At 39.2% G+C, this 144,179-nt stretch overlaps 1 protein-coding gene and 1 long non-coding RNA gene across 3 annotated transcripts; both read right to left on the bottom strand.

Annotated features, from left to right (window-relative positions):
• Positions 1 to 23,724: 23,724 nt before the first annotated feature.
• On the bottom strand, positions 23,725 to 90,793 carry cratb (carnitine O-acetyltransferase b). Of its 2 annotated transcripts, XM_084423734.1 has the most exons (16): positions 90,454 to 90,793; positions 87,831 to 87,896; positions 87,523 to 87,738; positions 86,982 to 87,100; positions 84,108 to 84,161; positions 83,698 to 83,863; positions 62,784 to 62,958; positions 62,312 to 62,402; positions 62,080 to 62,167; positions 60,983 to 61,083; positions 59,571 to 59,690; positions 31,583 to 31,705; positions 31,354 to 31,489; positions 29,594 to 29,656; positions 29,381 to 29,518; positions 23,725 to 24,527 (listed from the first exon to the last, which is right to left on the bottom strand). In XM_084423734.1, exons 1-16 carry the CDS (start codon positions 90,502 to 90,504, stop codon positions 24,324 to 24,326), a joined length of 1,911 nt encoding a protein of 636 aa, XP_084279860.1. In that variant the 5' UTR covers positions 90,505 to 90,793; the 3' UTR covers positions 23,725 to 24,323. The 2 variants fall into 2 exon arrangements, with proteins under 2 accessions (XP_084279860.1, XP_084279861.1); XM_084423735.1 differs by lacking the exon at positions 87,831 to 87,896 and having other exon boundaries at positions 90,454 to 90,739.
• Positions 90,794 to 106,702: 15,909 nt separating this feature from the next.
• LOC311300228 lies at positions 106,703 to 109,386 on the bottom strand. The gene is made up of 2 exons (XR_014629245.1): positions 109,120 to 109,386; positions 106,703 to 107,874 (listed from the first exon to the last, which is right to left on the bottom strand). It is a non-coding gene; the product is annotated as an uncharacterized lncRNA (long non-coding RNA).
• Positions 109,387 to 144,179: the final 34,793 nt, after the last annotated feature.

The following is a 144,179-nucleotide window of genomic DNA, read 5'->3' as shown; positions in this document are numbered from 1 at the left end:
GATGTGGTCTTGATGAGAGAGAACCAGTGGTAGTCAGAGTATCTTTGGTGAATGGAAAGACAAGGCCGCAGCCTGGCACAAGCTTGGGGGTCCTTAGAAACTTCTAGTTCAGCATCATCTCCAGCATTCCAGGAAAGAGTACGAGAGAGCTAAGAGAGCTGATATTTCTCAAGTGGTTATATATAGAACATGTAGGATTAACAGGGTTTATTTCTCTTCCTCTGCAAGAATTTAAGTGAGAGTCGCACTCGCAGCTCTCTGGAAATTCCTTTGGGTCGTAAAACTCTTATCAGTCTCAGTGTGTCCTGTAACAAGACACCGCGTTCTGCCAGTGTGTTAGCTTCATTTGGGATGTTAGTTTTTGGGGGAAGTTTCACAGGCCTTTGTTGGGAGAGTGAGTTTGCTGGATTATTCATTAAATAAATGAATAATTTGTCTGTGTCTGATTGGTCCAGACGCTACACACTACATCTCTGGGGAGCTGCTGGGGTCACAGTCAGCTGCTGTTTGCTGATTGGTTGGCAGTCCGAATATCGGCAGATATCTTTTTAACGAAAATAATTTAAAATGTAAATTACATTTTAACATTTTGAGCGTTATGGCAGCGTATATTGGATTCTTATTTCTGTGCCCCTGAGAGTATGATTTAGAATGTTCAGTGACGTCACAGAACTGCCAGATTCAAACTGCTTTCACGCGTTGGCTGGCGCTGAGCCAGAGACGGACGCACTCAGCGCATGTCATATATCACAACTAGTAATATGCAGTGTTTTCAACCACATAATGTTTATTTTATGTTTCAGACATTTAAATACATATAAGTACTAGTAAAACAATACATTTGTAGTTTGTAAAATACACACTGATGTCTATGGATTGGGAAGCAGCAAAAACAATCTATTCAAATGTAATTTGCCGACGTCTTTTATTCATATATCAGACTGATTCATCTGATGAAGGTGCAGTGGGGAGAAAAAGTATTTGATACACTGCCGATTTTGCAGGTTTTCCCACTTACAAAGCATGTAGAAGTCTGTAATTTTTATCATAGGTACTCTTCAACTGTGAGTGATGGAATCTAAAACAAAATCCAGAAAATCACATTGTATGACTTTTAAGTAATTAATTTGCATTTTATTGCATGACATAAGTATTTGATACATCAGAAAAGCAGAACTTAATATTTGGTACAGAAACCTTTGTTTGCAATTACAGAGATCATACGTTCCCTGTAGTTCTTGACCAGGTTTGCACACACTGCAGCAGGGATTTTGGCCCACTCCTCCATACAGACCTTCTCCAGATCCTTCAGGTTTCAGGGCTGTCGCTGGGCAATACGGACTTTCAGCTCCCTCCAAAGATTTTCTATTGGGTTCAGGTCTGGAGACTGGCTAGGCCACACCAGGACCTTGAGATGCTTCTCATGGAGCCACTCCTTAGTTGCCCTGGCTGTGTGTTTCGGCTCGTTGTCATGCTGGAAGACCCAGCCACGACCCATCTTCAATGCCTTACTGGGGGAAGGAGGTTGTTGGCCAAGATCTCGCGATACATGGCCCCATCCATCCTCCCCTCAATACGGTGCAGTCGTCCTGTCCCCTTTGCAGAAAAGCATCCCCAAAGAATGATGTTTCCACCTCCATGCTTCACGGTTGGGATGGTGGTCTTGGGGTTGTACTCATCCTTCTTCTTCCCCCAAACACGGCGAGTGGAGTTTAGACCAAAAAGCTCTATTTCTGTCTCATCAGACCACATGACCTTCTCCCATTCCTCCTCTGGATCATCCAGATGGTCATTGGCAAACTTCAGACGGGCCTGGACATGCGCTGGCTTGAGCAGGGGGACCTTGCGTGCGCTGCAGGATTTTAATCCATGACGGCGTAGTGTTACTAATGGTTTTCTTTGAGACTGTGGTCCCAGCTATCTTCAGGTCATTGACCAGGTCCTGCCGTGTAGTTCTGGGCTGATCCCTCACCTTTCTCATGATCATTGATGCCCCATGAGGTGAGATCTTGCATGGTGCCCCAGACCGAGGAGATTGACCATCATCTTGAACTTCTTCCATTTTCTAATAATTGCGCCAACAGTTGTTGCCTTCTCACCAAGCTGCTTGCCTATTGTCCTGTAGCCCATCCCAGCCTTGTGCAGGTCTACAATTTTATCCCTGATGTCCTTACACAGCTCTCTGGTCTTGGCCATTGTGGAGAGGTTGGAGTCTGTTTGATTGAGTGTGTGTACAGGTGTCTTTTATACAGTTAACAAGATCAAACAGGTGCAGTTAATACAGGTAATGAGTGGAGAACAGGATTTTAGATTCTGTCTCTCACAGTTGAAGTGTACCTATGATAAAAATTACAGACCTCTACATGCTTTGTAAGATAACCTGCAAAATCGGCAGTGTATCAAATACTTGTTCTCCCCACTGTATTAATACGTAACAACATTAATATTTAAAGACATTTAACACATACAATTACAGTAAAAACCTTACAATGAAATACAACATTTAATATTTAAAATACTGTACAGTAACAGATGAAAAGTTTATTCAAATTTCTATAAAATGTCAGAACCGACACCCTTGTGCAGTGCTCCAACACAGCGTGGTTGCGCTTTGGGCGATCCAAAATAGAGTCCCAGCTCGAGGTTCCGATGCCATCCCCTCCTCTCACCAAAAAAAAAAAAAAAAAAACCTTTTAAAGCTTTTGTATATTGTGAAATATCTTCAAATGAAAACAATGAATACAAAATAAATCATATACAAGATTTTCACTTTACAGTTCAATTACAGTGGGGTTGGAAGCAAATCAAGTACAAGTACACAAGACTATTCATTCTAAAACACTTATTTGATGTAGATATAAATGTACAATATCAACCAATTGTACACAAGCAGTTCTTCAGAGTCCCCAGGAGAAATAATAATAAAAAATATATATATATATATATTTTGTCCATCTGTCAGTTAGGGTTACTATCATTATAAGGTCATGATTTCATTGAAAGAAACGAAGAAATCAACAAATTGTGGTGTTGCGCTGAGGAGGTTGTAGTCTGTTGTACTTTAGCTTGTATCTTCCAATGCAGATTCATATTGTTTCGTTAATATTCGTAAATATTCTCCTGACTTCTGGGGGCTCTGTATATTTCTGATAATATATGTGTAGAAACATTACACTGTACTAATTAAGTAGATTAAGTAAAGTCAAATTAAGTACATGTTTATTAAATTGAGTAAAATCAAACATAACAAAAGGACAATGAATCTGTAACAAAAGTAACAATCCTCCACCAAATTGCTAGTAATCCGCTGGATCCTTGGTGAATCTAGAGGGGTGAAAGAAAAAATTATTCACTGAAAAGTCCTTCAAAAGCAGGATTCCCTTTTTGTCTGTCACTTTCAGTGTTGTGTCGAAATACCAACACTAGGGGGCGATCTTGAGAGCCCCAAACACCCCTGACACACTCAGAAAAGGTCAATGGACTTGGCGTGTGGAATATGCATGCCAGGCCATGCCCCTGGACATACGGGTATATAAGGCAAGCTGGCTGCACACACACTTCAGCTATATTCTTCGGAGCTATAGCCAGTGTCTCATTCTACTAGAGAAGCAATTTTTCATTCACCTTGGAAGTGTTTGCTGCTGGATCATCAGCACACAACAACGGTCTCCCTCCAGCCTGCACAGATAAATGCAGAGAGCTCCCCTGGGTGCATCAGCAGTGTTCTGAAAAAGGCAATTTCCTTATCCAAAGAGCCAATTCCTCTAAAAGAGCTGCACTGTGGATTTAGTCTTTTTTAAAGATGCCGTTCCAACCGTGTTCTCCTGAATCCGGGTGATTTGTCTCTCCCTCGAATGGGCATGACCACTGTCTGCACTGTTTGGGCTGAGCCCAAACTGAATCGGCATTCGTAGATGAGTCATGCTCTCACTGCAAGAGCATGCCCATTGGGACGTTGCAGTCACGGCTCTCGTACATCTTCAAGAAGCCGAGTATCCTCAGCTGACTCCCGTTCTGGTCCTTCTACCTTCAGGTGCAAGGCCTCAGTGGTAGTCTGCGAAGGCTGCACTGGCCCCACAACTGCCTGTACCGGTAGCCAGACCCCAGAGATTCCATCGCAGGAAGGTGGCACCACCTGCCCGTCGACAGGACACTAGGAAGGTACCAAAGCGTTCCTGAGACAGGCAACCAGGGGAAGGAGAGGCTGCGGACCTGTTTGCCCCGGCCGGGGCGAGCCTCATTCCCATCTGAGGGGGAAGTTAATTTACACGGTCAGTAAAAGAGCTATTTCCTCTTTCCATGGGTCACACGCACAATGCTCATGGCCCTCATCTTCTCGATGGCCAGACATCGAACACTTGTATCAGAACCTTGGTGGATGCAAGCATACTGCCTCCCTGCATTTTGTTGCAACGGGTCTGTACACAGCAGGTCAGTGTGGCGAATATCGACAAGGCCCAACTTCCTCGACCATCACCAGTCACCACCATATTGTACCAAAGGAGCAAGGTAAGTGTTTCAACACATCGTTCGCCACGAGTAACGAAGGACGCGGAGCCTTCCACCGTGGTTCCCCTTTCTCCCCCTCACCACAAACTCCCCACCTCGATCCTTCTACTGCACAGACTGTTTCTACGGTTCACTTTCGAAGGTCGTGTATATCAGAACAAGGTCCTCCCCTTCAGGCTGTCCCTGTCTCCTTGCATCTGTACGAAGGTTGCAGAGGCTTCCCTTTCCCCGCTAAGTGAGGTGGGCATTCGCATACTCAACTACCTCGATGACTGGCTAATCCTAGCTCACTCACGGACCTGGGGTCTCATTTTTGAATGTGACCCTATGCACAAAATGGGGCAGGAAACGTGTACGCTACTTCCCACGCAAAGGTTGTTTCTATTAAAAAAAAAAAAAAAAACTTGATGGGAGAATGTGCACACTTGTAAACTCTGAGCCATGCGTAGGCACATTTTGGAGACAAAGCAGTTTGGCAACCCTGATGGCGAACTGAGGGACTGACTGCAGATGAAGGAAAACCACTTTAAATCCTCATTATGAGTCCTAATCAAAAATATAGTGCATGTTCGCATGTTCACAACAGTTTAAATACATAAAAGAACTGAAAGATTTAAACTATGTTTTACATCTGATATACACATTTAGATTAAATATGGCATTCTCATTAATGGAGTTCAGCACTTAAATTACATGAAATCATTACAGAGGAGTTACAACATTTTTTATATTCTAATAAATAGAAATATTTGTAAGTAGATGCAATGCTTTTAAACACTTTTCCTGTGGAATGCTGTGTTTTCATGTTTTAACTACAGCGAGGATTGCTTAGTGCATGATAATAGCAGAAATCATGGTCATATCTGTTTCCATTAAAATATAAAGCAATTAAAAATACTATTTGGCCAGTGGAAAAGATTGAGAAAAACTTTATCTGAAATGTATTTTATACTATTTTGATTTATTAATTCAAAAACAAGGCAAGGAGAGGCTACTAAATGATTTTTAGTAATGTAATATGACGGCACATTCGTATCTCATATTTTCCTAATGTCTTGTACAGTTAAACATGGTATCACGTGGATGACTATGCATATGCAAGTGATATGCAGATGAGGATATGCATAGTAAAACTAGATATATATACTGCATATATAATAACCATATATACAACGCCTCCATATATGGTTATTTCAGGGAGGAGACGGGGTGGAGACACGCACATACACTTCAGGCACACGTACACTTTTAGTAAGGTTCCTACGCACAGTTTTATAAATAAGACCCCTGGTACTCGAGCACCTAGCCCGATTGGGACTTTGGGTCAACTGGGAGAAGAGCAAGCTCTCCCCCGTACCAGAGCATCTCTTTCCTTGGTGTGAAGTTGGACTTGATTGCCATGACAGCATTTCATTCTCAAAACTGCTTGAGATTTTTCAAGCTCAAAACAATGGTTCCACTGAAGTATTTTTAGAGGCTCCTGGAGCATATGGCTTCCTCCACTGTGGTCACACCGCTGGGGTTGATGCATATGAGACAGCTTCAGCAATGGCTTCAGGGTCGAGCCCAAGATGGGCATTGCGCAGCAGCACACATCGCGTAACCATCATACCGATCTGTCACGATTGTTCAGGTTTGTTGTCAAAACAGACACCTCCGAGACCGGCTGGGGCGCTGTATGCAATGAGCACGCAGCCTCTCTACAGCCTCTCTAGATTTTGTAAATCCGCACCCGCCCGTACCCGCAGAGCTTAAAACCGCATCCGACCCGTTTTCCGACAGCAGCACTAATTTAAATCCGCACCCGACCCGCTTAAAATAGAACCGACGGACCACCCACCCGACCCGCAACCGAAATAAAATCAGTTTAGACTATCACATTATAGACACACTTACAAAATTTGTATTGTTTATTGCCAGATCATACAGAAGTTATCACACGACCATTAACACAAGGACAACTTCAGCTGAAGCTGTCAAAAGGCCGGTACATGAAGAACATGGCTAACGTTACCACAAAACTGAGTAACATTTTACCAGTCGAACAGACGCGGCTACAACACTATATCTGCCACGCAATTTCGTCTAGCCTACATCTGACAATGTTGGGTTCAAACACGCCTTGCACACCACACATAGCTTAACAGTGTTAAATTTGAAAAATACTGTTCGATAAAACTGCTTGGTTTGTTACCACAGTTATCTGCGTGCTTCCTCTGCGATGAAGTTCCACATTTGCGGCTATCCAACACGAAAATGCATGCAGCAAAGCCTTTCACAACATTGTTTTCTTCAGTTTTGTCAACAACTTTACCAGCTATTCTTTTCTTCAACTCCTCAGCATCCATCTCGACGACTGCAAGCAGATCGCGCTTGTTATGATGACTTTTTAAAAGTGAAAGTAGGTATAGAGACTCCTGGGAGGGCGTGGGCACAAATAAACTGATGTGGATTTTAAATTATTTTATTAACTTGAAATACAGGCATATTTTTGTAGATGTGTTCCTAAAAATGTGCATATATTTTTTACGTGATTGTTTTAAACCCGTGTTTAGACCCGTGTTTAGACCCGTGTTTCCCCCGTGTCCGACCCGACCCGCATCCATTTGAGCAAAATTTGCGGGTCACCCGTCGGGTACCCGAACCCGTGCAGGACTCTGTCACACAAGTCCACACAGTAAAAATTATATTTGTTGACTCACCATTGCGGTTAATTCTTCAGGAGGAACGTGTCTCTGCGTACAGAGCGGGGTCACTAAAGAAGCGTTTTCATCCGAGAAACGCTGTGATTGGTGGATAGGATATGGAGCAGGCGACTGACAGCGACATAACTAATCACAGTGTGACAGATGCTTCACATAGCACCAACTGCAATGTTTAATTTTAAATGAATGTAGCCTACTGGCAGTCTGGCACACGTGGGTGCTCGGTATTTTCCGTGGGTGCTCTGTATTTTCTGTGGGTGCTCGAGCCCCGGAGCACCCACGGTATCGGCGCCTATGCTCGGAGCTCACACTGATGCCGTCGGCCCCTCCCTGGTGGATTCCCCTGAGGAAGGACCTTCTTTCTCAGGGGTAGGGCACAAAATGGCACCAGTGTCCAGACCTCTGGAACCTCCATGTCTCCCTGGACGGGACGAGAAGGAATTCATAGGGCTATCACCAGTGGTGATAGATACCATCTCTTAGGCCAGAGCCCCCTCTACCAAACGTCTCTATGCCTTGAAGTGTTCACTACATGGTGTGGTTCCTGAGGTGAAGACCCACAGAGTTGTGGCGTTGAGTCTATGCTTTCCTTTCTTCAGGATGGCCTGGGAGAAGCACCTGTCAGCCTCCACCCTTAAAGTGTACATGGTCACATTAGCAGTTAACGACACAGCGTTTGAGCTCTTGCAGTCTGTCAAGCTTAGTGCCCTTTCTATGAAGACGGCCCTCCTGATTGCTCTCACCTCCGTTAAGAGGGTGGGCGACCTACAAGCCTTCTCCGTTAGTGAATAGTGCCTGGAATTGTGTGGCCGGCCTACTCTCACATTGTCCTGAGACCCCAGCCTGGATATGTGCCCAAGGTTCCCACTACTCCCTTAAGGGACCAAGTAGTGAACTTGCAAGCAATACCTCCTGATGAGGGAGACCCAGCCCTGTCTCTGCTGTGTCCAGTACGCACTCTGTGCATATATCTGGACCGGACACAGAGCTTCAGACAAGCTGAGCAGCTCTTTGTCTGCTTCAGAGGTCAGCAGAAGGGGGAGTCTGTTTCAAACAAAGAATGGCCCACTGGATTGTGGATGCCATTTTCCAGGCTTATCAGGCCCAGGATGTACTGTGCCCACTGGGAGTGAGGGCTCACTCTTCCATGAGTATTGCAGCAACATTGGCTCTAGCGAACTGTGCTTCGTCAGCAGACAAATATAGAGCTGAAGGCTGGGCCACACCCAACGCTTTTGCGAGATTTTATAATCTACGCATGGAAACAGTTTTGTCTCGAGCCTTAGGTTATAATGGGTAAAAATCAGACAAACTGCATGCATTTATCCTCTCTGAGGTGATAATGGTTGCTTTTTAGTGATAACATGCTTTTTTTTCTCCAGTTAGAGTTTTCCTTGAATGGTGAACCCTGGGTCACCCTTCTCTATTACTTAAGCACTATTGTGGTGGATGAGGAACTCACTATCAGACCCATTACTCTTGGTATCCCCCTTTTCATGTGAGCCCTTGTAATCTGGCTAGTGTTCTGTATGTAGTGGTTCCCTATGTTGACCCCATACAATGTATTCCTCCACTGTACAGTTTCCCTCTCTGTGAACCCAGTGTCTTCCCCTGGATAGAGCCAGCTCCATCACCAGCCGCCGTGGAGCTGGTAGTCTACCCCTCATTGGGTGGAGCCCACCAAAAATTTCTGAAATAGAAATTCTACTGCAACAGGTAAATGCCAAACGAGGCATTACATTTAGTAGTGTTTCCAGTGGTTTTAAAGCCACCAACAAAACGGAGGCATGGAAGGAGATCACGGATTCCGTGAACTCTGTTTCTGGACAACGTCGCTCAATTGAAGATGTAAAAAAGAAATGGTTTGATTTAAAATCAGAGACCAAAAAATCCATTGCCAAACATAAGAGACATATGCTGACCATTGGAGGGGGGCATGCAGGCCCTAAGTTATCTGAGATTGACCAGCGCATCGGGGCCATTATTGGTGAGACGGCACTCTCAGCAGGTGTGTCATCAGCGGAGCAATTGTACACTGACCAGGGACCTATATCAACAGATTCATATCCTCCAAGGCCATCTCCCACCAGTGAATCAGACGGTAAGCAAGTCTTTCAGAATTTTTACAATTTTATGCCATAATTTAACTGAAAGCAAAGATGAAACCATTGGAAAGGAATTTTACACCAGTTTGTCAAACCAAATGTGGGCCTATGTGACTGTGAATGAGTCCTCACCTGAATTCCTAGTTTATTCAGTTTGAAATCCTACTGCTTTTGCAGTAGGCCTATATTGAACAAAACATGAAACATGAAACATCTAAAAAAAAAAAAAACTGTTTTAGTTTTAGTATCGTTTTTGTTTTTTACCGATCTACAATCCAGGCAACCCCTCTGTGAAGAGGAACCTGACACCATTCGGCCTTCCTGCAGTAGGCCTGCCTCTGTACATGCCCCCAGGTCCCGTCCAAGTGCACGTGTCATCGTCGTTGGGGTCTTGGATAACCAGGAGTCTCTGTGAAATCACTTCTACTCTGGCCACAATATCAGAAACACTCAAAGACATAAACACACATTTTCAAAAATAAAGATCGCGCACTGAAACCTGTGTCATTTCATGTGTTTAATTTGTGGTATTTAAAGGACAAAACAAATCAAAAATGACAAATTATTTGTTGTCTGACTTCCACGCCAAGTCGGTTGTCTGGTCCCATCAATGGGTCAGGACGCACATCCTGGTGTGGTGGCTGAAGTGGAAGTGGAACACCACGCTTCATAGCGATGTTGTGTAACACACAACAGGCCATGATTATTCTGTAAACCTAAAAACGGTGAAGAGATGATCAAAAGCTAGAAAAACTAAAACTAAATTGTTGGAATTAGATTCTACAACATGTTCTCCATTTTTCAAACCTGAATAAAACAAGTAGTCCTACTCATCTTCTCTGGCTTGTAAAGCAGCTTACCACCTGCTGTGTCCAAACACATCCAGCGTCCCTTCAGAATACCGATGGTTCGCTCAATGGTGGAGTGGGTGCGTGCGTGCCTCTGTTATAAGAGGCCTCTTGGTGCGTCTGAGGGTTTATTAATGGCATCATTAGCCAGGGCGCAAGGGCATACCCTTAATCTCCTAATGAAACAAGTCATTAATGAAGAAACCCACTTTTTGAAACCAAAAATTGGAATTTGAAATTACTCAACGGTGCTTACCAATGAGCCATGCGTCTCCAGCAGCTCCTTGTTCCAGGCGCATTCCCACAGAACTGTTCTGCATAATATAAGAGTCATGTGCACCTCCTGGGAAGCAGGAGACCACGTTCAAGAGATGGCTGACGGAGTGGCAGATGACTCGTATATTGATTGAGTGATATTGCTTGCGGTTGAGGTATTGGAATGGGTCTGGTGAGGGTGCCTTAATGCGCACTTGAGTGCAGTCTATTGCCCTGATTACGTTGTGCAGACCAGCAATAGAGTAGAACCCTCTCTTGACCGGCAGCTGTTGTTGCGTGGTGTAGGGGAAGAAAATATATTGTGTGGCCAGTTGATTTATTCCATCCACAACTCGTGGGAGAGCGCAGCTGATGGATGGCTGTGATATGCCCACCCGGTCTGCTAACTCCTGCTGAAATGTCCCAGTGGCTAAAAATCCCAAGGTGGAGAGTACCTGCACATGGGGTGGTATGGGATTGGACTATTGGGTATGGCTTCGCAGCGCTGGCTCCAAAGTATCACACAGCTCCATTAAAACGTGTCTTGGAAGCCTAAACCGTTCGATCAAGTACTCGTCAGTCTCCGCAAATAAATCAGCGTGGTCCTCAAAGATGCGTTCCCTTCTCAGAGTACGCTCGGCAATGTCATCAAGCAGCAATAGATATGCCATTTTGATAGCATGCCTGATGTGCAGAAACAGGCCCATTTTGGCCCTATAAATAGCGCGATCAATAACCAAATAATGCAGTATTTATTCAGCTTAATTGCTGATGTAAATTGCAGTGTTAGTGTTTCTTTGCATACTATGATTTTTTTTTTCAACAAATGATCAGAAATACATTACAGTAAAATACCATCATTGTAAATGACTGTAGAATTAAATAAAATGCAGTAACCAATTATTTGGAGAAAACTGTCATCACTCAAATGTGCGTAAGAGTGCTCTTGAGTGTGCATACATTTTGTTCTAAGCTAACAACAAATCCAAGATAAGTAAACATAAGTGAATGTCAGAATCTTCGTAAAAGTGCGTAAGTGGGGTTTAAGAACACATTTCTTCGTAAGAATGGTTGGTGAATGAGGCCCAATGTGCTCTATGAGTCTCACCTGATAGTCACAGGAGAGAACCAAGCAGCAACCTTCTCCTCTCTCTCTCTCAAAACCAACACGGAAGTGACTTAAACTGCAATTCATCGACTAGCTGCTAAAGACAGGGTGCAAAAGTGAGTCAATCTCATATACCCCCAATGTTAAAATGGCCAACTTTATAGCAGAAAATTTTTTTTACAGCCTGGTGCAAAAAGTGGTTTTGGTCTATATAGCTAATTTTTTCCCTTCATGAAAACTGTGAGAGGGGCGTGAATTTTTTTATAACTAATCAGTTTAAATTATATTAAGCCTTAAAGTTCTGCATAATTAAGGGCGTGGCCACTTGAGTGACATGTGGATTGCCGCTGCTGTCGTTTACTAGCTGTTTGTCTGCTGTCTGTTAGCCGTCATGTCACCTCAGCTAATCCCACCTTTTTGCCCATTTTCGTTTTTTCCAGGAGTGAAGCGCTACCAAGATGCCGACGGCTGGCTCCGCCTACCTTGGGCTTCAAAAATACTCTTCAGAAACCTATGGGTGACGTCACGGACACTACGTCCATATTTTTTTACAGTCTATGGTGAGAACTTCATTTCAGTTGAAATGCTTTACTCAGCTGAGTGCAAGGGCTTTAGATACTGCTTTGGATGCAACTAGCTTAGTGAACTCTGTACATTGTTCGGTTCCGGCTATAGAGCCTGTGCAGAAGGGCAACTGGGTGACCATGAGACGCTGTAGTCGCGGGACAAAACACAGCTCTTCCATTCCGATTACCATAACAAATAGATTCTCCCCACTCAGTGAAACACCCACTGTGAATCGCTATTATAACGGCGGATTTGCCAGGCGCACGCCTGGAGCGGTTCACAGCCGAGGAGACCGACGTTCTCGTCAGGGCCGTAAAAGACAGAGAAGTGACATTGTATTGGGATGGGAGAAACCCACCCAAATAAGCTTCGGTTAAACAGGCGTATAATAATTTGGGTAAACGTGTAAGCTAGATTTATGCCTATTTTTTCACATCTTCATGGACATCTTCACATCTTCATAGTGATCCAACACCGGTTTTCACCTGTGGGTCACGGCTGAGCGCGTCGTCTCTACACTAGAGATGCGCGGATGGGCTATTATTTCATCCGCAACCGCATCACAAAAATCATCATCCGTCCACCATCCAGCCGCACCAACGTTTTTGACCAATTTTCAAAACCACACCCGCCCGCCATCCGTTGATTTGTGTATACATATATTTTTCATTTGATTGGTTCAACCGCCCGCCACCCTCCCGAATTTAATTAAAATATTATTTTTCGTCACGTCATCCGCCCAATCCGCGGTTTATCCGCGGAGTCCGCGGCTGTAACCGCCAACCGCGCATCTCTACTCTACACTCACTTAAAAACGAACATTTTCTCGCCTATCGTGCGTCTACATTACACCCGTACCACTAAAAGACGGATTATATCCAAGACTTCAGTCATAAATTAGTATTAATATTGATAGCATCACTGGTAGCGTCGTTGCTAAATTACTGTCCATCTGTTAAAATGGCGAATATATCAGATGTATGTTGTCTACCTTTTGGTGCAGGTGAGGACACATTCGAGCTGCACGCGGTGCAGTCTGAGCTGGAAGCTGTAGAGAAGCAGATCCGCGACCTTTTAGAGAAACAAGTCGAGCTGAGAGACCGGCGTTTAGCTCTTGAAACAGCATGCGCCGATGCGTCGATGAGAGACCGGCGTTTAGCTCTTGAAACATCACGCGCCAATGCACACAAATCAGTGACTAACATTAGTAATCCGCTGACCCCGACCTCGTCTACTCCGTGCGTTTCTCAGCATTGGTTCCGAGCGCCCAGGTCACGATCAGCCATGGTTTCGTTCACTCCGGCTCCGACACGCCACCACGAACCCAGGGTGATTCCGCAGCGGAAGACGCGGGCCAGGACCAGAGCAAGAATCTCTCCGCCCTTCCCGGTTTTCGAGATCTCCACCCAGAACCGCTTCTCCCCTCTTCGCGAAACGGAACGCGATGCTGTGATCATCGGCGATTCCATCGTCTGGCACGTCCACGCTACGTTAGGTAAAAGTAAGGTGCGCACTCACTGCTTTCCTGGTGCTCGTGTTTTCGACATCGCTGTGCGGGTACCCGAGATCTTGAACGGTGATGAGCATGTCGGAGCCGTCGTGTTGCACGCGGGAGTGAACGATATCAGGCTGCGGAAGACTGAATTGAAAAAACTTAATTGATATAAATACTAGTGTAGAACATTGCATAGAAACTGTGTCTATTCCTCGTTTAGTGAGATCAAATAATAAATCTACTGCAGGATCTAGGAAAAATCTAATTGTTATTAAAACAGAAAATCTCGCTATTAGTGAACAAAAACAATTTCTAAAGCTAGGTCTTCTAAACATTAGATCACTCACACCTAAGGCAGTTATTGTAAATGAAATAGTCACAGATAATAGCATCGATGTACTTTGGCTTACTGAAACCTGGCTTAAACCAAATGATTATTTCGGTCTTAATGAGTCTACTCCATCAGGATACTGTTATAAGCATGAGCCCCGTCTGATTGGTCGTGGCGGTGGTGTTGCAACAATCTATAGAGATATTCTTAATGTTACCCAGAAAACAGGTGACAAATTTAATTCGTTTGAAGTACTTGTACTAAATGTTACGCTCTCAGATGTAAGAAAAAAATCCCTATTATCTCTAGCTTTGGCTACCGTATATAGACCGCCAGGGCCATACGCTGATTTCCTAAAAGAGTTTGCAGATTTTCTCTCAGATCTATTGGTCAACGTCGATAAAGCATTAATTGTTGGAGATTTTAACATACACGTAGATAATTCAAATGATGCGTTAGGGACTGCGTTTACAGATTTATTAAACTCCTTTGGGGTCAAGCAAAACGTCACTGGTCCCACTCATCGTCTTAAAGGACAATTCCGGTATTTAACACTTTGAGTCTATTTTGTAGTTTGTTTTGGATGAACAAGAAATTTTGACAATGGTTCCTGTCGCGACTTTTTGACTATTTTAGAATTGCCCATGATCACTTTAGAATGGGAGTCAATGGCCATGCACAAACATGTCCTTAAAACAACCCTTAACGTTCGTTTTCAAAACTGTGCAACTCACCGAGTGGTTAGTGGTGTTCGTTGATGTTCCAAAACAAGTAGCATAGCGAAATACAGTTTCTGTCGTGTTTTATTTGGCATTTTGTAAAATCCATTGATTTCCGTTGGAGGACTCATTGCTCGTTGATATTACTGCGCTACCGGAAACGGAAAGGATGCTGTTTACATTTGATTGTAGTCTTTTAGGTCTTTTCGCTCGGTTCTCTGTCTCTCAGAAGGCTAGCGTGAGCTAGAGAGCAACGGAAGTTGCGGAAGAGCGGAAGTTTATACGCGGTTGTGAGGTATCTGAAAAAATAGTTCCACTATAGAAAAATAAACGGATTGAAATCATACATTGCGCCGATATATATTTTTTTAATCATCAACGAACACCACTAACCACTCGGTGAGTTGCACAGTTTTGAAAACGAACGTTAAGGGTTGTTTTAAGGACATGTTTGTGCATGGCCATTGACTCCCATTCTAAAGTGGTCATGGGCAATTCTAAAATAGTCAAAAAGTCACGACAGGAACCATTGTCAAAATTTCTTTGTCCACCACTCTTGTTCATCCAAAACAAACTACAAAATAGACTCAAAGTGTTACATACCGGAATTGTCCTTTAATCATACACTCGATTTAATTCTATCATATGGAACCGATCCAACCGATATAGATATTATACCGCAAAGTGATGATGTTACTGACCATTACATGGTAACTTGCATATTACGTACTGCTGTAATATGTCATGCTGCGCCGCGTTATCGACCAGGCAGAACAATCCTCCCATCCACCATAGATAATTTCTCAAACTGCTTATCCGATCTATCTCAGCTGCTGCCTGAACCCAAACAAACAGATGAACTAGAAGAACTAACTAGCACTATGAGCACCATTCTCTCCAGAACATTGGATATTGTTGCACCCGTTAAATTAAAAAAGGTCAGAGAGAAAATGAAAGCACCATGGTACAACAATACTACGCATGTTCTAAAGAGAGAAACCCGTAATTTAGAGCGTAAATGGAAACAAACTAATTTAGAGGTCTTTAGAATCGCGTGGAAAGACAGTATGTCACGTTATAAAAAGGCTCTAAAAGCGGCCAGGGCTGAGCACCTCCGCAAACTAATAGAAAATATCCCGAAACAATCCAAGGTTTTTATTTAGCACCGTGGCTAGACTAACAAATAAGCAAGCGTCACCTGAACAAAATATCCCGTTACAGTTTAGTAGTAATGATTTCATGAACTTCTTCACTGAGAAAATAGAAAGCATCAGAACCACAATTGTAAATGTTCAATCTTCAATCGCACCTTATAATTCAGCCTCAATTATCACCCCGCAAGAACAATTACAGTGCTTTACAACTATAGAACAAAAAGAGTTAAATAAACTTATCACTTCATCTAAAACAACAACATGTTTATTAGATCCTATACCAACTAAACTACTGAAAGAAGTGTTACCTATAGTGGAAGAGCCTCTCCTCAATATTATTAACTCATCTTTATCTTTAGGTCATGGTCCAAGAACATTTAAATTGGCAGTTATAAAACCACTCATTAAGAAACCACAATTAGATCATAATAACCTAGCAAATTATAGACCCATTTCAAATCTTCCATTTATGTCTAAAATATTAGAAAAAGTTGTGTCCGCTCAACTGGGCTCTTTCTTGCAAGAAAATGACATCTATGAAAAGTGTCAGTCTGGATTCAGGCCGCACCATAGCACTGAAACTGCGCTCGTTAAAATCACAAATGATTTACTTTTAGCTTCTGACCAAGGCTGTATCTCAATATTAGTTTTACTTGATCTTAGTGCTGCGCTCGATACTATAGATCACACAATACTCTTAGATCGACTACAAAATTATACTGGTGTTCAAGGACAAGCATTAAGCTGGTTCAGATCATACTTATCTGACCGCTATCATTTTGTCTATTTAAATGGAGAAAAATCGATCATAACTCCAGTAAACTATGGAGTGCCGCAGGGATCTGTGTTAGGCCCTCTATTATTCTCAATATATATGCTGCCACTTGGAAATATTATAAGGAAACATGGAATTAGTTTCCATTGTTATGCTGATGACACTCAAATATATATTTCATCATAGCCGGATGAAAACGCTAAATTATCCAAACTGACAGAGTGTGTTAAAGATATAAAAGATTGGAGGACGTGTAATTTTCTTTTATTAAATCCAGACAAGACAGAGGTACTACTTATCGGTTCAAAAACCGCCCACAAAATCTCTCACAATACAATTTTAACATAGTAGGATGCCCTGTTACTTTATCCTCTACAGTAAAAGACCTGGGTTTTATACTAGACTGCAACCTGTCTTTTGAAAATCATATTTCATATGTTACAAAAACAGCCTTTTTCCACCTTAGAAACATTGCAAAGCTACGTAACATGCTATCAGTTTCTGATGCAGAAAAGTTAGTTCATGCATTCATGACCTCGAGACTAGATTACTGTAATGCTTTATTAGCTGGTTGTCCTGCATCCTCAATAAACAAGCTACAGTTAGTCCAAAATGCAGCCACTAGAGTTCTTACTAGATCAAGAAAATATGATCATATAACACCGATTTTAACATCACTACATTGGTTACCTATAAAGTCCCGTATTAATTACAAGGTATTACTACTGACTTATAAAGCCCTAAACGGCTTAGCTCCAGTCTATTTAACGGATCTTCTATCGCCCTATAATCCATCGCGCTCTTTTAAGATCACTAAATTCGAGACTTTTGGTCATACCTAGGATATCCAGATCCACCAAAGGAGGGAGAGCATTTTCACATTTAGCTCCAAAACTCTGGAATAGCCTTCCTGATACTGTTCGTTGCTCAGACTCGCTCTCCCAGTTTAAAACTAGATTAAAGACGCATCTCTTCAGCCAGGCATTCATATAATAATTTTAATCTTACAGTTAAATCCGGTCTCTAGTTCAAAACGCCAGAGGAGAACTGGCCCCGACTGAGCCTGGGTTCTCCCAAGGTTTTTTTTTTTCTCCATTAGGTCACCTGATGGAGTTTCAGGTCACCATTAGGTCACTTGATGGAGTTTTTCGGTTCCTTGCCACTGTTGCCTTTGGCTTGCTCAGTTGAGGATATTTTGGGGATATTTAATTTAAATTTTATCAATCAATAAATTCCACTAGAAACAAACCTTGTTGTATTATTTTAATTTAATACTGTGAAGCTGCTTTGATACAATCTGTATTGTGAAAAGCACTATACAAATATACTTGACTTGACTTGACACCACAATGATTTAACTCGTGTGGAATATTTTTCCTTGTAATTATGTATGGTTTGCAAAAATGTCAACTGCTGCACCTGTTGTAGATGAGAGAAGCAAAGTGTATGCGCTACATTATGGCCAAGCATGCGCCCTTAAAATAGCATCTGAACGCGCCACTGACTTTTTTCCTGGTCTGTGGCGGAATTGAAAAACTTTCAAACCCATCTAAGGGTAAACATTTTATTGATGTAATAAAATGGATTTATTGAACAAATAAAAAACATATATAATACAAATGAGCAAATGATAAAGCTTGTGTTGCTGAATATTCGATCCCTAACTTCAAAAGCACTTATTGTTAATGCTATGATTACAGACTATAACCTAGATGTGCTGTGTTTGACAGAAACCTGCCTAAAACCAAACGATTACATGGCTTTAAATGAGTCCACCTCACAAGATTATGGTCATAAACATGAACCTCGTCTGAAAGGCAAATGGGGAGGTGTTGCTGTCATTTATAGTATGCTTCTTATGATGTAACAAGTACATCAGGATTTATGGGGAGTATTCCCAGTTCTGGCTGACCTAAACTATGCATTAATGCACTATGCAACTAAAATTGAATTATAGAAGTCTATAATGTGTTATGTGTATGCTAGGTCAAAGAGATGTGTTTTTAGTCTAGATTTGAACTGACAGAGTGTGTCTGATTCCCGGACAATGTTAGGAAGATTTTTCCAAAGTTTTGGTGCTAAATAGAAAAAGGATCTACCGCCAGCAGTCAATTTTGATATTCTAGGTATTATCAACTGGCTGGAATTTTGAGATCGCAATAGACGTGAAGGACTATAATGCATTAAGAGCTCGCTCAAGTACTGGGGAGCTAAACCATTTAGTGCTTTGTAAGTGATCAGCAATATTTAAAAATGTATATGATGTTTAATAGGGAGCCAATGCAGTGTTGACAGAACCGGGCTAATATGGTCATACTTCCTGGTTCTGGTAAGAACTCTAGCTGCTGCGTTTTGGACCAGCTGTAGTTTGTTTATTAAGTGTGCAATGCAGCCACCCATAATAGCATTACAATAATCTAGCCTTGATGTCATGAACGCATGGACTAATTGTTCTGCATTTTTTTCTATATTCTGCAATTACTATAAATTACAGCAACACCTCCCCCTTTGCCTTTCAGACAAGGTTCATGTTTATAACAGTAATCTTGCGGGGTGGACTCATTTAAAGTCATGTAATTGTTTGGTTTTAGCCAGGTTTTTGTCAAACACTTTTGAAGTAAGGGATCGAATTTTCACCAACCCAAGCTTTATCATTTGCTCATTTGTATTATATCTGCTTTTTATTTGTTGAACATAAGATTTTTACCCTTAGATGGGTTTGGAAGTTGTTTGTATGTCCTAATTCGGGGAACAGACACAATCTTATATGATAATATCTAGGTGAAATAGTCTCCATGTGATGGAATTTATCTGACCTTGGTGACGTGAGACAGCTGGCAGATGGTCGGTTTAGCCAGTCTGTCTGCTTCCTGACCTGAGCCCCAATTCATGTTTGAGCTCTAAGACTATGTGCCATATTACTAGAGAGAAGAGCAGCACCATTCCAGGAGGGATGAATACCATTTCTTTTCAACAGGTCAGGTCTGCCCCAAAAACTTTTCCAATTGTCTATGACTTCTATATTATTTTGTGGACACCACTTAGACAGCCAGCCATTAAGTGAGGACAATCTACTAAGTATCTCATCAATCCTGCAAACAGGAAGGGGGCCAGAGCACATTACAGTGACATCATACTTGCGAGTTCACACACCTCTTTAACGTTAATTTTAGTGATCTCCGACTGGCGGAGTCGAACATCATTAGTGCCGACGTGAATAATCATCTTAGAGAATTTACAATTAGCATTTGCCAGCACTAACTAGGGCACATTCAACAGGATTCAAAGTGGGTGTTTCACTGAGAGGGGAGAACCTGTTTGAAGTTGTAATCGGAAGAGCAGTGTTTTATCCCGCGACTACAGTGCCTCACCGTCACCCAATTGCCCTGCTGCACGGGCTCTACTACAGCCGGAACCGAACAATGTACAGAGTTCACTAAGCTAGTCGCATCCAAAGCAGTATCTAAAGCCCTTGCACTCTTACAATTAACCTTGATTAAAGTTTGGATGCGTGTCTCTAGTTCTGAAATTTTCCCGCAGCACGGGTATAAATACGGAGTGGATGCATGCACCAGTTGTTGTTCGCTGAGGTGCCGAGCGGAACCCGGTCAGCGGTGGTACAGCAATAGTGGCTGGGGGAATACGTCTCCGTTCCCTCCTTCAGGGAACGAGGGTTACATACGTAACCGAGACATTCCCTTTCAGTCGGTCACGTTCGTCTTAGTCGACTGATTGGGATCCCTACTAAAACGCCACTAGTGCTGCCACCTTCCAGTGCCTAGAAAAAAGCCTCCTGATCTTCCCGCATATTGATGCGGAACAGGACAGGACTTAGGCCAGGAAAGTCACTGCTGTTCCACAGGACCACTGGGAAAGTGTACCTTTCGTTGGAAGGCATTCGCTGCAGAAGCCACATCCTGCCCGAAGGAGGTAACGTGGAGAATACACACATGGACTGAGCAAACTTAGCAGGCAGTACCAACATATGGCATGTCACTGAGGTGGCTCCAGCTGATAACAGGGACAGTGGACAGTGACGGCAGATCAGGCTCTGCCAAGGGAAGACACGGGCTCGCCGCAGGGAGTCAAACTGTGGAAGAATACACATATGGGATCGCCGTAGGGATCACAAAATATGGACCCCACCTAACACAAGTTACACAAGCATACAAGTGATAGGTTTAGCATCGGAGGGGGATAGGAGGGGAATGGCGCAGTAAGCCAACTCTACAAACTGGGCTAAGGTGAAGCTGGCTTCGTGTGAAGGGAGCCCACGGAAAGCAACCTGCTTGACAAATAGGCTAATTTCCTAGCGAATGTACTGTTGTCGCTCAGCCCACAGCTCTTAATCTGTCAGCAAGGCACTCGTGTCAACGCCCAGGAAGGAGCTACACTCTCTTTTTGGAGGAGCTCACTACCCAGGTGGGCATGGTGCACCTTGGGAAATTCATCAAGATGATGGCAACACTAATCTTTTAGTGGGCCAACCTCTGCATGGAAACTGCCTTCCCTTCTGCTGGTTTCCGAAACAGACGAGAGCTGGAGAGGTCCTGTGACTTTGCATTCTGTCCTGAATAACCTCAAGGTGGGAGGAACAGAGAAAAGTCAGGGCTGGGTCTGCCTCCTCCGGGGCAGCACTTGCAGGCTCACCACCTGGTCCAGTTTTAAGGGAGAAATAGGAACCTTCGTAGGGGTGTCACGATTCTCCAAATCCTCGATTCAATTAAATTTTAAATTTTAAGGTCACGGTTCGATTCGATTCTCGATTTTTACATTTTTTTTCTTTTTTAAAGCACAGGTTGATGAGGAAAAAAAAAGTGCGGATTAACGTTAGAACCCAATACCTCTGACACGCTAGGCAAAAGTTCTGCTACTGGACTATTTAAAAACACGATTAAAATAGTCGGATCTATGTATTTATTCAAGTGAAAATTCTCGCCACTAACAACATATATTAGACCTCATTAAACGACAAATTAAACCCAACGTACTATTTAAATCGATTGCTGGACATCGTAATGTTATTGTACATACATCTGATTTATGATTTAGCATTGTGTTAGCAACGCTTTTTTTCCGCTTGGCAAGCCGACCGGACGTGACATGGGGGCGTGGCAGAATCAACGATTCCATTTTTTAATTCGAAGTTCGAGATTGTGACTTAATTTTGGTCGATTTCGTGACACCCTTAAACCTTGGGCACATATCCAGATCGGGGTCTCTCATTATTGAGAGTATAATTGAGATTTCATCTCCTTGCACCGCTTAGGAACCTGGATCAAGTCGTACTTCCTATATCTCGACTGCATCCTGATGTGCGTTAATATAGGGGCAACATCATTATGAGGGTGGAGTGGAACAGCCACGCTCCGACAATCTTCTGCAGGAAGGAAGCATAGAAGTGATCAAACACTCTCGGGGGTCTTCCCGTGAGAAGAACATCAACAACGAACAGGTTCTACTTCAGAACGTAAGCAAGCCTCATCTTTTAGAGGGAACTTTCGCAGAAGTGATAGTATCTACGTTCTCTTAGAGGTAGATCGCTGAACCACCGCAACGGAACCTAGATTTCTCCGGTTCAGTGCAGGTGCCATGGTACCCCCATCTCTGAGAAGTCTCAGAGGAATGAGTCAGGAAGGCTGTCTGGGGAACGAGGTTGGGCCATTACAGGGCAACTAAAAGAACCTGCTCCTTCTTACCTGACTTAACACAGTGATGTTTAAGAGGGCTCACTGGGGAATTAACACATTGCGTAGGCCCCGGCGTCAGCTGTAAGCCGTGTTTAAGGGAGTAAACAACTGGCAAGGGGACAAGATCAGAGCGGCAACAGATGTAACTGTGCGGCCCCCGAAGATATCCCGGACAGCTGGAACGCCTGGGGATTGAGTCTCCACTCTCCTCGGCAACAGGCTGTCATGAGGCCACATGGGCGGCACGATTGCGCAGGCCGGATTGTGACCGAATTGTGACATGCGAGGGAAGCGTATGAGCAATGGTCACTGTACTGGGCAGTGCATCTTGCTGAGCAGGGGCATCAAGCAAGGAAACTGCTAAAAACTCGAGGCAATTGAATGCAAGTGCAGTTTGAGGTATGCCCAAGCCCTCCTTACTGCATGCCCGTTATACGTGGTCCCTGAGCTAGTGTTTAATAGACACTTGTTCTAGGAGCGATTAGCCCGGAGAAACAAAAGGTCTGAACACTGCTGAAAGTTTGGCGTGCTGCTCAGCCACGGCCATCTAGGAACTTGGTCATGAAGTCAGTGCTGAAGCAGTCATCATATGGAGGAAACCGGCTATATGTGGCTGCGTCTACCATATGCCCCAGGAGCGTCTGAAGGTTATTCAGTGGGACCCTTTCTCACCTCTAAGCACCGACCGAACACATTCCAGTTGAGAAACGTGTAAACCAAGTCCACCTCCGAACTGGAAAAAATTTCCTCAGTCTGTGGACGAGTTACTCTTCTCCAGTTGATCTGAAGACCCATAACCCTCGTAACCCTTAAATCACCGCTGCACTCGCTGTCAACACCAGCACTGTGAGAGTCTTCCAGAAGAACACCGACACACTCACTCGTTGTAGAACAACACTCTTCAGAGACATCAGAAGATCCGATTGGCTCCGAAGCGAAAGACAACTGGTGCGTGTATCCACTTCCGTATTCATACCCACGCGGCTCATTTTTACAGTACTCAAAGATGACAGGCTCCCTAGCGTGATCCCAATCAGTTGACACGTCGACTACGTCGAACGTGACCGACTGAAAGGGAACTTAACCCTAATATTGTAGGAAGCAAACACTGAGGGTTCTATACTGTTTAGTAATATTCATTAAAAATAATATTTGCTTGATTTATGTTCTACTTGCAGTATTTGTTGGGGCACATGGTATTTAAAGTTAATACTAATAGCTTTTTTTATTATTAAATGTTAAAGCCCCAACACTTTTGTAGTAGTAGTGCCACCCCTGGTGTGGCTTATATGTCCAAATATATTTTGTCAATGTATGTATTTTTGGGAAAAAAAGTTGTAACTCACATGGAAACCATAACTAAAGAAATTAACTACTTTGTGGTAAAATATAGAGAACATTTGTGAAACTTGAATGAGAGGAAATGTGGAGATCTCTGGCAAAAGTTTCTAAAAGAAAACTCATTTGTTACCAATGTACTCAATTTATTAGCAGATAACAAACATGTTTTATAGAGGACATAATGAGTAACAACTCCTATATGCTTAAACAGTTATGATTACAGCTTTTGTAACAGTCAATGATTTCACACAAATCTTATTGTGTTACTTTTAAATATTTGGTCAATTTCTGACAAAGCACACATTTTATGAGCAAGAAATGTTTATCAAATTGAACAGCAGGTATGTAACACGTCACATGAAATCAGACTTTATTTTAAACTCTATGATCTTTGACAAAGCTAAAGAGGGACCCAAGTCCACAGCATTAGATCACTAGCTTAAGCTTTTGGCTGTTCTTATAATAAAAATAATAAAGGCCATCATGCATTTCTTATTAGCAAATGGCCAATCATACACATTCACCTGCATCTCAGTGCTCATACTTGCAAACTTCCATTAAGACCACTTAAACTTGCTCAAAGACCAGTCATTTAACAAAGCTTGACACTTTCAGGAATAAATTCTGTTCATCACATATTAAAGACTGTGTCCCTGAAGCTGCTGCAATGCTGGATCAGAGTTTTAAAACTGACTCTTAGTCTCTGGATGTCTAAACTGTGCTATACGGAGGGCTGAAATAACTCCTGGAGATCCCAAAGTGATCGTTCCAGTGTGAGAGCCAGTTTCTCTGCGTTGGTTTCCTCACAGCAGTTGAAAGCAGTTATGGAGAAGTGGACATGATCTTGCTGTGGATTGTAACACACTGCATAGCCATCTGGAACCAGTGGTCCAAAACACATCACACTGTCTGTAATGGTGGGCACCTGCAAGGAGAACAAAGAACAATGACATACAAGTAATTTTTACTTTTTCATTATGGTTTTCTCACCGTTTAGGCCTGCTGTGTAAATCAAACTATTTCAATTAACGTGGAAAGTTCTGGAGAGGTAGAGAATGGAAAATAGCAGGGTGTAATTTGCAAAAATCCAAAACTAGGGCAGTCAATTGATTTATTTTTAATCGCGATTAATCACATCTTTTTGTGCAATCTTTAATTTCGCACACTTATCGGGAAATTAAGCATACACCATTTATCTTGTTTAACACGTTCATGTTAATATAATTTGCTTTATTCAGCAAAGTAAACAACCAGATTGAAGGGTGATTCTCATAAAACTATTTCCTGCAAGCTTTTTTCATTTAATTTAGGTGTCTTTCCAAAAAGGACACTTGGAAACTCCAAAAGGACACTAAATAACCAAATGATAATAAGGAGTCCATATAATTCATAAACCTATGCACTCCAAAGCCGCCATGGACAAAAACAAACAAACAAACAAACAATAAATAAATAAATAAATAAATAAATACATAAATAAATAATCTTTTCGGATAAGACTTCCATAAAAACTTTTCAGAATTCATAGGTTTATAGTAGGCCTATGTAGGCCTAAGTGCAACAGCAAAGATCTGGTTTACATTTCAGATAAGTCAAGTTGCGATACCGAACAGGACCACATGGAGATGCCAAAAAAAACCTAAACCACCTGCCTTGACCTGACTGCATATGCCTACTGCTGTGCACAGATCCATTCAGAATTACTAAACACCGCAACATACACATGACAGATAAAAACATTATCCTGAGTGAAGGTGTTTGGAAACAAAGTGAATGTACTGAACTTTGTCTGCATAAATACAATGTGCGATCAGTGCATCAAGAGCGCATATAAACAGTTTGTTTGCGCATCAATAACAGACTCACGCGTACTTACTGTACAACTCCTATACATCACCGCAATCGCCTTTACCTTGATTGCATACTCCATCCATCAAAACTTTACTAGCGTGATGCTGGTTTGTTTTATCCAGCTGAGAAATTTAGTTTGTGTTATCATCTGGCCATACAGCACTGGGATGTTTGGACGTTCCGTTCATTCAAGTCAAGTCACCTTCATTCAGTCTGTTTTTCACACATGCAGCGCAATGCATGAGGGCTTGCGCTCTTCAGAAACAATCACAGAATATGACAGAGCCTCTAACACCTCTAACACTCTCAATATTGGGATGAATGAAAATTAAGAGTATAGATGAAAGTAAAAGAGAGAGGGGCATTTTGTTTATTTAGTTGATATATGACCCTATAACAACTGTGATGGACTGGGCATCTGTCCATGGTGTTTCCCTGCCTATGACCCAAGGCACTGGGATAAACTCCAACTCCTCCCAAGCACCCTCTTTGTGTGACTTTTCTTAAACTTTTCATTACTAACTAGAAGAATGAAACGGCTCAACCACATACACCCCCTTCCCCCTCTTAAACTGATAAAGCACAAAAAAAGAAGAAAAGAAGAAAGAAAATTCTGTTATTTACACACTGATCTTGGAGTGGCATCAATACACATTCCAGTGTAGTTCAAGTTAACTTCTGATTAACCCCCTGAGGTCGGCGGTATCGCCGGCGATACCAGCTCGCTTTTTTTTTTATCAGTGTAAAAGAAACTCATAAATACTCTGTTGACTTTGATTTTCCATAGGAGTTTCATACATCAATCGATTCTGTTAAATGTGTATTATTTTTCTGTATACTCACAATAAAAACAAAGTGTTGTGCTTTTCGCCAAATTAAGAAAAATAATCACGGAGCGAGTTCTGCCTTCTCTCTGTCCGTGTAGTCCATTCTGAAACGCGTCCGAAAATGAATCATAACTCAGCGAATACTTCTCACACAGGCACGTGATATATGTCTTTATGAAGCTTGAAATCTCTTCTTTTAAATGAAGTAATTAATAAAAAAAACAAATGTTTTCAACTCATGTAATCCGTTTGAAAGCAAGGAGAGGTACCGTTTTTTCCTTCTGCCTAATTATCTCTATAATGAACTGAGGCCGCCCCGCCCCCGGCGCTATTGACATGGTAAATAGTTTAGGTGATCTATGCTTCGCACCCGCCCCCCGATCAATGCCTTGAAAACACGAAGTTTCATCAGATCAGATTCACTGATAGTTCATCGCGTTTAGAGAGGATGGCGCGTTTCTCCGGTAAAGACGCCGTTCAGATGATCCTGGACAGCGAGGAATAACTCACCTTGGCTTTTCCTCAGAGGAAGATTGTAACTCAGACGAACGGCAGCATGTTCAAGAGCGAATTGATCACGCCGAGTAAACACCGAGTTTTCACGTGAGTAAATACGTGAACTCAAGTGGTCTAGTGGTAGAACATTTGCCTAGTGTGTCAGAGGTTCTGAGTTCGAATCTGCACTCATATAGTTTTTTTTTTTTTTTGTCAAATCAGATTATGTTTATCAGTGGTTGTATATCAGGCAGAGACATGTGTGTGTGTGTATTTTGTTTTGTAATTTCACTGGAACGAAAAGAGAGTCTCCACAACGGATTGAAGCGTGCGTCCGAGTGAAGACTGCGCGAGCCTAAAACAAACACAGTATCCGCGTCTGACTCGCGGGAATCCACGGCGCAAACCTGTGAGGGGCTGTGTTTTCTCGTTTATATTCCTTTTAGCATTTTAGCATTTATATTCCTTATAATAAAAATGAAAGACCTATGTTACAGACATATGAAAGACAACATTTCATTGATTAGTTTTGGATAGATTATACATTTTTACTGTAAAATATCTGCCACCTCAAATAAGCTTTTATTTGCCAATTTTTTTGTCAAAAATAATCAAATAATCAATCAAATCCTTAACTTTGAAATATGTATGATAAAATGTATACTTTAGTTTGTACAAAGAAAGATTACACTTGAATTGTTGTTTATTTAAATATTTACAAGGTAGATGTAAACAAACTATTAAAAGGTAAATATAAGCCTTTTCTTTAAATAATTTTTATTGTGTTTTATTAGTGACAAATTTGGGGAGAAGATAAATATTCCAAAACTGAAAATACAGTATGAGAATTAACTGCACAATTACATGTTTTCCTTGGCTATTATAGGCCAAATTGCAAGCACAATATGTGGAAAAATAAAAAAGAATTGAGATGCTTCCAACTGTTGCTCTTGCATTCTTGTGGCTCAGTGACTCACCTGAATGAATGGCTCATTAAGTATGCGGTCCTCAGGTGTGAACCACTACATATGCATGATCTGTGACGCCCACTCCGCATATGGCCTTTCCAAACAGAAAGTGCTTTGCAAAATTCAAATCAATGTATTGTGTTATGTGAAGGATTAGGCAGGGTGATTTTCACATAATTTTGAAGAAAAAACACAAGGCGATGACATCCATTAGACAAAAGTCTTATTGGCACATATTTAGTGTGTGTTTTGTGGTCTTATTTCAGAAACTTTAGTTTTTAGTTTTTTCAATAACCACGCATAAACATTATTCTCTCAAAAATGCAGACATGTACATTCTTGTTGCTCACATATTATGGTAGCCCTGTTTGTGCTAAATAGTGTGTAAATTTTTTTTGCCATTACTATGTTTATAAGCAACTGAAAAAAGCACAAATGTCAGGGCATGTCAGAACATCTCAAGGACCCCAAAAACACCTCAGACCCCAGAGGGTTAATGACACATGGAAGTCCCACATCTAGATGATACAGTATATGGTAATATGATATATCACAATAATGACCATGCACGGTATTGTTATAGTGGGCACATTAAAATACAGTGAATAATAATTTTTTACTATTTTGTAGAAGGCATTTTAAGAATACTTTTCCATCAACTGGTTAAAATGAAAATGCACATTCACTGAGCAGATGGTGCTGAAGGAACAGCAGACATGAAGCCGTTAGCCCTGTGACCCCTTAAACTAAGCAGCTGCACTACTTTGTTTTAGAACAGAATTTCTAAACAGCCATTCAGATATTTGTATTCGCAATGGTGTTTATCACAGCACCAAATACTTATATAGATATAATAGGCTATTTATTTTCAAACTTAATTTTTTTTTTTTAATCAGGACTACAACATGCGCTAGATATTGATTGAAAATGTTCTGATTTCTTATTATTGTTTGGTAAAACTTTACAATAAGACTTTATTAGTTGACATTAGTTAATTCATTAGTTAACATAAACTGACAATGAAAAATAATTTTAAAGCATTATTAGCCTTAGTTAATGTTAGTTTTTAACATTTAATAATACATTATTAAAAATAAAAACCTGAGCTAACATGAACTAACAATGAGTAACTAACGTTATCAAAGAATAATAACTTCTGCAACAAATGTAGCTATTGCTCATTGTTAATGGGTTAATGTGTTAACTAATGAGACTTTATTGCAAAGTGTTACCTATTGTTCTTTATAATTATTTTGCACTTTAATCTGTTTGAAACATTTGTTTATTTTATTTTGTGTATTGTTTTATTGTATTTAAATATTCAGTTTTTTTTTGTTATAAGAAAAAAAGGTATTCAATCTGTTTATAGTATGAAAACACTTTTTTTTTGCAACATTACAATATTGTGATAATACCATATACCGTGATAAAAGCTTCAGCAAGATAATACAGATATACAGTTGCCTACCCACATCATCACAATAAATGGTCAAAATAAAGATATAGCATGCAATATTTAATGCCCTGTTAACGTGTGACATAAAAAATCTGTTTGTACTGCATTTTTTCTATTCAAAATATAATTTATGCTCATTCATGCTAAATATTACAGTTTCTTTTCTTTTTTCAACAGTTACCTGTCCTGTTCGGAGTTTCCAGTGAGTCGCAAGTCCATAGGCCGTGTCCATGAAAATTCTGGGCACACTAAGCCCCTCCTCAATGGCTTGAAGTTTAAGACCCAACAGGTGGCGGTCTATGCCCTGCCCCATCAGCGACTGATCAAAAATGGCACTCATTATGCAGTCAACATAAATTAGGATCTTTCACATGCAATCCTGTTAGTTTTTCACCTGTTCTGTGAGGATGCTGTAGGCATCAACAGCCTCTCTCAGCAGCTGTACTTTGGCTTCTCTCTTAAATCCATGCAAACAGACACATTTAATGATTAGTGTTACCCATAAATGTGATTCATTTCTCATTTCCATCGTCTCCTCTCTATGAAGGTAAAATAGTAGCAAAACTCGAGAGCACGTAGATGTGAATTTTAGAACTTGTACAATAAATATTCGTACTTGTACATGAACATTTACACTCACAGCTCCGATGTGAAAACCTGTAAAATAAAAATCTGAAGTTGAATGTTGAAATTTGCACTCGCATACAATAGTCACAAACCTGTATTCTGAATCTGAAGCTGCAGACAAGTAGACACAAATGTGTAAAATGCCATTCACAGAAATACAACGACAGACACAAACTTGTAATATATATTTTGCGTTTAATCTTACGTTCACATTCGCAGTACTACCTCAAATAGGCACTTGCAACTTCTCAAATCTGTCACTGCAATTTCAAATTTCGCGCCTTGACTTTTGCTACTCTTTTTGCGATATATCAGGTGCAAAACTAACTTGTGCACTTGAAACTCAGAGGCGGCGAGAGAGAAAGGGGGGCGGGAGCTGGGGTGTTCAAAGGAGCCGTTTTATTGGTTGGCAGTTAGCCAATGAAATTGGACTTCGATGATGTCACGAAACCCGCGTGCACTGAAACATTAACATGGCTTAATGCATTAGACTGATATTAAAAGAAATACACGATATTATCAAACTCAGTAAACACAATGCTTATAAAGCATACTACAGAAAAGCAGATGAGCACAGAATATGAACACAATGCGTTTAATTGAGACAGTGGTATTAAAAGACCAAACTCAGGAAACACCATACAAATAAAGCAAAGCAATTGAGCTCTGAATATGGATGAAACGAGTTTAATTGTACGTTTTCCTCCCATAGAAAACCAAGAAAATGCTTAATAAGGCTTAATGGACCAACAGTTATAAAAAAAAAAAAAAAAACATAATTCGTTAAATTATTAATAAAACACAGGCAGCAAGTTTATTTGCACTGAACACACATTTGCTTTCTTTCGTCATATTCTGTGCTCATCTGCTTTTCTGTAGTATGCATTATAAGCATTGTGTTTACTGAGTTTGATAATATCGTTTATTTCTTTTAATAGTCTAATGCATTAAGGTGTGCACGAGGGTTTCGGGACATCATCGAAGTCCCATTTCATTGGCTAACTGCCAACCAATAAAACGGCTCCTTTGACCCCCCCTCCTCCCGCCCCCCTTTCTCTCTCGCCGCCTCTGAGTTTCAAGTGCACAAGTTAGTTTTGCACCTGATATATCGCAAAAAGAGTAGCAAAAGTCAAGGCGCGCAATTTGAAATTGCAGTGACAGATTTGAGAAGTTGCAAGTGCCTATTTGAGGTAGTACCGCGAATGTGAACGTAAGATTAAACGCAAAATATATATTACAAGTTTGTGTCTGTCGTTGTATTTCTGTGAATGGCATTTTACACATTTGTGTCTACTTGTCTGCAGCTTCAGATTCAGAATACAGGTTTGTGACTATTGTATGCGAGTGCAAATTTCAACATTCAACTTCAGATTTTTATTTTACAGGTTTTCACATCGGAGCTGTGAGTGTAAATGTTCATGTACAAGTACGAATATTTATTGTACAAGTTCTAAAATTCACATCTACATGCTCTCGAGTTTTGCTACTATTTTACCTTCATACCTCTCCACCATCTTAATTACTCACAGAAACTGCATCATCATCAAAGGCCTGTATGAAGCTCAGCATCTGATTGGTCGGAGAACGGATGTAGTCTGTTCGTCCTCCCCTGAACATCCTCAGAGAGGCGATGTCACAGGCCGCACACACTTCATTGTGAACTCTAGCAGAGAACAGGGACCAAACATGCAATTTATTAATTCATTTCATTATCTGTTGTTACTGGATGACAGAACAGTTTCTCTGAAAGCCTCACCGGTAGTAGGCCAGCTGAATCGCCAACTGGATGAAGGAGTTTGGACTCAGCTTTAGTTGTTTGGCAAACTCTTTTCCAAAGCGCTGGAAGTTAAAACATTTGATGTCCAAATCGTTGATGAGACTAAAGGGAGAATTTGGTTTTAAAAATACAGATTAGCTTCTTATTGTATCAGCTTTCAGTGCCTCATCTCCATTTCCTAATATACACAACATCACTATAACGATCATAAAGACACAGCTTTTCCAACCACCATTACACAGGCGATACGCAGCTCTATCTGTTGTTCAACCTCATATTCCATTGTCCTCATATTTCTGTGTTGTGGTATTTAAGCCTCAAAATACCGGCGATGCCAAAGTATTTCCTGAACTGCAAATATTTACACACACTCAAGTAGAGTGGCTCTTGGCAAGGCAAGGCAAGTTTATTTTTAAAGCACATTTCATACACTATGGCAATTCAAAGTGCTTTACATAGAAAGGAATAAAAATAAGCACAAAATAAAAGAAAGGAAAATTAAAACAGTTATAAAAGGAATGAATTAGAGTAAAATGAATTAAAGTAGTAAAAATATGATAATTAGAAAGAAAAAAAAACTTCTCATCTGGCAAAACACTGGTGTATCTTATTTTGCATCTTTCAATTTCCCCAATTAAGTGGTTTATGTTTCTCTCTTACCCAATTCTCAGTGCCATTTGAGTTCAGTTTAGAATCAAAAGTGTAAAGACCACCATTGGCCCAAAGACGGAGTCCAACGGTCTGGGCGAAGGTATAATGCGTGTATGTCTTTTCAGCGCTCCAGTGAAGTTCACTTAATTTATTAGAATTTAGTTTCAACATTACTTTAGCTCTATGCTTAATCTGACTCCAATTTCAATTTCAATGTTTCTTATTAGAAAATAATCATAAATATTGATTATGAATTAATTTAGATCTTTGATTATTCTGGGTATCCCATATTTTCAATTATTCATTCAGGACCCGGTATCGTTTTGAGACGTCACGTCGATCACAAGCGTAGCCAGTTCTGAAATAGTCAGAGGATGCAGTGCGAACTATTTTAAATCGGAAGGTCTCCTTAATGATGTGCCACATGCTCCATTCATTAGTGCCTTCGGTTTGGTCTATACTGGAGTAGCTTTGCGGAAACACCAGACAACACATTAATCTACTACGAATAATGATTTCAGAATACTTTAGAATAAATCAAGATGTGACATTTATTTGTCAGGTAAAAATGTATCATGCCAATTATAAAAGGACATGATTAAAAGCCAATTCTGTTGGGAAGGAACAACCAATCAGATCAGTTGTTACTCCATTACGTCAGTCACTTTCTGTTCCTGATGAGCGACCATGCTAGGTACCACTTGAGTTTCTCCAGCGCTGAACTTAACTGTCATGGTCAAAGTGGATATGTTTAAGTTGTGCGTCAATGATACCATGTAAGTAATTTAATGAGTGTTTTCTATTGAGTGTCACATACGATGAATAATCAAAACATCATGAGTTCGTTTGTCTATGAGGTGACGACTATCTTAGAGTCTAGCCTAAGATGTTCATTTAATATGTATATTCCAAATACACTTGAGTTCAGTATAATACTGATCACTGATTAATGCTTTCCCTGTGTATAAATGTATGTTTGAATAATGTATAGATCGTCGTTCTGTAATTATATGTGTTAGCTTATTGTGTAATGACTCAGCAAAAGACTCATTTCGGATAATTCCGTTTATGAGCGCTATGCGCCACCTAGTGGTAAAAATCGGTATTACTGCAAGTAATGTTATGTTTATAACGATATTGGGATAAATGCCAGTTGTTAATGATGATGGAAATGTTTGATATTAGCTAATTATTGTTTATTATGCACTGTTTCAGATGACACAACATACTACCTCAGATACCACATCTGATAAGATAATTCCATGCAATGCCCTGTGGTCTGACTGTGCTGTTCATTGTGCTGATTATTCATGCTGGACTTAATTAAACTGTTACTTCTGATTCCTGCCTCCTGTGTTCTGACCGACACACCAGTGCGAGCACAGCTAGTTTGATCCAGTGCAATACAGTCCTAAGTAAACTCATTAACAAATTCAGAAATAATAAATACATGAGATCAATTACTCCAAGATGACTCTAAAGTAAACAATGTATTCCTGACAGAGACATGCAGTGGCGTGTGAGTGTTTTCCAACGGGAAAACACTGAAAGAGCACTGTATGGGTTTTTTTCCTGGTTACAGGTTCCCAAAGTCTGCTCTGCCACTTCCCCTTAAATACCCAGACCAAAACAAAAGGGTTATACCAATATTTTTTAGAGTTGTTTTGGGTCAATTCATGTACCCCAGGGGGTAGCACCTGGTTTCAGGGGAGAGGGGAGATATCTTGAAGAGACATCACCCAAAGAGGAGAACAGAATTCTCCTAAGTTTTCAATCTTTCTCATAATACCAATGACTGCAATGAAATTAAGACCATTTTACCAATCGCAGTAAGACATTTAAAATGATACCAAACATGAAAAGGAAAAACAATAGATTCACAAGATACATCATATGTGACTCAAGCCCCTTTCACACAGCGCATTGAACCCGGGAAATTGCCGGCAAATTGCCGGAACGCCTTCTGTGTGAACGCAAACATGACCCGGGTTTAATGCCGGGATCGATGCCGGGTTGGGGACCTAGTAACATTGCCGTGTTCAGTCCCGGAACGCGCGCTGTGTGAACAAAAGCCGTAATAATGCCGTGTCGTAGTGATGACGCTGAAGCCGGGATCGTTCGCCAGCTGTGAAACGGTACGAAATGCGCAATTTTATGATCGAATCAGAGAAATAAATAATAATAAATAATAAATTATGCAGCTCATAAGCAAACTGAAGACGCTGCTGAGACATTACAAGTCACATCGATGTCACGTGTCTTTCCGGGACATACACGGGTTGTGTGTGAACGCGCTCTCTGATTCCGGAAAATCACTGGCAGTGTGAATGAACCAAAATCAAATGAACCCGGGTCAAATCCCGGGTCACTTTATCCGTGTATTTTCCGGAATCTCTGTGTGAAAGGGGCTATATAGACATTCTTAGTGAACTTTTAGTGACTTGAATCAGGGAGAAAGGAAGGGAGAAGGGAGGAGGGAGGAGGGAGAGGGGGATGCAGAGATAAGGAAGGAGAAAAGTTTGGACAAGACAATGAACTGTGCTCTTTCTTAGCGATCTTCTGTCCAGGGTGCATTTTATTGCTTTATTGCAGGATGAGTTTTATCTCAGCTTTTGCTTTTGTTGAAAATCAGTTTTTACAAAAGGAAGAATATAGTGCCGTCAGTCGGAAGTACAGTGGATACTCTGAGATTCTCCCATGATGGTCAGTCTTTTCTGTGGTTTTTCCCTCGGCGCGCCTATATAACTTTGGACGTCTCTAGAGAGATAAATTTTCACCTCAATTGAAATGAAAAGTCTTGCAGCTCAGACTTGGCAATGGCATTTAATATTCAAACCCATTTAAGAATTCTTAATAGCAACCTGTGTCTGTGTGTGTGTGTGTGTGTGTGTGTGTGTGTGTGTGTGTGTGTGTGTGTGTGTGTGTGTGTGCGCGTGTGTGGCTTCAAGAGAGCAAACATACAACTGTACTTAATTTGTGGTATCTTAATCTTTTTTTCATATTACTAAATTTGTTTAATAGTAAATTCTATAATATATACACCATTATCAATTTTACATTATTTTTCTATTGCAGTTTTTTGCATTTATAATTTTTAACTAGATGGTAAAGTTTGTAGACAAACTTTAAGTTGGCTTGAAAAAGCCTAGCATGGTTTAACATGATTTACCATGTTTCTAGTAAAGAAATATTAGGAAGAAAGAAAGAAAGAAAGAAAGAAAGAAAGAAAGAAAGAAAGAAAGAAAGAAAGAAAGAAAGAAAGAAAGAAAGAAAGAAAGTTTAGTTAGAAAGAAAGTTTAGTTAGAAAGAAATATTAGTTTGAAAAAAAGAAATATTAGTTAAAAAGAAAAAGATTAGATTGAAAAAAGAAAGATTAGTTAGAAAGAAAGATTAGTTTGAAAAAAGAATGAAAAAAAGATTAGTTAGAAAGAAAGAAAGATCAGTTTGAAAAAAGAAAGATTAGTTAGAAAGAAAAAGATTAGTTTGTAAAAAAGAAAGAAAGATTAGTTAGAAAGAAAGAAAGAAAGAAAGGAGAAATATTAGTTAAAAAAGAAATAATAGTTAGAAAGAAAGATTAGAAAAATAAAGACAGATTGGTTAGAAAGAAAGAATAGTTAAAAGAAAAAAGATTAGTTAGTTAGAAAGAAAGATTAGTTTGAAAAAAGAATGAAAGATTAGTTTGAAGAAAGAAAGATAGTTAGAAAGATTAGTTTGAAAAAAGAATGAAAGAAAGATAAGTTAGAAAGAAAAAGATTAGTTAGAAAAAGATTAGTTTGTAAGAAAGAAAGAAAGATTAGTTAGAAACAAAAAAGATTAGTTTGTAAAAAAGAGAAAGATTAGTTAGAAAGAAAGAAATATTAGTTAAAGAAATAATAGCTAGAAAGAAAGATTAGAAAAAGAAAGACAGATTGGTTAGAAAGAAAGAATAGTTAAAAGAAAAAAGATTAGTTAGTTAGAAAGAAAGATTAGTTAGAAAGAAAGAAATAGTTAAACAAGAGAATAGTTAGAAAGATTAGTTTGAAAAAAGAATGAAAGATTAGTTTGAAAAAAGAAAGATTAGTTAGAAATAAATAAATATTAGTTAAAAAAGAAAGAATAGTTAGAAAGAAAGATTAGTTAGAAAGAAAAAAGAAAGAAAGATTAGTTAGAAAGAAAGAAAGAAATATAGATCGGTTAGAAAGAAAAAGATTAGTTAAAAAGAAAGATTAGTTAGAAAGAAAAAAGAAAGAAAGATTGGTTAGAAAGAAAGATTAGTTAGAAAGAAAAAAGAAAAGATTAGTTAGAAAGAAAGATAAATTAGAAACAAAGATTAGTTAGAAAGAAAGATTAGTTTGAAAAAAGAGAAAGATTAGTTAGTTAGAAAAAAGAAAAAGAAAGATTGGTTAGAAAGAAAGATTAGTTAGAAAAAAGAAAAAGAAAAAAGAAAGAAATATTAGTTAGAAAAAAGAAAAAGAAAAAAGAAAAATATTAGTTAGAAAGAGAAAGATTAGTTAGAAAGAAAAAGACTAGTTTGAAAAAAAAGAAAAAAGAAAGAAATATTAGTTTGAAAAAAGAGAAAGATTAGTTAGTTAGAAAAAAGAAAAAGACTAGTTTGAAAAAAGAAAGAAAAAAGAAAGAAATATTAGTTTGAAAGAAAGAAAGAAAGAAAGATTGGTTAGAAAGAAAGATTAGTTAGAAAAAAGAAAAAGAAAAAAGAAAGAAATATTAGTTAGAAAGAGGAAGATTAGTTAGAAAGAAAAAGATTAGTTTGTAAAAAAGAAAGAAAGATTAGTTAGAAAGAAAGAAAGAAATATTAGTTAAAAAAGAAATAAATAGTTAGAAAGAAAGATTAGTTAGAAAAAGAAATATAGATCGGTTAGAAAGAAAGAAAGATTAGTTTTAAAAAGAAAGAAAGATTAGTTTGAAAAAAGAAAGATTAGTAAGAAAGAAAGAAAGATTAGTTTGTAAAAAAGAAAAAGATTAGTTAGAAAAAGAAATATAGATCGGTTAGAAAGACAGATTAGTTAAAAAGAAAGAAAGATTAGTTAGAAAGAAAGAAAGATATATTAGAAAGAAAGAGATTAGTTAGACAGAAGATTAGAGGAGTTAGAAGATTAGTTAGAAAGAAAGGAAGATTAGTTAGAAAGAAGTTAGAAAGAAAGATTAGTTAGAAAGAAAGATAGATTGTTAGAAAGAAAGATTAGTTAGAAAGAAAGATTAGTTAGAAAGAAAGATTAGTTAGAAAGAAAGAAAGATTAGTTAGAAAAAAGAAAGATAGATTGGTTAGAAAGATAGAAAGATTAGTTAGAAAGAAAGAAAAAAGAAAGATTAGTTAGAAAGAAAGATTAGAAAGAGATTAGTTAGAAAGAAAGAAAGAAAGATTAGAAAGAAAGATTAGTTAGAAAGTAAGCTTAGTTTGAAGAAATAAATAAAGATTAGTTAGTTAGAAAAAAAGAGAAAGAAAGACTAGTTTGAAAAAGAAAAAGATTAGTTAGAAAAAAAGAAATAGTTAGAAAGAAAGAAAGAAATATTAGTTTGAAAGAAAGAAAGAAAGATTAGTTAGAAAGAAAGAAAGATAGATTGGTTAGAAATAAAGATATATTAGAAAGAAAGAAAGATTAGTTAGAAAGAAAGATTAGTTTGAAAAAAAGAAAGATTAGTTAGTTAGAAAAAAGAAAGAAAGACTAGTTTGAAAAAATAAAGAAAGATTAGTTAGAAAGAAAGAAATAGTTAGAAAGAAAGAAATATTAGTTTGAAAGAGAAAGAAAGAATGGTTAGAAAGAAAGATTGGTTAGAAAGAAAGAAAAAAAATTGTTTGTAAAAAAGAAAGATTAGTTAGAAAGAAAGAAATATTAGTTAAAGAAAGATTAGTTAGAAAGAAAGAGATTGGTTAGAAAGAAAGATTAGTTAGAAAGAAAGAGATTGGTTAGAAAGATTAGTTAGAAAGAAAAAAGAAAGATTAGTTAGAAAGAAAAAATTAGTTTGTAAAAAAGAAAGAAAGATTAGTTAGAAAGAAAGAAATATTAGTTAAAAAAGAAAGAATAGTTAGAAAGAAAGATTAGTTAGAAAGAAAGATAGATTGGTTAGAAAGAAAGATTGGTTAGAAAAAAAGAGATTAGTTAGAAAGAAAGAAAAAAGAAAGAAAGATTAGTTAGAAAAAGAAATATTAGAAAGAAAGAAAGATTAGATAGAAAAAAGAAAGAAAGAAAGAAAAAAAGAAAGATTAGTTAGAAAGAAAAAAGAAAGATTAGTTAGAAAAAGAAATATTAGAAAGAAAGAAAGATTAGTTACAAAAAAGAAAGAAAGACTAGTTTGAAAAAAGAAAGAAATATTAAAGAAAGAAAGAAATATTAGTTTGAAAGAGAGAAAGAAAGATTGGTTAGAAAGAAAGAAAGATTAGTTAGAAAGAAAAAAGAAAAAGATTAGTTAGAAAGATATTAGAAAGAGAAAGAAAAGTTAGAAAGAAAGATTAGTTTGAAAAAGAAAGAAAGAAAGACTAGTTTGAAAAAAGAAAAAGATTAGTTAGAAAAAAGAAAGAAAAAAGAGAAATATTAGTTAGAAAGAAATAAATTAGTTTGAAAGAGAAATATAGATAGGTTAGAAAGAAAGATTAGTTAGAAAGAAAGATTAGTTAGAAAGAAAAAAGAAAAAGATTAGTTAGAAAGATATTAGAAAGAGAAAGAAAAGTTAGAAAGAAAGATTAGTTTGAAAAAGAAAGAAAGAAAGACTAGTTTGAAAAAAGAAAAAGATTAGAAAAAAGAAAGATTAGTTAGAAAAAAGAAAGAAAAGAGAAATATTAGTTAGAAAGAAAGAAATATTAGTTTGAAAGAGAGAAATATAGATTGGTTAGAAAGAAAGAAAGATTTGTTAGAAAGAAAGATTAGTTTGAAAAAGAAAGATTAGTTAGAAAAAAGAAAAAGAAAAAAGAAAAATATTAGTTAGAAAGAAAGATTAGTTAGAAAGAAAGAGAAAAATAGATTGGTTAGAAAGATAGATTGGTTAGAAAGAAAGATTAGTTAGAAAGAAAGAAAGAGAGAAAGATAGATTGTTAGAAACAAATAAATAAAGATTAGTTAGTTAGAAAGAAAGAAAGATTAGTTTGAAGAAAGAAAGATTAGTTTGAAAAAAGAAAGAAAGAAAGAGAAAGATTAGTTAGTTAGAAAGAGAAAGATTAGTTTGAAAAAAGAAAGAGAAAGAAAGATTAGTTAGAAAGATTAGTTAGAAAGAAAGATAGATTGGTTAGAAAGAAAGATTGGTTAGAAAAAAAGAAAGATTAGTTAGAAAGAAAGAAAGATTAGTTAGAAAGAAAAAAAGAAAGATTAGTTAGAAAAAAGAAAGAAAGACTAGTTTGAAAAAGAAAGAAAGATTAGTTAGAAAAAAGAAAGAAATATTAGTTAGAAAGAAAGAAATATTAGTTTGAAAGAAAGAAAGATTGGTTAGAAAGAAAGAAAGATTAGTTAGAAAGATATTAGAAAGAGAAAGAAAAGTTAGAAAGAAAGATTAGTTTGAAAAAAGAAAGAAAGAAAGACTAGTTTGAAAAAAGAAAAAGATTAGTTAGAAAAAAGAAAGAAAGATTAGTTAGAAAAAAGAAAGAAAAAAGAAAGAAATATTAGTTAGAAAGAAAGAAATATTAGTTTGAAAGAGAGAAAGAAAGATTAGTTAGAAAGAAAGATTAGTTTGAAAAAGAAAGATTAGTTAGAAAAAAGAAAAAGAAAAAAGAAAGAAATATTAGTTAGAAAGAGAAAGAAAGAAATATTAGTTTGAAAAAAGAGAGAAAGAAAGATTAGTTAGAAAGAAAGAAAAGTTAAAAAGAAATGTAAAAAAATAGTTAGAAAGAAAGAAAAGTAAAAAAGAAAGAAAAGTTAAAAAAAGAAAGGAAGAAAAGTAAAAAATAAAAAAATAGTTAGAAAGAAAGAAAGAAAGATGGATTAGTTAGAAAGAAAGATGGATTAGTTAGAAATAAAGAAAGATAGATTAGTTAGAAAGAAAGATCAGTTTGAAAGAAAGAAAGATTAGAAAGACAAAGATTAGTTTGAAAAAAGAAAGAAAAAGAAAAAAAGAAAGATAGATGGATTAGTTAGAAAGAAAGATAGATTAGTTAGAAGAAAAAAAAGATTAGTTAGAAGGAAAGAAAGATTAGTTAGAAAGAATAAAAAGATAGATGGATTAGTTAAAGAAAGATAGATAGTCATTGTCGCAATCATACTCTAGCTCAGGGGTGGGGAACGTCCGGCCCGCAAAACAGTTTGATGCGGCCCGCGAGTCAATTCCTCCCAAAAAAAAAACAAACAAAAAAAAAAAAATCTCAGCAATTACTTTTCCTGTGATAGAAAACACAAAATAGGCAAAGTGGCAAGCAGCACGAGTCCACGAGCCGTGAGAGCAGGGCGAGGCCAGTAGCGCGAGTGTTATGCGCGACGCACTGGTTTCAAGTTTCTCACGGATGAGCTTCGGGGGGCGCGCGCGCCGCACCGGTTTCAAGTTTCTCACTGATCATCAGCTTCGGGGCGCATAAAAGGATCGGAACGAAGACAGCGGAGGACCAGGCATGGACTCGGCGTCAGCCGATTTTGCCGGGGCTTCAGCCCCGAATGTATTTATAGTGCAAAATGCAGCCGCTAGAGTTCTTACTAGATCAAGAAAATATGATCATATAACACCAATTCTATCATCTCTACACTGGTTACCTATAAAGTTCCGTATCAATTACAAAGTATTACTACTGACCTATAAAGCCCTAAATGGTTTAGCTCCCCTGTATTTAACGGAACTTCTATCGCCCTACAATCCATCGCGCTCTTTAAGATCACTAAATTCGAGGCTTCTGGTCATTCCGAGGATATCTAAGTCCACTAAAGGAGGGAGGGCGTTTTCACATTTAGCTCCTAAACTCTGGAATAGTCTTCCTGATATTGTTCGAGTCTCAGATTCGCTGTCCCAGTTTAAAACTAGATTAAAGACGCATCTCTTTAGCCAAGCATTCACATAATAACTACCTTTTATACTACAGTTGAATCAGATTGAATGCATTAATATTATGAACAGCAGCTACGCTAATTATTTCCCATCTGCTTTTCTGTTGTTATCTCGGGACGCTAGTCCCGAGATAAATACAGATCGTCAGCTCCAGTTTGTATCCAGCCTCCCATGGAAACTACAGATGCCCCAACACCCGTGAAGAGACGACTCGACGCCCGTGAAGAGACGACTCGAGGCCCGTGAAGAGACGACTCGAGGCCCGTGAAGAGACGACTCGACGCCCGTGAAGAGACGACTCGAGGCCCGTGAAGAGACGACTCGAGGCCCGTGAAGAGACGACTCGACGCCCGTGAAGAGACGACTCGACGCCCGTGAAGAGACGACTCGACGCCTGTGAAGAGACGACTCGACGCTGGCGATATGTTTATGCCCTAAATCAATACATGATTAACTAACTGTATTTCTCTATGTACATTTCTGAAATGCACTTTCTGTAAAGCTGCTTTGAAACAATATGTATTGTGAAAAGCGCTATACAAATAAATTTGAATTGAATTGAATTATTTGGAAAAGTTGACTGACAAATATGAAACCGGAAGCAGCAAAAAACTAACTTACTTACGTCGTGCCAGCCGTTTGCTCGCGGCGCGCACTCTTCAATCACGTGCAAATGCGGCGCGCCCTGTATCACGCAAAATAAACTACTAGCATGTAACGTCGTGTTCTGTCGTCATTTAAGTATTGAAATAACCAAAAGGGAGATTAAAGCTGCATCAAAACTCTATGTCGGGGCTTTTGTATTCCTTTGTAGGCTACATAAATGTTACACATTTTGGCGTAGCCCTACTCAATTTTCATTATTAATATTCAAACATTTTATCAATATTGCAAAGTCATCAAAACTGACTAAATATTTTGTGACCAAAAATGTGAAAAATAGGCCTACATCTAGCCTAAATGATCGTTCATGACGATTTTAACTATAAGCAACCCAGTTTGTCTAGATCTGTATTATTTCCTTTGTATAATGAGCTTAAATATTGCTGCGCAGTCGTGTGATTTAGTCTGCTTGATTAACATTATTACAATGTATTCCTATTTAACTCTGATATGTAGCCTATATATATATATAAGGTCCTCGAATGTGTTCGAATATTTCACCAGCATCAGCCTTTTCACAGTTTGTATCACTCCGCTTGTCTGTGTTTGTGCAATTTGCATCATTAAGCCAGTAGGTGGTGACAAGTGACTGTCTTTATGAGTGAACAATTGAAATTTAATTGAGCTGATTTAATAGTGCCAAAAACATTGATTAACTCAAGAAAGAAACAAGTTGCTGAAACCAATCTTTAATGCTAAAAAGTTTACATCTATGCAAAATAATCCTTGAAAGATTTCTCATTTAAGGCCATTCCTGTTTGGAATATGTGATTGTGTATTGTCAACAATAAGCAGAAACATTTTGCATTTCCATTTTGTAGTGTGGATTCATTTCAACATTTATCCTCATTCTCATGTTTAAGAATCTGTTATCTTGACAAATAATTTATGCTACTGCCCACTGACAAGCTTTTAAAGCTATTGTTATCAAAAAATGTTGGCCTTCAAACACCTTAAAATGCACATATGTAGGTCCAAGAAATCAACATTTTCTCGGGGGAGCATGCCCCCCAACCCCCCTAACTACCTCACATTTGAATGTGTGTGTCTGTGTGGTAATATGGGCTGGTGTGGCGACAGTGCCAGGACTGAATTTTTTAACCAGTCTGCCCCCCTGCATATAGGCCTAAAATATACATTATTCTCTGTATCGAATCATGTTATCTTGTTACCCACCCCCAGCCCCTGATGTTTCGGGCTCAGCCCCTGATGTTTTTAAAAAACCTAGAAACGCCCCTGCTCATTCAACATTACAATGGCCCTTAAAGAATGTTAAAAAATTGTAAATGGCCCTTGATAGGAAAAAGGTTCCCCACCCCTGCTCTAGATCTAATATTATCACATGGAATCAATGTTGATGCCGTTGAAATTCTGCAGCAGAGTGATGACATCTCAGATCATTATCTAGTCTTGTGTATACTTCATTTAGCCAAGCCTTCAAAGCCGACTCCGTGTTACAAATAAGTTAGACCTATCACTTCTGCTACTAAAGATTGCTTTATTAATAACATTCCTGATTAGTTTCATATCCTCAGAATCCCAGAAAGCTTAGAACAACTCGATATTGCGACACTTTAGACACAGTTGCTCCTATGTGCTTAAAGAAGATTAAAGAAAATAGTCCAACGCCATGGTACAACGAGCACACTCTGACCCTTAAAGGGACACTTCACCCATTTGCATTAAGCTTTGCATTGTTAGAAACCCAGTCATACTATTGAATGGTCGTGCAACACTCTCTCATTTTCCCCTGAGACGGGAGAAATCCGTTATTTACCTTTTACACTTCCTCCTACAATGACGCACAAATCATCATTTTGCGTCATTGTAGGAGGAAGTGTAAGAGGGGGGGATTTCTGTTGAGACTACAAGCACTAGTTCCTCATCTTTCCCAGGGGGCGGGACCCGCTCACGCTACAGACCTATTACAGATCAGTGGGTGGGACTTTACTCTCTGAAACTGAAAGCAATATCCTCCATCTTGTTTGAAGCTAAGCTAACAGGCGCTGTGGAGACAGATGTAAAGTTATGACAATAGCGGAGGAGAGTGAGCAATATGATATAGAAGAAGAGGATTTCGGAAGTCTGATGCTTGAATCAGGTGTTTGTGGCTACCTTTACAAGCCGCATTATAGCGAAGAGCAGCCGAGGCAGAAGACCTGCCTGCCGCGGACGAGGAGCCCGGACTGGCTCGAGTTAGGGCGGACTGGTGGCGCCGGTGATCTCACTATGCAACTCATAGACTGTAAGATGCAACTACGAACACAGAGGTAGAGTCCGTCTGCGGCAAAGAATTTCAACGATGACAATTTCTCCTGGACGAAATCTCTGAATCAGACGAGGACACAGACGTTTGTGTTGAGAACTATCCTAGTTTCGCACCGCATATGTTCTGACTGAACATCCAGGTACCATGCAATAATTCACCTTTTCGAAAGAAATACAAACGAGGAGTAATGCACTAATGAGTTCGCCAACTAACTAGACATTTTGTGTGAATGTGAAATGAATTTCAAGCTCTGGTGGTAGCTAGACTTGTAGACGGAAGAGTGATTTCTCTTATAGGCAGATATGCGCTTTTTGGATTAGTGGGAGTGGCTTGCGGAGCTGTGCAATGTGGTGCATTGTGGGAGTTGTTGTCTTTCATACAAATGCGTCCTGAAGTTATTTTTTGTCTTTCCTCGGTCACGAAGGCACCAAATTCAAAATTTATTTTACATTTCGACTACATATATGACCCACTTTAAATAAAAAACAATGTTCAAATGGGTGGAATGCCCCCTTAAGAGAGCAGCCAGAAAAATGTAGCGGAACTGGAAGAAAACAAAACTAAAGTTTTTTCGCATTTCATGTAAAGAGAGCACGATTGCGTACAGAGAGGCCATAAAAACAGCTAGATCTGCTTATTTTTCAACCCTATTAGAAGAAAATAAACAAAACCCTAGGTATTTATCTGAAACCGTGGCTAAATTAACGAAAAATAAAGCTTCAACCCCAGACGTTTCCAAGCAGCACAGCAGTAATGACTTCATGAACTTCTTTACTTAAAAGATTGATAATATCAGGGAGAAAATTATAACTATGCAACAGTCTACTACAGTATCACATCAGACAGTGCATTGTAGTCTCCTTGAGGAAAAATTGCATGTTGACAACATGTATGTTAGACCCAGTGGTGGAAAGAGTACTGAAAAAACATACTCAAGTAAAAGTACCATTACATTCCAAAATTTTTTTAGTGTGAGTAGAGTAAAAAGTACTTGTCCAAAAAACTACTTGAGTAAGAGTAAAAAAGTAGCTTATTTAAAAGTACTCATGAGTAGTGAGTAGTGAGTACTGCTGTGGATTCTACCCCCTTATAATAAACACTGTGCACTACAATTTATAAATTAAAAAAATAATTGCACATACTGTAATTCAGATTATATTTTTTTCTTTGTCAGAAAGATTGAAGAATATCTATCATCCATCTTTTTAAAATGCATCAAATCAGTACACTCATCACCATTTAAATCATATTGTTTAAAAAAAAAAAAAAGGCATTTAAAATTAGGTGTAAGGCCACTGAGCATGCTATTGTTGCACATAAAATATCAATATTCATAACTGTGCAAAGAATTCAAAAACCTTTAGAAACTCATATGATAATTCAGCATCACACACCATGAGATGGGTTAAATAGAGAGAATTAAAAAATACCCAATTTCTCTCCAAAACGGTACCAGTTTTAGTGTTTTGATAAATGAGAATCACTAATATTATCAGATTACCTCACCCAAATTATGCACTGAAAAAGGCTAAGATAGTAGACAAACACTAATTACACTGTAATTCCATGCTATTAAATATGTTACAATTTAAACATAAATGCACATTGTTCTAGAAGGGTGGCATCATCCCTTGCATTTTACATGGCTACATTTACTCACATTGTAATGCTGATAATATAATTTGTAAGGAAAATTGTGCATTAAATAGGGAAGTTATATATCCGGTAAACTTTTACAAAAGAAACACACACACACAAATGCATGTCTCTTTGTAGTCTCGGCGAAGCTGTTTTATCAGCAGCATCCACACACAAAAAAACAACAAAAGTTGAACATGAAATTTTTTTTTGCTCAAGTGCACTTGCCAAATGAAGACGGATTGAATGAAATGGATCAATCAAAAAACGTTGTTTATTAAGAGCTGTTGTCACGCACTGACAGAAATGCATTTCAAGTTAACGCCATGGTTCATAAGGTGCACTGCAGTGCATACTGAATCTGGCGGCATGGCGAGCACGAGACGCAGCAGTGCACACTGCACAGGCCACGACGCGCGTCTCTCTATATGTGATTGTGAAGTAAATGGGAGCGGGAATTCACCGCATTATGAACTCGTCACGCAATACCCCCAACCTCACACCAAATGTTAGGCCCTGTAGACAGCCCAGCCTATAAATATCATATTAAGCAGAAATGTACCTTAGCATATTAGACGAAGACGCTGATATCTGGAATTGATGCTCAAAGAATGCACTTCCACAGCAGTCACGAGAAACAGCAGGAATAGGCCGTTAAAGTTTTCTATGCTTAATTTGATTTGATGACAGTCAGGAGACCGATTACTCGATCCAATCACGTTGATGGATAAAAAAATAAAATTAAAACAAGCATGTAACGAGTAACAACCACAAACAGAAGGAAAATAGCGGAGTAAAAGTACCGATACATCACTTAAAACGTACTCAAGTAAAAGTAAAATTACACAATTTTTAAACTACTCAAAAAAGTAAAATTTCTGAAAAAAACTACTTAATTACAGTAACGTGAGTATTTGTAATTCGTTACTTCACACCCCTGGTTAGACCCTATACCGACTAAGCTTTTGAAAGAGGTGCTTCCAGAGGTCACAGATCCTCTTCTTAATATCATTAATTAGGATACGTACCAAAAACTTTTAAGCTGGCTATGATTAAAACGCTTGTTAAAAAAAACGCAACTTGATCCTTCAGAATTAGTCAATTACAGGCCAATCTCGAATCTACCTTTTCTGTCAAAGATACTAGAAAAGGCAGTATCCTCACAACTATGTTCATTTTTAAGAAATGGTATCTGCGAGGATTTCCAGTCAGGATTTAGACCATACCATAGTACTGAGACAGCTCTCATTAGAGTCACAAATGATTTGCTCTTATCTTCCCATCGTGGTTGTATCTCTCTATTAGTGTTACTCGATCTTAGTACTGCATTTGATACTATCGACCACAACATTCTTTTAAATAGACTCGAAAATGATGTTGGCATTAGTGGAATTGCAATAGCATGGTTTAAATCATACTTATCTGACCGTTATCAGTTTGTAGCAGTAAATGAAGAGAAGTCTTATCGATCAAAAGTTCAGTTTGCAGTACCACAAGGCTCAGTACTAGGACCGTTGCTGTTCACTCTGTACATGCTACCCTTGGGAGATATCATTAGGAAGCATGGCATTGGTTTTCACTGTTATGCTGATGATACTCAGCTCTATATTTCTTCACACCCTGCCGAAACTTACCAATTGACAAAATTAACAAAATGCATAGCTGATATAAAAAACTGGATGACTAGTAATTTCCTACTACTTTACTCTGGAAAAAAAAACAGAGATACTAACTATTGGACAAAAAAACGTCCTCACGTAATAACCTAGAATACTGTCTAACACTTGATGGCTGCTCTGTCAAACCTTCGTCGTCGGTTAGGAACCTGGGTGTGCTCTTTGATACCAATCTTTCATTTGAAAGTCACGTTTCTAGTGTCTGTAAAACCACATTCTTCCATCTTAAAAATATATCTAAATTAGTGGTCGACCGATATTGGTTTTTTGATGGCCGATGCCAATGCCGATATCTTAGAGAGCAGGGTGGCCGGTGGCCGATATAAAGCCGATATTTTTATATAAATTTATTTTAATCAATAATGTCTTATTTTAATAATAAATTATAAATAAATTATAAAACACATTTTTTAAATAAACATGATTTTATACTTTAGATGGCAACTTCTTAAATTTGCAATCCTATTACAGTATTTTTCACAAAGTAATTGTTTAGAAATATATGAATATGTGAATAAAAAGAAGGTAAACACTGTAACAGGGCACTCAGTAATCTGGTAATTTCGTGCTGGTAATCATTTTTTCAAATAAATACAAGGTAACGCTTATTTTACAGTGAAAACGATATGAATATGACACAGTTGGCAACTGGATATATCACAGATATGAATATGACACAGTGGGCAACTGGTTATATATCAGCATATTTTAAAATGAAGGATTTAAAGTTTTTCGCTCGCATCTCCTGTGAAGCTGATCTTCTGTTCGCATTCACTCACTTCGCAGGACCGACCGTCACTTGCAGACAGTAATGCACACTTCACAAGATATCACAGCTGGATTCGATTAAATCTGCAAGGTTTGTGAAATTAAATGTTTATTAGATATTCAGAGATTTGTTTAAATGACGTAGATGCGCATTTGCTGAATGTTGACGGCAAATGAGAAAGTATTTTAGCCTGATTGTTTGCCTTTTCTGTTACAAATAATATAAAAGCAAACGCTTTACTTCACTTACTTCGCATAAGTTACCATTTACTTTCTTTGTTTACCAGTTCTGTCTAACAAAGTATTAGATATGACTGACAGAGATCGTAAATTAATGAAGACGGAGAATGTGAGTGAGCGCTGTTTGATCTGAGGAGCTGCCCTTGCCTTTCTCTTCTGGCGCTGGTGTTCTCAGCGCCGCCCGTCAAAATAAAAGTCCAGAGCGGCGTCAAAATAAAAGCCTTCCAACACATTGGCCAATCAGAAAAACTTATCGGCCGATGCCGATATTTCAAAAATGCCAAATATCCGCCAATATTGGCGATATATCGGTCGACCACTAATCTAAATTACGACATATGCTCTCAATGACAAATCTGGAACAATTAGTTAATGCGTTCATGACATCATGGCTAGATTACTGTAATGCTCTTATGGGTGGGTTGCTAGAGCTGAGTATTGACAAATTTCAAAATTCTATTCGATTCACAAGCTTGCAATTCGATTCGATTTGATTCAATTCAATACTGATTATTTTGGATATAAGGTACAATACATGGCAAATTTTCTGAAGGAAAAAAAATCTCTTAACTAATGCTGTAAGTGTAAACTATGGGAGTCAGTTGTAGCCTACTAGGCTTCATTAGCCTACTATAATATTGAAGGTAAAAATTGACTGATTTGTATACAAACACTTAAATTACACTTATTTATTTTTATAATAATAAAGTTTAAATGTGACTGTCATTTAAAAAAAAAAACATTTAAATATTCATTGGTGGCTGTCATAAAAACTTGCCATATCTATTCAAACATGCATTAAATATTGAAGAACATTAAAAATAATAATAATTATGTAATATGGTGCATATATTTAGCAAAATGCTCCTCTCTAGAGTTAATTTTTCTAGCTGACTAACGCTATTATGGTCCCTGGATATGTTTTTTCTGAGGTAAATGTGACGTTACATGACATTGTTTACAAGCTATTTTACTGATGTCTTTACACGCTAGAAACACTGATTGAGTGATTCCATGTGACTAACTTTCAGATACTCATTCATGTTTATTTCGCGCTGTAACTGGTATTATTAAGGCGGAAGCACACATGATCTTCTCATGTGCGCATTTCACGGCTGCTTCTCTTGAGCTGAGCTGTGCCAGAGCGATCTCACGTCACAGCGCCAAAACAGTATTTATGTTTTTGAATTTCTTCAGAAAATGGACGTAATTTGAAATCTGTGACTTTGTTTCATATCAATAGTAACAAAGCACAAAGATTATTGTGATTTATTGGATGGGATGCACGCTACAATGTTCCATTCCGGCCAGTAAATAATACCTAGAATATCAAAATCGACTGCTGGCGGTAGATCCTTTTGCTATTTAGCACCAAAATTCTGGAACAGTCTTCCTAATATTGTCCGGGAAGCAGACACACTCTGTCAGTTCAAATCTAGACTAAAAAAAACATCTCTTTGACCTAGCATACACATAACACATTATAAACTTCATTAATTCAATGTTAGGCTGCATAGATTAGGTCAGCTGGAACCGGGAACACTCCCCATTTATCCTGATGTACTCGTTACATCATAAGAAGAATGGCATCTACCCTAATATTAGTCTCTCTGTTTATCCCGAGGTTTACCGCAGTCCACCGGATCCAGGCCGTATCCAGATCTGATGAAGGACCTGCGCCTGGACACGGTGACAACGCAGTCCTGAAGTGTAACAACTAGTCTCTCCCCTGTGAAGGCCCCCTTCTCCTTCCCTTTACCTTTGTACAGATAAAATGTTGTCAAAATAGTTCCAGTTCACATGGCTACTCGGAAGCGATAAATAAATTAAGGCTAGACAAGTCATTTGTTTAGGTGAATTTGTAAAGAAAGACTACGCGCCTGCGCACATATATTTTAAAACGTGCATACCTATAGACTAAACCTGTAAATATGCATGTGCACACGTCAGTGTTTTCACAGGTTTGCGTTTTTTAAGGCTTGCGCAGAAAAAATTAATTAATCTTTTTTTATATATGTTGTGTTCTCAATCCACCAGGCACTGTTGTTGTGCGAATGAGCGGGCCGCGGCGCGTTAAGGTTTTCTGTAAGAACGGTGTCGTGTAACGGCCCTTAAGTTAATAACTAATGATCTTTGCAACGGAAGTGAATCAATCAATCAAAACTAACTTTAGCTGGACAATAACTTTATTGTAGAGCTGCTAGCCAAAACAATCTCTGTTACTTTTATTTCCTATTATCACAGTAAAGCTTCTTTGAAACAGTCCATATTGTTAAAAGCACTATGTAGGATTTGAGGGTGAACCAAACACATATGAATCTTCCAGATGATTCATTCAAGCATAATTTCACACAAAACTCAACACCTCAGACCCCAAATCACCAATCCAGAACCATAAAATCCAGGCTACAGCCAGTCTACGCAAACCAAAGAAAACCCCCAGCTAAGAACTTTATGGTCATGCAAGCTTCAAAGAGATGAGCCCAACTAAAGGAAGAATGTTGTCACTGTTAGATAGTTTGGAAGATACTGATTGGTTCAGAGATGGCACTGGTCAGGACCCACCAAGATAACACCAGAGGTTGTTTGAACCCAAGACAAAGGATTTAAAACAGACATCCTTCTTCTTAAGGACCTCTGAACGACCCCAGGGTTGAAATATCTTAAAACCATAGAGACTGAGACTTTACATATAAAAATACATAAAATCATCCCAAAACAATTCTTGACGGACTTACAATCAAACATTGTTCAACTACATTATTCTATATTGTGTCTACAACCTATATATGTGTCTATTATGCTTAGATCACATATAAGTCATGTAATTGTTATAACTATTAGATGTTTGAATGAAAGTGTGTCTTGTTTCCTATCAGTGCGATTGTGTGTTCACAATTATGAAGATGGCTTGATTGAAATCTGTGTAAAATGTTTCGTATTCTTATAATGGGAATCATGTCTAAACTGTCAGAGCTGGAGAGTAAAGAGATCACAGATAATGCATGATTTACGATGAGAGGTGAAGAAAACGCCACCTCTCAAATAAAGACAGTGCCATTGGTCAGAACTCATCCAGGAGGCTGGGGACAATCTTAGGACCCGAACAAAGCCTTGGGCTTTTCGCTAAAGAAGATTCCAGAATGCATTAAGAGTTTTACTATAGACGATCATGGAGAAGCCAAGACGGAGTACCCAGACAGATGAATAACCATGTAGACGAGCAGACGAAAGAACCCAAATCAAGATCAGAAGAACATGGATTAAACAGCTTCATTTTACGCCATCTAACTACTCTTGTCTCAATTTTCTCAGTTTTCTTTTCTTTTCCATTGAGAGTCTCGGTTCTAAGTTAAGTTTTGCTGCAAAGTTTCGGTTAAATGATTCGACTGCAAAGCCCGCTTCCAACTTCAAAGACTTTCCATCCATCCACCAGCACACCACATGATTGGCTGCCTCAAACATCTATCTAGGCACGAGGAGACAGCCCGCCAATCAACAAACCTGGGAAACCCCCTTTTACACCGACAAAAGGAATCCCCAAAAGGAACGCAAAGACAAGCAAGTAGCCTCCAGACTCTTAGCTGAACTGGTGCATTGATATAAATTTAATAACTCGCCTAAGAAACGATAGAAGGGTTAAAGGTCCCGTATTATGCCCCTTTTCACAAGATGTAAAATAAGTCTCTGATGTCCCCAGAGTGTGTATGTGAAGTTTTAGCTCAAAATACCCAACAGATAATTTTTTACAGCATGTTTAAATTGTCATTTTTTGGGGCTCAGAAAAACGCGCTGTTTAAGTGTGTGCCCTTTAAATGCAAATAAGCTGCTGCTGCACGACACAGGGGGCGGAGCTTCATGAGCTCGCGCTCAGTCTCTCAGGACAATTTCATCTCACGGAATGATGATAATATCAGAAACTCTCAGTAACGGTGTTCATTTTGGACAATAATGCCTACAGAGTCAGAGTGATGTATAGAGATGGAACAGGTATAGTTTAGTAGTTTAATTACAGTTATAACGTATTTGTCATCTGCTTAAATGTATCCATTATTAATAGCCTACAAGTCTGCTGTTTCGGACCAGGTCCGAATGATGATCAAACACTGATGAGTTTAATAAAGTTTATTGTACATCACACAAAAGATGAAGCGTCAGTTTTACTTCAGAAAATCACTGTAAGAGCTGAGTAAACACAGTAAGTTATAAGAAGTGCGCAAGTACATAAACGAATTTCGGTAGAGTTGAGGGAGCATTTTCTTTAAAAACAAAATAATTCCACCTTGTCTTCAGCGGCTGCCTCAGATTTCGGGAGTAAATAGAGAGAGCTATGTGGATTAATACATCCAGCCACACAACACCTACAACGAGGAGACATTCTCATCTATGGCTGTGAACTCGATCAGGGCGGGTCAAAACAAAGGTGATTTGACTCGGGATGAAAATAACAGCGTCTCGACAACATGGCGACAAACACACTCTACAAACGCAACTCTTCCTCTTCTCCGTGGGAGCGCAACAAGACCACGCCCCCTTTTTTGTGTATTCCTGTGGGCGGAGATTAGTCAAAAAACTGTTCTACTGACGTCATTAAAGGAAGTAAGTAGAGGGATGTAGTCCAAATCGGCCGTTCGCTGTAGCCGTTTTCTTTTAAATAAAATATCTCGCTTGGCCGGTGGGGCCGGTGCTTAGAGAATCGGGCGGCAGTCGAAGGCGGGGGCCTCGACAGCCCGATCCCTGGACACGGAAACTAGCTCTAGGGACGTGGAACGTCACCTCGCTGGCGGGGAAGGAGCCCGAGATTGTGCGTGAGGTTGAGAGGTTCTGACTAGCGATAGTCGGGATCACCTCTACGCACAGCTTGGGCTCTGGAACCAGACTCCTCGAGAGAGGATGGACTCTTCACCACTCTGGAGTTGCCCATGGTGAGAGGCGGCGGGCTGGTGAGGGTTTGCTTATAGCCCCCCAGCTCAGCTGCCATGTGTTGGAGTTTACCCCGGTGAACGAGAGGGTCGCTTCCCTGCGCCTTCGGGTCGGGGATAGGTCTCTCACTGTCGTTTGTGCCTACGGGTCAAATGGCAGTGCAGAGTACCCGGCCTTCTTGGAGTCTCTGGGAGGGGTGCTGGAAAGTGCTCCGACTGGGGACTCTGTCGTTTTACTGGGGGACTTCAACGCCCACGTGGGCAACGACAGTGACACCTGGAGGGCGTGATTGGGAGGAACGGCCCCCCTGATCTGAACCCGAGCGGTGTTCAGTTATTCGACTTCTGTGCTAGTTACAGCTTGTCCATAACGAACACCATGTTCAAGCATAAGGGTGTCCATCAGTACACGTGGCACCAGGACACCCTAGGCCGTAGGTCGATGATCGACTTTGTGGTCGTTTCATCTGACCTCGGGCCGTATGTCTTGGACACTCGGGTGAAGAGAGGGGCGGAGCTGTCAACTGATCACCACCTGGTGGTGAGTTGGATCCGATGGCGGGGGAGGAAGCTGGACAGACTCGGCAGACCCAAGCGTACTGTAAGGGTCTGCTGGGAACGTTTGGCCGAGTCTCCTGTCAGAGAGATCTTCAACTCCCACCTCCGGCAGAGCTTCGACCGGATCCCGAGGGAGGCTGGAGATATTGAGTTCGAGTGGACCATGTTCTCCACCTCCATTGTCGAAGCGGCCGCTCGGAGCTGTGGCCGTAAGGTGTCCGGTGCCTGTCGAGGCGGCAATCCCCGAACCCGGTGGTGGACACCGGAAGTAAGGGATGCCATCAAGCTGAAGAAGGAGTCCTATCGGGCCTGGTTGGCTTGTGGGACTCCTGAGGCAGCTGACAGGTACCGGCAGGCCAAGCGGACTGCAGCCCGGGTGGTTGTGGAGGCAAAAACTCGGGCCTGGGAGGAGTTCGGTGAGGCCATGGAGAAGGACTATCGGCTGGCCTCGAAGAGATTCTGGCAAACCGTCCGGCGCCTCAGGAGAGGGAAGCAGTGCCCTACCAACGCTGTTTACAGTAGAGGTGGGGAGCTGTTGACCTCAACTGGGGATGTCGTTGGACGGTGGAAGGAATACTTCGAGGATCTCCTCAATCCCGCTGTCACGTCTTCCATTGAGGAAGCAGAGGCTGAGGGCTCAGATGTGGACTCGTCCATCACCCAAGCTGAAGTCACCGAGGTAGTCAAGAAACTCCTCGGTGGCAAGGCACCGGGGGTGGATGAGATCCGCCCTGAGTACCTCAAGTCTCTGGATGTTGTGGGGCTGTCTTGGCTGACACGCCTCTGCAGCATCGCGTGGCAGTCGGGGACAGTGCCTCTGGGATGGCAGACCGGGGTGGTGGTCCCTCTTTTTAAGAAGGGGGACCGGAGGGTGTGTTCCAACTACAGGGGGATCACACTTCTCAGCCTCCCTGGGAAAGTCTATGCCAGGGTACTGGAGAGGAGAATCCGGCCAATAGTAGAACCTCGGATTCAGGAGGAACAGTGTGGTTTTCCTCCAGGCCGTGGAACACTGGACCAGCTCTATACCCTCTACAGGGTGCTGGAGGGTTCATGGGAGTTTGCCCAACCAGTCCACATGTGCTTTGTGGATTTGGAGAAGGCATTCGACTGTGTCCCTCGCGGCGGCCTGTGGAGGGTGCTCCGGGAGTATGGGGTCCGGGGCCCTTTGCTAAGGGCTATCCGGTCCCTGTACGACCGAAGCAGGAGCTTGGTTCGTATTGCCAGCAGTAAGTCAGACTTGTTCCCGGTGCGTGTTGGACTCCGGCAGGGCTGCCCTTTGTCGCCGGTTCTGTTCATGATTTTTATGGACAGAATTTCTAGGCGCAGCCAGGGGCCGGAGGGTGTCAGGTTTGGTGACAACACGATTTCGTCTCTGCTCTTTTTTAGGATGATGTTGTCGTGTTGGCCTCATCAAGCCAGGACCTTCAGCATGCACTGGGACGGTTTGCAGCCGAGTGTGAAGCGGCTGGGATGAGAATCAGCACCTCCAAATCCGAGGCCATGGTCCTCAGTCGGAAAAGGGTGGCTTGCCCACTTCAGGTTGGTGGAGAGTTCCTGCCTCAAGTGGAGGAGATTAAGTATCTTGGGGTTTTGTTCACGAGTGAGGGAAGGATGGAACGGGAGATTGACAGACGGATCGGTGCAGTTTCTGCAGTAATGCGGTCGATGTACCGGTCTGTCGTGGTGAAGAAAGAGCTGAGCCGCAAGGCGAAGCTCTCGATTTACCGGTCAATCTACGTTCCTACTCTCACCTATGGTCATGAGCTTTGGGTCATGACCGAAAGGACAAGATCCCGGATACAGGCGGCCGAAATGAGCTTCCTCCGCAGGGTGGCTGGGCGATCCCTTAGAGATAGGGTGAGAAGCTCGGTCACTCGGGAGGAGCTCAGAGTAGAGCCGCTGCTCCTCCACATCGAGAGGGGTCAGCTGAGGTGGCTCGGGCATCTGTTCCGGATGCCTCCTGGACGCCTTCCCGGGAAGGTGTTCCGGGCGCGTCCCACTGAGAGGAGACCCCGGGGAAGACCTAGGACACGCTGGAGAGACTATGTCTCCCGACTGGCCTGGGAACGCCTCGGTGTCCCCCCAGAAGAGCTGGAGGAAGTGTCTAGGGAGAGGGAAGTCTGGGGATCTCTGCTTAGACTGCTGCCCCCGCGACCCGGCCCCGGATAAGCGGAAGAAGATGGATGGATGGATCTCGCTTGGCATTGAACTTTGAGCTTTATAATTTTACAGATATTATTTATACTCTAACAACAACATTACACACTAACTAAAGTTTGAAACATGGGATCACGAAGAACGGGACCTTTAAATTAATGATTGATGGTTCGTTCAGGTCACGTCTTATAAGTGCATATAGAAACTTGGGATTTCATCATCTCACTCTTAAAACTCATTCTTTCCTCACTTTCTTTCTTTCTGCAACTCGTCTTAATGTGTGTGAGCTCGTAGAGCTTGTAAAACGAATACTTTGCTTTTCAGAGATGGCCGAAAACTTAGGGATTTGAAATGTTGTAAAAGCAACTTGGAGATGGCGTTTTTATGGAATTTTATTGAAGAGATAAATTGCCATATGTAGCTCTCTAACAGAGCTCATTATAAAGCATTATCTATTGTGAAGGGTCATTTCATTATGGTGCTTTAAGTTTATAGGCTGACTTGAAAAGACGAGTTTTGAGAGTGGTTTTGAACTGTGAAATGGAGTCTATGGTACGAAAATGAGGGGGAAGAGAGTTCCAGAGTTTTGGTGCAGCATGGGAGAAGGCCCTTGCTTCCATTGTGGAGAGTCTGATGTCTGGGGTTGCCAGTAATCCTGCTGATGATGAACGGAGTGAGCGTGAGGGTATGTAGGTCTGTAGTAGTTCTGTGATATATGAGGGGGCGAGGTTGTGCAGGGCTTTGAATGTCATTAACAAGACTTTGAAGTTGATTCGTTGTGATATGGGGAGCCAGTGCAGTTGAATCAGCAGGGGTGTGACATGGTCGGTAGACTTGGTACGGGTGATAATGCGTGCAGCTGAGTTTTGGAGAAGTTGGAGCCGGTGGAGTAATTTATTGGGGATTCCTTGCAGGATCGCATTGCAATAGTCGATCCGAGAGGTCACCAGGGTGTTGACAAGAACTTCAGTGGAGTGTTGCGAAAGTGAGGGACGCAGTCTGGAGATGTTTCTGAGGTGAAAATAAGCCGTCCGACAGACATTATTGATGTGGTTGGAAAATGAAATGGTACTGTCCAAAATAACTGCACGGAGAAGATCATTAGTGATCTTGACAAGGGCTGTCTCGGTACTGTGGCGTGAACGGAACCCAGATTGAAATTGTTCAAGAAGATTATTATCATGAAGGTAAGTCTGGAGTTGGATTGCAAACACTCTCTCTCGAGTATTTTGGAAATGAAGGGCAGGTTTGATATGGTACGATAATTATTAAGGTTGTTACGGTCCAGTCCTGGTTTTTTCAATGTGGGTCTGACTATCGCAGCTTTTAGTGATGCAGGGAATATGCCAGTTGACAAAGATGATTTGATAATGGAGGTTATCAGTGGTGTTAAGGCAGGTAGACAGGTCTTAACAAGGGAGGTGGGGATGGGGTCCAGGTGGCATGTAGAAGAGTTAGATTTGGTGAGTTCAAAGATAGACTCCTCAGTTGGAAGACTGAAGTTTCTGAAAACAGCAGGTGGGGCTAAATTTATCACAAATGTTGCTGGCAGTGCAGCCTGTGTGATGTTCGCCACGGCCAGTTGTTGGTGGATTTTGGAGCTTTTTGAATAAAAAAACTTAAGGAAAGCAGAGCAGTAATCATCAGAGATGTTGTTGGTGTTTGAATCTGGAGGTTTCAGTAGCCTTTTCACTGTGGAGAAGTTTCCTTCTGTTCCCTTCACCCGCATTGATGCTATTCGCGTAGTGGATATTCTTAGCTGTATACAGCATGTTTTTATAGTGGAGAACATGTTCAGTGTACATTTGTTTGTGAACTGTAAGTCCTGTCTTAATGCCCTCTCTCCCGTCTCATGTTGTCAGATCGTTGTTTGAGTATCCCGTCCTCGTGCCTGTTCCTGTTCCCTCGTGTTTCCTGTGTACTGGACTCTGGATTACTTCACCTCTGATCTCACCGCGGATTCACCATCACCTTCACTCTGCACCTTGGATTTGCCTGTCTCAGTCCCTGCGTCATGCTCTCCTGCTGGCTGTGTTCCTGATCATCAACTCCCCCTAGAGAAGCGACTGCCTTCAGCGCTGGAACATTTATTGCATCGATCTGTCTTTACCCTTGAGTATTTGTTATCTAATAAATACATCTTGCACTTGCATTTGCTTCCGTCCAGTTTATCGTTACAGTCAGCTTAAGATCATTTCTATCTACCTGGTTATACAGTGGTGTGAAAAAGTGTTGCCCCCTTGGTAAATATGATCAAATATGGCTGTAAAAAATAAATCTGCATTTTTAATCCTTTTGATATTTTATTTAAAAAAATGTGCAAAAATCTAACCTTTCATTGAAGTAAAATAATGCCATGTATCTGAACAAGATGTCCAGGACCTCTGGCAGAAAATTAGGCCCACAGCATTAAAGATACAGCAGAGTATTTCATTTTACACATGGGGTACTTTTTTATCCCTGTGTGCACCAAACCCATCTTAAGTGTTTGCTGCCAAAAAAGCTAATGTTTTTGTTTCATCTGACCATAGAACCCATCCCGTTTGAAGTTCCAGTAGTGTCAGTTACTTTTCAAATGTTCTATGGTCAGATGAAACAAAAACATTGCACACAGGGATAATAAAAGTACCCCATGTGTAAAATGAAATACTCTGCTGTCTCTTTAATTTTGTGGGCCTAATTTTCTGCCAGAGGTCCTGGACATCTTGTTCAGATACATGGCATCACGGATTCGATCAAATACCAACAGATAAAAAATCTAAACCTGACAGCCTGTGCTAGAAATCTTATAACGGAGAACAGGATGGAGAGATTCTGTATGGAGGAATGGTCTCTGATCTCTTGTCAGGTGTTCTCCAAACTCATCAGGCATTATAGGAGAAAACTCAGAGCTGTTATCTTGGAAAAAAGAGGTCGCAAAAAGTATTTAATAAAAGGGGGCAAACAATTCTTCCCAACGTGTTTTGGAGAAAAACATTTATTTCATAATGTGATTTTCCCCCCACTTTCAATTATTTTGCTTCAATGAAAGGTTAGATTTTTGCAATTTTTTTTAAATAAAATATCAAAAGGATTAAAAATGCAGATTTATTTTTTACAGCCATATTTGATCATATTTACCAAGGGGGCAAACACTTTTTCACACCACTGTATCTTGTAAGCCTAGTAGTGAATGTTTTCTAACATGAGCAGTACGGTAACCATTTTCATTTGCACAGTCAGGCAGAGCCGAAGCACTACAAAAATGTTCTTACACAAAAGAACGCAGTGTACCATTAAAGCTATTATGCTTTTTTACATTTACATTACAACTTTCTTTAGTGTGTAATGTTGCTGTTTGACCATGAAAAAGATCTGCAAAGATAAAAGTCCAATAACAAAACCCTCAATTGTATCAATTGCATAATAGGGGCCCTTTAAATCAACAATAAACAGTGCCCCAAACAATAACAGGCAGTTGAACTCACATATCCAGATTCTGCTTGGCCATCTCTAGATCCCACTTGATCTCAGAATTGATGTAGAAGTACAGTTTCTTGGGCATGGGCAGCGGAATTAACGGAGCTCGCACTCTGTCCGGTTTCTTACTAACAGAGAAACAACACGTCCGTTACGTTACACAAATGTCTTTTTAGGCCAGCATCTTAATAGCCGATATTTCAGTCAATTTAAATTGTCAGCCTTATTTGCATATTCACTGAAGAGAGTGCAAGTGTGCACATGGCCATAGGGGTGGGTGATATACCAGTAGACACGACAGACCTGTAGAAATTTTACAGTCTCTATCTCAGTTACACTCATGTGATTTTACTGTGCTGTGCTTTCACGAAAGTTTATAATTTGAATGCATTATAAGCATTGTGGTTAAAAAATTATTTTAACCATTCATGGGCAAAAAGCAGCGAAAGAAAATTAATTTTGTTATATGCGTGCACTATCTGAGAGACGTGCACACATAAAGCCGCTGCTCTAACAGTGCACGTTTTTGGCACCTTAATGGGCTTAAATGGTCAAATACACACACTTGTGTGTCAAAATGCCTCTCTATCCTCATGAACATAGTTGTTTATGTCTTAAGTAATTGTAAAACATAAAAAGAAAACGTGTATCAGCATATTAGATCCATGCTTTCGTCTTAAAGTGACAGCAGCCTAATAAACTTGTCTGTCATTATTAATGTTAATCAAACAATCTCTCACTGCCCTTGACTGAATCAATTTTGTAACTTAAATAAGAATAAATGTATATAATTTACACAGAGAAGACTACGCAGTGTTTTTGTACATTTTATTACTTCATAAAATGTATGTAGTATTTCTTATTTCAAGACCTTGATGTTTTTCAGGTAGGTCTATTTCATCTGTCTGTTTTATTATAGATTATTTTTATTTTTTTTGTCATATTGCTTGTAATTAGTTTCTTTGTTCTTATTTTATCTGAGACTGTTTACTTGTCTTTAGTAACCTTGAGAGTTTTTTTTTATTTTTTTTTACTTATATTAGTTTTGTAATATTGAAATTTGTGGTGAGAATTCAGAAATTTCAATGGTAAAAACCTTATTTAAAGCAAAAATATCATGATACTGTAAATGTGAAATGAAATTACTCATTTTGTGATATCAGATTTTGGTCATATCACCCATTTCTATGTGGCCGATGGCTAATGACATTATTTTCACACTGAAGAAGCAGTTTTTTAATATGTCACCACACTTCACAGACCTACCATCAAAAACAGTAGTAGGTGTGAAAAAACAAAACAAATTGGCTAGAGAGCATTTATCAGTAATATTAACGCAATGCAGAGATAATAAATGATAGAAGAGTTTGTATCTGTGTGTTTTTGCCTTTCTTTAAGACATGCATGGGTTTGTAAATACCAGTATTTTAGCACATGATCCAACAATGTGGCTATAGGTGGACCCTCGGCTGTCGCATGTTCGTACAAGAGACCCCAAGACCCATCCTCACCAACAACAAACTGAACATATAAAACAGAGAAAGAAACAGAGAAAAAAAACAAATAGATTAACAATGAAAATCAATGTTTAATTTTTTACCAATGAAAAAGTGCTTAAATGTAATGAATATTGATTTTGTTGTAGTTAATGCATTAATGAATTCAGTTCCAAGAAAACATAAGCCCATGTCTTTATTACTTTCGTAATTTGTGTGGATGACACTCGCAGCACTGCAAAATCACTTTTTGTTTAACAATATAATAATAATAATAATAATAATACAATATATTTAATATTATTCAATAAAAACACAACTTTATGGATCTTACAAGTGTAATGATGCAGTCCTCCACTAGTCTTCAACATTAACATTTCTATGATGAATGATGGTATTTCACTTGTTGATTTTCTAATAAATATTTTTCACAAATCACCATACACAAATAACATTGTTAAACATCCCATCAGGGTTTGATTTATGAATAAATTACCTGAAAAAAGGTTAATTCTCCATTTACTCATAAATGTGAGCTCTATTATAGCAACTTTTGTGTATGTGTGTATAAGGCATACAACTGAGCTGCGGCTCTGAGGCCTCTAATTAATTAAAAACAAAAACAAAAATACATAACAGAATTATCCAGTCATCATGTCAAGATAAAGTTTTTTTTTTTATTATTATTATTAATTGGAGGATTTAGAGTGGCAGCTCAAGTTACTTATTAAGTTAAACAATCCATTGTATACATCAACTCTGAAGGTGATGATACATGGGGCAACTTTTTGAGCAATGTTGCTGGGCAATATTGCCGTCAACGGGCAACCAGGTGAGACACAGGGCCCACGACCGATCTAAAGTATCCAGACAGAAATTTGTTGCCCATTCTCAACGGGAAAGCGCCCAAGCTACATCGCTCTGCAACATTGCTCAGAAAAGTTGCCCTGTGTATCATCACTTTGACAGTCCTAGTTTAAATGACAGAACGTTAAGAATAGGCCTCTGACATATAGGTCACCTGTAGTGTCTTGTCAAACCAGCGATTGCCACTGTTTGAATAAGTCCCACCGCCATGCAAAATCTGTGCTGCCATTCGACTAGAATACCTGCCAATCAAGGAACATTCTTGGCATCAAATCAAACCATCACCGATAAAGATATAAACAACATTGTTAAAATCATTTAAAAGAAAATACACTGCTTATCTCTAGCAACTGTTTAATAACAATCAATGTAAACACAATTCTTACTTCTCATCAGAAATCCTCATAACTGGAGAGTCCAAGCACAACGTAAAGATTGATTTCTCTATCAGCCTCACAGATTCTTTATTGATTTTATCTAAAGAGGGGGAAAAAAGTAAAAACAAACAAAAAAGCTTCAAATCAAGCATGAAACTCTCGACACTGGAACTATGCAGCTAGATGGTCAAGAGTGAAATTGAATCTGCCTGTAAGCCACATGGGCCATATGTGCGGAGGCAAAGACTGACCTCACATTGTACATAACACTTTTGTGCATCACTCTAGCTAATGTATCATTAAGAACACTACTTTAATTTTTAACACTATATTTAAGCAATATACAACCACAACCTTTTGTTGTGTTCTCAACATTTTTGAGAACACAACAATGAATGTTTTCTGAACCTTGCAGTTAGATGCAAGTTAGAGAAATCTATTATTGTGTTAAATAGTAGTTCAGTGTGTATGACAGATATACCTCTGAGCAAGCGAGTGTAAGCCTGACCCCATGTGTGACGATGCTCGCTGGTCAAAATTCCCATTGGTTCCTTGTCGGTTTTCCACGACTGAGAGCGGATCCGCAACAGCTGAGCGTGGATCTGACTTTCTGTCAATGGTGTTCCATCACTGTTGTAAACATCCAACTGGAAAAACTACACACACACACACACACACACACACATTCAACCACATACCTGTTTGTAATCACTAAGATTTGTATGTTTGTTTTTAAAAAAAGAAACAGGATACTTTTAAATTACAACGTGATTTATTACATGAAACCAATTTTATAATCCTGTGACCAATAATTCACCAGGAGTATTGTGCAGTGCAGAGTAACATCAAAAACTATAGATATAGAAACTGCAACACGCAATATGGCGGAATAGGTCCAACCTTCTAAGTTAAAGAGCCAATCACTGATTATTAAAGTCATTGCGTCATGAGGCGGCCGCCTCCGTCAAATTTCGTGCCGCCTCCGGCTCTCGACAAAACATGGACAGACGGTCATGGTCAGATACACTTTTCCCACCGTGACTGTTCTGTTGCGGTTACCACTTGTGTCCATTCTCAAACCGTATAGTGCTGCACGGATAATCCGCGGGTCGGGCGGGCCAAGTAATAAAAACATTCCATTCCAATTAATCGAGGGTGGATGACAGATAAATCATTATAATGTGTTGAGTTTAATAAAGACATGGAACTCTCATCACGGTAAAACGCAATGAACGTGCGTCACTCTACTTTCGTTTTAAACAACGCAATTCTCTTCAGGGAAAACCAATCACATATCAGGACTCGACAATAACGCTTGTCCGGGACCATAGAACTGTGTCCGGGACACGTGTGTTTTTTTTAAGGTAAAAGTGAGAGAGAATTGTAGCCCATCCGGACAAATGCCCTGATTAAAACAATTTTTAAATATAAAAATAAAAAATAACTAGGGAATCACCGAAAACGTGAGGATGATTCTGTTTTATTTCATTTAATGTAAAGTGGCGATTGATAGCCTATAGTTGATAATAATATAGGCCTACCTAATGTACTGACGGTAACAAAGTTGCGCTGTTGAGGCTTGCGCTGTTATTTATAACATATTATAGTTAAGAAACAATATATAGCCTAGGCTACACACGACCAGAGTGCTGTTTTCCTGAATGCCATAAAGATTGAATCCGAGACTGATTTCTTAACAGTTCAATAAACAAATAGTTAAAATCAAGTCACTTACATTTTAGACGCAATGACTGTTTTTGTTCTGTTTCAGCAGCGAAAATAGTTACAAACAAAGATCACAGCAGAACCATAGCGCATCTCACAGCAACACTCAGCCATGTTTCATTAATGAATGATTCAGCGTTTTGAACGAATCGGTTGAGTCAAAGATTCAATAACCTATTCATAAACTGCCTCATTCTGAATAAATCAGCCTTTTGAAAAAATCGTTTGAATGAATGACTCGCTCATTAAGACGGTCGCCTGCCGCCTCCTACTGGCGGTTTAGTTTCAAAGTATCATTCTTTTCAACATTCCTTATTTGTATAATATTTAAAATAATCTCATTTAATACAGTAATAATTTTTCAATGTAAATGATTTAATTTGATTGGTAACAGCCTAGTGTCTTATTTTAATTGTATATTGATCAAATTTAAGAATTTGAAATGAAAGATGGAGCAAACATTTAATAAAATTAGTGTTTTCAAACAGTGATGTAATGAAACATTGACAATTTAAGTTTGAAGGGAGTAAAGCCTCTGTTAAGGCTATTAAGGAAATGTAATTTTGCCAAAAGAAGAACTTTTATTTTAAATAAATGTTCATTTTTAATTAGCCAACTTCAGTGTGATATGTTACCATATTATCATGCTTAAAGGTCCCGTTCTACGTGATCCCATGTTTCAAACTTTAGTTAGTGTGTAATGTTGTTGTTAGAGTATAAATAATATCTGTAAAATTATAAAGCTCAAAGTTCAATGCCAAGCGAGATATTTTATTTAACAGAAGTTGACTACAACGAACGGCTCGATTGGACTACACCCCTCTACTTCCTGCTTTAATGATGTCACTAGAACCGTAACCTCCGCCCACAGGAACACAGGCGAATTGATGGCGAAATGTCAACAGACGTGGTTGATGTTTATCTATAATCGGATACCGCAAAAGTTTAATTCGAAGTTGTTAGTTTGCTCTGTCCATTTCAACACGGACTGTTTATTTCTAACCTGGGATAATATCAAGACTTCTCTCAGCGTTTCATACTGACGAAGGGGGCAATTTCAACTATATTCCAGCAAGCGGTAAGTAGTGATTTAATATGGAAGTAGCGATCAACTTCACATCGTTTCTTAGTAGGATGAAAATAATCTTACTTAAACTGTGATTAATATACAGAAAGCGATCAAAGAACAATCCCTTTCCAATCGCCCAAGCTGTCAGTCACACAGCGCAAGTTTATCTGGACACTTGCCAAAACTTGTTATGAAATCAATGACGCTGTTACACTGCACAACGAAGCTCTTACTGTATTTATATCCTACATCATGTTTGCATTGGTGAAATCATTAGTGAGAGTGCAGAAACTGCGTTGCAATGATAAGATCTTTTTTCACGTGATCAACAGACTGTCATCTGCTCAATGCTCTTCACTGCAATTTTTTATGTGATTGAAAGAGATCTAAATACTAAAAAACTTCTCACGATTCGTTAATCCCGATAGCTGTAATAGTAAAAACGTATAATAGCTGTAATAGTAAAAGTTTTCCAGATAGTTCCACATGTAATGCCAGATATTTCATATGCAAGCATTTCAGCCAATCACAGCAGAGGGCGTTTACACTGAAGTCTCACAGCAGACACGCCCCTTCAAACAGAGTGTTCAAACCAGGGAATGAAATCAGGCTAGGAAATATGCCTTTTATTTCTAAATTATAAAAAAAATTGATCTAAAAAACATACTAACATTATAAGGGCACCCCTGGAAACATTATAAAATAATAAAAATAATCCATGGAATGGGACCTTTAACACTGAGAATTTGAATAATTGTAATGTGATGATCAGATGCAGATATCTAAATCAAAGAATATGGGCGGTTTGCGGGTGGATTATTTATTTTTAACAGTGGATTTGGGTGACTCAAAGTGCACCAGATTAATGAATTTATCTTTAAAATGTAAAAAAAGTACCCCCTTAGTACCAGGCTCCACCCACAAAAATAATGTGGGAAACACATTAGGCTATATGATGATCTACGAAAAATACAAATTTAATTACCTTATTATTAAAATACATGATTAGGATTTTACCACCTCCGCCTCATTTTGAGACAGGAAATAAATAAATATAAATATAAATATAAATATAAATAATATATATATATATATATATATATATATATATATATATATATATATATATATATATATATATATATATATTCCAAATAGAAATGAGAGTCAAAAGCACATTTTTAGTACATAGTCATACCTGGAAACAAATCCTGTTCAAATAGGCTATATGGGCCATTCTACAGAATTGGTTCAAAGTTAGAGTTGGAAACATCTTGACATTTTTTGTCTTTTTCCACAAATTTTCTATGCATGCAAATTGTATTATATCCAAGGTAAACATTTCTAGTAATTGTGCAGTTAATTCTCATACTGTATTTTCAGAAAGTTTTGGAATATATCCTCTCCCCAAATGTGTCACTAATAAAAAACAATAATACATTTAATGAGAAGGCTTATATTGACCTATTAAGATTTTGTTTACATCTACCTTGTAAATATATTTTTTGCTATTTTATTTAAAAGTTTTCACATGTAAATCAACAACAATTACAATTTGAACAATATTTCAAGTGTAATCTTTCTTTTTAAAAAGTATACATTTTATCATACGCATTTCAAAGTTAAGGATTCATTACTTTGAATATAGCCTACATTGGAACAAACACTATTATAACATCTCAGTTGATGACTTTATTTTTGACAAAACATACTATTTATTTATCATATGAGCAGAAATTGGTGAACAAAAGCTTATTTGATGTGGCAGTAGTCTATTTTACAGTAAAAACTTTAATAATCTTGTCTTTCATATGTCGTCTAAAACAATCGTTTTTATGATATATTAGGACATATACATTTTTATTTGCAGTTTAATACATTGCTTATACAAAGACATTTTATTTCAACAAATTTCAGTCGATTTTTACTCATCTCAGTATAGCAATATAGTTTGGTAAAATCTAAACTAGTAGATGTGTTCATGTAAAAAATAACATGTTTACTAATGTAAGTGCGAGTGTGAATGAACGGCACAGATGCACGCTGTTGTTTACTACAGCTGTAGTAAACATCTGTGCGGTTCATTCATTCACACACAGACACATTGTGTTAAATTCATATTTAAACAGTCTTTTTCATTTATTGTTTACAGACACTATTCCATATCGCAAATAGAACAAAGCACTTAAGAATAAAGAACTTACTATTCACAATGCACTTCTGAAGTAAATTTTCCAGGATTATCATTTCTCACAGCGTCGGAAGACAATGTAAAGTACATGAATCTGATTAAACTTGATGTGTTTTACCGAGTTGATGTGGGCGTTCACAGGTTTGCATGGATCGCCTCAGATCATTTTCCCTTTGAATAGTGCGCGCTCTCAGTAGGCGCGTTCACATTAGCAGATAACGAGTTGCCATGAGAATGACGGACATCTCACTCTTTTCATACAGATTACATAAACAGAGAATATTTGTTTTCATTTGAATTAGATAATTTAATAGTACACACTTAAATGATTATAAAGAAATAATGCTCATGCCTGGGTGAATAGTATTCGCTGAGTTTTGTTTAAGTTTAGAGACGTGCTCCAGAAAAAAAGTTTACGGAGACGTAGAGGCAGAAAGCACACCGAAAAAACAAAGTTTTGTTTCGATTGTAAGTGGACACATAAAAAAGTAGACATTTTATAGTTTATTTTTTCATATTTCTTAAGTCTGTATGACCATAAATGGAGTATTTTTAAGTCTATTTTGCTGCTATGTGAAAAAAAATCTAGCAAAATGCACCGGCGCGTTTGCCGACTCCAGAGGGTTAAATCATACTTATCAGACCGTTATCAGTTTGTAGTAGTAAATAAAGAGATGTCTTATCGATCAAAAGTTCAGTATGGCGTACCACAAGGCTCAGTACTAGGACCGTTGCGGTTCACTCTGTACTAGAGGTCTTCACAGTGAACCCGAGACCCGTCGACCCGGGTCTGTTTAACATTGTGTGTAATACCCGTGCGATCGGAGCCACTTTGAAATAAAATTTTGGTATGTTTTAGCTTACCTCAAGGGCATCCAAGATGTAGGTGTCTTTGTTTCCGCAGTAGTTTCAATTGTGATATTTTTAGGTCAAACCGTTCTTGTCTGTCAGTCATATAATGCAGGTCTATGGTCACCACCTCAAAGAGCATGCACAGAGAAGTCCAAATTAAACAATTCCCCATCGTAAGCACACATTGATGGCCTAAGACACGAAACGAGCGGTTTGTGTGAGAAAACGAACAGTATTTATATAGTTTTTACCTCTTGTACATGGGCACGTTCTGGCTTAGTCTGCGCAAGCGCCAGAAAGCGCCGGAAGTGATCTCTCGCGCGTGTACGTCACTCATTGTTTACACAGAGATTTCGGAAGTGTTACCTTTCACTGTGAAGATCTAAACATATTTAGACGGACAGGAAATCGCAATGGAAGACGATTTCGATATATCAACAGACAACGCTTTCCGGCGCTTGCGCAGACTAAGCCAGAACGCGCGCACACGTCACACACCAGGAAGCGCGCGCGCCCTCAGATCACTTGGACGTGGTTGTGTACAAGAGGTAAAAACGATATAAATACTGTTCGTTTTCTCAAACAAGCCGCTCGTTTCGTGTCTTAGGCCATCAATGTGTACTTACTACGATGGGGAATTGTTTAAATTGGACTTCTCTCAGGGTTTCTGCACACTTTGTAAAGTCAAATTTAAGACTTTTTAAGACCTTTTTAAGACCCGAAGAAATCAAAATTAATACCATGCATTAGGGATGTGCAATATTGACAAAATATGTCTCGATATTATAAAAGTTTTGTTGATAATAATTAGATAATATTTTACTGATTGTGTTTTTGTGCTTGGTGCCATGGCTGGTTTAGGCCTGTTGTTGACAGCTGACTGACGAAGATATTCATATTTTTCATATTCTATGCAGTGGTCAGTTCACAACAGTGACAGAAATTAACATTTTTTATTAAGAGGTAATATTTGCCATCTTAAATTGATTTCCAGGGGCATTTTCACCTATATATGGACATTTGTAGATGTATGCATCACCTTTTATGTCAAATTCTAACATTCAAATTAAATTATATTAGAATAATTACACAATACCACTGTTACCAGTCAAATTAAATCATTAAATCAAAATCCATCTTTGCAGTACAGAGGTGACACAAAAGTGGCATCAGATCTGGCATTAATATAATTTACACTGCATTTACAATTGCATAAATAAAGCTACAAGATTGTTAAATATGAACTGATTTCTAATTTTAACGTTCTAATTAAAGGGTACTCTAAATGTGAAACTAAAACTGCCAGTAGGTGGCGGCAAGTCACCGTCTTAATAAGTGAGTTGAGGGAGTCATTCATTCAACCGATTCGTTCAAACGGCTGATTCATTCGGGAAAGAAGCAAGTGATTGTTCATTGAATCATTAAATTGATTCGTTCAAAACGCGGATTCCAGTCAAAAAAATTCATCGCTGTCTGTTGCATTGAGACTCTGCTATGGCTTCATTTTGAAATTCTCGTCAGTGAAATAAAGGGAAAACAAACAATATTGACAATATTGTTTATAAAATGTAACTCACAATGTTAATTTATTGTTAATTTATTGTTAATTTAACTGTTATATAAAATAAATAATCACATTTGCAATTGTGCACGGGAAAGCGGAAGTCTTGCTGATGTGCAGTGTTGGGAAAGTTCACTTTCTACATGAACTAGTTCAAAGTTCAGTTCACAAATTTTAAAATGAACTAGTTCAGTTCATAGTTCATATACTCAAAATTTTGAACTAAGTTCACAGTTCCAAAAATGAACTAGTTCGTTCTTTTTTTCCATGTTGCTGCAAGATATTATTTTTCAAAATTATTGCCACAGCCCATATAGAAGAACCACAGACAATTATTTTATCAGTTTTAACACTGAAGCTATGCGTCAGATTTTTCCCATCCTCACTGACCTTGTCATAAAACTCGTTTAAATGATCATACGACGCCTCCTTGCTGCTTTTTGTTTTGATTTGATTTGTAACGTAAGTGATGAGTCGTTCACGAACAATCCATTCATTGCATCTGTCACGTGACAAATGAACGAAAGACTCGAGGTAAAGTAATTATATGTTACCTGTAAACGATTTTTGACTGGGGGAATTTTCGGGGAATTTGCCAGTTAATAGTATAACATTTAAAGCCCCTTAAATGAACGAAATGATTCGAAAAAACATTTGTTCATTTTGATGAACGAGATCGAACAAGAGAGTCAGTAGACACTGGTGGCTGGTGTTGCCAGATTGGGTGTTTTTTCCGCTACATGGCCGGTTTTAGGTGGGTTTTCGCCTGGAAGGTTCTATTGAAATCTGGCATCCTATTGAACGAAGTTTTAAACTGAGAGAGCGTGGCATTCACAGACACCAGAATGAACGAGTTCACAGTAACGTTCATCAGGCAGTAATACGGTACGTTCAGTTCACGTTCGCCCAAAATATGAACGAGTTCATGAACTATCGTTCAATGAACGCGTTCAGGCACAACACTGCTGATGTGATATTGTAGGCCTATGACAACAACATAATATGATATAAATATGAGACAAAAACTCATTTGGGAACATAGCCTAACTATAATTGCACACATCAAGCAGTGAAAGCACGAGAGACAAAAGCGATGTCAGCTCGCAGAGCCTCGTACATCGTTAAAACAATGATTACAATATCATAATAGACAATACACATCGCACACCACTACGCACAAAGAATGAACTAACAATTGAACTGACATTCACCAACTCGCTTCTCCTTCTCTCCTCCTGTTTCGCGTGCAGGAGACGGACGTAACGCTGCCGCGAATGTGACGCACAATGTCACGTGAACAAGCACATCCACAAATTAAGAATAATAAATAAAAAAAAGTACGCTAATTAGATGTTTCTAATTTGGAAAACATTTAGATATGTGTAAGTCAAATTGCCATCGAAAATTTAAGACATTTCATAAGTAAAAATAAGACTTTTTAAGACTTTTTAAGGCCTTAAATTTTAAAAATCTAATTTAAGACTTTTTAAGGATCCGCGGACACCCTGTTCTCTGTGCATGCTCTTTGAGGTGGTGACCATAGACCTGCATTATATGACTGACAGACAAGAACGGTTTGACCTGAAAATATCAAAATTGAAACTACTGCGGAAACAAAAACACCTACAATCTTGGATGCCCTTGAGGTAAGCTAAAACATACCAAAATTTTATTTCAAAGTGAACTATCCTTTTAATTGTAATGCTATTATGGGTGGTTGCCCTGCTCGCTTAATAAATAAACTTCTTACCAGAACCAGGAAGTATGACCATATTAGCCCGGTTCTGTCAACACTGCATTGGCTCCCTATTAAACATCGTATAAATTTTAAAATATTGCTGATTACTTGCAAAGCACTTAATGGTTTAGCTCCGCAGTACTTGAGCGAGCTCTTAACACATTATAGTCCTTCACGGCTATTGCGATCTCAAAATTGCGGCCAGTTGATAATACCTAGAATATCAAAATCAACTGCTGGCCGTAGATCCTTTTCCTATTTAGCACCAAAACTTTGGAACATTCTTCCTAACATTGTCCGGGAAGCAGACACACTCTGTCAGTTCAAATCTAGACTAATCTTTGGCCTAGTACACGCATAACACATTACAGACTTCTAAAATTCAATGTTAGGCTGAATAGTTTAGGTCAGCCGGAACCGGGAACACTTCCCATAAATCCCGATGTACTTGTTACATCATAAGAAGGATAGCGTCTACGCTAATATTAGTCTCTCTGTTTATACCGAGGATCCAGGCTGTTTCCAGATCTGATTAAGGACCTGCACCTGGACACAACGATAACGCAGTCCTGAAGTGTCAACTAGGCTCTTCCCTGTGAAGGCCTCCTTCCCTTCCCTTTACCTCTGTACAGATAAAACGTTGTCGTCACGTGGCTACGAGGACGCGATAAATAATTCTTTATTATACATTTTTAAGACCAGACAAGTAGTTTGTTGAGAGTTGATTTGTAAAGAAGGACTACACACATATACAGTGAGGAAAATAAGTATTTGAACACCCTGCTATTTTGCAAGTTCTCCCACTTAGAAATCATGGAGGGGTCTGAAATTGTCATCATAGGTGCATGTCCACTGTGAGAGACATAATCTAAAAAAAAAAATCCAGAAATCACAATGTATGATTTTTTAACTATTTATTTGTATGATACAGCTGCAAATAAGTATTTGAACACCTGAGAAAATCAATGTTAATATTTGGTACAGTAGCCTTTGTTTGCAATTACAGAGGTCAAACGTTTCCTGTAGTTTTTCACCAGGTTTGCACACACTGCAGGAGGGATTTTGGCCCACTCTTCCACACAGATCTTCTCTAGATCAGTCAGGTTTCTGGGCGGTCGCTGAGAAACACGGAGTTTGAGCTCCCTCCAAAGATTCTCTATTGGGTTTAGGTCTGGAGACTGGCTAGGCCACACCAGAACCTTGATATGCTTCTTACAGAGCCACTCCTTGGTTATCCTGGCTGTGTGCTTCGGGTCATTGTCATGTTGGAAGACCCAGCCTCGACCCATCTTCAATACTCTAACTGAGGGAAGGAGGTTGTTCCCCAAAATCTCGCAATACATGGCCCCGGTCATCCTCTCCTTAATACAGTGCAGTCGCCCTGTCCCATGTGCAGAAAAACACCCCCAAAGCATGATGCTACCACCCCCATGCTTCACAGTAGGGATGGTGTTCTTGGGATGGTACTCATCATTCTTCTTCCTCCAAACACGTTTAGTGGAATTATGACCAAAAAGTTCTATTTTGGTCTCATCTGACCACATGACTTTCTCCCATGACTCCTCTGGATCATCCAAATGGTCATTGGCAAACTTAAGACGGGCCTTGACATGTGCTGGTTTAAGCAGGGGAACCTTCCGTGCCATGCATGATTTCAAACCATGACGTCTTAGTGTATTACCAACAGTAACCTTGGAAACGGTGGTCCCAGCTCTTTTCAGGTCATTGACCAGCTCCTCCCGTGTAGTTCTGGGCTGATTTCTCACCTTTCTTAGGATCATTGAGACCCCACGAGGTGAGATCTTGCATGGAGCCCCAGTCCGAGGGAGATTGACAGTCATGTTTAGCTTCTTCCATTTTCTAATGATTGCTCCAACAGTGGACCTTTTTTCACCAAGCTGCTTGGCAATTTCCCTGTAGCCCTTTCCAGCCTTGTGGAGGTGTACAATTTTGTCTCTAGTGTCTTTGGACAGCTCTTTGGTCTTGGCCATGTTAGTAGTTGGATTCTTACTGATTGTATGGGGTGGACAGGTGTCTTTATGCAGCTAACGACCTCAAACAGGTGCATCTAATTTAGGATAATAAATGGAGTGGAGGTGGACATTTTAAAGGCAGACTAACAGGTCTTTGAGGGTCAGAATTCTAGCAGATAGACAGGTGTTCAAATACTTATTTGCAGCTGTATCATACAAATAAATAGTTAAAAAATCATATATTGTGATTTCTGGATTTTTTTTTTAGATTATGTCTCTCACAGTGGACATGCACCTATGATGACAATTTCAGACCCCTCCATGATTTCCAAGTGGGAGAACTTGCAAAATAGCAGGGTGTTCAAATACTTATTTTCCTCACTGTATATTCAAACGTGCATACCTATGGACTAAACACATATGTGCATGTGCGCATGTGCGTGATGTCGGTGTTTGCGCAGAGATAACTGATAATCGTTTGCACCTTGGAACCTATTTCCGGGAGTGCGTTCTCGAGCCGCCAGGCACTGTTTCGTGCATATGGGCGGCCAGAGCACGCTGAGGGTTTTCTGTTAGAACGGTGTCGTGTTAGCGGCCCCTAAGTTAATAACTAATGATCTTCGCAACGGAAGTGAATCAATCAATTAAAACTAACTTTAGCTGGACAATAATTTTATTCTAGAGCTGCTGTAAAGCCAAAACAATCTCTGTTACTGTAATTTTCCTATTATCACTGTAAAGCTGCTTTGAAACAATTCATATTGTTGTCCTATATAAATGTCCTATTGTCCTATATAAATGAAGGTGACTTGACTAGGACTGCACATGCGCATTGGCTCGTCTAGCCAGAAAAATAAGCTTTTTAAACGCTATTTGAGCACAAGAAACAACAGGGGGACAGTTCATGTTAGATTTTGTTGCTGATTTGAAATATGTTATTTAATTCTGAGTTCGGCAAGCAGTTCTTGAGATTTCAGGATTCCCCCATTCAAATAGATAAGACTTGGTCTTGGATGCCCGAAATAACTGCCCGGAGGCATTGCAAAAAAAAAAAACAGACTTTCTTTGAAACGGACTTTGATAACGCATACTGTTTGTCGCTCTTACAATTGAAAGTGCAGAGATGGATTTTTGTTTACAAACTTCTGTTCTCTACTTATAACTTGTGGTGAAAAGATGACAAACATAGATGCACTACGTGTTCTGTTTCACACTGGCCGATCAAGCAGAGCTGAAGCAGGCGGCATTTATTCACGCTAGGGCTGTCACGATGTTAGATTTTTCACACCACGGTTATTGTGGCCAAAAGAATTCACGATATCGATATATCGCGATATCTATAGAATCTATGGGGGGGGGGGGGGGGGGGGATTTTTGTGAAGGAAGACAAGCATGTGAAGTTTATCTGGTTTCAAACTGAAGCCAAACACTGTCTGAAGGTTTCCTGAAGAACTGAAAAGCTCTTAAACCTGTTGTTGCACTGGCGCCAATAAAGTCATGCAGATAGCAGATTTGAATAAAAAAATCAAGTGCACGGGGGTTCTTAATTTTAATAATCACCCTGTATTAAATATATGAACACAGAAACCCCCTGTTAACAGTTAATGTCACGTTTCCCATTCCATGATGACTAGTAAAATAATATCCGCGTCGCGTCTATGACAACTCCAGGTATTGCACACCGGACACGCACTTTCTCAGTTTATGGCCAGCAATATCATTATGTTTAAGGACATTATGGAATTGAGATAATGTCTGTACTATGTAATGATTATACTGTACAATTAAATACAATAGTTGCTGAGTCTGTGATCTGAACACTTTTTTCTGCGCTCTGTGTCGCGGCAGGATTTTGAACAAGGTCCTGAGCCGTTGCTGGGCGACGCGGACAGACGCCGAATAGAACCGCGCTGTGCTTCTCGTCCGGTGTGTGTACACTCATACAGAATGTGTTCGAATTTTAAAGACGTGGCGCTGCGCTTCTCGTCCCGTCCGGTGTGCGACCACCTCTAAGGTGCTGTTTTCTTTGAAGCCGAAGAACTCTGTTGTTAATACTGGCGAGCTCAGCTTACTTTTTTCGGGTGTGGACAGAGTGTTTCACTCTAGCTGCGCGGGCGCGGACGAGCGCTGCGTCTAGAAAACGCCAATATCGCCAATACCGGTATATTGTATTGCTCTAAATTAACACGATGTCGATATTTCATGCTTTGAATATCACGATTATCGTCAATACCGGTATATTGCGACACCCCTAATTCACGCGCGGCTTAACCATGGCTTGTGTACTGCAAATACAGACGAGTATCATCAGATCGATTGGCTTGGTCATGTGCATTTTCAGAATCTGACTCCAGCTCGAACTGATATGATAAAACTGACGACATTATTAATGGTCTTTATAATTGCTTTGGAAGCTGAAGCTCATGATTATGGTAAGGGTCGTTACATTTTCGACATACGCTTGAGGTGTTTGGCCAATCACAAACGCACTGGCAAATCAGAGCACACTACGCTTTTCGGAAGGGACTTTGTAGAAATCTACATGTTTTAGACAGACGGGGCATAGAGGAGCTACAATGATGTACAGTATGTGAAAAATTATGTATTTTTTTATAAACGTCCCCCTGTAGTCAATTTTATCCCTTAAAACTCATCTTTGATCACCAAAATTACATATTTAAACGTTTTTTTCATTGAAAATTTCTTCATGCCTTAAAATAGCTTGAATGTTCTACACCCTTGCCTCATTTAGTATACGCGGTTCTATGAATATGCAAATTAACCCCGCCTCCACTCACACAGCACAGAGATCCACTCGTTGACAATCACACAGTGACGTGATTGGTTACAAGGTCGATTTTGACGTCAGAAACACCAGCGATTTCAAGTTTTTTTGAGTTCACTGCAGTTTTAAGGAGAAAATACTCAGCAATGGTGTTGACTTATGAATTTGCACATAGTTTGTCATATTATGTCATAGTTATAACATATTAAAAATACCACAGACATATAAACAACATTAAAAGCTTGATTTTCACCACAGGGGGACTTTAACATTAAATAATGTTAACATATTTAAGCATAGTTTGGTAGTATATTACACCCAATACACAAAATAATGATATTTGAAAATAGCATCACATGACCCCTTTAAACTGGTGTTGATGGTAGTTTGGAAAGTGAACAATGCATTGGTAAAACTTTAAAGACAATGTTTTAACTGTGTGCTTTATATTATGCAAATGAGTTACATGGGGGAAATAAGGAAGGGCCCCTTCTGATGCTAGCAGCCAATCGCAACACTGGAATGGGGAAGAGTCAAATTGCAATCTCCTCCTCATCAGAAAGGTCCCCTTATGTACCCTTTTAACAAACACTCCAGCCTGAGTGGTGAGAGGTAGGGCTAAGCAATATATCGATATATTTTTTATAAACAATATAGGACGAGGCAACACCGTTTATTTTAATATACTAGTTTGATATTACGAGCGCATCTAAAATATATCATCGGACACAAAGTGAAAGTGCATAATCCAATTTGTCCTTAACATGAGACGTGCTTTATATTAAGGGTTTCAAATGACCTCATAAGATACAGTTCACGCGTAAGTTTAACACGGCTTGACAGACACTTGTGGTGTTTGTTGCACTTGAGATGTGGTGTTTTCCTCAGTGCACAACTTATATTTCACAGGTATATTCTCCACCTGTAAAAGTTAAAAGCTCATGCAAATATTTATATTTTGCTGTCAGGAGTGGATGAGCCTTATGCAAAATTGTTCAGTAAGGCTTAAGTTTTTGTTGTGAAGTTTTTACTTGTGAAAACTTATTTAATGAAACCAAATAATAGTAATATTATATAATTTAATCTTGGCTAATTATGTATCATATAAGTGTTTAATGTTCCAGCTATTTACTGTTACAATGAACTATTACAGTGACGGCAGTGCATGAGGTGTGTTTACGTTTTATTGTACAGTACTAGCCAGTATTTTAGATTATTACAGGTGCTATAAAATAAATAAAATGCCAGAAAAAGTGGATTTTTTGGTGGATCTGAATGGGAACAATGATGTTAGTTTTTATTTACTTTGTCAATAATGTGACCAAAAATAAAACGTTTGAAATAATTCAGTGATGTATTATATGTTATGAAAGTTCCTGGAGAACATATTTTCTCTGAGGACACTTCGGAGCTTTCAGTGTTAATAGGAGTAGACTACTACTGGCAAGTTGTATCAGGTAGAGTCGAGAGATTAACCGAATCTCTTGTGGCCCTTTAAAGTATTTTTGGATGGACTGTACAAGGATCGATTCCCATGTTGAGTGTAACCGACACAACTTGCATGCAAATTTGTTTAAAAGAAGATACACAGATTTCAAAACAGTTGCGTGCCTTTTGGGAAGTAGAGTCTTCGGGCATACTGAACAAGACAACTGAGAGTCCAGAAGAAATAGAAGCCGTGCAACACTTTAATCAGACAGTTACTTTTAAGGATGGACGTTGTCAGGTTGAGTTACCCTGGAAACCAAATAAACCAGAACTACCAAACAACTTCAAGGTGGCGAAGAAGAGGTTTGAGAAGCTGCAGGGACACCTAAAAGCTAACGTAACCTTTCACACGAAATACAGAGATGTAATACAAGACTAAGTACAGCAAGGCATTTGTGAAGATGAAGATGTTCCAGATAATGATTCACAAGCAGAGAAAACAGATGATGTTGAATACCGTCTACCACACCATGCTGTGCTGAAAGAAGACAAAACAACTAAACTAAGGGTAGAGTTTGATGCATCCTCATATGAGGAGGGTTGTCCATCACTAAATGACTGCTTGCTCGCTGGACCAAACTTGAATCCTGACTTGCTAGACGTGCTTATCAAGTTCTGATTGCACAAAATTGCATTTACTGCTCACTAAGGCATTCTTGCAGATCGCTCTGGCAGAAAAGAAAAAGGATGCTGTCAGATTTCTGTGGCTACATGGTCCTCCAACTGATGTTAAGAAAAATTAGCTGCGCATTATGCGAATGTGTCGAGTGGTTTTCGGAGTTTCCCCAAGTCCATTCTTGTTAGCCATGGGAGCTGATGAAGGTCCTGCTGCTGCAGAAAACATATCTGTTATTTTGACACATTTTACAGTAGGGGTGGGGGGAAAAAAACTATTCTTAGATGCATCGCGATGCGGACGTGGACGATTCTGAATCGATTCACAAATGTCAAAAATCGATTTTCTAACAAAAAAAAAAAGTGCGGAAGTGCAGTGCCTGGACAGTCTGTGGCGTGCACATAACAGAGACGCAATGGCTGAGTGCGAAATGTAAACACCCTCCTCGTTAAAAGCTGACGTGTGGAAATATTTTGGCTTCTATGAAGTTGAAGGAGCTGGACAAGAGCCACACACATTCTTTATGGGTCATTACTTGGTACTTTTAAAGTAAAGTATTTATATTCACACACACACACACACACACACACACACAAAAAAAAAAAAAGATTCAGATAATCGATAATCGCTTTAGCATCGAACCGCAGCCCTCTGAGTCGTAATCGAATCGAATCGTGAGGTGCCTAGAGATTTCCACCCCTATTTTACAGCGTCTGCTTAAAGGGCCTGTTTTTCACGTCATTTTTCTGCACATTCCTTGCGTTTCTTCTCCATCTCTTTTACTATTTTGACAGATACACACTGACACTGCACGCTTGCTCAGAGCCCAAAGGGGGAGTTGTTTAAAGATGTGACTGGGCCAGCCCAGTGTCAATTAAGAAAAGAACCAATTGGCTGCTGACCTATGCGTATCATGGGCTGGTCTGTGAGAAGAAAAAAATAAATCCTACACTGACTTTTTTTGACCAATGCATTACACCGGCACAAAGACCCCAGCGCCGTCAACTGACCCTTTGCAGGGAGTTTGATTGACAGGCGATCTGACCAATCATAATCCGCCATCCGCTGAATCCGCCATTTTTGCAATAATAGATGACATTTACATTTACATTTACTCATTTAGCTGACGCTTTTATCCAAAGCGACTTACAATTGCTATATATGTCAGAGGTCGCACGCCTCTGGAGCAACTAGGGGTTAAGTGTCTTGCTCAAGGACACATTGGTGTCTCACAGTGGATTCGAACCCGGGTCTCTCACACCAAAGGCATGTGTCTTATCCATTGCGCCACACCACCCCGATGAATAATAGTATTGTCAAAAATATTGACATTTCGATACATATCAACACTGAAATATCTAAAACTGTTCCAATACTCCTTTTCTGTACTATTAATAGACCGATACCAGCTGTGCGCTAGGACGGGGGGATGAGGAGATGTGTTCACGTAGACATTTTCATTGGCTAATGTGAGTAAATCTAGATAAAAATTCAAAGAGACAAGCATGACCTGATGTTTCATTATTATCCAAAACGAGGTGATGTTAACATTATGTAGCGCTAAGCATTCTCATGCAATGTACGTTTCATTCATAGCCAAGTCACCTTTATTTATATAGTGCTTTTTACAATACAGATTGTATCAAAGCAGCTTCACAGTGATAACATGAAAATAATACAAGAAAGTTTGTTTCTAGAAGAAAATTGCATTATCGTCCACCTTAAGTAAGGCAGATCAATAATATTGTTGAATATTAAATGTCCCCAACTAAGCAAGCCAGAAGCCAAGGCAACAGTGGCAAGGAACCAAAACTCCATCAAGGTGACAGAATAGACAAAAAAACCTAGGGATACTCAACTCAAAAATACTCAAAGCCTCATACTCAAAGCTGGACTTATTGAAGTAATAACTTATAAAGTTCCAGGAAATCCCTTATATGGACAAAAGGCATCCAGCTATGTAGCAGAAAAAAAAGCAAGACAAACACACAATTGCAACAATATATGTTTTTTCAAGTCATCTTGGGGGTATTTTCATAAAGTACAGTATATGAATAACGTAAAGTATATAAATAAGTATTTAAATAAAATATTTTCTACCTTATTCTGAGATAAACTAAATCAGTCATAAAATTATCATTAGGAAAATATAGGAAAAAGCAAAAAATATACCGGAAAGCACAGAACTGGGTAAAAATAAAATGGAATTTGAAGGGTAAAAAATCATTAAGAATGTAATTTTTATTAAACTGTTAATAAATTGCTGTTAAATTGAACAAGTTTCATGATTTCAAATAATTACACATGCTTTTTGATTAATACAATTTAATTTAACCATCCAAAAAAATGTCAACAGGAAAAATGGAATTAAAGTGTTCCTATCCTTAAGGTTGGCTGCATTAACAGTTTAGCTTTCTTGTTTTTATCCTCTCCTCACATTACTGCTACAGCCTCTGCTATAACATTATCGGTTCATAAAATTGGTATGGAAAAAAGTATCGTTCAGGAACCGGTATCGAAGTCATAGTATTGGTATCAGTATCAATATCGAAAATTTCTGAACGATACCCAGCCCTAATCAGAACTCATTTGATGCATGTTCCCTCAGACATCAGTGAAAAACTAAATATAGATGTCTTGATTAAAGCATTCATCGGCATTAGGGGTTGTTCACGCAGAACAAATTTTTCCATTTCTCTCTGCTACTTTTCAATTGTTTTTCTGTGTGAACGCACTAGTCCTGTTTAACTGTTGCGTTCGCACATGACACAGCATTCTTAAAACCCAGCAGTCAAGTTAAAAGAAGTTTAACTAAAACGCACCTAAAGACCTTGCATTTTTGCTTTGAAAGTTTTTGCTTTCTGTGTGAACCGACACTAACTCCTGAGTGAGTATCAAAAAAGTAAGATGCAGATTTTTGTGCTGTGTTATTAAAATTTATCGTGAGTTCTGAGCGTTCTCACATAACTCTGTTCTCATTCATTTGTATGTTCATCTTCTTGTTTGGGCTGTTTAATATTAGGATTTTGTAAAAAAAAAAAAAAAAAAAAAAAAAAACACAGAGTAAAAATGCACATTCAGTCTATGACAGCAGATGGCAAAAATGGAAAAGCAGGCATGCAGCCGCTACCCCTGTAACCCCGTAAACAAAGCAGTTGCGCTACTTTCTGGACAGTATTTAAATGTTTTAAACAGCCATTCAGATTTTTGTATTCACAATGGTGTTCATTGTAGCACAGAATACTTAAAGGGGTCATTTGATGCAATTTATTGTTTTCCTTTTACTTCAGTGTGTTATGTAGCTGTTTGTGCATGTATAAGATCTGCAGAGTTGCAAAGCTTAAAGTCTCAAACCCAAAGAAATATTCTTTGTAAAAGTTAAGGCTCAGCCACGCCTTCCTAAAACGTTTCATAGTAGTTAAGCTTTATTTACAACACTGTTCCAGAAAAGTACAGCCAAAATATTCGACTTTGTGCTGCACATTTTTCAGAGGACTGTTTCCAGAACCTGGGAGAGTACAGGGCCGGCTGTGCACAAAGGCTGATTCTAAAAAGTGGGGCTTTGCAAGTACAGTCTGGCGCTTCTGACTCAGACACACAGACACAGCCTGTAAATATGTTTTCATATTTTAAGAATTTGCTACTAACTATTCAAACGTGAGTTTTGAGCAGTATAGAGTAATGATTGTTTGTCGTTTCTACGATCACAAATGCAGACATGGTTTTATGTTTACATAGTGTTCTACCCCCCGTAGCGCGGCATCGCTTAGAGAAAGCTGCTTACATGTACAAAAGTAACCATGAACACAGCTTTTGTGTCTTTATCAGCTTTTCCAGATATAGCTACTACTGGCCCTGATAATCATCACAAATAATGACCGCTCTTGCTCCATTTCTGTAAATCCGTTTTTATGAATGAATGACTCTCTACCCGTTGCTCTAGTCTTCGTCAAAAGCCGCTTGCACCACCTGCTGGTGAGGTCGACTAACAGCTATGGAGATTATTAATCGGTAATCTACTGCTATTCCTGCAGTTCCAGGATGTCAAATGTTGAATTTTGATTTTCTGTCGAATTTGAACCACTGAATTTGTGGAAGCGAATTTGTAAGGCGAAATAAAATGGACCGAAAATTGCCAGTCGAATATTATAAGGTTGTATTTTTAAACAGAATGAATATTTTGGAAGTGAAATCTGAGAGGTGAATATGGATTAACGATTTTTTATTCATGAAAATTTGTGTGAAATGTTTTGAATTGAAATATTCACAGCTTAAATATACAACCATGTTGAATTTCAACCCATAAAAATGCAAGACCTAAAAATACAATGCATTAAAATGCAAGCATGGTTAATGCAATTCATAGTTTTTCAAAGTAGTGCAATTCAACAAGCTTTTTTGGTTCAAAAACATTTGCCATTATTTTACTTCCATACCATTAGTTAACATAAACTGACAATGAAAAATACTCCTAAAGAATTCATCAATCTTAGTTAATTTGAAAATGTAATAACACATTATTAAAATCCAAAGTTTTAATTGTATTATTTTATGGAACAGAGCTTACTGAAAGTGTTACCAATTGTCTAATTCTTTTTCACTTTAATCAGTTTGAAACATTTGTTTACTTTATACATTTTTTTGTGTATTGCTTTATTGTATTTAAATGATTTATTGTATGTAAAAAGAAAAAAAGTTATTAAACCAGTTTATTAAACCAACACTTTTTTTTTTTTTTGCAACTTATTTCAATATCGTGATAATACCGTATATCGTGATAAAAGCTTCAGCAATTATAAAATTTTGCCATGTCTGAAGAGGAAAGTGAAATCTTTGTCGTAGCATCCTGTCAATGTTTTGGTATTTGGTATTGGCGTCAGTGCTGGTCAATGCATTGAATAAATGCCATGGTCTCTACGAAGTGAAGCATTAGCTTCAGCATTACCCCAGCGATACATTGCTAGTCGGTTGAGCCTGATGCTCAAAGTTAAAATGATTTTAACACCTTGTTAGGTGGCATTACAATGTAACCTGCACTGACTGACAGCCTGTCTCGAATGTGCAGATACAAGCAGTGTGGATACTGGTAAAATATCAGCAGCTTTAGAAAGCCTCTCATTCAGTTATATTGGAGGATCGAAACTGACATATAGCCCAACAAGCTTATTGTCAGGTTTATGTTGTTATGTGGATCTTTATTTTGACATTCTATTCTGTTTCCTTTAGTTCGTGTTTCCCTGCCATTTAGTTTTGGTTTCATTGGTTACTGATTATGTCCTTGTTTGTTTCTATTGTTACGTATTAGTTTCACATTTGTCTAGTTTAGCCCTGTGTTTCAGATGTTCTTGGTCAGTTCTCGTTTATGCATTTTGTGGATTGCGTTAAAATCTAGTTTACCTGGTAGTTCCTGACCACAGTAATGTGAGCTGGGCCCCGGCGTGGACGTCCGTAGTGGACCACGTGGTCATGTTTGGGTCCTGGGATTCGACAGGAGGAGAACAACTGAGGAAACAATTCCATACATAGCGGCTGTCCACGCATATACTCTACCACTAGCTTCCCACTGGATGATGGAAGAAATACAGCAAGAGAGGACAAGTGGATAGAACACAAGAGAAAGAAAATCCTATTGAGGTACAGACAGCAACAGATTGATATGAAATAATAGCAAGATATTAAGCTCTGGTTTTTGGCACTGCTTGACTGAAACATGCATTAAATGATTCATGTTAATGATTAAATTAGCACAGGTTTTCGGACATATATGTGTAAATCTGCCACTGTACAGTAATGTTGTCCATAGATACCTGTCCACCTCAGCTTTGAAATCCAACACTCCTGCAATTAACTTTGATGCAAACCTGCACAAGAAACAATTAAGACATACATTATTAAATATGCAACCCTAAAACTGTCTTTACATTTATGCATTTAGCAGGCACTTTTACCCAAAGTGACTTACAAAAGAGGAACAAAAGCAATTTGGAAAAGAGCCAAAAATATTTGTAATTTACAATGCCAGATGTATTAGACACCTGAATTAGGAAGCAAGCTGGAGAAGAGAAATGCAGAGAAGATGACACAGAGTGTGTGTGTGTGTGTGTGTGTGTGTGTGTGTGTGTGTGTAAGTGCATTGGTTTAAGAGTGTGGGATGGTTAAGTGATGTCTTTGATATATCAGATAAAACAACTTGTTAAAGAGGTCTTGAACTGAGAATTAAAATTTTCCTTGATCTTTTCACAGTTAAGACAGATAGTTGTTATACTATAAAAAAATACCCTGTTTCAAAACTCAAAACTTCCTCGTTATTCCAAAAACTGCTTTTATTGAAACCAAGGCCAGAAAACGACAGGATCTCAAAAGTGGAGACTTATGACTTCACAGGGTAGCGAAAGACCGCCTTTGCAGAAGAATATCAACGTCTACATCAGTGCATCTTTGGCACCGGCCAGTGGAGCGTTAGTGAATAGTGACATGAGAACGAGAAAAGATCGACACAAGATCAATACCATTACCTTCTAAATGATCCTAGTGCTAGGAAAGTAGGGTTTGTTTTCAACAATGTGAATGTCTCAGCAGTGCATTATTTGTTTGTATTTGGTGCATTTCACTGTGGATTATTTGGTAAATTTTGTCTCAGGCTTTGCAAACAAACTTTTACGATATGCATCTGCCAGCAATGCCACAAACATGTAAGTAATCATGTTTATTCTAATGCGTGATCTGTGATCAGTGATTTCTGATGTAATTATTCAAGTTCAGATATCTTTCTCTCAAAATTGTTCAATAGGCCTACTGTTTATGCATCAGTAAATCAAGCCAGTGACTAAACGATCAACTTCACATTGTTTCTCTTAATAGGATGAAAATAATCTTATTTAAACTGTGATTAAATTACATGCAGAAAGCGATCAAAGAACACAGTGCGAGTTTATCTGGACACTTGCCAAAACTCATTATGAAATCAATGACGCTGTTACACTGCACAACGAAGCTCTTACTGTATTTAATAATAATTATCTGTTACATTTATATAGGGCTTTTCTGGGTACTCAAAGCACTTTACATGGAAGGGGGAATCTCCTCAACCACCACCAATGTGCAGCATCCACCTGGATGATGCGACGGCAGTCATGTTGCGCCAGAACACCCACCACACAACTTATTGGTGGAGAGGAGACAGAGTGATGAAGCCAATCAGTATATGCGGATGATTAGGAGGCCATGGGGCAAATTCGGCCCTACTCTTTTTCGAAGGACATCCTGGGATTTTTAATGCAAACAGAGAGTCAGGACCTCGGTTTAACGTCTCATCCGTAGGACAGTGCTTTCTGGGTGAGTACCCCCTACTGGCCTCACTAACACCTCTTCCAGCAGCAACCTGGTTTTCTCAGGAGGTCTCCCATCCAGGTAATAACCAGGCTCAGCCCTGCTTAGCTTCAGTGGGCAACCAGTCTTGGGCTACAGGGTTGGTTGCTGGTTTACAGTGTTTGCATTGTTATTTGGTGAAAGCATTCATGAGAGTGCAGAAATTGCATTGCAATGATTAGATCACTGCATTCACGTGATCAACAGACTGTCTGTCATCTGTTGAATGCTTATCACTGCAACCTTTTCATGTGATGGAATAGGCCTATGTCACGAAAAAATTGAAGACCGGAAGTACGTCTTTTAGTAGGGATACGGCTCTTCCGGTTAGCTTTTTACAATGGCGGAGTCCGATAGATACCGCTGGACCAAATCTCTCCGCAACCTGCCTGAAGTCACATATGACGATGTGGTTCGGAGGGTAAATGAAAACTCTCAAGTGGAAAAGCGTGAAAGCTGAGGTATGGGTGTCTACGTCCTGACGCAGAGCAACCCGGTACACTACAACAACAGCGGCGGGCCGTTCGCCAGTAAGGTAAACGTTTCTATGGTAACAGCGAGTTGGACCAATCAGCAGACGTTGCTGCTACGCTTAGGATTGTGGTTAGTGTAGTTTTTTTTCATAAGATCGCGGATAAAACATGTTTTTCTTAAAACAAGGTTGATTTCATACGAACTTATAGCTTCTACAGGAGCAAAAACCTTCGTTTCACAACCTCATAGCTCGTGGTCAGTCTACCTCGGATGGTTTAGACATTATGGCTAATAATCTGAATCCTTATGGAGAAATACTGTTGACCGGAAGTTCTGAATCCCTACTCCGCGTTCCGGAAGCAGGAAGTGTGACATAGGCCTATAGATCTAAATATATGATCAATACTTTTTACGATTCGTTAATTTCGATAGCTGTAATAGTAAAAATATAGTAAAAGATTTTCAGAGAGAGAGTTCCACATGTAATACTAGCTATTTAATATGCAAACATGTCAGCCAATTACAGCAGTGGGCGTTTACACTGAAGTCTCACAGCAGACATGCCCCTTCAAACAGAGCGTTCAAAACAGAGAATAAAATCAGGCTAGTAAAAATGCCTTTTATTTCTAAATTATGACCCTTTTTGATGTAAAAATCATACTAACATTATAAGGGCACCCCAGGAAACATTATAAAATAATCCAGTTCATGACCCCTTTAAATGCTTTGAATTTACAGTCCAATAAATTCTTTTAGCAAAATGTAAGATTTAAATGGTACTGTAAGTGTGATTGTTTGTTTGTTTGAGTGTGTGTTTGTAGATTCTGGCTGTTGCATACACTAGTTGACCTCTCCAGTCTGTGAAGTCACGTTTAGGCAGAGAGATGGCTGGATTCGAATGCACTGCCAAAGGCTGCCTACACTCCAGGTATGCCCACTGCACCCACCAATCAGAGATCTGCACAAAGTGAAGACACACAAAACACACCAGATCAAACCAAAAAAAACAGCCTGCTAGTTTACCTTATAAAGCATACACAATCAGAGTCAAAACTGCTGCACAAGGCTGTGATGCCAAAAATTGGGGCTTTCTTCTTTCTTCATTTACGCATTTCTTTCACCATATAAAAAATATATAAATCTTTAGCAGCGGACCTCTGATTGAGTTGACACAGAATCCTATGATATTTAGCTACACCCATGATTAATTAGCATAATGTCCCATGGTATTTCCATGGCACTTAAAAAATGCCATATGTCTATTGTGAATTTGTCTGAAAAACATGGAACTACAAGATGATGATACAATTAAAAAGGTATTTTTGTGCATCAACGTATGAAATTGGTACTTTTAAATTGTGTCACTAGTGCTATTCTCACCCAGTTGTGTGAATGCTTTGCTCGTTTGATCAGCTCTCTCTGCAGTTTTTCGCCAAGACCTCCAGAGCATCCAAACTTCTGAACAATCCCGTGGGTGTGTTCGAGCTCATCTGCCGGTAAGAGCGGCTCCAAAGCCCTCAGGTAGCGCTGCAGCGTCTGGCCAAGCGGGGGCACCGGCTGCGGCGGAACCGACGAGTGGGCCTGTCTCAGCACAACCTGACGAACGTGACACATAGAGGGTTTTTAACACGTCATCAATCCAGAAGTCGGCCATATTGGAGGCACTGAACGTAAACAATGCCACTGACCTGAATGGACTCGCAAATTTGGCTGCTGAAAAATGGTCGTGTTTTGGTCTGTACAAATCGGTCGCACTGGGAAAAATATTTGGAGTTCTATAGACTGTCAAAAGTTAAAGAGTGCAAAAAACTGAGGAAATAAGGTGTTTGTGGTTGAGAGAGGCACAGCATCAGCTCATCAACCACATATGTAAATGAAGTGTTGACTATGGCTAAAATGTAGTTCACTATGTAGTTTAGTTTATAGTCCGAATCCGAATATTTTTGTATCCGATTGGAATCTGATCTAAAATGATATCCACACTGTGTATCGCAACAGTTCAGATTGATTTGTGTGTCCATGCAGCTCTTGGTTCATTGATTTGTGATGGAGGGGTTTGCATTTGCAATAGAGATGTTGTCTTATTTAAATTTTACAGCATGGAAATGTGTAGCCGCCGCGCTGGCCTACTGCGTCTTGAGCCTGCTGCAGAACTGTACGAGGCTGGTATGCACATCTTTTTTCCGCCGGTTTCAAAATTTAAAAATAATAATTTTCTGCTCGTCCGGCACTTTGCAACAATGTAACTTACAGCCTTGTTTCGGCAGCGACTTTCAGCATGTTTCCTATAACAATGTCTGACGTTTTACGTGGCGTGAAAAAGTCACATAAACCACGCGAAATCCGATCAGTGCATTCTAGTCCAGGCGTTTTAGGAAAAAAGGGTGAACAAATTGCAACAGAATCAAACTCAACTGATTTTGTATCCTCAATATGTCCTGAGTAAGGAAAAAAAAGCCCCGAAGAATCCCATTAGGGGAAAGTTCCGAAAAAGACCCAAATATATACTATTCATACGCCTATTCATTATTTTTCTCACATGAATAGGGTAAAAAAATGAACCTTTAGATATCACCATGAAAATTACTGAGTTGATTACTTATATCAAGACAAAAAAAAAATGTATTACAAGTTTTTTAAAATTGTTTGTTAACATGGACAAATGGTGCATAATCTAATTACAGATGTGCTAATTTGCATAAATACCACAACAGATCTAAACATTGGGTATAGCCAGGTGAAAATGTCTTGTTGAATCTTGTTGACAAATAACAGTAAAATACTTAATGTTAAGGTCTGAATGGAACCCATTTAGGCTACCCATGAGCATTAATACATAGAGTAAGGAAGAAGTACTTTAGAAACCAGCCTTTATTAATTATTATTGCAGAGATTGGGTTTGGGGCTGGGTCTGTGGGACTGTTTCTGGGGATTTACTTTTTATTTTACTTACCTTTTGTCTTCTGCATTCTCCTTACCATTGTCTCCTGTTCTTGCCTCAGATTCGTCCCCCAGAAACAGTCCCACGGACCCAGCCCCAAACCCCATTTCTTAAAAATGAATAAAGGCTGGTTTAAAGGACTTCTTCCTTACTCTATGTATTAATGCTCATGGGTAGCCTAAATGGGTTCCATTCAGACCTTAACATTAAGTATTTTACTGTTATTTGTCAACAAGATTCAACAAGACATTTTCACCTGGCTATACCCAATGTTTAGATCTGTTGTGGTATTTATGCAAATTAGCACATCTGTAATTAGATTATGCACCGTTTGTCCATGTTAACAAACAATTTTAAAAAACTTGTAATACATTTTTTGTTTGTCTTGATGTAAGTAATCAACTCAGTAATTTTCATGGTGATATCTAAAGGTTCATTTTTTTACCCTATTCATGTGAGAAAAATAATGAATAGGCGTATGAATAGGATATATTTGGGTCTTTTTCGGAACTTTCCCCTAATGGGATTCTTCGGGGCTTTTTTTTCCTTACTCAGGACATATTGAGGATACAAAATCAGTTGAGTTTGATTCTGTTGCAATTTGTTCACGGTTGACCCCCATTTTGGCTTAAAACGCCTGGACTATTCAGACTGAAGCAGATTTCCTGAATAGGATTTCAAACCACATATGTGGATGTAGCTTCAAACGGATTTCATGTGTGTTTTTTTTTTTTTTCTGTTCAAGTTAGCTAATTCTGATCAGATTTCAATCGGATATGAACAAAAATGTGGACTGACAGTCTGAACGTAGCCTATGTCGGGAAAAGAAATAGAAGGAATATTTGTCGGGTCGTCAGTCCATGACTAAGAAGCTACCTCGTTCAAATCTTTACCACATTAACTTTAGTTTGTCAAAATTTCGCGCTCTTTCCTGCTTACTAAGTCCTTCTCTATATGATTTAGCAACTTCCACGTGTTTTTCCCGTGGTTTAGATTTCATAAATTAGTGTAACAGTGTGTTCAGTAGTACATAAACAGTGCAATCCATGCTATCGTTTACATCGGAGTATCTGTGTATGGCCGAGTATCCAATATGGCCGCGCATCCGGGTAACTGACCAGACCGTGACGTAGGTGCAAACACTCTAATGACTGAAAGTGAGGAGCTTAAGTTTTCACTTAAAATATACTTAAGTTACGAGTCACTTCCCTAATACATTTTGTAAACCCCCTCTATACTGGAGAAAAGAGAAGTTTGCATCTATTCATAAATAAATGTTTTATATTTCATAAGTGTTTCTATCAATCGCTGTCAAACAACAGCAACAAAGCATATTTAGAATTATATGCACAATACTACACAACACTTACCCTGTGCATTAATAAAGAGCATATTCTTGGAGATATCCTCTCTAAAATCATTGTTCACGATGAAATAGCAAACTATTTAAGCTCATGCAAACACGAACGTCACCAAGAATCTTCATCAATGATATTACAAGATAACTCAAGTTATTCTTCGCCCCACAAGAAAACGGCAGTAAACTATTCTGACAGTTGAAGTGTTCAGTCTGTTAAGAGTCTTCAAAGTTCGGCTGAAGTTCGTGAGCTCCAGCACGCACTTCGGGTGTGGACACTATACAACACGTGTGCAGTGTTTAGTGTTTTTTGCCGTATCCTTTCGTATATGTGCGCAAAGACAATGAGCCAAGGTCTATTCAGATCCTCTTGGGCGTTTTCAGACCTGTAGGTCGCTTGTTTTGGTCGGAAACAAGGACTTACAATCGATTTTATTTTATTATTATTATTATTATAATTGTTAAAATAATGTTGCAGTTTCTTCTTGGTTCGGTTTGCTTTCACAAGGCAACAATTTAAAGCGCACCATAATGTGTTTATGCAAGTCACATGTGAGTAAAACTGTCCTCTTATTGGCCAGAGTTTCCTCTGCGTCATCCATCAAGAAATACATAGACGCCTACGCTACAGCAGTATGGCAGATATTGGCATTTGACTATGGTTTGACTATCCATAAATATATTTTAAATAGTTACAATTGTATTGTATTTCGACTAGTCCTAATTATAATTTGACTATAGTCAGAATGATTATTAGAGATATCTGCAATTATTATTGGATTCGTCAGAAATTAAAGTCGAGAGATATAAATACGTTTTGACTAAAATATGGCAAGCCGTAGTATTAGCATTGATTTAGTTATGACTTGTCAAAAGTCCAATTCTAGATATATCTTCTCCAATTTTGACTCGTCGTAATTGGAATTAATATCTACAATGTGAGTATGACTAATCATAATATGCATTGAAGATAACAATGTTATTTTGACTAGTCATAATATACATTCGAGATATCTACAATTCTATTTGGACTATAGTCACATTCTTCCATTGACTTACATTGTAAATATTTTCAGATATCTTCAAATGAGTTTTGACTTGAATAAATTGTAATTAAAGAATAAAGATACCTATAATAAAACTTATTTTTCCCCCTATAATTAATAAAACAAATAAAAGTTCTGACAATAATAAAACTACTGTGACATTTCCTGATTATACTGTTGCAATATATTTTTAAAAGAGGGTTATGTTTGTTAAACTTGGCTTCACCAATAGAGGGCACTCTCAGCATTACGCTAGGCCGTGGATTGGTCACTGAAGTTAGTACAGTAAAAAAAAACGCTCCGTACTTAATGATTAACTTTCAGTATGAGCTAAAATGAGGAGTAAGTGTTGAAAAATACCACGATTGAGACGAAAATTTGAGACAAGTGATGGGTGATAAACTAAATCGATGTTAAAGAACCTGAATTAGCCATGTGTGGTGTTAAAAACATAAGCTAAAAAGCACACATGAACAGGCCTAATCACCCTGCTCACGTGTTAATTTCGTCTGTGCACAGGCATAATCACCTGCTCACGTGTTCATCATCTAACGACATTTAATCAGCCATTAGCTATAAAAAGAGCAATAAGACAAAGTGCATACAGTTATAAATGCCGAAGTAATGTGAATATATACTATATTGTCATTTTCATGGTTATGAGTATGGAGTTTGTGCATTGCTCACCTGTATTTGTGTTAATGGTGTGTGATGTGATACTTTATTGTTATTTGTTATAATTCTATGCCATGTAAGAGTGAGTATAGAACATGTTATGTTTATTGTGTTATGTTTATGGATTTAGAGAAGGTAACCAGTGTCAATAATAATGTGTCCAGTGTGTCAAGCCTAATCGTAAATGGTGGTTGCATTATGGGACATTATTATTATTTCTGATACATGGTTAAGAGAACTGATGGTAAAACTGATGATAAAAGAGCATGAGTGAGCGCTGGTGTACACACAACAGAGATTGTTTCCAACATAATCTCTCTTTATTAGGCTATCTATTTTTCAGAAATAAATGTGTTGCAACAAGGACCAGCACCACCTCATTTTTAAATGAGTGTAACACTAGCGATAATTAAATTAGAAATCCCTTTCAAAATGTTTACTTGTATTGCATCTGCTAGACGCTATGGGTAAAATCTAGCCTGACGTCGTCATACTCAGATTCTAGTCAGAATGTGAGTCTGATACTGTTCCATTGAATTTTGATTATGGGGCGTGTTTCAACCGAACCAGGAAGGAAAATGCCTCTGCACTCAATTGGATAGTCAACGACTCTGCCTACAACCAATCAGAGCAACGGAGTAAGTGACGTATGTTTTTCATTCATGTTTCCGATCTACAAATGCCTTGATCGCGGTTCTCTGTTCCTCTTTTAAAATGAATCCGCTGTCGATATCATCTATAACAGTCGCGATGGCGGAATCTACACATAATGTTTTATAAACAAAGTTCGAGAGTAGCACGTTCAAATAATCAATCCAATCAACTTGTCATCAAACAATGACCGTCTATGTTCTACACTATCAGCATGAGAGCTAGGAAGCATAATATTTATTCACTCAGTCAACTCACCTAACATTCCTTGACAGTTTTCAGCATCCCTCCACTCACTCTCGGCTTGTTCTTCCACAGCCTGGAATACGGGGGGAGTACTTGGGTTCGGCCGAATACCGAGCCCGGAACCTCTCCTCGGACAGCACGCCAAATATGCATTTATTCTATCTGACTTTGTAAGTGTGAACTCGTGAAATAACAATTCTCCAGCGGCAGTCATCTTTGTTGTTAACGAATTCAACCCAAGCGCTCGTTGGTGACGTGGATGATTACGTTACGTTGCTCATCTGTCCATCATCGTATAAAGCCCGCCCTGACAATTTGATTGGTCCGAACAATTTTTGTTCGAGCATATAGCTCCTCAACGGAGCGAGTCCAGACCGAACTTCCCGACCTAAAAATGTTGTGGGCGGGGCTAAGTTCGGCTGGCATCCAGGCTAGGTAAAATCTCATTTTTCTACGAATTCTGAAACTCCGAATTCTAAATTTAACAGCGCAGTGCCTACTGCACAGTCATAAAAGAGCAGCGATCTGAACGCGTTCATTGGGTCCTCAGTGGGAACTGCAGCATGTCTCCGCAAACTAATGGGCGAAATAATCGTGGCGCATCCCGCCGAGTGAGCGCAGAGCCTGCCGAAAGGGGCGGGGAATCTGCCTATAAAAGCAGCTCATTTCACCATAGGAATCAGATAAGGCCCAATCCCATTTCTACCCCTTACCCCCTCACTTTCCCCTTTCCCCAAAAGAGAATCGAGACAACCCTACCCCTTCACGTGAACGCGCAAAACAGAGGGGTAGGGTTGTCTCGATTCTCTTTTGGTTGGAGGGGTAGGGATAGGGGGAAGGGCCAGATAGCCTTTCAAACGAAGATTTTTCGGGACCACACTTCAAATGAAGGGGTATGAGAAATGTCCCTGCATACACAGGCTACAGATGTTTGCAAAAAAATCACTGAAGTTCGCTGAAAATAACTGGTGAAAGTAATTGCAGCAGGGAATTAGCTTATCTTTTATCATACGTCTGCTATGAACGCATTGTTTTCTTGTGGTTATATTTGAACATGATATAAACGAACAGTGCTTACAGTTTAGTGCTTTTTGCAACATGATCAACCAGTCTTGTATGTTCTTTATCAAACAAGGACACCTGAGGAAACCCGGAGGCTGATTCGTTTTCGTGCTGACAACGAGCTTTTACATTACGTTTACATTTCCTTGCGTTTGTACATACCTGTACATACTTATACCGTCTGTTGTCTATGTTGTATGTATATTGTATGTATAATGTATATTGTGTATTATTCTTTTTTTTTTAACATATTTTTACTTCTATTTAAATATTCTATTTATATTATTTTTATTGTCACTGTCATTCTGTTTGTGCTGTGGAAGCTTCTTCCACCAAAACAAATTCCTTGTATGTGTAAATATACCTGGCAATAAAGCTCTTTCTGATTCTAATTCATTACTGTTTATATTGGTTAAATGTTACAGGACCCTAGTAAAAGAAATGGGGTTGGGAGGAAAAGGTGACTAGCCAACAAGCATCCAAGAAGTAGGAGAATTTAAAGAGAAAATATAAGGTAAGCAATGTGGTGTTATGAAAACCTTTGACAATCTCAATACTAGTCATTTATTTCACAGTATATTTTACATGTATCCTTGTTAACTGAACACACATATTTTTAGCAGGAGAAGCTGTCATTTCTTACCACAATATTTATTTGTCAATTTCACTTAATTACTAATGTAAAACATGTAGTGAAATCAATGAAAGGAATAATTATGAGGATTATTGTCACGGTTGGTAGATCCGCTGTCTCATTCTGGTCTTGTGGGTTTGTGTATGTGTGTGTGTCTCCTTGCACTGATTGTTTCATGTGGGCGTTACCGCTCGTTATCATCATCAGCGGCAGCTGCAGATCATCTAGTCAACCTATTTAATGCCCTGTCTTTCGTCTTGTGTTTGTCAGATCGTTGTTTGAAGCTTTTTGTGTTCGTGCCTGTTCCAGTCTTCCTCGTGTTTCCCGTGCACTGGATACGGATTGCTTCACTCCGTTCACACCACTGGATCACCTGCACGGCATCACGCACTTCTGGATCGCCCATCTCAATCCCTGCGTCATGCTCTCCTGCTGTCTGTGTTCTGGATCTGACCCTGGGCTTGGATTTATCTTCATCGGATCTTCTGCAGTCAACCTGAGTCTTCTTCTTGTGTATTGTGGTGTCTAGAGTGAACTTGAAGTTCAGTAAACCTTTTACTTGCAATTGCTTCCGTCCTGTTTATCATTACAATTATATAATTATGAGTATTGTGCTTGTGTCTTCCTCCAGGACCTAAAAACACCTAAAACTGGTTCAGGTAACAGCTGCTATGTGGCAGTACTTTGAGGATATGCACGAAGTGTTGGGCGCCAGGCCACATCCTCCTGTGGTGGTTGCATCATTTAATGATGAGGATCCAAGAACAATCCTCGTGGTAAGGTTTTAATTGTTGTGGTCAGGAATTTATCATTGTTCTTTTGATGTCAGAATGTAGATTTTCAGAATCTACTACACATGATATATTACCCATTTCTGTATTGTAATTAATTATATATTGTCTTGTTCTCCTAGGAGATTGTTGAGCATTACTGCAGCCAGCACTATAGGAGCCTCCTCACATTTGCCATGTACAGGAGCCACAGCCTCCAGTAAAATACAGATACACAATTCACCATGCAATATGTTTGAAAACATTTTACTGCAAATAACATACACAGTTTAAAAAAAGTATAAATATATAATATATATATATATATATATACACACATTTATATACACATCTGGGTCATCTTCATGGGGCTTGCACAGTACCTGAAACTAGGGCAGCCAGTCTGTCCCTTGTAGCATTCCCAGAGGTTTTGTTGTATGCCATGGCTTCACAGGGAGGTTGGAAGTCAAAATTGTCCCTTGAAATGTCGTCGTCTGGCTCAAGCATGTTACCGTTGTCCAAATGCACATTGTGCAAAAAGGCACAGGAAGCAATGACCTGGGGTGTAAATGTTGGTTTGACTTCCAAAGCTCTGAAAAGTGTAGACCTTCTTGTTTTCATGATACCAAAAGGCCTTTCAATTATGCTGCACGCCCTTGACTGGTAGGAATTGAAGCGCCCTTGTCCAATCTCTTTGTAGGGTGTGATCAAGCAGAGTGGGGTGTCTAAACAGGGATAGCCCCCATCACCCAGAATAATGAACCCTGTAGGGGATACCGTTGTGCCCTATAAAATGAAATGTTTTTCAGTATTCGTGTGTCGTGAACTGATAGCAAATAATTACATCTAGGAATTGTCCACTGGAATCACATATTGCTTGCATGTTGATGGAATAAAAGCCCTTGTAGTTTAAATGATCTATTTGGTGCCGCCGTGGGGGTTTGATCCTCATGTGGGTGCCATCTATTGCACCAACAACGTTAAATGCAGGGGTTCTTGATAGTTGGACAAATCCTTGCCCCACTGCCTGCAGCTCTTGTGCTTGTGGGAAGGAAATGGCTTTCTTCAGGTTTACCCATATGTTTTGTGCCACTCTGCGGATTACGCGATGGACTGCTGCTTTCGGCACATTGAAAACACTGGACACTACCCAATGAATTTGCCCTGAAGAAGACCACGTTGGTCGAAACATGTTGGCATTTTTAATGGTTTAAGCCACTATTAATAAAGGCCTTTTAACTTTTTTCCTTCTCCTCCTTGGATTTTTTTGAGTGCCTGGGACTTGTTTTACTTTGGATTTGTTCCCCTACCCCAAGAGCACCTATCACAGACTCTTACTCTACCTGAGCGCCTGGTTGAACTTTTTACACTACCCAATATTACTTAGGCATCGAAGATATCATCGTCTCCGTTATTTTTTTCTGCGAACTTCAGAAGACAAATGCAAAAAAATAGCTGTAACCCACGCAACTGCTACAGCTGACGACGTCATCTTGGAAGTTTGTGATAAACATTGACGCATCTCCTGTGACGTAGGCACTAGCGACAACTTATAATGATGTGTAACGGTGTAGTAGTGGTGTCCCATTTCTTAGGGGAATATTTTCACCCCACGCCTTGCCACTCTGTTTCAAGGTGCAAGGGTAAGGGCTAGGCAAAAGGGTTAGGCGAAGGGGTATAAAATAGAATTGGGATTGGGCCAAAATCGGACACCCCTGGCATAGTGCTTTCTTTTGGCACCCCTGGCATAATCAAAGCTTTAATAGATTTTAGAAAAATAAATAGAATTTAACGATACTATAATCGTAGTTAGAATAATTTGTGTTCAGCAACTTTTCTTTTTTTTTAAAGTGAATCATATTGTGTTTGGTATATTAACGTTTTATTAACTGAATTGACTTGGTCTTAAGTAACATTTTTTTTTTTTTTTTTCAGAGAACCCAAAGGAAAAGAGGCAGTAGTCTGATGTAAGACAGATTTTTAGTAGACTGATGTAAGACAGATTCAGACTCCTCTGAAGCCTTCGCTGTCGAAACAAGCCAAAACAGCTAGATGTCAGATACAGAGGCTAGATACAGCTATGCCTTTGCATACAGCGGACAGTGCCTTCAACTTACCTCGAAGCCACTTCTCTTCTGTCGCTGCTCTCCTGAGGCCATCCAGCGAGAAAACGCTTATATCCTTTACTGCTACTGTTGTGTTCACCGCTGCAACACTCAGTTTCATAAAAGAGCAAAATTAGCGAGCGTTGTTCCAAATGCCTGAGCACATGGAAACAAGCGAGCCCACGCTGGCCACGTCCCCGCGTGCCTCACTTTCTCAATCTCAGTCTCCTTCGCCGGTCCTGTTCACTCAGGTAGATCAGCTCCCCTCCCTGCGAGTGGCGGGTCTCGTCTCCTTCGGCGGATCGGATGAAGAACACGGCGACAGCCTCTCCATTTCTGCATCTAAGGAAGAGTGGTCGGGCTCGGTTGACCCTGCCCTCTCACAGTCTGGTGCTAGCGCTGCTGCTACCAGAACTAATTTGGATGCCGAGATGCTGCGCATCCTCACTGCAGCCGTTTCAGACCTCGGTCTCGAATGGGCCTCGCCTGAGGAGCCACCTAGGAGCCGGCTGGATGGATGGTTTTTGCCAGGGCGATATCAGGCCCCCCGTCACAAGCCAGCGCCTTTCTTCCCTGAGGTTCACAATGAACTCACAAAGCCATGGCGCACGCCATACTCAGCATGCACAAGCGCTTCTAGTTCCACTACGCTCTCCTCTGTTGATGGCGCAGCAGAAAAAGGTTATGAGAAGCTGCCACCGCTCGAGGAAGCCCGTCACCCATCTATGCCCGCCCACTGCTGTTGGCTGGAGATCTAGAGTATACCCCTCAAAGCCCTGCCGAAACACTTCAGCCCTCGCTGGATGCGCCTTTTCTCCTTCTGGTCAGACTGCATCGGCTCTGCACACCATGGCGGTGTTGCAGGTGTTTGTGGCCAAGCTTCTCCAGACAATGGATGAGTCTGGCCCGAACCCTGAGGCGTTCCGTGACCTGCGCAGCGCCACAGACCTAGCGCTGCAAAGGCTACCGCCCAAGCGATCGGCAGAGGTATGGCTAACCTTGTTGTGCTCGAGCACCACCTTTTGCTGAACCTCACGGACATCAAAGAGGCGGATAAAACGGCTTTCCTTGACTCATCTATCTCCAGCACCTGTCTATTTGGCCCGGCTGTGAAAGGATTTTCTGAGAGATTCACCGGGGCACAGAAGTCTTCGCAAGCTATGAAACACTGCCTGCCTAAGCGCTCCAGCTCTGCCTCGAGCCGCCACAAGAGAACGCCGCCTACTCAGCCAGCGAAACCAGCACCTCAGGCCTCTCAGCCCCGCCATGTGGCTGATACCCGTCATCGTTCAAGATCAGCTAAGCTCTACCCGCTGCCCCAGCGCCGTGGCCCCTGACCCCGCGTTGTGTTGGACCCTGAGCCGCCGAAGGCCTCCTAGCCACAGGAGGAAAGAGAGAGGTCTAGCTCTCTCTAGCCTCTAGCCCTCGAAAAGAGCTCATCTAAATCTCACAGCTCCCTGTTCAGCTCAGGCGGCTTTCATACTGTAGTCAGTGGGCCCATTGCACTGCACGCGCCCCTACAAACAAACGCTGTTTTCACAGCGACCCAAATAAAACACAAAATGAGTATGTTTCACACACACAACACCCGGGCAATCGGCCCCCCTTCACGAGGCGGCCCTCCCTCAGTTGTCACTCTATCTCTATGTTGGGCCTGTCACAGCCCAGAAGAGAAAATGTGCACAAAACACAACACAAGGGTATTAGGTCCCACTATGCTAGGCGGCCCAGCCCCAATGTATATTCAAACCCTAGCCACAAGGGCCCAGGCCTGGCAAGCCATCCCCGGAGTGTCGAACTGGGTTTTGAACATTATAAAGCGATTATATAAACATTATATTATACTCGCTCCAATTCGCTCGCAGACACCCGCGGTTTGACCTCTGTGAAAAGCAATGTGGCTCACATGATTCGCACCAAGTACAAAATCTGCTAGCAAAAGGGGCGATAGAATTAGTACCCCCTGCACTGAGCCGGTCAAGGTTTTACAGCCGTTACTTCCTTGTACCAAAGAAGGACGGTATCACCCGCCCCATTTTAGATCTGAGACATCTGAACAAAGCTCTCATAAGATGGCCATTCAGAATGATAACTACCAAACAAATCCTCGCGCAGGTTCGCCCAGGGGATTGTTTTTTTACGGTGGATCTGAAAGATCCTTACTTTCACATTCAGATAACACCCCAGGCCACAGGCCATCACAGGCCATTCTTGAGATTCGCCTTCGAGGGGCAGGTTTATCAATACACGGTCCTACCGTTCTGTCTGTCCCTAGCACCTTGTACTTTCAGTGCATGGACGCAGCGCTTTCTCCCCTGAGGCAACAGGGAGTGCACGTGCTGAACTATCTCGGCGATTGGCTCATTATGTCTCAGTCGAAGACCGAATTATTGACACACAGAACCATGCTCCTCTGCCATTTGGAATGTCTGGGGCTCAGGGTAAATTTTTCTAAGAGCAAACTGTTACCCAGCCAGAACGTAATCTTTCTGGGCACAGTTATCGACTCTACAATGATGAGAGTGCGGCTCACACCAGAGCACACTCTCTCTATCCAACAGCTGATAGCTTCCTTCAGGGTAGGTGCGCGCACGCCCCTCAGGAAGTTTCAGAGGCTTCTCGGTCTCATGGCCGCTGCAACGTCAGTACTTCAGCTAGGATTACTGCATATGCGCCCCCTTTAGCACTGGCTAAAGCGCCATGTGCCAGCCCATGCGTGGCGGTCAGGACGCCTGCTCATTACGGTGAACCAGTGCTGTATCAGAGTAGCCCCCCTCTAGAAAACCCAGGCGTGGTTTTCAGAGCTGGCGCAGATAATGGACATTGTTCCTTGGCCAGTGCCAATGAGGAAGGATCTCTTCACACAGGCGAACGGGATGATTTGGCACCTTCACCCCGAATTATGGGCCCTCCATGTGTGGCCCCTCAACGGGTATCTTGGGACCTCCCAAAAAAGGTCTTGAATACCATCACTGAGGCTAGAGCACCATCTACCAGGCCCCTCTATGCTCTAAAGTGGTCAGTATTCACTGGCTGGTACTCAGCCAGGGACCTCGAGCCCCAGTCATGCGAAGTGTTGGTGGTACTCTCCTTCCTGCAAGAGCTTTTGGATGCGGGTCGCTCCCCATCCACGCTCAAAGTGTATGTGGCAGCCATAGCAGTTTAAAATTGCTCCTGTGGCTGGCCAGGAACTGGGGAGAAAAGATCTCATCATTCGTTTCCTTAAAGGAGCCAGGAGGATGAGCCAGTGTCTCAGGACAAGATGGTCTCCGCCGAGCCAGTGTCTCAGGACAAGATGGTCTCCGCCGAGCCAGTGTCTCAGGACAAGATGGTCTCCGCCGAGCCAGTGTCTCAGGACAAGATGGTTGCCGCCGAGCCAGTGTCTCAGGACAAGATGGTCTCCGCCGAGCCAGTGTCTCAGGACAAGATGGTCTCCGCCGAGCCAGTGTCTCAGGACAAGATGGTCTCCGCCGAGCCAGTGTCTTCGGACGAGATGGCCGCTGCCACGTCACCTGAGCCCTCAGCAGAGATGGTCGCCGACACGCCTGAACCTGAGCCCTCAGCAGAGATAGCCGCTGCCACAGTGTCTGTCCCTGAGCTGGTGTCTGTCCCTGTTCCTGAGCCAGTGTCTGTCCCTGTTCCTGTTCCTGAGCCGGTGTCTGTCCCTGTTCCTGTTCCTGAGCCGGTGTCTGTTCCTGTGCCATGGCCGCCTGAAGGGTCGTCTCCTCCCTGGCCTCCTGCACTGCCTGCTCCGCCCTGGCCGCCTGCACTGCCTGCTCCGCCCTGGCCGCCTGCACTGCCTGCTCCGCCCTGGCCGCCTGCACTGCCTGCTCCGCCCTGGTCGCCTGCACTGCCTGCTCCGCCCTGGTCGCCTGCACTGCCTGCTCCGCCCTGATCGCCTGCACTGCCTGCTCCGCCCTGGTCGCCTGCACTGCCTGCTCCGCCCTGGTCGCCTGCACAGCCTGATCCGCCCTGGCCTCCCGTCCTGCCGCAGTCTCCAGGCCCTCTGACGCTCCATGGGCCTGGCCCTCCATCCCGCCCCCAGGTCCGCCTCCGCTCCACCACCCTCCTGAACTATTGTTTCCTGTTGTTACTTGTTATCTTGTTTAGCTTGTTTGCATTTGTATTTAAACCTCTGTGCTTCAGTTGTTGTTTGTCGGTCGTTGTAACTGTTTCCATGTTTCTGTCCTGAGTTCTGTGTTCCATTGTTTGCCCTGGATTTCCTGTTTGTTTCATTAAATTAGTGCTTGCGTATGGATTCTCTCTCTGCTTCGTCCTTGCCTCATCGTAACAGTTGTCAACAAAAATGATTCATGTAGTGTTCACACAAATTAAGTAAACTTCAGTTTTAAATATATTAGGTTGATTGAACACAATTAAATTAATAGTTGTGACAAAATATTAAACAATTGTGTTACTTTTGCTTATTTTAATTAATTAAATTTAACAAGAGGCAAAAATTCATTTTTTTTGTGTATTATTAACATCGAAAAAATCAAGCATGTCAAAAACCTCCCTCAGCTTTTTTACCACATAAGACCTGTTTCTTCAGATGCTGATGTTTGTTTTTCCAAAAAAACTTAAACAATAAACTATTAATCTGTTTACAGGTATTCTCATGGACAAATAATGAAAAAGATGGATATATAAAGCGAGCTAGTCTTTCAGCTTTTATTAAAAGAACTCTACCAAGAAAAGATAAATATCTTTGAAGCCAATTGTTAAATATTAATTTTAGGGAGAAAATTCATATCTTGTCTAAGAGATTGCTATGATTTCTTGCTATGAATACCAAGATATTTCACATTATCTTTAATGAGTATATTATTCACAGAGGCTTCAATAGTGTCAAATAAATAAAGAATTTTGCATTCAGCAATATTTAATTTTAGACCAGAAGCCTCTGAAAAGACATTAATTGTTTCAAGAGCCTTACCAACCTGATTTGTATTCTCTAAAAACATCTTGATCTCTTGATCTCACAGTCAAAAATGGACACCCCTTTAATATCAGGATTGTTATGAATACTCAGAGAGAGTAATTCCACAACTAACACGAACAAAAAAGGAGAGATTCCAAAACCTTGCCTCACACCCCTATTAATAGGAAATCTATTATGTATTAGTATCAAATTGTAAAAGAACCGAGCTATTAATGTCCTTATTTATCATTTTAACCACTTTAGTAAATTTCTCTCCAAAGCCAAACAACTCTAGTGTCGAAAATAGAAATTTGTGTTCAATGGTGTTGAACGCTTTGTAAAAGTATTATGATGTGCATAATCTGAGATCTAAGATTAGCCTGATATTACAGCTTGTATGTCATTAAAGCATAAAACCTTTTTGCATTTCATTAATTATTTCAGATAAACCTTTAATTTTTTGGCAAAAACTAATGATATAATTTTGTAGTCTAAATTTAGTAATGTGATTGGCCTCCAATTGTCAAGTGAGAAAATATCTTTACCTGGTTTTGGAATCAGGGTGATGAGCCCTTGTTTCATGGAAGTACTTAATTCTTCATTAATAATACATTCGTTGTACATTCTAAGTAGTGGTCTCTTGATAGTTTCCCAAAATTATACATAAAACTCAATAGTTAGGCCGTCTGAGCCAGGGGATTAACCCTTCTTCATATACTGCATTGCGTTGGTAAGTTCGGTTAAAGTAAGGTCGTTTTCGCAAACCGTTTTAAACTCACTTGAAAATACTGGAATGGTTTGACTTTTTGTAGAAAGGAATTCACATAATTTACATTATAATTTTAACTATATAATTTATTAAAAAAAATGATATACATATTCATTAATTTCAGAGGGATTTTTGGTAATGTTATCATACATTTTTAAAGCCGTTACAGAATTTAATTTTATATTTCAAAGAAATAACTGGTGTTTACTCTCCCATTTCCAACCATTTAGCCCTGGATCTTATAAAGGCACATTTAGCTAAATCTAAGTAAAGATCATCTATTTAATTTAGCAAATTAGATAGATATGCTTCCTCCTCTGTGATAAGATTTTTTTTAGACAATAACTTTTCAAGTTCATTAAGAAGATCTTGACATCTTTGGGAATTAGCCACTTTAAGTTCTTTACCTCAACGCATTGCCAATTGTCTAACTTTAAATTAAAAAAATTCCCATCTTTGGATATGACTCATAGATCAATCTTCCAATAGAAGCAGTTTTTGTAGCATATTCTACAAAGTTTGCATCTTTATTATTAAATGTCCAATAACCACAAATTATTTTACAACTGTTTGAATTTCCAATAAAAGAAATTAAGATTCATTTGTGATCTGATAAAGGTGCATAAATAATCAAAGTATCCAAGACAAATTGAACTGCATTAGTAGATAGGAGCCAAAAATCAATTTGTGATTTTACGAGTAAGAGCATTATTTGTCCAAGTATATTCCTTATCATGAGGATGTAAAATATCAGTATCCTGTAAATCATCATAAAGCAACTCAAATACCTTAGACGTACTGTTCTTTGGGGGGAGTCTATCCACAGAGTCATTGGGGGCTTCGTTAAAGTCTCCTCCTATTAATAAGTAAGCATCTATGTATTTACTTTTTATGTTTAAAAGTATCAAATTAAGTTTCTTAAACATACATAAATTTAATACATGAAACATACATGAGTTGTTGTTATGTCCATAAACATTGCAAATGATAAATTTCATATTGTCAGTGTTTAAAATTATTATAATCCATCTCCCTTCTCCAGAATAAATTGTTTCCACTATATCTCCTTTCAATTTATTTAGGAAAATAGTGACGGGATCTCTCCTAAAATTTTGTGTGCCTCCTCTATTTTAAAACCAAGCAGCCGCCACTGTTGTCCAGGCCAAATTGTATATCTTTTTTATTTTATTTTTATTAAAAACATCCAATTATGCAGAATATACGATGGTAAATATTTAATTGATGAGTTGTCAATACAATAGGGTATGATTTTACCCCTAAATTCAGCATATTGACACAAAATGATAACTGGAAATCCACCTTTCGCAGCCTGAAGTCCAGTTGTTTCTATGAATTGGAGCGATCCATTTGTTTCTCTGTTCTGTAGCTTTCAGCAGTTTGTAAAAATATTTATCTCAGATTTCTTGTCAAATGTAGTTGTAGTCAATCACAAAGCTCTCACAAAGTTTAGGCTGTTATAGGTGATGTGAAAAGACTTATTACATTATTTGCTTTACATTTGAGCCACTGCTCATGGGGAACTCTGCACGTCCCTGATGTAAAAACATGTATGTAAAAAAATAAGTGGATTGTATCAAATTATTAATTTAATTTAAACTTTAATATAAAGTGGGACCAAATCTTACTGAATTAATTCCCTTTACAGATAGATGTTGGTCATGCTTCAGCCTAAAGTATAAATAGCTAGGAGGAGTGGTCTAAAGAAAACTGGATCATTTAGCCTACTTAAAAGGCCACTACAAGTTTACTGTTGTCTTTATTTGCTATAATATAACAATTAGTGTAATGAAGCGCCCAGAACACCGAACAACTTTTTTCATTGATACATTAATTGAAATTAATGCGTTCCATCGTTCTTTCTGAGATTATTGAGACAAACATTGAGCTGGGAAGTCAGCTGCCCATTTCTCAGCATACGTGTTGAGAGCAGATCGTGGATGAATTTTAGAAACGGCATGGACCGCGAGCCGTGTAACGCAGACTCCAACCGAACTCCCGCGGAAAAGGTAAGCCGCATTCATACAAAATCATAAAAAAATGTAAGACAGAAGAGCTCCTCGCGTAGGCAAAATAAAGATACTGATCTTCATGCCTTGATTCTAGAAATATTTCATTTATTTTACAGAGAAAACGCGGAAACACAATGAAGTTTAAGCACTTCATTTAGGGTACTGTTAGTAAAAAAAAAAAAGCATATTACTTCTATAGTTAATATAGGTATATAACTATACGTTTTTTTTTGAAGTGACCTCCAATTAGGCTATCCTTTATAGTTTATTTCTTTAAACATGTCTAGAACGCATATAGCCTTAATATTAGGCTATTAAGAATAACTATTAGCATACTAAAATAACATTTTAAATTTAAACTAATTTGATGATATCTGCAATGACAACTTTACTTGTAGAAATCTTTAAATAAATTGCTATTACGATTTTATACAATTTTATTTTACTTTTATAATCAAATGTAATTACACATAGGCCTATTTAACTTCCATTTGATTAGTCAATATGTCATTTTAATGATTTAATGAATTTAATGGAATTTTCATTAGTCAAAACTAGTCACATTTTCTAAATTATACTATATTATAAATCAACTTCAAAGATGTTTAGGAAATTCCATTTAATCATTGAATGGGTTCTGGAAAAGCTAAAAGATATTTATGAAAGGAATATATATATATATATCCTTATCCGTCATTCACACACACATATAGGTGAATGACGGATAAGGATTTAAAATGTGAAAGAAAAAAAAAACTGGCAAAAAATTCTAATTTTAGGACTTTCTATACTTATTAGAGTGTTGTGTATGTAATGCAATGATGTATACACATTTCAATAATGTAATTAACCATTTTTTTGGTGAATCTTTTTCCCCATGAAAATGTCATTCCTGGGTAATGTAATACATTTTTTAATTAATTACATTTCTACCATTGTTGGCATATACAAATGTACTGATTTGCATAATTGGAGCTCAACAAACAATTAGTGCTCGGAAAAATACATTTTAATCACAATTAATATAATCAATTTGGGATTTCATATAGACATGGGCTCATTTTTGGCTGCTGATAACTCAAAATTCAGAACCAAAAAAAAAAAAAAAAAGCTGGAAACATTTTAAAAATGTTTTCCAATAAAGTAAATAAGACTTGTTTTATCATTAACTCAACAAAAAAAACAGAATTGTGTAATCTAGCACACAAATATGGATTAAATTAACTGCCTGTGTCATTGTTAGCCGGAATGACATACTGTTAGACGGAAGGACATTCTGCAATATTTTTCAGGATTACCATAAAAACCATCCTCAGTATCATTTTTCTTGAAACAAAGTAACTTGAAACAAAGTAAGAGACACTGACAAGTTTTTAATGATTTCAAAATCTGTAACGTTTACAGTAAATCTGTAAAATTATAATGCTTAATAAACAATGGCCAAGGGTATAGTCCAACACATTATACAGCTAAAACATTTAGGGCCCTATTTTAACGATCTGAAACGCAAGTATCAAACGCAAAACGCAAGTAACTTTGTGGGCGGATCTCTCAAATCTAAAATGGGTTGGTCTGAAGTAGTTACATTACTCATAGGTGTGGTTTGGGCGTAACGTGAAATAAACCAATCAGAGCGTCATCTCACATTCCCTTTAAGAGCAGGCGCGCCTGTTCCATGGCGGATGCTATTATAACGACGGATTTGCCAGGCGCGCGCCAGGAGCAGTTCACAGCCAAAGAGACCGACGTTCTCGTCAGGGCCGTAAAACACAGAGAAGTGACATTGTATGGGGATGGGAGAAACCCACCCAAATTAGCTTCGGTTAAACAGGCAGGCGTATAATAATTTTGGTCAAGTCAAGTCACCTTTATTTATATAGTGCTTTTACAATACAGATTGTATCAAAGCAGCTTCACATTGATAACATGAAAATAATACAACAAAGTTTGTTTCTAGAAGAAAATTGCATCATCGTCCACCCTAAATAAGGCAGATCAATAATATTGTTGAATATTAAATGTCCCCAACTAAGCAAGCCAAAAGCCAAGGCAACAGTGGCAAGGAACCAAAACTCCATCAGGTGAATGGAGAAAAAAACCTTGGGAGAACCCAGGCTCAGTCGGGGGCCAGTTCTCCTCTGGCCAACGAGCGAACAGTGTATGATTATGATCCAGGCAGCGTTACAGGTCAGAAGTCAGATTGGTCGTGTCGATGAGGCCTTCACAGGGCTGATGAGGCTGGCACTTCAGGGATGCGTCATGGTTGGGTCCAGGTGTAGATCCACCATCTGATCTGGATATGGCCGGGGTCCACCTCACTTCAGTAAACGGAGAGACTGGTTGACACTTCAGTACTGCGTTGTCATCGCGTCCAGGCGCAGGTCCTTCATCGGATCTGGATACGGCCTAGATCCAGCAGAAGATGAGAGACTAGTTGACACCTCAGGACTGCGTTGTCATCGCGTCCAGGCGCAGGTCCTTCATCAGATCTGGATACGGCCTGGATCCGGCGGACTGCGGTAAACCTCGGTATAAACAGAGAGACTAATAATAGGGATTCGTAAATGTGTAAGCTAGATTTATGCCTATTTTTTCACATCTTCATGGACACAACAATGATTTCCCTCATGTTGTAATATTTTCCTTGTAATTATATATGGTTTGCGAAAATGGGAACTGCTGCGTCTGTGTAGATGAGAGAAGTGTATGCACGTTGTGCACACGCTACATTATGGCCAAGCATGCGCCCTTAAAATAGCATCTGAATAACGTTTTCTGAAACTGCAAAGTAGCACCAGGGAACGTTTGCGCCTCCTCTTTTCGCTGAACCGCCCCCGGGAGTGCGCAAGTGCATTCCCTAATTTACAGACTGTGGAGGGAAAAGTCTGTTGTGTGTCGGGTGCAAAATAGGAATGATAAATGCGTCGGTGCAAAGTCAATTGCACTGGGTGCAAGATAGGGACCTTAGGCTTATTGCAAATGAGTCAAGTCAAGTCACCTTCATTTATATAGCGCTTTTAACAATATAGATTGTTTCAAAGCAGCTTTACAGTGATAATAGGAAATTAAAGTAACATAGATTGTTTTGGCTTTACAGCAGAGTAGTTAATATCCTATACCATGTGTCAAAATGATTGATGACTTTGACCTTTGACCTTTTGACAGATTGAACTTCCGGTCTAGGGGTCAGGGATTAACCTTTGACCCTCCCACCCATCGATCATGTGGTATGACAGAAGCTTTTGACCTATGACCTAGCGAGCCCTAGATCATGTAGTTTTGACAGAAGCTTTTGACTTTTAACCTTATTAGCCCTAAATCATGTGCTTTTGATGGGTGTTTGATCTTTTGAAGAAGGGTTATATGTGGGTGTGTGTCTGGTTATATGGTGTGTCACAGGCGTCCCCGGCATCGCGCTCCCACCCACCTTCGCATTCCAGAACGCAGTGAACGTGAGAAAAAGAGATTTATAAAAAATTATGTATATTTCACACAAATAATATAATATACAATAACATACAATAATATCTTACTAAAAATATACTGAAACCATTTAATTCAGTTTTAGATAAATAAAAGAATAAAAAATCATCTTACATAAAACATTCTGTTCTTTTTAAAAGTGTATAAATTAAACTAAGGTTGAAAAAACATTCTATCCTTTAAAAGTATATAATGAAATGCTTATACAATATATCTTACTAAAAAGTATAATGAAATGCTTATAAAATATATCTTACTAAAAAGAATACAAATAAAAATCATCTTACATGTTTGTAAGTCTGGACGGTCTCTGACTTCAGTGATCAGGGGTGCGTTTCCCGAAAGCATCGTTAGCCAACTATGGTCGCAAGTTCCGTCGTTATCAGCATAGTTCAACGATTTGGTGTTTCCCGAAACCATCGTTCCAACGAACGTTCGCAAACAGCATCGCAAACTTGTGTGGTTGGAAAAGCATAGTTCCTTGTTAGTTTGTTGTGTCGACGTCATTGATTTCGCAGCAGCTGGGATGTGTTCTATTCAGAGCTATCGACCCTATAGCCTATTTCTTTCGAAGCTTTCACCATTCACTTTAAGTGATTTGGATGACTTAAAGTCGAGGTGCTCAGGTTTTACACAATTTGATTTCTTCATTACAAATGATTTGAAACGATATAATAGAGTGACAATTGCAATTATTCTCCCTTCGAAGTGCCCTCCGAAAGGATTATTAATGCCGGTTGGGACGCAGTCTTGGTTTCGTTTGTGCGAAGAAACTGTGAGTGTGCAAGTGAGTAGCTTTGTTAAATTCCCAAAGACAAATAATCATATAACAATATTTTACAAAAATTATTTTAGGGGTTTACCCTTAAATATTAAATTGTATCTGTAGGCCTACTGTAGCCTACACATACGCAACATATGGAAACGTAGGCTAATTTACATACGATAACATAGGCTATTTAAAATATTACACACTCAAACCACAGTATTTTTTATATATAGTTAAAGAATGAAGTAAAATTTTATAAATAAGCAGTTTTGTGTAGTAGAATATAATATTCTCATGGCGTTATAAGAAACAAATACATATTTATTGTTTGCAAAAGTATTTTTGTGAAGTCTGCTGGGGGGAAACATAGGCAAATAAACAACATTATTTATTAACACAAGTTATGTCAGATTAAATTAAACAAATAATAGAAAACACAGTATACTGTGTCTGTATCCAAACTGTAAAATATTAGCCTACCATCCAAACATATTCTGAATTAAAAGTTCTCTGACTTCTGCTCCTGCAGGATGCATTCTGCCTTGATGTGGGTTCAAAGGATCATCATCATCATCATCATCAGAAACAGCATCTTCCTCACCATCGGCTCCAACAACACCAACTTCCTCCTCAGGAAGCTGGACATTTTCCCTTACTGCAATGTTGTGGAGAATTGCAGTAACCACAATAACAGAACAGCTTTTGGTGGGGTTTAGCTTCAGGCCACCACTGGACTTGCTGATGCAGCGAAAACGTTGTTTCCACAGTCCTATAGTCCTCTCCACTATAGAGCGTGTCCTTCCATGGGCCTGATTAAACCTTTCCTCTGCAATGGTGGCTGGATGCTGCACAGGTGTCAAGAGGTAGGGGCGAAGAGGATATCCACTGTCTCCCAGGAGCCAGCTATCACCAAAGCCACCTTCTTCAGCCATCTGGCAAATTGCAGAATTGGCCCATGCAAAAGAGTCATGTGTGCTTCCAGGCCATTTTGCCACAATGTCAGTGAACATTCCCTGGTGATCACACACTACTTGAACATTAATGGCTGGATAGCCCTTCCTGCAAATGTACAAGGGCTCATTTACCTTAGGGCTTAATACTGGGATTAGGGTGCCATCAATGATGCCAATCACTCTGGGGATGTTGTCAATATCATAGAATTGTTGATTGGCCAGCTGTATTTCCTCAGGAGTTTTGGGGAAAACCAGGATGCTCTTCATCAGCTGTAATAGCAAAGGTGTTACTGTTGTCACAGTTTTGCTGACTGAAGACTTGCTGAGCCCCAGGCCATCACCCACCACCTCCATAAAACTTCCAACAGCAAAATAACGCAGTGTAGCTAACAACTGCACCTCTGGACTTAAGGCGTAGTTTCTTCTTGTTGCCCTCTGAAGGTGTGGTTTCACTATCTGAAATAATTCAAGGATCTTGGTCCTTGGAAGACGGAATTTTCTTAAAATTGCATCATCAGATAGTGAGTCAAGAGGGGTAAAATTTGTCCTTATGTGGGCATTTATATAAACTGATTGACTTCTCAGTCGCCTTCTGTGCTCCAGCTGTAAGAATCTTTGTAAAGCTGCCATTGTTGAGCACTTGAAACACACATACACACTGTTTTATTAGGAGAGGCATTAGTACACCTGCTTTTGAGTTAATAGAAACACCTTAGCTAATAATCATTCTAAATTAATTGAATTACTATTAATTATTACCATCTTCTACCATCTAAAATAGGCTGTTGTCATTCTGTTATTTCATATTTTTCATTCTTCTCTTAAGAAAGCACTTAAGAGTGTTTTGTGTTATGTTTGGCTTATATTGCCATTGATGATATTAATGTTGTGAATTAACAAAATTTTCATTTACTTTATGGTTTATGTGATGGTGGCTCACCACTTCAAAATAAAAGTTCCATTCCATATGTTTCATTATCAGGCTTGGTCACATTATTCAGGTATTTAATAAAGGATGACATGGCATGGTAAACATGCTTCAGCTTTACTCAGTAATGCCTGCATTTTTATATGGCATTAATATACTACTTTGAGTCAAGTCACAATAGTATGCTCTTTTCCTCATATTAAACTGAATGTCCAGTGTATTAGAAAAGCACTTGAAAAACATATTACAAAATAGTATATTTGGCCATAACATTTTTTATTTGTATTTCAGTTCAACTGGTGAAGGTTTTTAACTCAAAAAACAAATTGAATGTCATGCACCACACAGCTTCACCAGAGCCCCATTTGCCAGAAGGGAGGCATGATGGCCAACAATGTAGCAAAAAAAAAAAAAAAAAAGAGGGTTACATCTGTGGATCTGAAAAAAAAGAAAAAAAGATTACATGGCTGTCATCCACACATGATTTGACTTTCCATACTGAGTAAATAACACAATTTTCACTTACTGTCGGTTGGTAGAAACATGGTTAAAGAGGGCTTGCTGGCTTGTTGTTGCAGGAGTTCCAATTTAGCCCTCCTATAGGCCATAACCTCCTGATGGTGTTGGTCTTGCTGCTCCTTCAGGGCTCTCAGTTCTCTCCTGATTCCCTGGAGTTCAGATATCTTCTTCTTCTCCGACTGAAGCAGCTTCTCACTGCAGCCACAACGTCCCCTGTTTCTCCTTTGGCGGGAGATTAATGGCTGGGTTTCTGGAATGCCAGAACGACGTTGCCCAGCACATGAGGAGGCCTCAGACTGAGGGGAGTCAGAAGAGGGGAGCAATAGCCCAAGACCAGGACTCATTGCTGATGTTCCAGGGGCAGGTGGAAGGGGTTCTGATGTTCCAGGGGCAGGTGGAAGGGGTTCTGATGTTCCAGGGGCAGGTGGAAGGGGTTCTGATGTTCCAGGGGCAGGTGGAAGGGGTTCTGATGTTCCAGGGCCAGGGTGGAGGGGGCCTGATGTTCCAGGGCCAGGGTGGAGGGGGCCAGGGTGGAGGGGGCCTGATGTTCCAGGGCCAGGGTGGAGGGGGCCTGATGTTCCAGGGCTCAGCTTTGAATTCAAAGGCCTGGTTGACGCACATACATCTATGCCTCCAGGGATCCCTTCCAAGGCCTCAGGCCCCAGGATGGCCAAAACTCTCTCTTCCTCTGCAGTCAGAGGAGGAACGGAGTTGATACCCCCACCAGTCTTTTTTGCTTCCCTTCTACGTGCTGCAGCCCTCCGTTTGGTCACACTTGCGAAATCCGCCCACTTTTTTCGAACTTCTTCTGGGCTTCGCTCATAACCATAGCCAGCAGCATTTATTTTTTGGGTGATTTCTGCCCAGGATTTTTTTTTATCAGCATTTGTAACACAATTTTTCAGCTTTGAAAATAGCAGTATTTTTTTACTCTCCACCTCCTCCAAAAGAACTGTGACTTCATTTTTTGAAAATTGTGGTTTTCGCGTCATTTTCAGACAGGTCATATGAACACATAGCTGTATGGCAAGGGGACTTAAATAGGAAGGCTAATGATCTTAAGCAAAATATGCAACAGGTGTACACAATAGTATAACAATCACAGTGTTTTTAAAACCCATCATTTATTTTCATTTTAATTGTGCTGATCTATCAATATTCAATTAGAAATTAATAAATATGAAATTGTGAAATTAATAGTTATAGATTTTGGGATCAGAGAAGACAACATTGTGTTTATATATGCATATATTTTATTGTGCAAAGAATGAATGTTGAGTTGTTAACGTAATTACTCCACATCGTCACTAAGAAAGCGCAGTCGAAAAGAGAAAAGAACCAAATTTACAGCAGGTGGCGATATGTGCCCATAGCACCAGTCCGCCATTAGAACGAAGAAGAAGAAGAAGAACGTCATAACGACAGCTCCAACCAATGTGGTTCAAACCATGGATCTGCGACACAGGTACCATGGTTTCGGGAAACAGTAGTGACTAGCTAGTTGATTTCTTTAAAGAGGCATCGTACTATGATGGTTAAACCAGCGAGTTGCATCGTTGTACGGGAAACGCACCCCAGAATGAGACAATGTCTCCCTCTCCGTCTGAGCTCTGACCCCCTCCTTTGCATACCAGAGCACAGTGAAACTGTAGGCTATATCACACTAACAAAAGTTGAAAAACATTTCTGTTCTTTTTAAAAGTGTATATAATATATAATATCTTGCTAATTTAACTAAAGTTGAAAAACATACTATTCTTTTTCAAAGTGTATAAATTATATAATATATAATATCCTGCTAATTTAACTAAAGTTGAAAAACATACTGTTCTTTTTAAAAGTGTATAAATTATATAATATAAAATAAAAAATATCTTGCTAAAAATCTACTGAACCAGCTTAGATAAAATTCATTTGACATGTTTAGAGAGAGATGAAGAAAAAGAAAACATGCAGCGCATGAAAATACTATTTTTAAAAGTTCTTTATTTTCTACATTTTTAGGAAACTTTCTTTTTACATTAAAACTTAAATTACTTTTTTATAAGAAGTTTTTATTTCAAGCATTGGATGCTTTGTTTGATTCAGTTGTTTGAAATATTAAATAAATAAGCATTAATAGCTATCTGTGCATTTCCTTATTTTAGAATCACAAAGATATTATGCACTATTTCATTAGAAAAATATCCGTGAACATATTTTGATCTTTTAAAATGAAAGATTGTTTAAATGAAATCTTTAAAGTTTGAATACATTCATATCTTCTATTTATCTTTTAGAAGATTACTGTAATGATTTTGTCTAATGGTGACCTAAAGTATAATTGTTATTAAACAATGTCTGTTCAAAAACTTTAGATTGTTGAAAAACTGTACTTAGTCGTCTTAAATCGCATTTATATGAAAAGATTCAATAAGCATTTTTTTTTCTTTGTCCATCCGGGGTTTAAATTTTTATGGTGGGGGCTTTCCATAGCCATAATGATTTTTGTACTGTAACTGCATATTCTATCCCGTACACCTAAACACAGAAAACTACATTTGTACATTTTCAAAAATGAAATAAATAATTGAATATCATTTCTAAGCTGTTTTGCGCTCGAGTGCTTACACACATGGTTCTAAAAAATTAAATTAAATTATTAATAAAATATATAACCAATGAATAATAACATATATGTTACTAAAATGTATTTAAAAAATGTAAACAAAGTTTTAGCTAAATAAATATATAAATAAAAACTCCTTACATTTCCAGAGAGGTGAAGTAGTTCTTTATACAACAATAAAAAACAATCCAAAAAGCAAATAGTTTAAGTTGTTATAAACAAAACAGCCCCCGATCCTTCAGGGATAAACTACAGTGTGAACTGAAGCTTCAGGATATAGCATGACAGACCAGATGAGTCTCTGGGGATAATGTCGCAGTAAATCTAGTCTGCGTTCCAGAGCATACTACATCCAGAGTTTTATACTAAATTCATTTAAAAGCATAACCTTAAAAGTCTAAAATTAGATATTTTAAAATTAAAAGACTGTTTAAATCAAATCTTTAAAGTTTTATTAAAATCATATCTTCTATTTATCTTCTTAGAAGACTTATGATATAAATGATTTTGCTTAAATTTAACCTAAGGTATTATTTTTACTAAACAGCGTCTGTTCAAAAACTTTAGATTTAAAAAAATGACTAAAATAAAAATAAAAGCAAAAAGTATGCTTGGGCGTCTTGGATCTTAGATCTTAGATCTTTTGTCCATACAACATGTTGTCAAAGTTTGTCACAATGTTGTGATGTTTTTAAGAAATTCGAGGACTCCACATTGCTCTTATTTAGACTAAGTTGTATCATTTGGAAAATCACCACACAATTTGAGAGACACGATATGTGATAAGTAAAGTTGGTCTTGAGCGAATATTTTATTTTACTTTTCTTAATTCAAAGTATAAGTATAAGATCGTATAAGATCATTTTTACTTGTATCTCCCGAACTATCCTTAATCAGTGTGGAAACACACAGGGTGAAACCCTTTTCTGAGAATATACTATCGGTTATCTACTCAAAATATACGTAGAAGTTTAAATCCGGTGTTTAAAATCTGTCTGGTGGCCGCATGAATAGACTTTGGGGAGAGCTATAGCAGAGAGCATGCCCTTTGACCTCCTCGATTTTGGAGACTTTTTTGTTAAAGACCCTACAAGTTAGTCCTCCCAAAATAATTTCTCCCATCTAGCGGTGAAATTCTATTTTGCATTTAAATGAATGCGTGTTTTTCAAATGCGTGTTGCAACTGCGGTAGCCATTATGTGTCAAGAATCTATGACAACATGTCTTCCGATAGCACATCATCGAGTTTAATTGTACATGTTCTACCGTTATGCTGCCTATATAATGATTTACACAACCAAGCTTGTCATTTAGACCATACCTTTGACTTACCCGTCGAGAAGAAAGCAGGCACTTACAGCGTCCCTCTTTCTCCTTCATTAGCTCTTTCCACCTGGGAAAAGCTATCCCGATATTTATTTACATACCGATAAATTAAATTTTAGCTTTTTGGCGACTAGGATTCCTTCTCCTGTGGCTCGGCATAGGTATGATCCTGCATTATAATTTACCGTGCAGTGCAGCCTTTCAAATGTGCCGGAGACAGTATCAACGCCTCCCATATGGTCTAGCGGTTAGGATTCCTGGTTTTCATCCAGGCTGCCCGGGTTCGACTCCCGGTATGGGAAGACAATTTTTTTATATTGCCAACAAAATTCAAGTTATTCAAGTTCATCAATAATCATTTTTAGTTATTTATAGTCTTAGAGGCCTACACGAACTGCAGAAACAAGCAGAAGATATGTAAAAACTCATAAATGCTGTTTCAGTACTGAATCATTTTCACAAATACAATTATATTGAATTCAGAAAATTTCACTATGGAATATTTACTTTATCTATCATAATTTCAATTTAGTATGTCATCATTTAAACTTTTCATCTCATAATTATGACGCATAGTCATAATTTTAATTTCAACTTTTTAAGTCATAATTTCGACTTGTCATAATTTACATTTTTTGTCAATTACGCCTTTTTAATGTAATACTTAAAACGGTTTTAAGTCATAATTTGGTTGTTGACTATAGTAGTGTTGCACCTGCATGCCCACTAACTCGCTTGTGAGAGTCAGAGTGTGTAAAGTAAACTCTCATTAGTGTTAGTAGAGTATTAGTGGACTGGCAGGGTTAGAATAAGTTGAGATATAGTTGAGTTACTTATAGTCAGTAGAATATCTGTTGGGGAGCATCACAATAAAGAGTTAGCAGATATTAAGCACAGTCTATTTTTTCAGATGTTTAAATGACAACATACCATTTTTCAACCGAGCGAATCTGCACATGAGAGGCCTTCAGAAGTCATAACTTCAGGGGAAGGTCAGTTGGCGAAAACACTACACAAGGCCATTAACTTGTTCTTTTTGCTTATTTCTACAAATATCAACCTGATAAATATGGACTGAATACACGATTAAACAAGATAATTTTTAAGAAAAAAAGAAAAAACAGTGTTTTAAAATACAACTAAACCATGATAACAGATGATTTTTTGACAGTCCTACATAAATGCATGTTGATTACTAAGTTTCAGGCATAGTGCAACCACACAATGTTCGAGAAATCGAAAATAAAATAAAATAAAATAAAATATTATGGAAGTCATTGTAAACTGTAATTCTACCATATTTTATTTATTAATATTATGTCGATTTGTTTGTTATTAACTAATACCTTTATCTTTTAACTAACATCCAGCACAAAATTAAAGAGATGTATGAGCTAAGGATGTTCTCTGACCCCAAATAAACAGATAATGGAATGTTCACAATCTACAATATACAGTTAGATATTCTCCTACTTAGTATCTTTGGGTGTATCTTTGGGTGTATTTTTACACACCATAGTGATGCAAAGTTCCACACTCTATGGACTAACTTTAAAACATAATCTTTATACAGGAATCACACGTGTCCATGTAAGATTCAAAAGACCAAATCACTAAGAAAAGAGGGTTGAAAAGAGCCATTTATAATAAATACACAAAAGTTTCCAAATGATGGTTTTATTACTCCAATAGATTTAGTCATCTTGTTCAGATAGCAGACGACACTGTTTCACATTTTGTATGTGTTTTAGGTGAAGACTTTTCTTTGAGAGCCGTCAACATTCAGTGTTTATAGAAATAAATGACAATTAAGAATTTAAGTGATAGTCTTTCTGTTTGAGAATGTTTGATACTTCATTTAGTGCAACTTTCCTTCTATCTACGAATCACACAAAGTGCATGCTGTTTTACACTTAAACTATTACAACAGAATCGCATCTGACTATTGCACTGAGAGAGGCATATTCATCAAAGCTTGAGGCTGTTAAACAAAGTTCCACACTTTGATAAAACCTGCTGATAAAATTGCACAAAAGTAAATTCTAGAGGTCAACTGGGTTAAAAGTAAATGCATCATCATGAGCCATTTAAAACAAACACAGAAAAGCCACTATAGTGATCAGTTTTAGCTTTTGAATGTCTGTAATTGACATTTTACATACTAGTCAATTGCGCTGTTTACATCTTGTTTTTGTACAGTTTGCAAAAAGTACATAGTCTCAGAGTGTGGTCAAACATGTTCATATAGGAATGTATGAAAAACATGAACAAATATTCCATAAATAGAATTAAATGACGCTCCTTCTAGTATGAGAGTGTTTAAGACTAAACAAATCATATTTATTTTAGAACATCTTTATGCTATGTCTACGAAACATCGACATCAAAGATGAGTATTGCTGTTTTTCTGTTACCTATAAAACTATTACACTTCAAACTCGTCTAACTATTACACTTAAAGATGTGCATTTCGCAGCACAGTCATAGATACACAGTTATTTTGTGTGTGTGTCTCACTAAACAACAGTTAAGCTAATGAATTACAGTTGATACGTGGTATTTTTACGTGAAAGGAGGGTTGATTCATTTTTCATTCCGTCCCCACCAATACTTTGAGTTTTAGGCATCTGTCTTTTAGGCCCGATCCAGAAAATAGACGTTGTGTTTTATGTCTTTATAATTGTTCTTCTTTTTATGAAAACATGTGGTAAGCAGTTTTTGGCCTCATCGGCAATGTTTTAACATATCTTAAATTTCAATTGTTAGATAAATCATCTAACTATTATATCTAACAAGCTCAGTCGCATTAGAGTTGGATTCTTGTTTAAATTGAACATTGTTATTGAACCGCATGTTTAAAGCTAGCCTGACGTCGTCATACTCAGATTCTAGTCAGAATGTGAGTCTGATACTGCTCCATTGAGCTTTGATTATGGGGCGTGTTTCAACCGAATCAGGAAGGAAAATGCCTCTGCACTCAATTGGATAGACCTACAACCAATCAGAGCAACGGAGTAAGTTTTCATTCATGTTTCCGATCGACAAATGCCTTGATCGCGGTTCTCTGTTCCTCTTTTAAAATGAATGCGCTGTCGATATCTTCTATAACAGACGCGATGGCGGAATCTACACATGATGTTTCATAAACAAAGTTCGGCAGGAGCACGTTCACATAATCAATCCAATCAACTTGTCATCAAACACCATGTCTACCCTATCAGCATGAGAGGAAACATTTTTTCACTCTGTCAACTCACCTAACATTCCTTGACAGTTTTCAGCATCCCTCCACTCACTCTTGGCCTGTTCTTCCACAGCCAGGAATACGGTGGGAGTACTTTGGGTTCGGGCCGAATACCGAGCCCGGAGCCTCTCCTCGGACAGCACGTCAAATATGCATTTATTCTATCTGACTTATTTGTAAGTGTGAACTCGTGAAATCTCAATTCTCAAGCGGCTGTCGTCTTTGTTGTTAACGAATTCAACCCAAGCGCTCGTTGGTGACGTGGATGATTACGTTGCTCATCTGTCCATCATCGTATAAAGCCCGCCCTGACAATTTGATTGGTCCGAACAATTTTTGTTCGGGCATAATAGCTCCTCAACGGAGCGAGTCCAGACCGAACTTCCCGAACAAAAAAATTTGTGGGCGGGGCTAAATTCGGCTGGCATCCAGGCTAGTTTAAAGCTGCATTATGCAGCTTTGCCGATTTCTTCGCTGTTTTCTCGCTTTTTGCTCGCTTTTTGCTCGCGGGTTTCTCTATAGAGCTCTCCTACAGCTTCGGAATAGATATTTGACAACACTGTCGTCAAAACTCGTTGGCTCGTCCCATCTTCTCCCGCTGGTCATGTGCATTTGTTTTCAAAGAACCACCCGGCGAACGCACGGAGCCATGTCCACTGAGGTATGTATAATACACAGAAGGCTAGCATATAAATGTTTAGATAGTATATGTGTGCAGTGCCGTAAAGCAGTTTGTTACATCGCGAGACCTGATAGCCCGCCGGCCCAAAGTTGCAAGGGTGGTTTTTCGTCTCACAGGCGCTCGAGGGGTGCGAGAAGACCACCATTCAACCCGAAAACAGTCATATAACCATTCCAATGACTCCGAAGCTGTTCGGTTAAGATAAAAAAGTTACTTAGTTCACCTTTAACAGCGCTATTGTTCTCGGCCTCATCAAAGTTCACATAGTTTTCACCGGACCATACCGACTCTGAAACAAGACCAAATATTAGCACATAACATTTTGGACACCTTTGTTTTTATGCATCTTTGATTTTGTCTGCATTTCTTCTGAAACACCCTTTTTTGAAATTGTTTACCAATTTTTAACATCACTAGCGTAACACTTATCGTATTGCCGGGTGTGATTGTAATGTTTTGTATGGTGTTTTCTTACACTTTCCCCCAGATATCTGTTTCCTACAGTTAGCTGTAATGTTAGTGAACTCTAGGTCTTCTCTTTGTTCATATATGACAGTATTCACATGAATTGGCTTGAATTGATAAAATTATGGTTTAAACCATCATCTTCCCGTGAGACATTATAATATTATACCGTCCTAGTTTTTAAATAGCGCTAAAATGTATATTTTAACCCTTTATGCGGCTAAAGAATGCCGTATTTTAACCCTTTATGCGGATATAGAATGCCGCACAAGGTTCTCTGACATATCTTATTGTGTAAAACATCTATGTAGATCTAGCTATGTTTTTAAAAATACCACGAAACAAAGACAAGGGCACATCTTTCTATAAGCGACCCTCAAAATGCATACAACAAAACACATGTATGCGTACAATGATTTATCAGAAAATTACTTTTGTTCGAAGAAAAACTTAAATCAGCTGGTGCTTGATAACTATTGAAGTTATTAAACACCCCTGAATTCGGTAATGATCCGTTTAATGCAATGTGGATGTCACGTTTTAATTTTAACTCAATACATTCGAATGCGCTAAAGGGTTACGCTTTAACCCTAACACATTGTCTCATTCTGATCACTGAAGTCAGAGACCATCCAGACTTACAAACATGTAAGATGATTTTTATTTTTATTCTTTTTAGTAAGATATATTTTATAAGCATTTCATTATATACTTTTTAGTAAGATATATTGTATAAGCATTTCATTATATACTTTTAAAGGATAGAATGTTTTTTCAACCTTAGTTTAATTTATACACTTTTAAAAAGAACAGAATGTTTTATGTAAGATGATTTTTTATTCTTTTATTTATCTAAAACTGAATTAAATGGTTTCAGTATATTTTTAGTAAGATATTATTGTATGTTATTGTATATTATATTATTTGTGTGAAATATACATAATTTTTTATAAATCTCTTTTTCTCACGTTCACTGCGTTCTGGAATGCGAAGGTGAGTTTGAGCGCGATGCCGGGGACGCCTGTGACACACCATATAACCAGACACACACCCACATATAACCCTTCTTCAAAAGATCAAACACCCATCAAAAGCACATGATTTAGGGCTAAAAAGGTTAAAAGTCAAAAGTTTCTGTCAAAACTACATGATCTAGGGCTAGCTAGGTCATAGGTCAAAAGCTTCTGTCATACCACATGATCGATGGGTGAGAGGGTCAAAGGTTAATCCCTGACCCCTAGACCGGAAGTTCAACCTGTCAAAAGGTCAAAGGTCAAAGTCGTAAATCATTTTGACACATGATATAGGATATTAACTACTGCTCTAGAATAAAGTTATTGTCCAGATAAAGTTAGTTTTGATTGATTCACTTCCGTCACAAAAATCATTAGTTATTAACGTAGGGGCCGCTAACACGACACCGTTCTAACAGAAAACCCTTAAGTTTTCTGTTATCCAAGAATTACGTTGTTATCCAGGAATGACAAAACAAATATTTTTTCTTTTTAATCAGGCACTAACTTAACCACCTATGGATAACTACAACTTAGCTATCATCACGCAGGGGTGGGCAAACTACGGCCCGCGGGCCACATACGGCCCGGCCCGTTAGGCTGTTTAATCCGGCCCGTCGAGTATTTAAAAAATTGTCTAAAGATCGCATTCATTTAGCCTTTTTCTTGCAATACTTTGCGTTATATATATATTGCGTTGCATATATTTGACAATCGGAATATCAGATATTTCATGCCATAGCTAACAAATGTAAAAAAGGAAAAATGACATAAAAGCAGATCATCATTCATTCAGCGCTGTTGTGGCTGCGGTGTGTCACGTAACAAGCTAGACGTGTCACCATGGAAACCAAACAGACATTGCATTAGACATCGCATAGACTCGGTGCACGTTAATGTTTTTTTCTTTTTTTGAAAACTCACAGAGAAAAAAATGTTTGGTAACCACTAACCGCTTGCACACATGTTTAGTTTTTCCTTTGATTTGTCTGCTATTTAGTTTTGCTACTCTGGATTTGTGGATGTATCCTCCTTTATCGCCCGGCTTTCGACTAAAGTACGTTACGCTCCCCTGTCTGCCATGTACAGAACCCGGTTTTGTTTATTAAATGTTCTGATCTGCCTTTGCTTTTTATGTTTTATTTTATTATACTTAAAATAAATTTGTATATTCGTTTATTTCGTTTTTTTTCCACAAATGTATGACTTTTGGAAGTGCAAATTGATTGCCATGCAGTTTTAATAAAGTTGAATTAACGTAACCTTCTGTCATTTTTACTCTTCTAAGTGTACACTTAGGTGTTTTGTTTCTAATTTACGGTTAGGCCCATTAAATAATAATAAGGATAAACAATATTTAAAAAGTATAGGCTATAATTATCAAACATCTAATAAAAAATTAACCTCAAAACATAACATGCTAAATGGGGGATATCTAGCATAAAAAAATGTATTGTCAGAATGTCGTCTCTCAGTTGTTGAATTTCGCGCAGACGTTGCCACAACGTAAATGTGTTTGCTCAGCCCGATCTCATGAAAGTGCGAATACGACGAATTGTATTTGTAGTTCTTACTGTGCGTTCACACCGGACGCGAAAATGCGTCAAAATTCGCGCCTGCCGCGTCTAGTTATACGCTTGACCACTTTGTGTGCATTCGCGTGTCAAGAGCGAAATTGACGCGCGTAAAATCAAAAGTTGGAATCGAAATTTACGCGCGTCAGAGGCGAAAGTTTCGAAACCTGTTGGCGGCCATCTTTTTTTAGATGTTTATCGAGCATTAGCATTAGCATTAATCGAGAGAGTCACCGCTCGTATATGCTCTGGAGAGCAGAAACAGCAGCGTAGTGGACATCGTCGCTGTTCTCGGGTCCACCAAACCCTCCGGAGGGTTTCAGGGGTTTCACAATTTGCTCCAGGAGGTAGGTTTGGTGGACCTAACGGTGAGGACGCTGACGAGGAAAGCGTAGGCCGTATAAGCCTCGGCCTCGAGTGGTGGTCGCTGCCTGACGAGCCCGCGCTGTACAGCCCGGCGCGAGGTTCACCCTCGCCCGCACCTAATCTGTGATTTATTTTTGTTTTGATAATAAATGGAGCTGCAGCCTTCAAAAATGAAACCTGTCCTGTGATTTTTTTTTTATACACTAAATTGTGTTTGTTGTCTTTACATTAGATTAATAATGTTTCATATAATCTAGAATAGATATGGAATAAATAGCATTCAATACAAAATGAGTATCTCTCATATATTGAAATCGAGTTTTATGTTTTTATTTGCTTTATTGTGCATTTTTAGTCATATTACAAAATAATTTATTGAGGCCAAACATAAAATAACATTATAAACTGTCACTTCACCACGTGACAGCAGCATGCAAGCAGGCTCCTGATTGGTTAACGCGGCGCGAATTGACGCAGAAGTTCAGATTTTTCAACTCGGGCGGCAGACGCGAATTCGCGTCAAACGCGTGAATGCACAAATAGCACTAATAAAATCATTCGCGCGTAACGCGCTTAACGCGCCAGACGCTCAATTCGCGTCATTCGCGCGAACTTGACGCGCGAATGAGGCGAATTCGCGTCTACCGCGCCGCGCTAAACACCTCATTCGCGCCGCAGGAATTTTTTATGCGCGTAACGCGTCTTTGCATTGACTTAACATTGAAATGACTCGCGCCTGACGCGCTAAACGCGTCCGGTGTGAACGCACCATTATGAAACGCAGTTTTCGCGTGCATATGATACGCACTTAAAGGGATAGTTCGCCCAAAAATTTAAATTCGGTCATCATTTACTCACCCTCAAGTTGTTTCAAACCTGTATGAATTTCTTTTTTCTGTTGAACACAAAAGAATATATTTTGAAAAATGTCAGTAACCAAACAGTTGATGGACCCCATTGACTTCCATAGTATTTTTTTTATATATATATAGGCACGAGAAATAAAATTTGTGGTATAGATACGTACTTTCATGAGATCGTGTTTCATAATCTGCTACTGGGCCGGCCCTCTGTCAAATTTTAAAACCCAGTGTGGCCCTTGAGCCAAAAAGTTTGCCCACCCCTGACTTAAGGTAATCTTTTAGATCAAATAGATAGTTTTTTAATATAAAAACATTATGAATGTTTTATTAGTGTTATCCAAAAGGACACATGATATTGCTACAAAGTGCACCAGTGACTGAAAAGGTCAAAATATCAACATTTTAAGAGACACTTCCTGACCTTTGCACATGTTCTGGTGCTCCTTCAGGGTCTTCTTTTTGATACAATATTATGTCACATGACATACCAAAATGCATTATGGTGTAAAATGATCATTGATGTCTGTTATCCAGGACTGACATTAGAGAAATCACAATTTGGAGACAAAAATCTTTCTGTCATAATTTTTTTAATAAGCTTAGTATTATCACTATATTTGTAGGTATCGTTGAAAACATCAATACAGTTATGCCCAAGTAGATTTTAAATACTTTTATTTATATTTTTTACATTTTTGTCATATTTTTGTATTCAGATTTTAAGCCGGGACAGTTACCCGGAATGACATTTTGGGACTTTTGAGCTCAGTAGTTCCTTAAAGATTAATTATTTATAAAAAATTCTCACATGAGTAATTAAAGAGGGGGAAGTTGAGTCACTTAATGAGGTGCATTTAAAAATGTATACATTTTTAATATTATGAATATGCTTTGGACACCAGAATTGACACGCCACGTCATTGACCCATATATATTTATATTTATATTTAGGGGCCAAGCACCGAAGGTGCGGAGGCACCTATTGTATCTGTTCCGGTTCTTATTATTATTAGGGGCCAAGCACCGAAGGTGCGGAGGCACCTATTGTATCTGTTCCGGTTCTTATTAGGGGCCAAGCACCGAAGGTGCGGAGGCACCTATTGTATCTGTTCCATTTCTTATTAGGGGCCAAGCACAGAATGTGCGTAGGCACCTATTGTATCTGTTGGCGTACCAAAAATAATTCTTCTTCTTCTTCTGCTCTGGGAGTCTATGGCAGCCCATAGAACCGCTTGTGGGAAAGTTATGAAATTTGGCACACTGATAGAGGACAGACTGAACAGTCACCATAGCAAATTTGGAGTCTCCAACTCATTCCCTCTAGCGCCACCAGCTGTCCAAATTTGCACTCATGTTTATGCTAATAACTTTTGAACCACAAGGGCTAGAAACAAAATTCCCATTTCTTCTGATTCCCTAGCTCAAGACGATTCGATTGCACCCTATGACGTCATTTTCCGTCATGGAAATTTGTCCGCCATTTAGAATTTTTCGAAAAATCTACTTTTTCGAACTCCTCCTAGGCCGTTGCTCCGATTTTCACGAAAATTTAACCAGATCATCTACAGACCATGCCGACAAAAAGTTATGGAATTCAAGTTACAATTTTCGAAAAAACCCACAAACAAATTTTACGTAGTGCTTGCGAAAACAGACGTAAGGCTGTATCTCCGCAACGCTTTATTGGATTCAGACCAAACTTGGCACATGTCATCACAAGCATGACCTGAGGCTACATGCTGCGTTTCGGCGCAGCGCCACCTACTGGTCCGGAGGTATGAAAAATGGCTATTTTTGCTTATAACTTCTGAATAGTTTGCCCAAAAATCATCAAATTGGTCTCGTTAGATTCAGGCCAACATGCTGAGTCGACTGATATCCAATTTTACCATATCGGCCATTTTGGCTGTCGGCCATTTAGAATTTTGTGCTAAAATGCTGTATTTTAAGAACGCATGAATGGATTGTTATGAAACATGGTATGGGTCATCAGCACGATGCCCTGAAGGAGCGTGAAAAGTTTAGAAACAGCACCACCTTGTGGTCAAAAGTTATAACAACATTTCCAAAAAGGCTAATAACCTTTGAATAAATCTGCCTATTGAAATGCCACTGGTCTTAATAGATTCCCTGGGTCACGCTGAGAACATAGATACCAAGTTTGCCATATTTGGCCGAACTTCCTGTCCGCCATCTTGATTTTCAGTCAAAACCTACTTTTTCAAACTCCTCCTAGACCGTTTGTCCGATTTTCACCAAAATCGAATCGTATCATCTCCACACTGTACCGACAAAAAGTTATGGAATTCGTGTTGATTCGTCAAACCGTTCTCGAATACCGCACAAACAAATTTTACGTGGTGCTACAGCTACAGATTTAGTGCAATGGCTATCTCCAATTTCGATTTAAGCTAGAAAAAATTTCTGCTATGTCGAATTTTGTCCGAAACCTACTTTTGCGAACTAGTCCTAGGTTTTTCGCCAGATCGGAACCAGACCAGTCTAGGACATTTCTCTGGACTCTCTAGATCAGGGGTTCTCAATCCTAGTCCTCGAGGGCCACTTTCCTGCAGAGTTTAGCTCCAACCCTAATCAAACACACCTGAACCAGCTAATTAAGCTCTTCAGGATTACGAGTGAGCTACAGGCAGGTGAGTTTGATCAAGGTTGGAGCTAAACTCTGCAGGAAAGTGGCCCTCGAGGACTAGGATTGAGAACCCCTGCTCTAGATCAATAATTATCGAAAAAAAGTTGAACTTTTGCATTTGGGTGGCTGTAACAGGGTCATTTAGAAAAGGGGCATGGCAAAATACACTAAAAAGCCTATAAATCCCAAATGAAAACTCAGAACTTCACCAAAATTGATGAGCATATGTGTCAGAACATGGTGAGGAAGCATGCAGAGTTTCATGGAGATCGGACCATAGGTGGCGCTATAACTGGCAAAAAGCCTTCATTCTTATTAGGGGTTCAAGCATGAAATGCTGAAACCCTATTGTAATTGTAAGGATTCGTAAAACGCATCGTGCAGGCCAAACCGTAAGGCCTAGAGACGTGAAACCTGGCCAGATGGTAGGCCTCAATTTGGGGACAACCTATCAGAGTATGACCCCGAATGGCCTATAGGTGGCGCTACAGCAACCAAAAGTTCAAAATTGCTCATAACTCTTAGACCGTTTGTCCCAGGATCAAGTGCCACATATCGTTGGAATCCTTGGCTCAAGGCGGACAGAATGGCTATCTCCGATTTTGATTTAGGCAGGGAAAATGTTCTGCTATGTCGAATTTTGTCCGAAACCTACTTTTGCGAACTAGTCCCTGGTTTTTCGCCCGATCGGAACCAAACCAGTCTAGGACATTTCTCTGGACTCTCTCGATCAATAGTTTTCGAAAAAAAGTAGAATTTTTGCCTTTGGTTGGCTATAACAGGGTCATTTGGAAAATGGGTGGGGCAAAATACAGTCGAAAGCCTATAAATCCTAAACAAAAACTCAGAACATCACGAAAATCGCTGAGCATATGTGTCATGACATGGTGAAAAAGCGTGCCGAGTTTCATGCAGATCGAACTATAGGTGGCGCTATAAATGGTAAAAAGGTTCCCTTATTATTAGGGGCCAAGCACAGAATGTGCGTAGGCACCTATTGTATCTGTTGGCGTACCAAAAATAATTATTCTTCTTCTTCCGCTCTGGGAGTCTATGGCAGCCCATAGAACCGCTTGCGGGAAAGTTATGAAATTTGGCACACTGATAGAGGACAGACTGAACAGTCACCATAGCAAATTTGGAGTCTCCAACTCATTCCCTCTAGCGCCACCAGCTGTCCAAATTTGCACTCATGTTTATGCTAATAACTTTTGAACCACAAGGGCTAGAAACAAAATTACAATTTCTTCTGATTCCCTAGTTCAAGACGATTCGATTGCATGGAATTCAAGTTGATTCGCTTAGCAATTTTCGAAAAAACCCACAAACAAATTTTACGTAGCGCTTGCGAAAACAGACGTAAGGCTGTATCTCCGCAACGCTTTATTGGATTCAGACCAAACTTGGCACATGTCATCACAAGCATGACCTGAGGCTACATGCTGCGTTTCGGCGCAGCGCCACCTACTGGTCCGGCGATATGAAAAATGGCTATTTTTGCTTATAACTTCTGAATAGTTTGCCCAAAAATCATCAAATTGGTCTCGTTAGATTCAGGCCAACATGCTGAGTCGACTGATATCCAATTTTACCATATCGGCCATTTTGGCTGTCGGCCATTTTGTGCTAAAATGCTGTATTTTAAGAACGCATGAATGGATTGTTACGAAACATGGTATGGGTCATCAGCACGATGCCCTGAAGGAGCGTGAGAAGTTTTGAAACAGCGCCACCTTGTGGTCAAAAGTTATAACAACATTTCCAAAAAGGCTAATAACCTTTGAATAAATCTGCCTATTGAAATGCCACTGGTCTTAATAGATTCCCTGGGTCACGCTGAGAACATAGATACCAAGTTTGCCATATTTGGCCGAACTTCCTGTCCGCCATCTTGATTTTCAGTCAAAACCTACTTTTTCGAACTCCTCCTAGACCGTTTGTCCGATTTTCACCAAAATCGAATCGTATCATCTCCACACTGTACCGACAAAAAGTTATGGAATTCGTGTTGATTCGTCAAACCGTTCTGGAATACCGCACAAACAAATTTTACGTTGTGCTACAGCTACAGATTTAGTGCAATAGTACTAAATCGCCCATAACTCCTAGACCGTTTGTCCTAGACTCAAGTGTCTTACACCACTGTGATCCCTGGCTCAAGGCGGACAAAATGGATATATCCAATTTCGATTTATTAGTTTATTAGTTAGCGATCTGTCTAACAGTACTGTTTAATATCTTATTAGATAGAACTGATATAGAAAGTAGACAGTATATGAAAAAAGGTTATTAGCCTATGCCGTGTGGTTGATGTCCAGTGTTGCTAGCTGGGCAGATAAACATAATCATGTTTGGCTTGGTCCCCTCAAAGTTGCGTTGGATTTTCTCTTCAGCATAAAGGTTTAGAGACCCATCTATCACTGTTTTCCATGTTTGTATAGTTAGTTTATGGAGTAAATATATAGACTATACTATAATCTGTGTGTTTACATTCTAGCTGTTTTAAAAATGGCGGGAGCTGGTGTTCCGCGTGCGTTCGGTCAATCAGCGTACACTAACGTCACGGATAGTTCCTATAGTGCTGGTTTAGACCCTACTCTGAAGTAGGACCCAAATTAGTTCCTACAAATGGAGTTCCTAGAACTAAAATCGTTCCTAGTTCCTGCGGTGCGAACACGCGACATCCGGGTACTTTAGCCAATAGTTCTAGGAACTGTGAAAAGGTTCCTCCGGTCGGAAAGCGGCTATAGACTCCCAGAGCGGAGTTTCCAAAAGTTCAACTTTTTTTCGATAATTATTGATCTAGTGAGTCGGTTGACAAATCAACACGAATTCCATAACTTTTTGTCGGTACAGTGTGGAGATGATACGATTTGATTTTGGTGAAAATCGGACAAACGGTCTAGGAGGAGTTCGAAAAAGTAGGTTTTGACTGAAAATCAAGATGGCGGACATTCTCAGTTTATGCAATCTGTATGAAAAGAGCGAGATGTCAGTCGTTCTCATCTCAGCTAATTATTTTTAATGTGACCCCGCCCACGGAGAGCGCGCGCTATTCAAACGCAAATGACTGAGGCAATCCTGCAAACTGTGAACGCTCACATCAGCTCGAGAAAACACATCAAGCTTATTCAGATCATTGTACTTGTTTACACAGTCTCGCAGTGCTGTGAGGAATAATACTATAATGGAAAATGTACCTCAGAAGTGCTGGTATTTCAAGGAGCAACAGATCCTGAGCTATGGAATACTGTAGTAAGTTTTTTTTTCATTCTCAAGTGAATCGCGTTTCTGTGTGTGAATGAATGAACGGCAGAGATGCGCGCTGTTTACCACAACTGGCAAAAGACGGTTTAAATTTGAATCGCGTTTCTGTGTGTGAATGAATGTTTCGCTTTTAGCAAACTGTATTGCTATACTGAGTAAAAATCGACTGAAATATGTTGAAATAAAATGTATTTGTATAAGCAACGTATTAATCTGCAAATTAACATTTATATTTCTTATAATAAAAATGAAAGACCTATGTTACAGACATATGAAAGACAACATTTCGTTGATTAGTTTTGGATAGATTATACATTTTTACTGTAAAATATCTACCACCTCAAATAAGCTTTTGTTTGCCAATTTTTGCTCATATGTTAAATATAGTATGTTTTGTCAAAAATAATCAAATAATATGTTATAGTGTTTATTCCAATGTAGCCTAGGCTATATTCAAGTAATGAATCCTTAACTTGTTGTTGTAATTGTAACCTTTTTAATAATAAAAACATATATTTACAAGGTAGATGTAAACAAACTATTAAAAGGTAAATATAAGCCTTTTCTTTAAATAATTTTTATTGTGTTTTATTAGTGACAAATATGGGGAGAGGATACATATTCCAAAACTGAAAATACAGTATGAGAATTAACTGCACAATTACTAGACATGTTTTCCTTGGATATTATAGGCCAATTTGCAAGCACAATTTGTGAAAAATAAAAAATAAAAAAATGAGATGCTTCCAACTGTTGCTCTTGCATTCTTTCTTGTGACACACCTGAATGAATGGCTCATTAAGTATGCGGGCTCCATTGTCTCCTCAGGTGCGAACCACTAAATATGCATGATGATGTAAAGATCGTTGACGCCCACTCCGCATATTGCCTTTCCAAACAGAAAGTGTTTTGCAAAATTTAAATCAATGTATTGTGTTATGTGAATGATTAGGCAGGATGATTTTCACATCATTTTGAAGAAAAAACTCTAGGCGACAACATCCATTAGTCAAAAGTCTTATTGACACATATTTAGTATGTGTTTTGTGGCCTTATTTCAGAAACTTTAGTTTTTAGTTTTTTCAATAACCATGCATAAACATTATTCTTTCAAAAATACAAAAATGTACATGCATGTTGCTCACATATTATGGTAGCCCTGTTTGTGCTAAATAGAGTGTAATTACACCTTTGCCATTAATATGTTTATAAGCAACTGAAAAAAGCACAAATGTCAGGGCATGTCAGAACATCTCAAGGACCCCAAAAACACCTTAGACCCCAGAGGGTTAAGTACACCATGATTTTCTCTGATAAACAATTCTTAAACTCCTCCAACAGTATTAGCTCTTTAAGCTGCTCAAACGTGACCACCTTGTTAGCAGAAATAGGACTCTGAGTGGAAGAAATGATGGGTGACGGCACAGTCACGCTCACACCAGGCGCATCAAGAGCTGAGGGGTGAACAGGTGATTTAGTTCTGAGCTCTGCCCAGCTCCACCTCTAACTCTTTCAATTTGATCGCCAGTAAAGGATCTCGTGGAGAAGGTTGATTGACGGGATCTATGCTGACCAGCTCCTCAGATTTGGGTTTCTCACCCTCACCTACGAAAACCGGCAACTGAAATGCAACACCCGCCGACTCACTCTCCTCTGGCAAAACTCCGAGCTCCACCAAGTGTTTACAAATCACCTCCTTAATCTCCCGTTTAACTGCACCACGAGGAGCTGTGATTTGATATAAATCCGCAATCGAAAACAAATCATCTTTGCGGCAGATGTCTAATTGTTGCGACGTTGGTTGAATCGCAAACTTCTCTAGTTCAAATTTCGAGGTCATTCTGAATTCCCTTCCGCTTAAAGTGAAAACCACTAGCCAAACAACAACAAACAAAGCAAATTTCATGAGTACTTTGTCACGCGATGACGAAACTCCAATTAGGTTTTGGAAAATGTATTTTAAGACGAGCCCCCAATTTCTGTTATGAACACTAGGGGTCAGCCGTAACAGGAAAAGGAATGAGTCTCACCACCAGAGAGATATAAATACAAAACAATAACAAAGTGGTAACAATCAACGATGGCACAATAGTCTGCCCTGTTGAGTGTTTGGGGCGGTCCTTATATCTGGATCAGGTGTAGTGGAGAACCAATCGCAGCCTCCAACAAATTATCACCACATACCGCCCACCTGCAACACAAACAAGCACATGCTCATACGCAGACAATACACAGGACAGAATGGAATCAATGAGCAGATGACAAATGACTCAGGCTCATAACACCCACTTAAGGCATTTGTACCCCTCGGGTCCCAGCAAGTTCTCACCAAGGTGGTAGGGTCCAGCAAGCAATTTCGACACTTTACATACCTTGTTTATTCGTGTAGCCTTCCAGAGAATAAATATGCACATGCTTTGCAATTCATCCATTGGGTTATCATGCAATCAAACTAATCAAGAGTTCTAGACTTTGACGGGTTCTTGTTATTTATTTTCATGTTGCTGTTCTCATGATTGCTCTTTGAGATTTTTATAGACAACTATGCCTAGGGTCTTGAAGTTCTATCACACCACATGTAGCCACTTACATGTATGCTAAATCGCCATATGTAACTCTTTAGGTATTTACAATACCACTGGTCACTATATGATACAAGTGTGAAAATGAATCATAAGAAGAAGTTTATATTAGTTCAAGTTTGCTCGGTGTGGATGTATTATTCTGTTCCAGTGATGTTCTGTGACTCAACCCTGAAGGGAAAAGATATCGCCTATGGGGTCAAACCCTTTTCCCCAATGGCATCTGCTGAAGCCTTAGCCACCAAATCCATCCTGGCCCACTCAAGGCATTTGTACCTCTCGGGTCCCAGCAAGTTCTCACCAAGTTGGTAGGGTCCAGCAAGCAATTTCGACACTTTGCATACCTTGTTTATTTGTGTAGCCTGCCTTCCAGAGAATAAATATGCACATGCCTTGCAGTTCATCCATTGGGTTATGATGCAATCAAACTAATCAAGAGTTCTAGGCTTTAATGGGTTGTTCTTATTTATTTTCATGTTGCTGTTCTCATGATTGCTGTATGAGATTTTTGCAGACATTTTTTATAAAATATATCACCTATGGGGTCAAAGCCTCTTCCCCAATGGTATCTGCTGAAGCCTTTGCAAGAGGCATATATATACCCCTCAGGTCCCAGCAAGTTTTCACCAAGGTGGTAGGACCCAGCAAGCAATTTCGCAATTTAGGCTGTGATGGGTTGTTCTTATTTTTTTTCATTTTTTTTTTTCATGTTGCTATTCTCATGATTGCTGTATGAGATTTTTATAGGCAACTATGCCTAGGGTCTTGAAGTTCTATCACACCACATGTTGCCACTTACATGTATGCTTACTTGGCATATGTAACTCTTTAGGTATTTACCACTGGTCACTATATGATAAAAGTGTGAAAATTTATCATAAGAAGAAGTTTATATTAGTTCAAGTTTGCTCGGTGTGAAAATCAATGATAAGTATAAGTTTATATTAGTTCAAGTTTGCTCGGTGTGGATGTATTATTCTGTTCCAGTGATGTTCTGTGACTCAACCTTGAAGGGAAAATATATCGCCTATTAGGCCAAACCCTGTTACCCAATGGTATCTGCTGAAGCCTTAGCCACCAAAAGCCACCTGGCCCACTCAAGGCATTTGTACCACTCGGGTCCCAGCAAGTTCTCACCATGGTGGTAGGACCCAGCGATCCATTTCGCCCTTTGCATATCTTGTTTATTCATGTAGCCTGCCCTCAAGATGATAAATATGCACCTGCTTTGCAATTCATCCATTGGGTTATTATGCAATCAAACTAATCAAGAGTTCTACACTTTGACGGGTTCTTCTTATTTTAGACAATATCTGCCCTCTCTCCTCCAGGCCTGCATGTGCTACTCCCTCTACTCCCTCTAACCCCTGGTTATCTGAGGTTCTTCGTGAACACCGGACCAAACTCAGGGCAGCGGAGAGGAAATGTATCATACTGACCTGAGTATGTATAAATCTCTCCTTTCTTCCTTTTCTGTGGATGTTCATGCTGCAAAATCTTCATATTTCCACAACAAGATCAACAGCTCCTCTTACACAGGATCACTCTTCAAGACATTCATCTCTCTCCTCTGTCCACCTCCACCACCACCCACCTCCTCTTTAACTGCTGATGATTTTGCTAACTTCTTCACCAACAAAACAACAACTATCAGCAGTCAGTTCTCAGCGCCACACACAGAAGAACCCAGATCGACCCCTTCCACAGCCAATAACCCTCTCTCCTCCTTCTCTCCGCTAACCGAGGAAGAAGTATCTAAACTTATCCTCTCCAGTCATCCTACCACCTGCCCTCTAGACCCTATCCCCTCACACCTTCTACAAGCCATCTCTCCCACACTTCTACCAGCACTCACACACATCATCAACTCATCCCTCCATACTGGCACTTTCCCTACTGCATTCAAGTAGGCTCGGGTAACTCCACTGCTTAAAAACCAACACTAAACACATCATTTGTAGAGAATTACAGACCTGTCTCTCTCCTACCATTCATTGTGAAAACACTTGAACGAGCTGTTTTCAACCAAGTAACATCCTTCTTGTCTCTGAACAACCAGCTGGATGTCAACCAATCTGGCTTCAAGAAAGGGTATTCAACTGAGACTGCATTACTGTCGGTCACAGAAGCCCTACGGATCGCAAAAGCTGCTTCCAAATCTTCAGTTCTCATTCTTCTGGATCTGTCTGCTGCCTTCGACACTGTGAATCATCAGATCCTTATGCCCTCTCATCACTGGGCATCACAGGAACTTAACCTCAAAAAAAAAAAAAAAATATATATATATATATATATATATATTTTTTTTTTAATCCTCGCTTATCGGGCTTATGCTACTCTGACCAATGCCTGACCTTCGTATTTTGAGTATTTATTGCGTTGTTTTTGCCTCTATACGATGACTCGCTTAATTTAGTCCTAATTTGTAAGTCGCTTTGGACAAAAGCGTCTGCTAAATGACTAAATGTAAATGTATTTGTTTTCATGTTGCTGTTCTCATTATTGCTGTATGAGATTTTTATAGACAACTATGCCTAGGGTCTTGAAGTTCTATCACACCACATGTAGCCACTTATATGTATGCTTACTTAGCATATATAACTCTTTAGGTATTTGCAACACCACTGGTCACTATATGATAAAAGTGTGAAAATGTAACATAAGTTTATTATTTCAAGTTTGCTAGGTGTGAAAATTAAATACAAGTGGAATTTTATAGTAGTTCAAGTTTGCTCTTTGTGGATGTATTGTTCTGTTCCAGTGATGCACTGTGACTCAACCTTGAAGAGAAAAGATATTGCCTATGGGGTCAAACCAGAGATGGGCAAACTCGGTCCTGTTTTCGGTCTGGTCCACAATCGACATACAGCCTGAAATCAACTACAAATAATAGAAGACAATAAATCTCTCAATATCAAGATCTCAAGAAGTTTTAACAGAGGTTTAGTAGTTGATGTTTTATTGAAAATAATTGGTCACCATTATGGTGATCAGTGTTTCCTTTGGTTGGACAGTTTGACTTGGATTTTATGCATGTTTCTGGTCTTTGTAACAGTTTTTACCAAAACGTGTAATTTGTTTGTAAAGTAAGAGAGAAACAAAGATAATCAGGTGAAACACTTTTCAGCACAATTAGAAAAATAATAGTTTACTGATTTTACTCCTGAACAAAAGTGGTTAATTGTTATCAACAGATTATATTATCCATCTATACTTTCTTGCAACAGTTCAGAACTTTTAAATACATAGTATGAATTTTATTTTTAGGACGCACAGACATCAAGAATCAGCATACAAATCTCAACAATGGTGACATGCTTCATGCCGCAATGCATGCTGGGAGCATTAAGTTTAATACTATGGAGGCTCCCAACATGCATTGCAGCTTGAAGCATGTCACCATTGTTGAGATACTTATGCTGAATCTTGATGTATGCATGTGTCTCTAAACAAAACTATTGTTTTTTGTTTTTATCAATCTTAAAAATCTAAATTCAGAATGTCTGATCTTTGGCCAGAAAGTATTGTTTGTTAATATTACTAATATTATTATTTTTGATTATTTATGATTGAAATGGATTAACTTTGTTTCTGGCTTTCTTTGCAATAAAATGTGTTTTAGTACACACAGTTGCAAAGATCACAAACTCACATAAAAAGACAGGAGTCAAACTGCTCAACTAAATGAAACACGGATCACCATAACGGTGACCAAACATTTTCAATAAAACTTCAACATCTAACCCTCTGTTAATTCTCAATAAGAACTTCTGCTGAGACCTTGAGAGATGTATTGTCTTCTTTTATTTCCAGTTGATTTCAACTTAAACTTAGTTAGTTTAAGTCAGTTATAGTTGTTGTGTTTCGTTTCTGACAGTATTCACCTTATTCCGCCCCGCCCACTTTTAATACTTCACGCTTCCACATTTTGTCATCCGACTTCCGCTAAACTGACACGGCACATCCGGTAGATAGTTCAGTAGTTAGAAGATTGTTTATAGTTAGTCAAAACTTTAGCGAAATGACAAATAACGTTAATACCGTAAATGTTTTAAATTGTGAGCACGGAGAAAACTTTGTACGACGATCAGTTGGTCTCACATTGTCTCATCCATCGTCATTGTTAACGTGGCCAGAGGTAACCTATGGGGACATATTTAACTATTTAGTCCTGTCAGAAGGAGTTGATGGAGCAGCAATTAAAAATTATTTGTATATAAGAAGGAATGAGAATATTTAGGGTTAAGGATAGGAGATTATATTTATAATTGTTTAAATATAAATTATTAAATAAGTTGTATAAAATCAGTTGTAAGAAGTGTTTGATGTTTTCAGGAAGCTAGAGACACCTTCTACTGACCTTCATGTAGATACATTTCACCATTTAAATTTCATAAGTAATAAACCAAGATGGTATTCATTTGCAAACTTGACGTGACTTAATCCTTCTAACTAGAAGACTTAATTCCTTTAAGTTTTAAGGGGAATCTACAGAGCTCACATTATATGGTTTAATAATAAATGACTGACAGGTAACATCTGCTCACACTGTAAAGGTTTATAAAAATAACTTCATAACAGGTAACGTCTGGTCACATTGTAAAGGTTTATACAAATAACTATTCATAACAGATAACATCTGGTCACATTGTAAAGGTTTATACAAATAACTATTTACAACAGGTAAAATCTGGTCACATTGTAAAGGTTTATAAAAATAACTATTCACAACAGGTCAAATCTGGTCACATTGTAAAGGTTTATGAAAATAACTATTCATAACAAGTAAAATCTGGTCACATTGTAAAGTTTTATAAAAATAACTATTCATAACAGGTAACATCTGGTCACACTGTAAAGGTTTATAAAAAGAACTAGTCACAACAGGTAAAATCTGGTCACACTGTAAAGGTTTACAGGAAGGACAAGTTTCACCTTCCTTTCATAGAGGAGATCGGTAATGGTGAAACCTCTGTTTTCATTACTTCATCGCCTGGACGAAGTTATTAAGTGCACAGTTTTGAAGAAAAATGCGATATGTGATAACTCATTAAACAATGTGATATTCAATATGCGATACGATAATGCTTAAAGTGTATAAAATTAATTTAAATTAGATTTAAAATTATATAACCTACATACGTGTTTCACATTCTTTTTGTGACAAGAAAACATCCCTTCAACTTGTGAAAGTGAACAGCAGTGTTTTACTGTAGCATAAGAAGTGTTATTTTAACATCAGTGTAAACCACAGGGTTAAGGGGTTCAGGTTATCCTACATTAGGTCTATTTAACAACAGAAACTGAATAATCAAATGTAAAAATAAAACACTGCTTAGTTTTTCACTGTATGAATTAAATATATATACTGATTCATATTAAAGCTAAAAAAGTATATAAGACGCAGCTTCATCAGAGTCATCAGGAGCTGATCCCAAGTGGGTAGCTGAAAGCTGTTGGTGTATGAATTGGTAAGGTGCTCGGCAACTGAATGGAATGCATCCAATGTCGACCCAGTGTAGAGCTGACAAAGGTGGTTGTTTCTCAGCAGAGTTATGTACTATGGCACTGGCTCAACGCGTTGTGTTCCCATTTCAGATGTAGGTGGCTTCAGGTTGAGTTGAGATTTTGGAGCGTAGTTGTAGTCAGAGACAGATGGATCCTCCCATTGGCCCTCATTTATCATTCTTGCGTAGAAACGGGCGTATATGTTGGCGTAAGATTATGCTTACACTCCTCTCACCGCCTGATTTATGAAGATGTACCTTTGAAATCCAGGTGTACGCAATACCTGCCCTTGATAAATGCCGCGACTGAAAACGATCGTCATTAGAATAACACGCCCCTATATATTCAAGTCTCCGCTTCCCCCACGCTTCCCCCACGCCCTCATACGCCATGGACACACGGAAGACGGCAAAGAAAAGAAACTTCTCCGACGTGGAGATCGAGACCATCACCAGTGAAGTGGAAAGAAACAAAATTGATTTCTAGATTTTTATTATTAATGACGCTTATTGTTATTTAGAAGAAGAATGTCGTTATTATTATTATTATTTGTATTATTATTATTATGATTATTATTATTATTATTTAAAAGAAGAATGTCATTTTTATTATTTTGTCAGTCTGAATTATTTTTTGGTCATTGAAAGCCTTTCATTAGGCCGGTGACACAATGGCTGCGTGGCGTGAGCGTGGCGTTTCTGTTGCGTGTCAGCTGCGTGGTGTTTTCTATGTCTTTACACACCAGAAACGTGTCTGACGCGGCGCTTCTGCTGCCATAGGTGACATATGATAAGCCTCATTGGTGATATATTTGACATATGGGGAGAGAGTTGTGGAAGGCCTATACTTCATGTTAAACATAAATATAGCAGCAAAGACAACGTTGCCAGTACTGACACAAAATAGGCTACAGAATATTTTGTAGAGGTGCAATATTTGAAAATCGATGTTATTATTTTTTAATTACATTTATATCTGCATTTATGTCAAAACCTAGAGACTTTCAAACATCAAAATGTTATTTTTTAATATGTATTCGTGTCAAAATGACACATAAACCTCTTTTCCTATTCTATTTTTCCTGGAAACGCTTCCAACGTGTCGCGTGAAAAATAGGCGTCGGTTCTATGGCGTTTTCGAGCCGCGCGTGTCACGCAGCAGTGTGCTAGCTCTAACTTGTTAACATGGGAGCCGAAATAAAAACGGACACGCCACGCAGCTGAGACGCTCACGCCACGCAGCCATTGTGTCACCGGCCTAATGAACCCAGTCCGTGCGCACCTGCCGGGCCTAACCCTGAAACGTCAGGTAAAGCGCACAGGCTCGCAAATGAAGGAATACATATGCCTACAAATAAAATGCTTTGGTAAAGTCACACAAATTAAACATTGAAGTCCATGTTACACAAAAATAAACACTGAAGTTTATAATTACTATGTTGTTGTTTTTTTACAGTGGGTCATAATATATCATATCTTTTAGTTTGTCAGTGCGTTTTGTGGTGTTAGGAATTGTTTTTCTGCGCATTTCCGGCCTAACTCAAAACGTGCGTACATGTACACCACCTCCTGAGCTGGCGTAGGATTTGAGCGTGCCGTACGCCAACGTCCATATTGATAAATCTCAAAGTCACCGTGGTTTTGGGTGTACGCTGGAAATTTGGTGTACGCACTTTTGATAAATGAGGGCCATTGTGTTTCTGCATAACAGGTCTGGGGCATGTGGCTGTGATCCTCCTCACAGTTGTCCACTGCAACACTGACGCTCATCGATGATCTATGGAAATAATATAACCATAAACATTTTTACATTAGTACTTAAAATAGATCATAATAATTAATTTATGATGGCACTCATACTTAGAACAGTGTGAAAAAGAGAGATGCATTAAAAACGAGACAGTATACACACAATCTCCTAACTCCCCGTAGGTCAATATCAATATCTGAATGAGAGATGTAGCTAGCTGGCCTCCTTACAGGAATAATGTGAGCTATTGTAAGACTGTAATGTACCATAATATATTGTACTATCGTGAATATTCATTCATTCATTCTTTATTTCAGACACTTAGGTCCATATCACAAAGTAAACGAAATATAAGAAATATGACATATATGTGGGCAATGGTAATCATGCAAGATTCATTGTATTTTGTTAACGGCTCTTTACTAATCTTAAATGTATTCATAGAATGGACTTTACATTGTGTTCGTAACACCGTTGGTTAAATTGTTCTATCCTCTTAATCCAATTGTTATGGCAGCCCCTAACTGAGCATATAATACTTGACATATGTTACCGTTACAACTATAGAATTATGTCTAGAAACCAGCGTAGGTCCTTTCAGCCGGAAGTTGAAGTCCCTCTCAGCCGGCAGTAAGATGACAAAACGAACGTAATGGCGGCACCCTTGTTGTCGTGGAAAATAAGGTGAATAAACATAATGTTGAATTATGATCACAGTGTAACATTGATTCAATGCCATTACCATTGATTTTTGGATGAAATCTTAAAAAAAAATTCAACATTAATTGTGGGAGCAAAAGTGATATTGAGTCAAAATACACATTAACATCGATTTAACATTGTTTTGATGGTTGCTATCTACATTTGACATTTAATATTCAACAATATTATTGATCTGCTTAATTAAGGGTGGACGATGATGCAATTTTCTTCTAGAAACAAACTTTGTTGTATTATTTTCATGTTATCAATTTGAAGCTGCTTTGATACAATCTGTATTGTAAAAAGCGCTATATAAATAAAGGTGACTTGACTTGACTTGACTAATCAAATGCACCTGAACCAGCTAATCAATGTCTTCAGGATTACTAGAAAGCTACATGCAGGAGAGTTTATCGGGGTTGGAGCTAAACTCTGCAGAGCTGTGGCCCTGCAGAACAGAGTTTGCCCATGCCTGTTTTAGAGGAACTTGATGGGCTTTATAGGGGTTTTGTTTGTGAATATTACTAATATTATAATTTTGGCATACACATATAAAATGATACATTCCTTTTTATTCAAATCAGTTAAATGACTATTAGGCTGCACAAATTAGGTCAGCCGGAACCAGGAACACTCCTATAACACCCGATGTACTCGTTACATCATAAGAAGAATGGCATCTACACTAATGTTAGTCTTTCTGCTTATTCCGAGGTTTACTCTAATCAGCCGGTTCGGGGCCGCATCCAGATCAGATGGAGGACCTGCCCTAGACACGACCACAACGCATCCCTGAAGTGTCAGCAAAGATTGTGTCAACTAGAGTTTTGGTTCCTTGCCACTGTTGCCTTTTTCACCTTTGTTGCCATTGGCTTTTGGCTTGCTTAGTTGGGGACATTAAATTTAACATTTAATTTAATATTCAACAATAATATGGATCTGCCTGCATTAACACCATTATATGAGAACTGAACTGAGCTGGACGATGACATCACGGTTTTCTCCAGAGTGGCTATATATACAGTGAGGAAAATAAGTATTTGAACACCCTGCTTGTTACGTCAGAAACGAGGACACAATATGCAAGTAAAAAGCTCTTTATTAATAGTCAGTAATGATGATGATGATGAATAATCCGGGTGATACAGGCGGTGGCGCAGGGACTTCGATGGTCAGACACGGAGTGATGGATGAAGTGCAGCGTGCTCTGATGAGTGATGACTTGATCCAGACATGAAACGTAATCCAACAAGACGTGAAACCGGAACACAGGAACTCAAGACGGGACACGAGGCACGGGAACAGGATCAGACAACACAGAGACTTCATGCAACGATCTGACAAAGGAGATGAGAAGGTGGTGAGCATTTATAGGAGATGAGATGAGTGGCAGCTGGTGATGATGAGTGATTGCAGCTGGATACTGATCAACAGTAACGATCCGGACACACCCACTCACACACTCACACACATGTAAACAACAAAGCACGAGACTAGAGAGAGACATTGGATCTATGAACCGTGACAGTAAACCCCCCCCCCCCCCCCTGTCAGAAACCACGTCTGTCAGGAGGCCATGTAACCGAAAGACATGGTCAACGACAATCACCGCTGTCTCCTTGGCTGAGGGTAATTTGGGCAAGGGAATGAAATGGGCCGCCTTCGAGAACCGGCCCACCACGGTCAAAACTACCGTGTGACCCTGAGAGGGTGGGAGGGCGGAAACAAAATCTAGAGCGATATGGGACCAGGGTCTCGAAGGGACCGGCAACGGTTGGAGTAACCCATCTGGGGGTCGATTGGAAGTCTTACCAGTGGCACAAACTGAGCAAGCCAAAACAAAACTGTGAATGTCACGAGCCATGAGAGGCCACCAGAATCGTTGCTTGACTAAAAATCTAGTGCGACTGACTCCTGGATGACAAGCCACATTGGAAGAATGCCCCCACTGAATGACGCTGGACCTCAGACCCTCAGGCACAAATAAACGATTTGGTGGGCAACAGACCGGGGGCGTTACCCCTTCTAAGGCCTTCTTGACCTTCGATTCGACCTCCCATACGAGTGTGGAGATGAATAGAGTCTCCGGTAAAATGCACTCGGGAGTAGACGGGCATTCGGAACGATCAAAAATGCGCGATAAAGAATCGGGTTTGATGTTTTTAGAACCCGGGCGGTACGAGAGAGTAAAATCAAAATGACCGTAAAAAAGTGCCCACCGAGCCTGCCTGGAGTTCAATCTTTTAGCAGTCCGAATGTATTCTAAGTTCTTGTGATCGGTCCAAACGATAAAAGGTACCCCCGACCCTTCTAACCAGTGCCGCCACTCTTCCAATGCTAACTTGACTGCCAACAACTCTCTGTTCCCAATGTCATAATTGCGTTCGGCAGGAGATAGACGATGAGACAAAAACGCGCAAGGATGCATCTTGTCGTCTGAGAGAGAGCGCTGGGATAACACTGCTCCTACCCCCACCTCTGACGCATCGACCTCCACCACGAACTGACGTGATGGATCAGGGGTTGTCAGAATGGGGGCTGAAACGAAGCAACCCTTCAGTTTGGCAAACGCAGCCTCGGCTGCGTCTGACCACCTGAACGTCGTTCTGGGGGAGGTCAAGGCGGTCAGAGGTGCGGCTAGTTGGCTGAAGTTGCGAATAAAACGCTGGTAGAAATTGGCGAAACCCAGAAATCTCAGTAGGGCCTTACGAGACTCTGGACTTGGCCACTCTACCACAGCCTTGATCTTCTCAGGATCCATGCGCATACCCTCAACCGACACGATGTACCCTAGGAATGGAACAGACTGTGCATGAAAATCGCATTTCTCCGCCTTGACAAAAAGCCCATTCTCTAGCAACCTCTGAAGCACTCGTCGAACGTGCTGCACGTGTTCCTGGAGAGAAGAAGAAAAAATCAGCATGTCGTCCAGGTAGACATAAATGAACTGATCTATCATATCTCGCAGCACGTCATTGACGAGTGCCTGGAAGACCGCTGGACTGTTGGAAAGCCTGAAAGGGATAACCAAGTATTCAAAGTGTCCCCTGGGGGTGTTAAACTCGGTCTTCCACTCATCCCCCTCCCTGATGCGGACCAAATGATAAGCATTACGTAAATCCAATTTTGTGAAGATGGACGCTCCCTGCAACCTCTCGAAGGCTGAAGACATCAACGGCAAAGGATAAGTATTCTTTACCGTGATGTTGTTCAACCCCCGATAGTCAATACAAGGTCGCAGAGATCCGTCCTTCTTCCCCACAAAAAAGAACCCCGCCCCCGCTGGAGAAGAGGAAGGGCGGATGAACCCCGTTGCTAGAGAATCAGAAATATATTTCTCCATAGCCTCCCTCTCTGGTGTCGAGAGTGAATATAACTTGCCCTTGGGCGCAGCCGTACCTGGTAATAAGTCTATGGCACAGTCATAGGGACGATGCGGAGGGAGAGAAGCAGCCCGAGACTTACTGAACACCTCCTTCAGGTCCAGGTACTCCGCGGGCACGTTAGACAGATCCACTGCCTCCTCCTGCAACACAGGGACAGAAACAGACGGACAGGCAGACAATAGACAAGACTTATGAC

Source organism: Rutilus rutilus (genome assembly GCF_951802725.1).
Source record: "Rutilus rutilus genome assembly, chromosome: 11".
NCBI lineage: Eukaryota > Metazoa > Chordata > Actinopteri > Cypriniformes > Leuciscidae > Rutilus > Rutilus rutilus.
This window is presented reverse-complemented; position numbering and strand designations above follow the sequence as displayed.

Excerpts from the sequence above, each read along its gene's own strand:
- cratb (XM_084423734.1), bottom strand. The coding sequence starts at position 90,504 with ATGATTTTAGAGAGGATATCTCCAAGAATATGCTCTTTATTAATGCAC. Across the intron at positions 87,101-87,522 it reads CAAAGCATTCACACAACTGG|ATCTCTGATTGGTGGGTGCA; the intron begins GTGAGAATAGCA and ends CACTTTGTGCAG. Across the intron at positions 24,528-29,380 it reads GGAAACTCCGAACAGGACAG|GTGCCCACCATTACAGACAG; the intron begins GTAACTGTTGAA and ends TTCTCCTTGCAG.